Raw genomic sequence first — 128,159 nt, 5'->3', positions numbered from 1 at the left:
ATTAAACTCTCGCAAAAATAACAGCTTATACAGTAGTCACTGAAAAGATTCATCTGATTGGAAAATCAACTGGTTGAACATTCATTTTTTCACAATCAGTGGAATCACAGCGCTCGATCTGAAGAAGCCTGTAGATCCAGCAGGTGAAAGTCTTATCAAGCAAAGGTAATTTCCACTGATTGTGAAAAAAATGAACGTTCAACCAACATATACAGTAGTCAATGTAAAACTTGTGTGTATCCCAAATTTTATGATTTTGCATGCATTTGACTAAAACACCTGGACCATGCACCTTTAAGAGTTGAGCAGGAACTATCGAACAAGGTTTCAGATAACTCTGTGTGCTGGAATGATGGGCATACACTGTATGTGCTCTGAATGGTAGTCATAAAAACGTTAATTAAGGGAGCAAACGTGTGAAATCAATCAAATATTAGCATGGCAATTTCCTTTGCACACTGTGATAACTACTGTGTCTTGTGACTACTTTGTTCCGATAATGATAAAAGAAAGCTAGTACATGTGATCAGCAAAAATTTTTGCTGTAGGTCAGAGACGAGATGATATGGACTGTAGATATTATATCAATGTACTATTTAATGGTTTTAATTATGAAGGTACTTATATGTGAGTGTTACAAAATTTCTGAAGTTGAACCTTTCAACTACTAATATAGAGAGATATTCATGCACAGCGATTCTATGATATTTCATTGCCAATGTGAACGTCACCTTGAAAACTTAGTGTGTTAGTTTGTTTAAATAGCAGTGCCTAAACTGACGCTTGCAGAGCTCACTTAAAAAGAATTTAAATCGCATTATGTTATCTGGTATGGATCCAATATGCATCATGTTTCCTAGTTGAGTGGACCCACAATGCACTGTGTTTCCTTTCGTGGCTGCTGTACCATACAGTGTAGCTTCTTTCTCATTAGTTTGTGCCTGTGTTCAATCTCATATCAATCATTAGTCCATCTATGTTTAGACCATGTTTAGGCTAGATTATATTCTTCATTATTGGTGTTTTATTACTGTAATTTGCATATTTCTTATTAATTTTTATTCTATCATGTTTATTATGTTTTTATCATTATTGTTGTTGTCAAACTGCCTATGGAAAAACTCTAATTGTCCAGGTGATGGTACATGAAAGCATGTGTGTGATTTATACCTTTTTTTTTATCGTGTTTTCTTTTATATTTTTTTTTCAGTCAGTATTTTGCTGTGCTGATCTGCCAAGTCTGTCTCATAGAATTCAAGGACATTCACTCTAAACCTAGATTCTGCATTCAAGAAGAATTGTGAAATCTGAAAAGAGAACTAATGCAACAGCTACAGTGGCAAGAGTTCATGATTACAGTGTGTCAGTTAGACTGACATGAAAGGTACTTTGATGGATGCTAAATTTGCAGGGTTTTTTTTTAATACTTCATCAACAATTACAAAAATGTGAACAAAATCAAGATACCTGGCAGTCCTGCAGCAGGGATATTATAACCAGTACTAGTTGTAATCATCACAAAGAAGAGTGTGCAAATACGACGAAAAATCAGATTGAGATTCCTCAGCCATCCTAGTGACTGGTATTTTTGTTTTGTTTCTCAATAGTTTGGATATATATTGGTCTTTTAACTCTTCACAAATTTTTGCTAGACCTCTTTACGAGCGTTGTAGCAAAACTTGTTGATCTTCATGCGATAGGCATGCTGGATATCTCAAAGCAGAGTGAAGTCGGTGTGTTGTCCCGACTGCTAAGTATTTTTGGTCGCTCCAGAAATGGCACTGTAAAGCAAGAATTGTTCACAAATTGCCACTGGTATTCAGTGCATATAGTGTAGACAAGAACGTTCACATGCATTTTGATTTTGTGAATCTTGGCTCTCGCAAAATTTGTGAAATTGGAATGCACACGAACATTTCTGGTTTTACAGTATGATGCTACTCAGCTGGTAGGTAGGATGTTGGAGGAGTCGCCATGGAGACGATTTGTGAAGTAGTATTTTCATCATGATGCACGGAGTTCATTAAGAGAAGCTGAATTGTGAATTGTTTTGCAGGAAGGAGGAATAAGGAGAGACTGTGGAGTTTGTGTCCACTGCACTACATTCCAAGGAGGAAACTTCTCTCTTTCTCACACGAGATCTGTGCTTTCAAATTCTACCAAAGTTCTCTATAGATTACGTCCAGGATGAAGGTGACATATTGACCAAGTGCGCCGACACATAGAGTTCTACGTGTTCCAGTCTAGCAGACTGGCTCGTGAACAATAAAAAGTAGAACAGAGTACTATTAGTATAATGTAACCATTCAAATTGTTCAGAATGATCTGAACTGAGTAGTTGTGTGTATGTATACATTGCAGTTGCATCTACTGAAGACTCCAAAGTTTGGTGTGCAATTATACTTTGGGCATTGCATTCACTTGAGGTATTTATTGTTTGTTTCTTCTCCCCGACCCCCTTTTTGTCGTCAACATCCTCCTTTTTATTTCGCTAAGAATTTGTTCTGGCCCATAAAAATGATAGTCATTTGGTGGATTAACTTTCCTCTGAAGCATCGTGATTCTCATGTGCTAAGTTGTCCAGACTCTCTTACATACAGAGCGTGCGGTGTTTGTAGTGTGAATGATTGTGTCTCCTACTTAGCCATGATTTGCATCTCTTCCAGGTGGATGGAATTGATGCTTGTTCCCTCACAGCAAAAGGCAGGAGTGCCATGTCAACGTCAGGCCCAAAGTCAAAATCTTCATGACAGGATATTGTTTTTTTAATCATTATATCAATGCTCAGAAGAATATGAGGCAGGCACAGAAATATTTGTTCATACTACTTGTGTTGTTGATAGCAGTTAATAGGTACACTGTATGTATTTATGAACAAAAGTTACTCAAACTTTGCTACTGAAGAACCCTCTGTAAAGACTTTTCAATTCAATTTTCAATTCAATGAAGGTTTATTGACAACTTGTGGTCATATTTATATTGCTATAAAAATTTTAGTGTGGGCTGGAATGCAGATTGGCACTATCAATCCACGGAGAGGTTTTTCTACAGAGCTCTATGCTGTGATCCTTGGTGCATTTCTTGAGACCCACAATATGCCCCTCATTCTATCATGAAGATTTGCAGTTTGGCTGGTCTAAATGTTGGCAACTTTGTATTAGTGTTTCATTGAGAAACTGAAATTAAAAAAACAAACAAACAAACAAACAAATAATTAGATTTCTGTTCTTCGAAGAAACAATTATTACTTACTCTATGCAGACTCTATCAGTGTAGACTTATGCTGACAAGTGGTTTGTCATCATTTTAATGAATTGCATCACCTATACTGCTGTTTGCTGATTGGCACACACTCTGGAAATTGTCTGATGAATGAGTTGCCAATGTATTGCAATTACCTAATCTCCATTTGTGTCACCATGGACCAAGGCATGTTGCTACACCCAAGTGGGCTTACTAATCTAGAGTCAACCCCTCAAACCTTCATATATGTCATGATTATGTGTACCATTACTCGTTTGCAGTGCACAGATCGTGATTTGAATCTCACTTATCTCACTTATAATTTGCGTCGCGATTTAAATCGAGACCTTAATAATTGGGCCTTTAGAATTAAGAATTCTTTAAAAGTCTTTAGAATGGGCCTGTAGTGAGCATCCAAATGTCCAAATGTTGTCAGCGATCTCTGTTTAAAAAAATGTAAAAATCTGGTATGCATTCAGCTGTGGAAAATGAACGTGAATTGCCTATCTTTGTGTTCAGTTCTAACAATATAGCAGTGGCATTTGCTAACAGGTGGATGTAGAATCACCTCATCAACCACAGGGAGTGTATCATAGTCGCCTTTCTGGGTAATTGAGGGCGGAGCCAAGTGAATGCTGTGAATTTCTCCTTTTCTTTGGCACACTTAAATGCAATTCAGTGTGATCTTTTCAAGACGCATTGTCCCCCATCCAACTTTCTCTGCTTGGCATTGCGCCATCACCCGGCAACACTTGGCCAACTTTCCAGATTTACGTCATATCTGCCAAGAAGAATCCTATAACAGCTTTAACGAAATGGGATTGCACAGCAATCCATCGAGAAAGTTATTTGATGCATCATCATTTGAGTGTCAAAGTGGCATTAGACCTTCACTAAACTCTTTTGTACATACAACCTTCTATGTATCAATGGATTTTTTTCTTCTTCATCTTCATCACTAAAGTTTTTCTGAGGGCACAATTTGGCAGCACAGCTAATAAAGTGGCTTATCCCTTCTTAACCTCAGTGTAACGTAGGCTGCAGTCCAACAAAACACAATATTTATATATGGCTGGTTAATAATTTGGTCTCTTTGACCTTTCTTGTTTCATTTTATCCCTTTCCCAAGTAACTTTGTCATGAGATATAACAGGTGTAGAGATTGTGTGTGACCTTGCCTTTGATGAAAAATTGAATACTGTAAAGGTGGAAATTTTCGCGGTGTTGAAATTTTCGCGCATTTCGTGCAACCAGAAACTACCGTGAAAATAAAAGCACGCAAATATTTTTGCTAGCCATATGTTCCTGTGCGTCATATCTTGATTCCGCGGAATTAAAAACATGCGAAACTCTTCTTACCCGGCCAAGCGCAAAAAATTAGTCGCGCGAAAATTTCCACTTTTACGGTTTGATAAAAGAAGTGTTATGCTTTCATGTGCACAATGTAAATACCTGCGCTGTCTTTATCTATTGTAATGTTGACAAAGAAACATTATGAAAATAAATGCTCTACCAGGCATGAATGTTAAAAGAAAAAAAAGGAGTGGAGGTTTTAAAAGTTCACATCTTTCTAAGACTTGTCCATTATATCATAATTATGTGAGTATGTAATAACTATAATGATGATAGAAGTATATATATATATATATATATATATATATATATATATATATGTATAATATTTATATATATTATATAATATATATGTATAATTTATACATGTATATACATATATATATCTATGTGTCTGTGTGAGAGAGAGAGAGAAAGAGAGAGGATGGGAGAGAAAGAGAGATATTGAGTGTGTACATGTTCAGTGTTTGCTGATGTATCAAGTGGATTTTGTTGATAAATTGCAGATGTTGTGAAAAGGAAACTACTGTATTCCTGTACTGATGCTTGAGGTACAGTTTAAATCACTACAAAGTGAGTAGGCACTGTGGAGAAAAAATAAGGCAATACATATACTATCATGATCTTCCTGCAATGTGGCATGTTTCATCGATCATCTGCATAGGAAACCTACTCCAAACCAAAAACTTGACAATTTAGGAATGTGCCTACTATTATGTTCCTATTATAACGTCAAATGTCACTCTTCTGTGTGTGTGTGTGTGTGTGTGTGTGTGTGTGTGTGTGTGTGTGTGTGTGTGTGTGTGTGTGTGTGTGTTTGTGTGTGTGTGCATTTGCTTACATTCGAAATTATTGTTTTGGAATGTAGATGGGTGTTTTGTTATGTAAAAATTATAGAAATCAAATAAAGATTTTTTTTCTTTTAATTGTGTGCGGGCTGGAGGGGGGAAGGTGGAGGAGGAGGATGTGGTATATGTGGATGTGCTTCATTTTACTTCTTTGTTTTTGGTAGTAACAGAGCTAGCTCCCATACTACGCAAATATACATATTTTTTTAAATCAAGGCACTAAAATTCTCCTTTTGTGTCAGTGCCAGAATTCTGCAGTCTCGTCTGAAAATTAATCAAACAAAAGCAAGGAAACAAACAAACAGAACAATACCCACCCATACACACAAGCAAACATGCAGACACACAATAAGGGATGAGACTTTGAAAGCGATAATCAGACTTAAGGAGTTGCCAATTTTGATATAGGACCAATGATCATTAATGACCAGCTTGATAAAGCATGACTTAACTCATATAATGCTGATGTCGTTCTCCGCAAGGGATCTGGAGAGTTATACGACACAACCACACTGTTGGTAACTTGATGACCCTGTACCCCCGTGTTTTTGATCGGTTTGTTTGATACCGAAAAGTCACAGTATTTCCTACGCTCGCCTTTCTATTTGATAGTCTCTATACAAATGCTTCCGGAAATGCATGGGGTGTTATTGTTCTTTTTTCGTTATCTCTGGACATATAGGCAGCCATGTGAAATAAACGTGTCGTTTATTGTTATTGTGAGACAACAAAAAAAAATCAGTATGAATAAAATGAAAAGTCGAAGTCAAAATAACATCAGCACTTTATGCCTCAGTAATTCACAACTATAGTATTTGAATTTAAAGTTCCGGATCCCGTTTGTACGGAAGCTTTAAAGTGCCATTCGACTTGGAGACTTGGCGAGATAATTTATCTTGTCAAGTCAACATAATAGCTCTATCATGTCGACTTATCAACTTTATAAGTTGACATGGAGACAAAAATTATCATGTCAAGTCGATTTCTAAAAATTTAAATGTCGTGATGGCAACATAACATATCTTGCCAAGTCACATCTAAAAAGTTACATGTCGTCATGGTGAGATAAGGTATCTTGCCAAGTCGACATCTAAAAAGTTACATGTCGTCATGGTGTGATAATGTATCTTGCCAAGTCGACATCTAAAAAGTTACATGTCGTCATGGTGTGATAATGTATCTTGCCAAGTCGACATCTAAAAAGTTACATGTCGTCATGGTGTGATAATGTATCTTGCCAAGTCGACATCTAAAAAAGTTACATGTCATCATGGTGACATAATGTATCTTGCCAAGTCGACATCTGAAAAGTTACATGTCGTCATGGTGAGATAAGGTATCTTGCCAAGTCAACATCGAAAAAAGTTACATGTCGTCATGGTGACATAATGTATCTTGCCAAGTCGACATCAAAAAAGTTACATGTCATCATGGTGCATAAGGTATCTTGCCAAGTCGACATCTGAAAAAGTTACATGTCGTCATGCCTACATAATGTATCTTGCCAAGTCGACATCTGAAAAGTTACATGTCTTCATGGTGACATAAGTTATCTATCCAAGCTGAATAAATTTGCATGAATTTGCATAATTAATGAATTTCACTATTTGGTGTAGAAGTTTGGAAGCCCTCACCAAGCCCTATCAGATAAAACAATCAAAATCAAAATCGGCCTTGAAATGACGGAGAAGTAGCATTTTCTAATACGGTATTTGAGCACACACGGACAGACGCACGGACGCATGGACGGACACACACACACACGCATTCACTTGTTATATTTGATGGTTTTGATTTCCTTTTTTTGGTAAAATATATACCATGGTATTAATTTTGATCATCTTCCTCCTCATCTTCTCTCACCCTTTTTATAGGTCCTGATCAAGCAAGAATCACAAGGATTGTGTGGGATATGCTGTGATAGAAAGAAAGACAGCTTTTTCATTCCATGTGGGCACACACTCTGCCTTCCATGCGGCACATTCCTTGAAGAGAATGAAGGAAGAGATTGCCCATTTCGCAAGCAGAAAATACAGTCTGTTCGCAGTTTGTATTATTAGCTACCTTAGACCTTTAGTTTGTGTCGGAAAGGGGTGCATTAATGCATAATGATCTCCCAGTTCATGCCTATGTGGCAGTCCTCGATAAAAGGGGAATTCCACCCAAGTCAGTCCGGTGTTTCTACACTGTGTTCCTAAAAAAGGGAAACCAAACCTCAAAGGTAAATTATATCACAAATGCATAGTTAGTTTTTTTTTTTTTTTTTTTTTTTTGGTAATTTGTGTGCTGGATTAAAAAGTAGCTCATTAAGTTGAATTTGACACCTTGCTTGCGTCAACATTGCCATGGGTTTTGTTACAGATCGAGTAAGGTTTCTTTGAAGGAAAATGATACAACATCTACTTTTTCCAAGTTTCAAAGAACCCTAACTCTCTAACTCATGTCAACGTTGACGCAAGCAAGGTGTCAAATTAAAGCTGGAGAGCTACTTTTTATTCCATCATACAAATTACAAGAAAAAAAAACTATGTATTGTTCAGTTGACTTTTGAACTTGCCTTTCCTTTTTAGGAACAAACTGTATGGAAGACGATGAATTAAAAAAAAATAATTGATCCAATCATGAGTGAATAAGGAAACTACACTCATTAATATTATCTAGTACTTCATTGTCAGTTATGCAAAATGGCAATGCTGATGAAATCACAGTATTTTTAGGAGTAGTTCTCCATTTACATTTTACACAAAATTTCTCATTTTTCAGAGTATGTATTTTCACATCTTAAACTCTGAGTATATTTAGAACAATTGTCACTCTTTGTCAAACAACTCCTTTGAGTATAGGGTAGAAAAAATGTAGCTTTCAAGAAAATTTAGAAAATGGGAAATTCTTATGTACAGAGAATGCAATGGAGACTTGATGCCCCATGCACCATGACGACATGTAATTTTTTGTAAGTCAACTTGGCAAGATACCTTATGTCACCATGACGACATGTAACTTTTTAGATGTCGACTTGGCAAGATACCTTATGTCATCATGACGACCTGTAACTTTTTAGATATCAGCTTGGATAGATAACTTATGTCGCCATGATGACAATGTAACTTTTCAGATGTCGACTTTGCAACTGATACGTTATGTAGGCATGACGACATGTAACTTTTTCAGATGTCGACTTGGCAAGATACCTTATGCACCATGATGACATGTAACTTTTTAGATGACGACTTGGCAAGATACATTATGTCACTATGACGACATGTAACTTTTTTCGATGTTGACGTGGCAAGATACCTTATCTCACCATGACGACATGTAACTTTTTAGATGTCGACTTGACATGATAATTTTTGTCTCCATGTCAACTTGTAAAGTTGATAAGTCGACATGATAGAGCTATTATGTTGACTTGACAAGATAAATTATCTCGCCAAGTCTCCAAGTCGAATGGCACTTTAAAGCTTCCGTACGTTTGAGCAATCATGTCTGCTAAAAAATAGATAAGATGAAGAAAGAAAGAATCTGGTTTCCGGTGTACTGAAAATCTAATGAATATTTCCGCAGATATAGGTATCTCATTTGTTTGTCGGTGTGTTGGTTTTGTGCGAACAAGGAGGTTCAAGAGAATGGAGTCACAACTGTCGTATTTCCTTTGAAGTCACGTTCGATGCCGCCACTCGAAAGTATTTGAAGCATGTGGCAAACTGGATCTGCCGCGCAGATAGGAAGACAATTTACTCATGTATCATTGCATAATCATCAGCCACTTTCTAACGAAAATATGTCTTTGTGATGGTAATTACTTTTCGCCATCCCTACTTGTAAAAGATAGGTGGTATAATTATAATGGTAAAGACACGGGGATGCGCGAATAGAAATTGCGCAAAAAATGATGAAATGAAAATGAAAATTAGTCGACTGGCCGTGCCCGGCCACTAATCTGATATCTATTAATATAGAATTATACTCGAAGATTATTCCATATCAGTTTTATTGGAGGAATTAAGTGGAAAAGTGATAAAACCGGCTTTCCGGGAGGGTACAGTTTTAAACACTTTCACATGATACAGCTCTGATTTACACTTTTGCACATATTTCTTGAAGGGATTGACCTTTGTTTAATGAGCTTTATCATTAAGTGAGATTTCGTTTCATTTAGTAGATAAACAAGCAAAATATAGCCAACATTAAGTTAACGTTCAAAATGAATCTTCAGATTGCTCAGCAAGACGACAGCATCAAACCCCGTCACCAAAGGCACAGATGCACCTGTGGAATTCTTTTGTACTTTGTATACATCAATAGAAAAGTGACAACTATTTGAATAATTACAGCCAGCTGGAACTCCATCTCTTAAACCTCCTTGGTGCGAATGACAAATTGCGAAAGGAAAATAGTTTTCTCCAACAAAATGAGCGTTTATTGTTTGCTTACATTTGGACAGATCCAGTCGAGTCATGCACATGGCAGAGCTATACACATTCCAAATTCATCATGCGTAACCATCATAGCAGGGAGGCGTGAAGTACAATGTAGCAGTAATGAAATCTCTTCTTTATTTGCCCACGCTCAACTCCGTGAAGTTATGCACCTCGCCGCAGGTGTTAATGAATTGTTTTCATAAAAAGACTGTACTTCTGTTTGATTATGCGTCATTCATCACAGACAACAAACCCACAAAAAATGGAAACAACTTCCGTGAACAAACCCAGCGAGCAGCAGTTCTAAAATATATTCTTTGGTCTCTGAAGCACGGAACATCAAAGCCAGAGAAAATACGCATTCAATCAGTGATTGTCAATGTTACCGAACATACGCATAAATTTGCAGAAATTGAGAAGATATTCCACTCCTTCTCTAACAATTCCATTCCATTCCATATCATTCAATTCAATTCAATTCCTCCACTCGAATTTATTAATTATTTGAAGCACGTATGTGCCAAACTGGATCTGCCGCGCAGATAGGAAAACATGACTCGTGTCTCATTGCATAATCACCAGCCACTTTCTGAGGAAGATTATTATGTCTTTGTTAACTATACACAGCCTAGTCGCTGTAGCATTTTTACAGCGACTGGGTTGTGTATTATATAGCTATGTCTTTGTATGATGGTCATTACTTTTTGCCACTCCCTATACTTATAAAAGATAGATGATAATCTATATAAATGTTATGCACGAATAAATGACGAAATAGAAATGAAAATACTCTACTGGGCATGCCCGGGGACTCATCTGATTAATAAAGAAATATACCTGAAGATTTTCCATATCAGTTTTATAATTATGTCGGAATTACGTGGAAAAGAGATAAACCGGCTTTTCAGGAGGGTATATATAGTATTAAATACTTTCACTTAATACAGTTCGTTCTGATTTACACTTTTCCATTATATTTCTGGAAGTGATTGACTTTTGTTTAAGTGTGCTTGAATTATAATAAGTGAGATTTCATTTCATTTAACGAATGAACAAGCAAAATACATGTATAGCCGAAATTATGTTAACATTCAAAATTAATCCTCAGATTGCTCAGCAAAGCGGCGGCATCGAACATCGATCATCAAAGGCACAGAATGCAGCCGTGGAATCCTTTTGTATAGAAAACTGACAACTGTTTGAATAATTACAGCCAGTTGGAACTTCAACCTCCTCAGTGACTTACGAGCGACTGGTGATCAGTTCTTGTGCTGAATTATTGAAATAAGTATTGATGTGCTATATAAGTATAGCACATCAGAACTGATCACCAGTCGCTTGTAAGTTGTTCGTAACTTTACGAACAGCTTTATGAAACATCCCCAGGTACTTCCTTTTTCCCAGGGAGAGTGACTAACTCTAAAAACAAATTTAGATCAGTAACACAGCGCATGCAGATTTGTTGTTATGGATATGCGTGATTTCTAAACCGCTTGTTTTCATTTTTGTTTCCGTCATGACTATGTATCCCGCGATGTGTCTTTTAGGCGACAGATAGCAAGATAAAATGTAATGCAGGATCATTATGATACATGCGAAGTTAAGTATATTCTCATTTCCTCCCGGCTTTGGTCTTTGTGTACTTGCAATTACCCACGTTATTCGGGTGTTCTTTGTGTGTGTGTGTGTGTGTGTGTGTGTGTGTGTGTGTGTGTGTGTGTGTGTGTGTGTCTGGCGGGGGGAGGTATAAATTTGTATCTGCTCATATAGCTCTAATGCTTACATGACATGCGGCGGAAAGAAATTTAAATGCTTTCAATTAATTTCTGTCCCATTCAATATACCTAGTTCTTTGTTTTAAAATAGTGATGAACAAATACAAATAAAAAAATGATTATAGTGATAGAGTGAGAGGGGCGCGTAAGTGTTTGTAAAACAGAGAAAGAGAAGTGTCATAATTATATAGTGGTGATGACCCTAGGAGAAGCAGTGCTGATTAGTGTGAGAGCTAGGCCACAGAAAACAAACACGGAAATACAAATCAATAAATTACGTGAGAGGTTATAGCGCAATAGAATCAGCAAACGTCATACTTAGTGCTTTGCAAACTCAAGTATTGCCTGACAAGCTCTGACAGTAATGACGTTTACCAGCTGAAATTCTATTTACCTCTAATTTTTCTACTTGATATCAAATTCAAATACATATTGGTTATGTAATTCCATTTTGAATTCCCACAAGCAACATCTTTACAATTAGTGGGTAAAATGTCATGTGATACCTACGTGTACTCCAGGAATACAGCAAGCTATCTTCATAAACTCTCTTTAATCGCCCACCCCGTTTGTTTGAAAAGCAAACGAAAGCACGATGTTCTGAAAGAATAAAAATGACGGGATTATTGGTTAATAGAATAATGTGCAATAAAACCTGGCATGCAAACACAATTTGTGTAATAAAAGATATAGTATAATGTACTATGCAAAATGTGATATATATCTGTACAGGTTCAGGAAGGCATCTTTCATCTGCCATGCCCTTAGTAATATGGAAAATGAATCAAGAGTAAACAGTATTACTAATTTGTGGATTGACAATAGGCCTACTTGTTGTTGTTGTTGTTGTTGTTGTTGTTGTTGTTGTTGTTGTCGTTGTTGTTGTTGTTGTTGTTGTTAACAGCAGCAGCAGTAGCAGCAACAACAACAACAACAAGCGTGATTCTCAATCCACAACAGATTACTATCAGTTCGCGATAATTTAGTTGGAAAGTACACTGAACATAATTGAAAAAACAACAGCAAACAACAGTGGATGAACACTTTTCAAAGCACTAGGCCCATGCCTAAACCGACTTTAGAACTTGGAAAAAAAACTCATTGCCCACATCTCTCAGAAAACCTCATTCGATTTGCTTCAGTGGTCAAGGAAAAAATACCGAGGAATTTTGTAGAGCATGTCGGTAATCTCTTCCCTCCAAGTTCTGTCTATTGTGTTGCACACAGAAGAGCATTTATGCTATAACTTGGCAGATATGTGCTTTACAACAATCCGCATTTCTCTGTGACCGCTTAACCAAATTAATTGAATGGGGTTTTCTGCAAAATAGAGCTAATATGTTATATTTCAAGACCCTGAAGTAGCATTTAGACAGTTAAATCATATTGGGTGTTATCACTGCAAAAATCTGATTGTATTTTTTTTTGTTGGACATACTGTATAGGCCCTAAACTTTGTCAACTTGTTCAGTGTACCAGTTGAAACTGAGAGCTGAAAAGCAACTGACAGGAAGTAACGAATAACAACAATGGAAAATGAAAGAAATATAAACCATATTTATTGTATGACACCGTGACAAAATAAACCAAACATGCAGAAAAAAAAAATTATATGCATCATGTATAATGAGACTTTATAGGCCGCCTATGCAAAGTGAACACATTATAATGTCTTTAAACGTAGATGGCGCTATAAAGGTTTTGTTGTGTTTTGTTTTGTTTTGTTTTGATAGATGAAGAGAGGGCTTTGCGGGAGGTATAGGTGATCGAGTCAACGTCGCCGACAGCCAGCTTTTGAGTATCTTCGCCATTGCACCTGAACGTGAAACTTACGAAGAGTGACACGGTTGGGGAGGGGGAGGGTGGGAAGGAAATGAACGCTGTTCGTGGAAGCTGAAAAATAAAACTTGTTAATTAGGTATAGCCAGGCCTCAGCAACAAAAGCAGCAGTTCAAAGAAAACATACAGTACTGCAAGTTCCGCGATACAAGGTACTGAAATACGTCACAGTCGACCCAATTTAAATTTCTGTCTTCCGGATATCAGAGAAGTTGCAAGTCCCAACACCCGATCCTATCAAAGCCATATGTAAACCATATTTTTCCCCAAAAAATACTAATAATTTGAAGTCTCTTGATCATGTGCAGAACATAACGAGAGAGACAGAAGGTCAGGAGAGATAAGGCGAAACCATGATACACAGTGAAACAAAAAACACTTGGGCCTAGTCATGAGGATCAGAATAAGAATATAATCAAACTTAATCCGTAAAACAACCTTGCCACACAATCATTGTCATGGAATATTCCATCGCTTGAAACAATCTATTGTCTCTGAAAAGTTACCACGGATACCAATTTAATCCGTGCCTTTTCTTGAAAGATCTAAAATTTTGACATCACTCTCTCTTGATGAATTTCACACGATAAGAATTGTACATGAATTTGCGTTCTAGTGCAATGGGTAAACACGCATGAGTGGAATTTTCCATCTTGAACATTCAATAAATCTTCATACCATACCATTGCTCATTGGTTGAAGTTGGGGGTGTGTACATAAATTATTCATGAGTCGTCCGAGTCGTGTTTATAATCGATCCATTGTTTTACTGGCCACTAAAGTTTGCTTGCCATCGACCTCAAATCATTAGTCTATAGAAAAGACCCTAATTTGTCATTTTTGTTCATCAATGGAAACAAATTGTGCAAAACAAACGTACAATACATTTTATCAATTTCATAACTCCCACACTCTGATGCATTTTCCCCACAAAAAATAAAACAAAATCCATATATCACAATGTCTTCATTACTAACTTTTTTTTTTCTTACTGACACACAATCCTCAGGCCTATTCATTATATTCATTCATCATTATACAAATTATATTATCCATATAAAATCTTTATCCTCACATTCATCAATATTCACTGATCGAAGAGTATTTTATATTAAAAACAAAACAAAACACAGACCACCCTATTAGTACCCCCATCAATTATTCCTTCCCACATTACTCCCCTACCCTTATCCCTCAGATCTTCAAAATTGCACAGGGTACTCTGAACAAAGGAGATATGCATAGAGCATAGAGGCTGTCTATCACAGCACCAGCTGATACATGACAAAATAAGTTCAAAATGACAAAAACAAAATCCAAAAATCGGACTGCATGCTCGTGACCGACGTACCGGACATTCCTTTTCTGCATGTGCATTCACTGCGAAACTGATAATGTTCTTTTTTTTTTTCAGTCTGACTATAATGGGGAAATACTATAAGTTAGTGTTCTGAATGTTTGATATCATCGTTCCCCAGAAATGTGAACTATTAAATGATTCCCCTAAGGCGAACTAAAGACAAACAAGCATTTTTTATTAGGCGTGGTTTTCAAATCTTTTTCATTTTGGTCTGGAAAAATCCCAAAATATTGATGAAATAGGGCATGTTTTAGCATTTTTCCCCGAAATACATGTATTTTCATGAGGTTTAGTTTTCAAATCTTTCCCGAAAACAGTCCTGAAATGACGTACCGAAAAGATTTACAGTTTCAAGTTGTGTACCCCCCCCCCCCCCGAAAAATTATGAATTACCAACGTTTCATTTTTGATGATACTAAAACAATGTCAAAGCTGTCTGCGAGACCAATCTACGCTGAGGTTCTGATCGATTACCGGTATACATAAATTCGATCGATAGTGTGTGGAATCTTGAAAGTGTTCAGTCTACCTGTGCCGTGTGCTGTGAAATTCGACCTTGGGGTAGAATCTGAGAATACCAAGGAACAATTCTAATTGTAAGTATTTTGGCCAATATTTTTTCAGTCATTATCAATCCCCGTGACAGCCATACCGTTTATCGGTTCAGTTGTTCTGCTCGGACCTGTGATGTAACGTTAGAATTGCATTTGGCGGTAACCCAACGACGCACTAGTTCTATACCGAATTGCACCGGAGCCGTGTCTTCGGCGCTTTATGTAGCGACTATCCGTACACGGTAACCCCCACGGTAACTGCACCGCTGTGTTCACATTGCATTGTGCTTACTGCTAGTGCTACTGCATGAGGTTCTACGTACTTCTAGTGGCCACTTGACCGAAAGATCGGTCTGTATCTGTCCGTCGGGGAATGTTCCGCGGAGACTGCGTCTGGCTTCACGGATCCCCTCCGTATACATGTCTACGGAGGACAGCGTTAATGGCAAAATATAAAAGAGTCCTCCGGACAGACGGATCTTTCTGTCTAACATTGTTAAGTGGCCACCACCACAGAGGTGAAACGCTTGAGAGGATAATGAGAGCCACCGTCGCTTTGTATGTCGTAGTTTCTAGACCCTGTGCCAGGCTATGCCATGCAGCAAACATACAACTGCAGTCAGTGTAGACTAGACACACTTTGTATTTTGTGCTACTGATGACAATAGGGCATTCCACATATTTTCAGCTTGCCTAAAAACTTCCGAAGACAAATCTAACGTTAGACAAACCCCAAATTTACATGTAGGGTGCTGTTCGTTATTCCGAAGGTTCGCTGTTCGGAAGGGTCGTTAATCCGAAACACGCAAATTCCCTATACCCAGAGGTTCGTTAATCCGAAAATTTGTGGCGATATTCCGAAGGTTCGTTATTCCGAAGACTGGTTAATCCAAAAACGAAATTCGGAACAATGAACCTTCGGAATATCGAATCTTAGGAATAAAGAGCCTTCGGAATAATGAACCTTCGGAATAACGAGCTGTAACCAAAATAATTATACTGACACTTACTGATTCAGTCTGGGCAATCTGATCTTGTGAGGGGGGCCGGGGCTGGGGGTACGGGGCTTCTGCTCATGTCATGCTCCTCCTTTGTGAGCACCTTGGCCCCTGTTGGAGTTCTCATAAGGCCCTCGGCCCGGGATGCTCATAAGGTCTCATCTTCTTTTCTCATCCATCTTATACAAGTATAAACGTTAAAGGTAGGGGATACCTTTTACAGACCTCCCAAAATGCAGCAAAACATTAAATATGAACCTCGGGGGACTTGCTTAGGCCACTGCTTAGAAATTTGGAAGTCAACCGTTATCTAAAATTTGAATAATGCACAAAACTCAACTACTCAGTAGTTCTGTGTGTCAGCCACACTTAAGCCTTTTTGTTGCATTCTTCTGTATTTGTGATCTATAAACACAAATCTAAAAGTACTAGAGTTGATGTAATAACATATAGAGTGTGTGGTAAGAATGTATATAGAAATGTTTGTAAGTGTTGACGAACTTTCTTCACAAAATATACATGATGGACACACATGCAGTACATGGGTCTGCGAAGGTAGCCTAGTAATGTACTTGAATTTACGGTGAGCCCCGAAAACAATTCAATTCAAAATCTAACCGTCAAAAAAATGTACTAAATGTTACCTTCCACTTTCAATACTTTATGGGAGTTTCTAAAATGATATTCTCTTCAACATACCACTGTATTTATACAACTCTTCATTTAAGGCGTGCAAATGGGATTCCCTACCTTTAAAGCTAGACATGAATTGTTACAAGTTGGCACAGTGGTTTTTGTTGTTAAAGAAAATGTGTGTGTGTGTTGACACACACACATTTTCTTTAAAATAGATGAATCTAATGTTAAGCCTAACGTTACTCCTCTCCATCTGGAACCAATGAGGAGGGTTTTTTAACTCACCTGAGCCAAATTGTACGGGGCCTAAATTGTACATTTTAATTTTCTTGTTGAGAACCCCATTACCAATTTTCACCAAACTTGGCAGATACCATCCCTAGGGGGATAGGATCTTAATTTGTTCAAACGGAAACCGTGTCACACCTGGAGGGAGGGCCCCCAAAGGGCCCAAACCTCCCAAAATTAAGGAATCTTTAAAATCAGAAGTGATAGAGCTAAGTTGATACTATGGCGCGATGGGTTTGTACATTAATTACTTTGGTAGTTTCAAGTTTGTTCATAGCAGATCCAGGGGTGCCCCCATGGGGGCCCAGGGAGGGGGGGGGGGGGGGTGGGCAGGTCCAAATTGGGGCCTAAATTGTACATTCTTATCTTCCTAAAAACCTCACAATCCAAAACAAATTTTGACCCTAATTGTAAATTTTCATCTTCTACTTGAGAATGCCTGGTCTAATTTTAGTAGAGCTGTAGGGCCTACTGTATGTAATTTAGATCAGTGGCTGCGTGAAAGGTGAACTTGCGATACTCAGGTGAGCGCTAGACCCCCAGGTCTCTTGTTTTGTTCCAGATCCACTCTCTATGATGAAAAGAAGAAAAAAATTTGTTTGTTCGTTAATCAAGTTTATAACAACCAAAGACAATGTGCTGCAACCTGCCGAAGCAAAGACTCTATTGGGTTTGCTCAATGCATCACTTTCTAATCTAATGACTTTTTTAGTGATTTCATCGTCCAACAGCCTGCAATTTGGCACCTTTCGTGCAAGCATCCTGCATTGCTCACATGAATTTCGGATCAGTGGATAAACATTCTGCACAATAGTGGCTATGTGGAGCATTGTAAGACCAAACCTTTTTTTTTTCTTTTTTTTTAAAGGAGTGGACCTCTTTAAATCATGATGTTAATATTCATATTGTTTTGAATTAACAAATGCGGGGCCTTTCATTTTTCTATTTACAAGTTGGAAATGAATCCACTTTGCAAAGATATCATAGTACATTATACAGTGTATATTGGTATATTTGATGTAGGGACAATGTATATCATTCTTTGACTCTGGCTTCACCTTATTGAGCAATACGGAAACTATGACAAGTATCTAGAGGAAGTTCAAACTGTGCATCATAACTTTCAGAGTGACTACTGTCTCTTTCAGTGTTTTTATTTTCCATGATACCATCAGGAAGTTTCATGTCTGTTTTATAACAGCAGTTTTGGATTGCACTTAAGTTATCAAGTAAAGTGTGAACACACTTTAATTAAGTACTAGTATGCAGTGTTTTCCCTATCTTTTCTTGAAGGCCCACCAGAAACCCCGACGTACATCAGATGCATATCCGTAGATTAAGAATCGAGAGAGGGACAAGAGAACTCAGCTGAAAGCAAGCCCGATCAGTTGTACTGTCCAGCCTGCGCATGATGGACGAGAGTAGAAATTCAGTGACAGAGCTGAGATGGCTCTTCAGCCGGTTGGCAACGCGGGATGCCAACGAGCGGGCGCGTGTGATGTCGGAAATCGAAGAAGTCGGCATGGAACTGTCGGAGGAGGAGAGCATGCCGAATGGTACGGGAGACGGCGTCCAAATCGGCAGGACGGATGGCTCTGACAGTGGAGCGGTCATTGAAACGACGTCCAGCAAGAATTTGGCCTCCACCCGCTTTCTGGCCAATGTGCTACGGCTCGCCATCCAGTGTCCTTTTAGCGATATCAGAGAGCGCTGCAAGGCAATACTTCGAGGAGTGAAGGTGAGGAGACTAAAACAAAAATCACTTTTCTAAAATTACAAAATATCGGAAGTACAGGTACTCCTTTAACGTAGGGCATTCCTTTCCCTCAAAGTTCCTGTATAGTCAGTGTTAAAATGGCAGATTCATTTCATTTCTCAGGATACTTAAACCCCGTTTATACTAAGGACAAAGGGGGTTCTGAAACCCCCTGTAGCCGTTTCGAGCAGGCTTTCAGCTCAGTATAAACAGACAGAATTCAGAAAAGGCGATCCGATCGGGTTGGGTTGGGTCGGGTTCTGAAACCTCCTATGGGTGGAGGTTTCAGAACCCGCTATAGCAGGCTCGAGGAGGTTCGACTGCAGTATAAACGCAAAGGGGGTTCGAGAAGCCGCTTTTTGGCCGACCCGGAGGTAATTGCTGAAGGTCATCACCTGCTTACATAAACAACCCAGCCATCTCGACCAATCCCCACTGCAGAAAGCATTTCAACTTGCACACTGTCACTCAAAACCCCGCGCCATAAATCAGAGGGGAGGAGAAGGTTGGGCCTGCTAGGGCCTGCTAGGGTCTGCTTTTGGCGAGCAGTATAAACAGACAAGAGGCTGCTTTTTTAGAGTGGGCTTTTGAACCTCCTCGAGGAGGCTTTGAAACCCGCTAGCAGTATAAATGGGGTAAGAGACTCCAACTCTCCCGCATTCGACGGGAGATCTCCCGCCGAAAGCCAATTTTCGCAAAATCTCCCGTTCTCCTGCTTGAAATGATCTTTCCCCCGCCCAAACACCTTTTTAGAACCTGGGATTAAATTTTCATATATCTAAGGGATCCAAGGTTGCGTGCAATAAGAACCTCTTTGGTTGAGCGTCAATGCTGCCATCGATGAGCGAGCTATGTATGAATAGATGCTCTACTGCCTACCGCCCCCTCCCTCCTACGTTTATACAGTACATACAATTACATAGATCATAAAACGCATGCAGAGAATGTTGGTACAAATTTGTATGTGCACATGGGATCGATACGGTGCCTCAGTGCGCTTTTATAATCTTGGGTGTGTACTTGGCACACACTGTGCGCTTCGCGCATGCATATCGAGTTGGAGTCTCCCATTTGCAAGGGGTTTCAGGCGGAAGAACTCCTGATCAGAAGGTGCTTTGGGTTGGAGTCTCTGGGGATATTCAAATTAAATGGCAGATATTATACAGTTTGTATCGAGCTTGAGGCGTATGTGCAAGGGATGCAGTATCGTTTAATTTCTTTTTCTTGTGGCCCCCTGTAGGTCCCAAGGTATGACAATAAAGGTTTTTCATACTGAAGAACACCACCCTACAAGTACAAATGTACATAGAAAAGCTGTAACCCTGTATACCAGTAGATACATAATTTGAAGAGTTTGTTTGCAAAAACCGATAAGTCCATATTTGCCAAATGGAGATATTTGCGATTAAAGGTCAAGAAAAATACGGAGAATAATAAGAAAATTTTGGCTTCTTTTGACCATAACTTCAAAAATATACCTTTATATGTAGTGACCAATATATCATTTAAAAGGTATTATTTTGTACTCTATGACAGAGATCGTACTTCAAAACCTTCAAAAATGGACTTATCGGTTTTTGCAAACAAACCCTTCATTTACTTTCATCTTGAATATCACATACATTGGCTGTTTTAGTCTCATAGACAAAATAAACCTGCAAAAATCAAAATATGCACTCTACTTGGGTTTTACTACATTGGGAAGTATCAATAATTACTGCACTGTTGTGCACAAAGGGCTTTGAGTTGATGTGCACTTGTCATGGTGCATAAACTTGGGGGCCATTTCATGAAGCGTTTTGGTTGGATATTTTTCTGACAAACTGTTACAAGCTACTGAAATCCTTGCTTCTGATTGGCTGAGAGCAAATTTGTCCAACAACTTGGTTGCACAAAATGTTAATGAAATGCCCCCAAAGAGGCAGCTGCTATGAACATTGTTAGATCATTGATTAATGAATGTGGACCATTGAAAACAGAAAAGGTTCCCCTCAGAAGTGGCTGTGGTGCAGCACCAACTGATGTCGTGATGAACAATGAATAAAGAATGTGCAGTATGCTCCATCTAGTGTGTGTGCATTTCACATGTAGGACCTCGTTTACAGTGGGCCGAGCATTGCCGCAATTGCGGTACGTAACTTCGCAATTCTGTGCGTTTACAGGGGAGGGCTCAGCTGGGGCTTTTAAATCAAACCTTTCAATATTTTGTTGTAGTGGCGCTCTGCTTGTAAACAAACGATTATTTGGGATCGCGCCGGTCACAATTTGGTACCGTGTTTGGCCCAGTTTGTGTTTACAGTAAGCCTGGCCGAGCCCAGGCTGAGCCCAGGCCGAGACTACCTTCAGAGCTTGGCCAAATGCGCGGCTGTTTTTGGGACCGCATTTGGCCTTTTGAGCGTTTACAGTGATCTTAGGAATATTTGTTAAAAAATAATGTTAAAGCTTCAAAGACATTGAAACAGGAGTATAAAGTGATGAATGGATATCACACAAATGATAGGACCCAATGAACTCTTTTTAGGAGAGGTGTTTGCTGCTATACATGAAGTCCTTTAGACTCCAATTTTTTATTTGGTATGTTTAAAGGACAAGTCCACCTTCATATAAATTGTACATGTGGATTAAGCGAATGCAGCAATATTAGTATCTGAACATATTAGTGGAAGTCTGGGGAAAATCGAACAATCCATTCAAAAGTTATTAATTTTTAAAGTATCTACACAGTCACTGCTGGATGAGAAGACTACTGCAGTGTATGATGTCACATGCGTACAAAGATATAAAGAAAATATAAAGAGAATTTTACAAAATTTTACATAAAAAAAAAAAAGTGCACATTTCCTCGACTCGTCACTGACGTATGTTAAGGGTAATATTCCCCCTTGCCTTCTGAAAGAGGGAAGTCAAGTGTTCTTTTATTAAGTGAGAAAAGTGAAAATATCTTGAATTTTCTTTATATTTTCTTTATATCGTTGTACACATGTGACATCACAAGCTCTAGTAGTCTTCTCATCCAGCAGTGATTGAGCAGAAACTTCAAAAATTCATAACTTTTAAAAGGATTGTCTGATTTTCCTCAAACCCTTGCTGATGTTTCATTATCATTGCTGCATTTACACAATCCAGATGTCTATGAAGGTGAACTTGTCCTTTAATACTAGCATGGAAGATAGATTATGTACATTGTATATCATAAATGCAGTTTTCATGACTACGCTGAAGGTATAGTATTTACAATTGAATCATAAATGTTTTCTGGGCTAGATAGTATCAACATTATTACAAGGGTTGATTACGGGGTATAAAAGATTACCAGCAAGAGGAGATAGAGAATAGCAGTGATCATACACACTCTGCAGATTGTTTATCATACATAGAATACTAAAATGCACATATGTAAATTGCAATAAATCTATTCCAGTGGTTGCTCTATTAGAAAATGCATTTCTGCATTCTATGTCATGATTTTGTAGCTGTAGTAACCAGGAACGCCAGTTTTCAGACTACTAGAGGTTATGGCATATTTAATGTGTGAGATATCATATGAAAATATGTGAGAAAATTCCACAAAAATTCACTTTTCTAGCATACTGAAAGAGCACTTGACTAACTGCTTTCAGAAAGCAGGGGTAATAGTTGCTACCCTTAGCATACAGTTGTACATGTATGTCAGTATCTAGTTGATGAAATATGTAATTTTCATGAAAAATTAATTTTTGTGAAATTCCCTTTACATTGTTGTCCACACATGACGCCATAGCCTCTACTAGTCTCCTCATCCAGAGGTTCCAACACCAAAATTTTAAAAATTCATAACTTTTGCATCGATTGTCCAATTTTCCTCAAACTTTCACTGATGTTCTACTAATGTTGCTGCTTTCACTCAATCCACATTTCTCTTCGGGTTTGAGTTTCCTCATAAAGTTAGCATTAAATAGCAGGCTTACTCAAGTACAGTAGAGTGCAGCTGATAGGGGTATCTCAGTCCAACAAAAAGGCCATTGTGACACAATGGGGATTTGGGGGATTAGGTAATCCACATTCTTTGGCAATAAGTCCCCCCCCCCCCCCCCCCACCTGTGCCACTTAATGAAGAAAGCTCCAATCAATGAATAAAGCACAGTGTTAAAGGGTTTTTGATAGAGATGGAGTAGTGAGTATAGAAGGATGGGTCTGAATGCTAGCAGACTACTTGTAACTAGTCTCAGGTGTACATTGTACACACTAAAGTTGGTGTTGAGGTTGTCTGTGTGTCAGCTGGTGATCATAGTAGCAATACAATGACCCTGGAAATGAACCCACATTTTGTGATCACATGTAGGTAGAATGTGCCATCGAGGTGTGTTAAATGGAGCTCTCTGATTGGTTAGATCTTAGTGGTGTGTCAGTGGAATTTTCCATTCGCAGTATACAATTGTATCTGGTGCAAATTGCTTTTAGGTTGCTAAAGATAGGTATGAACTTGTACATAAAAATTGCATCGTGAGCTTGTCAAAGGTTTTTTTTTTTTTTTTTTTCTACCCCTTCTGGTGAATTCGAATAGACTTCATCTGGCTCTTGTTTTATAATCAAATTGTTGTTTATTTTCATTGAAATTCATACTTGTCAAACCTCTGCACAAATGAAATGAGAGAGAGAGAGCGATCAACACATAGGAGTTTTTCAGATTTTGCTGCAACGTACCACAGAGAGGTTTCATTGTTGTACTGACCAAATGTAGGAACATGATATTTTTCGTGATTGTGTGTGTGTGTGTGTGTGTGTTTGTGTGTGTTTTTTTCTATTTATGATGCATGTATATCATTCTCCATCCTTGTCCAGACATACTTCACAATTACACAATTTTTCTTAAGTTAAAGTGTTGGAAACTCTGGTTTGATATTATTGTAGTGGATCAGTTTAGAAAAAAAAAAAAATTGCTGTTCAAAAAAGATAAAACCCCAAATACTAAGGCATGAATATATAAATTGTACAACTGAACATATTGGAAAATTTTGCTGTTAAACAGTTACAATCATTATTTTTGTATTTAAGTTAACCATTTACTGTAGAATAGAAACAGCTATATCGCGGCATGACATTTTTGCGAATTGGAGCCGTCAGCCTTTAATGTGGCATTAAATTTTGGCAAATTGCCACTGGTGTTTAATGCATAGTGTAGACGAGAACTTTCGCGTGCATTTTAATTTTGCGAATTCTGGCACTGTTACGACCAAAATCACTCCGAGAATGATCGCACAAAAGAAACAATCAACTGATGTTCAGGTGGTTTATTAACAGTAATATTGTGGGTACAGACTGGTAATCGGCGTCATATCAGTACAACAATGATCAATAGAAACAATTACAAATCGGTAATGGAATCACTTACATGCATCCAAACTATCACAAAGTCGCTACAGTTCCCTGATAGTGTCCAGATACGATGTTCGATGCACAGACGAATGATCCTTGATGCACCGATGAATGATTCCTCTGACGTAACTCCAGAGGTGCAGGTTACGATAGTCCACGGTATAGATCCGGGGTAAAATCCACGATATATGTCCACGGGGAAACGTGCAGAATCCAAACGTTGTGACGACCACGTCCAGTTGATGCGTTGAATGATGATTCACTTAATAATGTTCAGCTAAAAATCCAGCCCATCACAGCTTTGCCGTAGCAATGTCCACTGACAGAAAAATATGGAGTCTATCTCCAATGTAGGCACATTAATTCTCTGCAGGCAAAAATGTCTCCCAGGCCTTATCTCCACAAACATAACAGGTCAGCAGGTAACACAGGACTGACTATAACAAGTCACTTCAGAGCCAGAAGTGATGTAACTCTCAGAGCAGAGGTGTTGGGTACTCTGCCTACTGCAGAATTTCTCTGGCTTATATACTATCCATTCACCCCCTTCTAGCACATTCTGTAACTCTCTCCAACCTGGGGCCACACATTCTAGCTCGTCCAAGTTCCAGGAAACCTGGATGACTCACTGCCTAACTATGTACAAAACATCATTACCAAGAATAACTACCAATCACATTGGGCTACAGGGACAGTGCCTCACTCAGCCAAACATGTAAGCACTTCCCAGAACTTTCTGGAATGGATGAAATCATTCTAGATTGAGTGAGCTATAATGTATTTCCTGTTACATGCATGTACTGTATAGCTACATTGTATACCACCTAGAAAATTCTCCACTTATCTGGTCAGCCTGTATGTACTATATGTATACCACATAGAATGTTCTCCATTAATCTGGTCCACCTGTGTAGATACACATTAAAACAACCATGCATACAGTACATCATACATGTACATAACTACTAGTGTGTACATTTGTGACAGGCACTCACGAAATTTGCGAAATTATATTACATGCACGCGGACATTCCTCGTTTTACAGTACTTACATTGTACTCTAAGAGCTGTTATTTTAGCTGGGGTTTAATTTTGGCAAATTTTGGTTTTCACCGATTCACTGATCCACCTGATTGTTATCGTGTACAAACAGGTATTAGTGCATGATATACGATAGCGTCAGTGTCAAATCATGAAAAAAAAAATCTTGCGGGAATGTCTGACCTCCTCATTCGTGAAAATATCTCTACACTGTAGTCTATTATAGAAATACAGCTTTTGAAGTACATGCACAAAAATGTACTACATGTAAATGATTAATTCTAATCTGAACCGTATGTAGCGGAAAAAACCCCAAAACAAGCAGGGATGGTTAAAACATACATGTACATATCCCTTTGATACAGGTTATCACTTCACATACTGATTTTACATGCACATCATGGTGTACTGTAGGTGCAACCACTTGCTTGTTTTTGTTTTTGTTTTTTGTTTTTTGACCACATTTTAAGCATAGCTGAATTGAGAACTCAATAGCAGTGTTAGCATAAATTTACAACAGTCCACTAGTAATGTAGAGTCTCAGATTTTGTGTGTGTACAAACTGGATGTGGTGATACCATGTAAATGAAGCTTTTCTCCAGGGTTCATGCTCCAGTTTGCTGGCATGCAGCATGATTGTTAGGCAAATATTTTGGTACCTGGTACAATACATTGCCAGAGGTCTCTCTCTGCGATCGTCATTGTTATTTTTTTCGTTGTGCCTGCTTTTGTCTTGTTTTGTTTTGTTTTGGTTTTTTTTTTTTTTTTTTTTGGGGGGGGGGGTGGTAATCTGATGCTTTTGCTTTGTCATGTGCAAAACCACAGACACTTGTACAATGTAGGCCTATACAGGGTGGCCCCAAAAGAACGGAACACCTAAGATTTTTAATTACAGCAATATTGTTGCACACATGTCATTATTTTGCATACTATTGGAAAGGCCATTCTTTTTCCAATAGAATGACACCAAGTTCTTTAATTTTGGTTAATGCGTTATGATTTAAGGACCATTTTTGTGAACCCTTGCAATTTTCAAAATGTGATCAATTTGCCCTCTCAGAGAAACCGAAATCAGCGATAATTCGGCTTGCCATAGAACCAGTAGCGTTCACAATGTGTGGAATGTGGACAACAGCTCTTTACTGTGAATGGAAGAGAGAGTGGGCAGGGCGGACGGTGTGATTGTCATTGTCCGTTATCATTGTGAATGAGACGACATGTTGGGCTCAATGAAGTGCTAAATTTAGCTGGAAAGTAGCGAGGTTAATTTAAAGGCGTGATTGGTAGTGGCGTGAGTTCATGAGTGGTTTAGGAATAAAGGCCGTACTTTTAATTGTAAGTATGCATTGATAAATACAGTGAGAATCTGTATCTATGAGTGGATTAGTAAAACTTGAATCATACCAGGCAAGTTCTACAAAATGCACACTAGGTGGTTCTGTGAACAGGGTAGCAAGTACACGAAGGGCAAGTTTTTTTCTATCAGCAAACGCCACCCCCCCCCCCCCCCCCCCACCCCACCCCGGCTCCCTCTTTCGTGCTTTTCGTCGCTGGCATGGAGAATAAAATATTCGGGGAAGAAGCCGGGTGCTTGTGGATTTAGCCGAATTCGCGTCCCTTTTTTTTTTCAAAATCCTGGATCTGCGCTCGCACCAGTTAAGCAAATTTATAGATATCTTGATAATTAATTCATGATCTTCATTATGCTTGATTTTCTTTATAGTTTTCATCCATCTGAACTTAATTATAAAGGTCAGAGAGCTGAGATTGAGAATTTTTAAAATCGGTCAGCCACATTGTTAAATTGTGTCTTCAAATTTCTTGCGACTGCTCGGAGATACCGTAATTTCACAATAGATGTCTCAGAGTCGTAGACTATAGCGGAGACATCTCTGCAACTGCTCTGCAGTCGCGAACTAGTTTCAAGCCGGGTGAGATACCTCTTAATTCGTTCATAAACTGACACAGCAACATTTTCAGTTCTCACTGTGTTTATCAATGTTTACTTAATTAAAAGTACATGCTTTATTCCTAAACCACTCATGAACTCACGTCAGCACTGCCACTCATGCCTTTGAATAAACCTCGCTATTTTCCATCTAAATTTAGCATCTCATTAAGCCCAACAGGTCGTTACATTCCCATGGATAACGGACAATGAAAATCACACCGTCCGCCCCACATTCCACACATTGTGAACACTACGTGTACTATGGCAAGCTGAATTGTCGCTGATTTCGATATCTCTGAGAGTGCAAAATGATCACATTTGGAAAATTGCAAGGGTTCACTAAAATGGTCTTAAAATCATAACGCATCAACTAAAATTAAAGAACTTGGTGTCATTCTATTGGAAAGAGAATGGCCTTTCCGATAGTATGCAAAATAATGAAATATTTGCAACAACAATGCTGTAATTAAAGATCTAAGGTGTTCCATTCTTTTTGGGCCACCCTGTATAGTACACTGTAGTACTTACATTGCATCCACTGCTTTTGATTTGCTGTTCAGTGAACATGAGATACAATACATTATACTTTATAGGAGATGTGCTTGTTCCCCCCTCCCCCCCCCCCCCCCCCCCCATTGTTATTAATGCTATGGCTAGTAGATATCTGGTCCTATGGCACCTATAACAGTTTGAATTTCATCTCTTAAGCGTTTTTGGTAAATTTAAGGTAAACAGGTGTGTTAAGTATACTAGGCCTATTAAAGCTTTATCTCAATAATTTTTGATACCTCTAACATAGCAGTTGACAATAAAATATTTCTTGTTGTATGGAAACCATTTCCCAATACAGTGTAATAATAATGTGCTTTCACATGTGTACATCACAGTAGAAGACATCCCAATAAAGATAATATGCTCAGGCTACTCAACCTGTTTCTCAGATGTCCATAACTTTCCTTACTTGTGAGATTATCTTGGGTATAGTTCAAACTTTCTTTGATCAGATGTTACGGCTGTGTGTATATCATCTTTCTCATGTTGGAAACATGTTTTAATACCCACCGTCAAAACATGTTTCAATACCTACTATCAAAACGTGTTTGCAAAGGCCTTTCAGACTGCATTTCTCGAGTTGTTGTTTTTCATCTCCATCGCAAGTCAGGTTGAGAAGAAGGCAGTTCCATTGCACTGTTTGACCCCAGGAGCAGAGGTTAAAGGACAAGTTCACCTTCATATGTTTGTTGATTGAAAGAACGAAGCAATATTTGTAGAACACATCAGTGAACGCTTAAGGAAATCGGACAATCTGTTCAAAAGTTATGAATTTTTGAAGTTTCTGCACAGTCACTGCTGGATGAGAAGACATCTATGTAGTTCAGGATGCCATATGCATAGAATGAAGTCAAAAGGACCTGACCTTTCAATCCTAGCAGAATATTTGTCAGAGGCAAAATGACAAAACAGGCAGGGAAAACAAGCACATAGTACAAGTGTATATATTTGTAAGGACTATACACAACAAGAACAGTCAGGAGAGGGCTAGGGACACAGAACAAAGAAAACAAAAGGAAGATTTGGAGGTCATGGGCAAGGAGCCCAACAGGTAAAGGGAGGGGGATTATACGAGGGTGGACAGACAAAGGGCAGAGGAGGGTCAGTGATGATCATGTGGACCTTGGGGGGGGGGGCAACCTTTGAAAGATAAGGATGAATAGGGAGCCAACATCAAACAAGATAAAGAACAACAGAGAGATAAAGAAAGGGAAAGAGTGAAATAGCAACAGCAAGGGGGGGGGGGGGGGGAGGGGGGGCTGAGCAAGCAACGAGCCCTAACCTGGTGTACCAAGAAGAGGGCAACAAAATGAAAGTGAGAGTCAACCAACAAATGCAAGTTATCAAACATATCAAAGTGTAAATAGAATAATAATAACAATGAAGATGATATTGGTAATAGTAATGGTAATGATAATTATGAAAATTATGCATAGAATGATATAAAAATGTAAAGAGAATTTAACAAAATTTTATTTTTTTTTTAAAAGTACACTATCCATCGACTTGTCACTGACATATCAAAGGGTCGTATTATTCCACCTACGTTCTAAAAGAGGCAAGTCAAGCGCTCTTTTATTATGCGAGAAAAGTGATAGAAAAATATGTTCAATTTTCTTCACACTCCCTTTTCTTTATATCAATCTACACATGTGACATTACAAGCTGTAGTAATCTTCTCATCCAGCGATGGTGGCACTGAAACTTAGAAAAATCATAACTTTTGAATGGATTGTCCGATTTCCTTCAAACTTTCATTGATGTATTCTCTTAAAATTGCTGCATTCTTTCAATTCACATGTACATGTACATGTATATCAAGGTGGACTTGTCCTTTAACTTACATACGAAATGTACAAATGTGCAATATGTGCTTTCAAAACGACTCTGTATCTTTATCAACTCTACAGAAATGTGCTTCTAGCTCAAACGAGTTTCAGGTTCCACTTTTTTTCAGCATTTGAAAAAGTCGTACATGTCCAACACGTAATCAAAACAGCTTTGCATTAATCATCTGCCCAAATCTCCCTGAAAGTCCTTTTGAAATCAGAATTTTACGCATGATAAGGGAATCACACTGGCTTGGAAGGAAGACTAGGATAATCATAAAATGATACATGTTGAATATTTATGAGGACACACCCTCTGTCGTGCCTCCACCAAGCAACCAATCAGGTGTGGAACAGGGTGCTGGCTCTCCTGTCTTGCAGCAGGATCAGGAACACACACACACACACACACACACACACACACACACACACATGAAGAGTGTATATAAAGCACCGGATGCATGGGAATGTAGCCATAAAACTATGTATAGCCATAAGAAGGATGTTGCATCAGCCTGATCAGCCATAGCCTGTAGTGGTGTGTATGTGAGTGTGTCTGTGTGTTTGTGTGAATTTCATGCATATGCATGGGGGGGGGGGGGGGGGGTTTCATGGAGCAGCTGATTCCCCTACCAGCAGTGTGATGCAATATCCCGGCATTGTTACTGCAGATACTGCAGGCTCCATTCACATTTGGTTGAATTCGTCTCCTTATCATCTGTGCGTCCTGAACTGAAGTTGAATTCAGGAAGGACGTTTTGTTGTTATTCGAGCGTGGGATTGCGTAAGGCTCTGGTGTTTGGGTGGAGCATGGTAGTTCATGGAACCACAACAAAACAGCCGAATGCTTGGTCTCACAAATGCTATATGCACCACCTCTAGTAGTGGCAATCGGCATGTGGAAGGATACGGTTTGAATCGCTCGGAATTGGATGATACTCTCGCAGGAGAAGAATCTGCGATGGGAAGGCAGGGCTGTCCCGAAAGTGACGAGAACGAAATGCAGCCAGCGCTCAGGGAGAGGGAGAACTCGGAGAGCCTGACCTGCAAGCAGTGCGTGGTGGGGAAACGCTGCAGAACATTTATACCCATGCAGGTCAGTTTGGGGCATCACAAACCTGGCACCTTGCCCACTTACATTTGGTTCCTATGTTGTCAGTTCAAGTTTGAGGTTGCTTCTGTCGAAGTATGGTAACCATCAATTTTTATGACCCTGTAAATCATGTATAAAGTGAAAGACTGTGTGGTATGATGTAGAGTGTATTAATACCTGCAAATGTTTATAGTGTGCCTGGTTGTGTCTGTGTACAATTGTACATCATAGTTTACAAACACTGTAGGTCATGTCAGGACAGTTACATTGGAGTTGGTGGCTTTGTTGGTCTGGTGGAAGAGACTTCAATGGAAATCAATACATTGTTTGCATGATTAATAAAGCTCTGCATGCTGGCACGTTTCAGTGTCTCCAAACATCCTGTATAAGTAGAAGTCAGTAATTACATGGAAGTGATGGTAAAAGAGGAAACAGTTAAGACTGGTGTGTACTGTAGATGGTGGTCCATGGTGTGAAATGAATCAATACTGCCATGGTACACTATAGGGCTTTTTACACTTGTAAATTTTTGCTTCGTCCCGTACCAACGGTGGGGCTAAGGGGGGGGCCTTAGCCCCACCGTTGGTACGGGACTATCCTTATCCCACTTTCTGTTTACACTTGTTTTTGCCAAAGTGGGCTAGCCCCACCTATAGTCCCGTACTATCTGGCCCTGCAAAATAGCAGGGTTAGCACCGCAATTGCAGTGCTAACCCCGCAATTGCGGTGCCAAGCAAGCGAGTGTAAACAGAACGAAAAAATAATCCGGGGCTAAGCGACGGAGACGAAGTCCGACCCCCACTGACCAATCAGAAACGAGGTAATCAATTGCTGCCGGTGCGTGCATGTACGTGTACAGTGCACAGCGTAATCATGAATATTCATGTGGTTTGGAAAGTACCGGACTAAGAAATATGACTGTAAAAAGGTCAATTTTCTCCTTAGCCCCGGACAAGAGCTTAGTATGGGACTAATTGGCGAGTGTAAAAAGCTGAAAAAATTGGTACGGAACTAACGATAGTCCTGGGTCAGAGAAAGTACGGGGTTTAGAAACACATGTGTAAAAAGGACTTATGTAGGCCCTATGCATTAAAAAAAAATGAAAGGATTATCCGTTTAGTTACAAAGCTCTCTGAAAGTGTAACTTCAATGTCGGCTGAATTTCTAATTCATTCCCAAACTGACATTTTATGTCAGTGTATACAAACCCTATGTCATACATTGTAGTTTAGATTACCCTGTGGTAATTAAAGTTTTACGTATATTGTATTTGTCTTCACATCTTTTGTGGACTTCTCGAGGCATGTTAATCTAGTCACTTTTAGATGTTAGCAAACACTCTGTCATCTATAAATGGTTATTTATTTACATTGTACACTTTGCTCTTCAAGGATCTCTCTGATTACAATTCCATTGACACTTCATCTCAACGTTTACAGGTTGTATGTTAATACTTCCTTCAAAAAGAAATATGGCAATTACATTATTGTCATTTTTGTTTTTCAGTAAGTGGTGTCTGATGGTTCCAGTTGGCTCCAAAAAACATGTATATGGCCGGTAAAAAGAATATTTGTCATTATAAAATCTCTTTATACTGTACCATTCAATGGTTGATTAGAAGCTGGCTATGACGTGATTCTTGACTCGTACCATCAATGTAGCCACACCCTGGCCGAATGATGATATCAGTCACAACAGCGGAAAAGTGTGGGAGTGCTGTGATTTCCATTGTGCGCTTGCAGGGAATCATGAATTGTATTCTTACGCATGCATTGTAATTGCCAGACTAAGGAACTCTATTGACATTGCATCCACACGCAGAGGGAACAACCACATCCCTTGTAAAAAGCAATTAAAGTGATGGTTAAGGAACGAGACAGCATCTGATAAAGACAAAAGAAACCCTTCCAAAGCACAACAACAACCAAAAAACAACAACAACAATAACAAATCATACCCTTATTGGAGTAAACATATTTTCATTAAAAAATGATAAAAACCACTTCCAAAACCTATTAATTCCGTCAGATTTACTATTTTTCTATTGAAGGAGAGCTCTTCAAGGGCTGACATGTGTTTTATTCCCCTTTATAGTTGATCACCTTGTCCAAATAGTAGTTTTACAAAAGCATCTAACTACTGCTTGCTACAAATGTATGTAAGCAAAAGTCCTGTTACAGAAAAAAAAACTTATCAATATAGTTTATTTTCATTGTACAATTGTATAAAGTAAGCTAGTGCATTTTGACATATATTTCAGTGCCTCCTATTGATACATATTTCTGCTGATGCCATTTTCAGTGAAATAATTCATACTGACTGAGAAATATTGTGATTTTTGAAAAGTTGCCACCTAACTCTGAAAGTTGCTAGCCCCCAAATCAGAAGTGCTGTAATTATACATGTACAAGCTAGGAAGATACAGTAGTCTATAGATGCAAGTTGTGATCATTTTTTTTTTATGGTACCCAGTTAAATTAGAATTACACTGAATAGAATCTTATACAGAATTTATAAATCTTGTGTAGCAAGCTAAAAGGAATATTTTAGCTCATCTAGTAAAGCTGAATAGCTCAAGTGAGCTATTGTGATTATTCTGTGTATGCTGTGCCTCGTGCATTTATAAGTTTTACTTGTTCACATTTTTCAGGGCCCTCTGGTAGAGCAGTGAAAACACTGAAGAGGCTACCCTGGGTAAATAAGACCTTATCATCATCATCATCATCATCATTTTTATCCTCTTGAAAACTGGGGCTGAATATTGAACCAAACTTGACATGAATCATCAATGGGGAGAGTGGGAGGGGGAACATATTTGGTACAAATTTATGATGAAGGTGCCCTTCAGGAGGGCTGTAGGATGGGACCCAAATACCCCAAATTTTGAGGATATTGCCCGGGGGGTCTGTAGCAACTTTAGTACAGTTGAACCTCTCTTATCCGGCCTCCCTTTATCCGGATCTCTCTATTATACGGACGCAATCTCGCCGTGATTTTAAAAAAAAAATAATTACGGGAGGAAAGGGGGATTCCCAACTCCTTGAGAACTCCTACACAAACACAATGAATTACATATACTTGATACATTTCTTAATAATTATTTAGGTAAATCATCCCAAGAATTTATTAAAAAAAATAATTTCATTCTTGCAAACACGAACCTCTATTTTGGGGTCTGTTACTGAGTGTAACAATGAAAAGGTTGCAGTATACACATTACTACATGTGGTACTACAATGGGCTACATCAGTACATGTGTATGTATATACATGTATAAAGCATTGAGTCTCCCGTATCCGGCCAAATCCCTTATCCGGATGAGCCCCGGTCCCGACTTGTCCGGATACGAGAGGTTCAACTGTATCTAGATCTCCAAGATTTTGAATAGTCTGTCTCAGGCGGAGTGCCATGAATTCAAAGTGCGATGCTCGTGAGTTTTATACCCCCAGCTCTCTCTCTCCTTCTCCCTCTCTTTCATCTAAAAAATTGCTCTGTAAGAAAGACAAATAGTAGTCAAAACATGCATTCGTATTTGGGGAGTTTGTTTTGGTGTGTTAGAGTAGCACAAAAATGAAATCTATGAGCTATAGTACAAAGTTTTTATCATTATGTACTAGTTAATTGTTCCTGTCATCAAAAGAATTTATGGCACCATTTTTTCGTAATGGACTGATTTCATGTTGCCCTGATGTGATTAGCTTTTTTTTTTTCTTTCTTGTAATATATGAAAGGTAGATAATAGAATGGGCAGGAAAAAGGTAAAAGAGGAAAGAGGAATCCTGCAATAAATACAAGAGATCTCTGACAGATGAAGTGATTGACTGCACTATGTATGACCTTTATATCACTTAATTTTATCTTTGCATGATAAGCAGTATCTGTGAGTTGCTGTAGATAGTACAACATAATTTATGCCATTGGAGCTGGCTTTTTTTTTCCTTCTTTTCTGCCAACTTTCATTCTGTGATCTACACAGTGCTGAACACACACACATACACAGAGATCAAAAAATGAAAAATAAAAAGGTGTGTGACGGTCAAAATGTTTGTATGTCACTGGTTCACCTTGACTAAAAGTTCACACCATTGTCATCTTCTAGCATGTGTGATACATACTGTAATTAACATCAATGCCTCTGCTATTATATCCCCATGTGGTGTTGTTTAGGTTTGCAGGTGGTGCCAATGAAAACAGTGCTAGGGTGGGGCAGGATTTGAATGAGGAAGTGGCCACCCCATTGTGTCAATTTTGTACTTCCACCCTGCTTGGAACATTGTTGGAAGTCGGGGTTCAAAGTTGAGCCCCATTCTGTACCCTTCTCTCGTGTCATTGATGCCAATATGGACTGTTGTTGGTTCTGCTGAGTTCACATTCAGCCCTGATTGTATTCTGATGTCCAGTGTAGTGAATATCAAAACACCAATCACCGCAGTTCAGGTATTGTTATTTCGTAAAAGTACCAAATGTCTGAATCGCATTTGCAGCATTGGTTACATTATGTGAATGAATTTGTACCAAGTTGTGTAATATTGCCAGGATAGTCGAAAGAGGGAAGCATCCATCTTTCAAATGATTTGTTGAAAAGCCATATTAAGGGTCACAGTGCAACAAATGGCATTTTAGCTGTATACTGTAAACCAGAAATGTTAAATTTCACAAATTTTGCGAGAGCCAAGATTTGCGAAATGAAAATGCTTGCGAAAGTTCTTGTCTACACTGTATGTATTGAACGCCAATGGCAATTCGCAATACACTGTACACGTGTATTTCATGCTGCAAAAATATCTTGCTTTTCAGTATACTGTCATTTTGAAGTTAATCCAAACTTCTATGAATCATAAAATTTCTGTGTAATGCAGTTCTCCGCACAGATTTTGACCAACCATTGTAGGGTTTTATATTTTTGTCCAGTATACAGTAATTTGTCTGCTCTGAATCTACACTGTATAACAACTCAGCAATGTGAAATGTCCTTATCTAGAGTAAAATATCCCGTTTGCGGCAGTTTAAGCATTGTTAAGGGTTTTTCCAACTTGTAAACAAATCAGGCAAATTATTTTCAACCATTTCATATATCATAGACAAGATTATTCATTAACACAATTGTTTTCATAAAAGAAATTTACCATTGACCAACGCAGTTTTCATGATTTACCAGGGCAAAACCCGTCACAATTTTCGCCGATAAGGGCGATATGCGACGTAGTATTTCTGCTTGCGGCACGATGTACAATCCCTATGCAATACGCGCGTGCTCCGTGATCTTTAGCTGAACGCCTTCACATGTCTCGCGAACATTGCGTAAGCGCCAATTCCCATTGCGAAAGCACGTGAAAATAGCGGCCGCACATGCATTGGCCGCAAACAAGATCGCAATTCTGGCGGTGTTGTTGATGTCTTTCTCGTGTTTTTCTCATTTTTTTTCGATGGTAACATCCACTTTCCGAAAAAAATAGCGGCCCACATCGGCTCGCGAAAGTTCTATTTTACGTGAGGATATGTTTTCAAAATCCATGAACATCGAGAAAACGACAAAAAATCAAGTTTCTTGGACCATTGTTTCTTAACTGTTATGTTAAGAAGTACCGAAAATTTCATTTTGGATGCGATATGTTGTCATTTAGGTGAGAAAATTTCACTTTCGTCAGAGATCGTGCCCATTTTATCGGTTGGTTTTTGTTGATTGCTAGTGTGTTAGTACATGTATATGTGTAGTGTGCATGTAACAGTGCAATGCAGTGTTTAGCGGTATATTACCGTGTATGTTGTACCTGCCGCGAACGGCTGCACGGCCGCTTACTGACGCAGTTACTCTAGTTAATAAATGGAAGATATTTTTCCTAAATCTCCCTTGATAGCTCTAAAGTAAACAGGTGGAAAATATGTTTTCTTTGGCAGTACATGGTTGAAAACATATCAAAGCAATCTTAATGAGGAAGTCACATTCCTTGTTTTCTTTGCTGTGATGTAGATACCTTTCTTGTGTGCCTCAATCCTCTTCTTTACATAGGAATATCTTTGAGTCGATCAGATGGTCTCTGCTGCTTATGCCTAGAAATGTGGAGGACTTACTTGTCCACAGTTGTTACTTACACTGTTGGTCATATATTTTTAAAGTAAGCACTCCTGTTTGTTAAGGCTAGAACCCAATATGTGGTACACAAAATACTTCCAGTAGTAGTACATGTACCTTGATTTCAGCAGTAGCCTGTGATTTGAGGTATTTTGGAGTTTTTTAATACCAGAGAAGACACAGGTTTTGCAGAAGGGGGGGGGGGGAGGGGGGGGGGGGGGGGCTCATCACAATTTTGACAGTTTGTTCATTGAGAATTTTATGAAAGTTGTAGACTACACACTTCGGCAGTGACACAAATTTGCCAGCCTGAAGGTCATGATACATGTACAAGACTACTGTGGTAAGCCACTTATCCTATATGTAATGCTAAGACTCCCATTTTTTGCCTCCTCCCTTGATTTGCCTCCATTTTATTGCTGAATTGAAACACGATGCAGCCTGGGTCACCTGGCAGGTCAATGCTGGGGAACACAATGCGTTCCCAACCTTGGGAATGACCTCTCCCATTGTTTTCACTTCCCCAAACATTTATCTAGTTAGTAGTACTTGGTTTTGAGTGCAGATTGCACTGCCTGACAAACCAGAATTACTTTCATGTGTATTGAAAAAAAACCCCAAAACACCACACGATATACTGATCCACCCTAATAAGACTGTTAAACAAGAGATGGATAGTGTATGAGAGACACGTTTTCAGGTTACATTGTACCATACACTGGGTGTCTATTTCTTGATATTATGATGCTTTGCATTGGGTTGCTCCTGGGGCCCGTTGCATAAAAGTAGGCATTTTAGGTGATTTTTCAAAATGATATAAGGCCAGGAAAAATTAGTGTAGATTGAAAGCCCTACTCTTCCCATTCACAAATCTTTTTGAATTTTTCAAATCGGTCAAGCGGTTGCAAAGATATAGGCGTTTTAATGTCACAAGACATGCCCATTTTTCAACCCGGGGTCAAAGGTCAATCTTTTGTTTTACTTTGTTTTAACAATGGCACCGCCTGAGCATGTACACAGACAACTAAATTGCCTATAATTCCTTTACTGTTTGAAGTATGACAATGAAACTTGCAGGATATGATGATGATAGATTGTGTCACAATTTTGCACTGTTTTTAAAGAAATATGATTCATATTTTGAAAATTATGAATATTAATATTCATAAAAATGCATATAAATACTTGTAACAGAGTGATGAATCACAATAACTCAACAAAATTTGCAGGATAGCTTTGTATAATATTTTCCCACAAGTCTACAATAATTTTTTCATGAACATTACATTAAAAATATTAATATCAATATTAAAAAGTAAAATATAATGTATGTTAATAGGTAATGGTTAACAATACCAGGAAAAAAGTGCAGATTTGCTAAATGACATGTTTTGCCAGAATCCTGTCAGAAGGCCACATTAATATTATTCATACAAATATGAATACTGATATTCAGATGAAGATATGAATATTAATATTCATATTGGTCCATATATCCCTGGCCATAAATGTTCGCAATATCTGGGTGGAAGTTGCCTTTCATCTTCATATCACTTTCTGCCACAACTCTGCAATAGTATCAAATTCATATTTTTCATTTTTTGACAAATACGAATATCAATACTATACACACACACACACACACACACACACAATCACACAATTCATGGCACACATACATCTTTTGCAGTTCGCAGGTATAGAAACAAAGCACTACAAAACGCAAGTTCAATAAATCGTTGAGAAATGTATAGATGTATTCTGCCATGTGATTTCAAATTCACTTTATGTTCACTCTACTGGAGTTGCCTTCAAAGAAATACAGAGCAAAAACCTATATCAAGTCTCAGTCAGGTTTTAAATTTTGGGTTTGAAAAATGCATACTGATGCAGTACTGGGAACACATGGATAATCAGCACTATCCAAACATTATAACAGTTCCACTTACATAACACATGTGGAAGCACACATTAAGTGTGAAGAACATGTGTGACTTATATGTTATATATGACATCAAACACCAATGATCGGCCTCTATCAGGGAGCTGAATGTGAGTGGGGCAGCGATGAGCCTGCAGAGGATTCTTCTAGCAGCTGACTTGGCTGGACGGCAGAAAGGTTTGTTGGGCCTGTTACATGTCGTTGAGAGGATCCACTTCCAGCTTGGCCAGAGGGAAACACAGAGTCATGTTCTGTTATAAAGAAGTATGATCAATATTTGATTACTTTACTTTGATTTTATTAGATTTAAAAAATAGTTCAGAGTCCTGGCTACATGTACAGTAATCACAGATTAACAATCTGTTTTGCAAAACGTTATCCAGATTATGACTTTATAGAGCCTGTGAAAATCTTGAGGCAAAATTTTAACAAATTTCTTAAACAAAAAAACAACAACATATATAGAATTGCAGTCTGTAAAGTTCAAGTTTGAAGTGTCACAATTTTAGGATAAGACCTTGCTTATTTGTCTCGCCCTCACTGGCCTCAGATTGTGTGTGCATGCATGTACGTACATGTTCACATGAAAAACCAGAAATCTAAAAATAATAATAAAAATAAAATAAAATAAATGAGTCACAATTTTGGGGGTTAAAGATGGATATATATAACATAAGGAATGAACTTGGATTTTGTTTGCTGGCTACACCACTGCAGTCACCTTCAACATCCATGACAATAAGAAGGCACACATACCCGCCCAGTCACCTGAAAATAAAGTCATAATCAAACTGACATGAATTACTCTAAGAATACGAAGATTGAAGGCTTCAGGCTACTCTGTAGGAAATACTAATGAATTGACAGTCAAGCGCTTAGTGTCTCATATAATCATCATCACTAGTCTGATCAATCTTGGTTCTTCTTCAAGCACACTGTCTAAATATCGAGCCAAGACTCATGAATGTTTCTGCTCAAAACTTGAGTTGAAACAAAACACTAAATATCAATTTGTCAGTCACAGAAAATTAAATGTAAATGGTGTAATTTCTGCTTTTTATATTTACGTAGGTTGACGTTAGTGACATAGCTAGGCCTAGTGCCCTCTTTATTAGCACGAGCAGCACTAAGTGCTGATATTTGTCATACACTTAAAAAATTACGGTAATTTCCCCTTCCTCCCAGCTCAGTGGTGTTCAGTACGAAGAATCAGAGAATGAATTCTGTAATTACGTAAAATACTTCACAGTAATTTTACTCCTGTAATTTCACAAAATATAACTATACTTGGAATACCAGGTTACAAGTAAACTATTGTACTGAAGTTTGAATTGTAGAAACTGAAGAAATTTTCCAAAAATTCTTGCAAGTTGCAAAGAAGTCTTTTCAAGTTGCTACTGTCTGTAAGTAACTCTAGCCCGACCAGACGCTAAAAAAAAAAAATCATCGGTGTTACTCCGGCCTCCAATCTGACTTGTATACTAGTACTGTAACTCAATCTGTCAAATGTTCATAGTTTTTAGGTCGTCCAGAGGGAATATTTGAGAGAGACACTTCATAACAACTAGGGATTTTGAAAGTTGCTGTCAAAATAATCCGATCGAATTTCGATCGAAGTACGAAGTGGAACAAAGCCTGCTCTGCTTTGCAGGTCAGGTGTACACAGTGCAGTAGCTCACATACATAACGTGTACTGTAGTATTGGCAAGTCAGTGTGCACGATCGTGACCACTACATTGATCAAAACATACGGTCGGTAACAAAAACCTGATCATAAATCTGACATTCAAACCCGAAATTTTCGTGAAGGATAGTATAAACTAAATATGGAAACAAATTAAGTCACTCTTGGGGGGTCGTGCCACAAGGGATTTTGATTAAAACATCGTCGATTCCTTCGTACCAACAGCAAGGGTTATCACACATCGCATTTGTTGTTTACCGTACTTGTTTACAACACATACCAAACGGAACGATCCATTCGCCATGCAGGTAAATCAACAGAATGAGGTAACTGAAAATGCAAACTTTGCCACAATGATGACCGGATATTTAATCGATTGGCATTAAGATTACTCTTCACTATTAATAAAAATGATCAGCAGGCCAGCATCGTCTTTTACAAAGCTATAAAAAGACCACACACACAAACATCGCAACACTACGATACCTGTCCGTAATGGATCGTTCACGTAAACAAATCACTGCTCGACATGCTCTCAGCTGTCGACAGCTGCGTGATTGCAGTAAAAACTCGCTTGGAAATTGAACGGACAGTGCTGCCTAAAAATCACTCTAGCATCAAAATGAAATCATTTTTCACCATGAAACTTCACATAAAGTTTCTTGAAACATGATATTATCTACTTACGTGTGAAATGGATGGATCTTGGCGCATCTGGATAATGAAATCTTCAAGCAAACTTTTCTTTTAGCTCAGACGTCATGAAGCTTCATAATAGGTGATCCATTTCACATATCATCGGAATTGTCAATGTTTACTCTGTCTGTTCGGATACTTTCGGAAATTCATCGACCAATCACATTGATGCTACGACCCTCAGAAGTTAGCGAGGTATTCCGAGCAATTTCGGAGAGTTTCTGAAAAGACGGTGCCGTCGACCCAAAACTCTTCTTGGCAGCGCTGCACACGCAAACCCTATGGAGTGACCTTCACGCCCCATAGACTCAGTGTGGGGCAGCGGAGCGGTTGAAAAAAAGTGTCACGTGACTGAAAGGCCTAATAAAAGTTACAATTATGGTAGCTTTGCCATCCAATGGTAACTGCCATGGTAACAATACTCAACAGCCAATCAAAATCAAGAATTCCATGGAAGTTACCATTGGATGGCAAAGTTACCATAATTGTAACTTTTATGCAACAGGCCCCTGTTCGTGGTACATGTAAGATTGCTTCCCCCCTCCCCCCAACTTGTTTCAGTTGTAGAAGCCTACATTGTAGGTGTGAATTTCTGGATTGCAGAAGAAATTTGAGTGTACATGTAGGCCTACATGCTCTCATTTTCTTGTATTTTTAAATGCAGAATACACAAGTATACATGATTTTGTAGATTACATGCAAAAAATTGTGATGTCATGATAGGATCCCATGTTCCCATGTAATTAACAGATTTAACGTTCAAATGGTCATCTATAGCAGATTGTGCAGACGTTTGCTTTTTATTGACTTCCTGCACAATATACGAATGCCTAAAAAAAGTAGTCCTCTTTGTAACACATTCTTCAAACAATGATGTATGGTGTATAATCTCAGTCTTAAAAGCCACATATTTGGCACATGAAACGTCACATATTTAGGTACAAATGGATCTGTCTCTTACATCATTTTTCTGAGTGCTCAGCTCCTTTTGACTTGAGTATGACTAAAAGGAAGATTCCTACTGTAAGTCTGAGGTGAATACTTTCTAGAATTGTAGAAACTTTGAGCTTTGATGATAAAGCCAACCACCAGGTGTTTGTAATGGCCATTATTCAAGAGTTAGTACCAGGACTTATTTTTATGACGCATTTTGTTTTGTTCGGTAATGGGTCACTGACTCTTTGTAACTCCACACACATTAAATGTAGAAACACATGCATTTCACATGCATGTAAAGGTACAGTGTATCTCTCTCTTACTAATTCATTGCTGCAAATAGTGGTCTCAATAGCATGTGTACAAATGTTGTACACAGTCTGTTTTTCATTCAGTAGAATGATCCGACTTGGCAGAACACCCACCATCAACTTCAGTATTCCACTTGCGCACGTGCATGTATGCTGAATGCATGATATATTGTGGTGGGTGCGAGCCTGTCGCCATTTTATGCATTCTCCCTATAAAGTGTGCGCGCATGGGACACTGCAGTGATGGCGGACTTTGCTGCCAGGCTGGATTGGCCTGTAAATGAAACTCACCTTAATGGTATCTTAACCCGTTGAGGACGAGTCCTGAGTATACTCGGGCAAGGGTCTATGGGAATTGCGTGTTGTAGCAAAATCAGCCCATCCTCAATGGGTTAAAGTTTTTTTCTATGATTAGAACCACAAGATTTCTCAAGGTTTAATGCTCTATGGGGGGGGGGGGGGGTTCCACTCGTAGTTTAGCATCACCCAGATGCAATAATCAATAATCAGCAAACTCGCAAGTTAGCATGATGTCTCCGTGAACGTGAACCCTATTCCCCTTCAGCTTCTGGATCAACCTCCAGAGCGTGATGTAGGCCTACCCTACTGTCTTGTCGCACCATGATCAAGTTTATTGCTAGCATGCTTGTACACTACTGTATGTATTTTCTTCCAGTTCTGTGGTTTTATCATCGAGTGGGACTCTCGCTCGAAAGTGTGAATGCGCTTTGTAGTAAAGGGGGCCAAGACCATATCATCAATTATTTGGATTAGCTGCTATTGATGATTAGCTACTCTAAACATAACTCGATTTCTACCATTATCAGGCGGCCTTGCATTGCTGAGGTTGACAGTGCCTCTTGTTGTCGTACATGTATGTAGGTATGCACAGTGGGCAGCAGACCCTAGGACCCATGATCTTAGCCTGGATGAGTAACCACATAAGCCATTCAGTTCATATCCTTGAAAAAACTTTGTGCTCTCTCTACCCATGGACATACAACGTTAGGTCCATGCTCTACCCTACCACACCTGGCTACCATTGGGTGATGACTGGAAAAAGAAAGGGGTGGGGGATTGGTGTCAAGCTCCACAGGAAAATCATGTGATTGTGGTCAATTTCTAATACCACTCAGCTGAAACAAACTCTGGCCTTGTATAATTGTTAAGTTTTTAGGTGCGAAATTACCATCCAGTATGATTCAGTCTGTACGTATTGTTGAGTTTATATCTAAAGTTTGAGATAGGTTTATGAAAGCCATTAGTTACCATTTGGAGGTGAAACAAAAACCCAGCTTTAGTGCTTCAAACTAGTTCTAAAATGTGAGTTTGGGACAAAAACAACTGATGTAAAAATTGTAATCAGTATAATCAATGTTAAGTATTGTTATATAAAAATACAGAATGTGAACAATAGTTAAAATAAGATTGTGTCTAGAATTTGAACAGTCTACAGTTATGGTTTATTGAGAGAAATAGTGGTATCTCCTTTAATATATTTTATGCTCCATTGCAATTTTTTTATGTGGTAGGATGTTTTGTGATACAACTGACCTACACATAAGCATCAAATGTGATAACTCGAACTTTTAAAAATCACTGCTCCCAATGGTAAACAGTAAACTGCAAGGTCAAGTAGGCAAATAGGATCCCAGATTATAAATAGGCCCTACTATTCCACTGTTGCTCCCTTCAAAAGCATTATTTTTTAGACTGTTCTCACAACGCTCGAAAAGCATAATTGCAATGCGAAATTACAATTGCGATTACAAGTACACTGTAGGTTGAATTATCATCCGTTCACTACTCGAGGAGCTAGGAGGGCTTTGTGGATTCTGCAATTTTGAATTTCAGAGCAAGAAGGGGGAGGTGTGACTTTTTTCTGAGTTCCCACCAATCACTCTTTAGCGGTAAATAACGTAGGCTTTGATTTGCAGTGCGAGCATTTGAGGAACACAGTTTTTCTGTTGAAGTGGCTGAAAGGTCAGGGCATGTTCTGCCCCCCCCCCCCCCCAAAAAAAAAAAAAAAAACACTATACACTTAAACACAATATTCGATACATTGTTTCCCATTTCCTTTCCAAGTCATTAGAATGGTGCATACATGTACATTAACATTTATAACCTGACCTGCAGTGTAGAGCTTCTTTCACAGGAGAACCCATTAATAGCCCCTGAGCATGTGATAGAGCTGAACTATCGTTTGCACTGTACATATCAGTAGCAATGAGGTCCTCCCACGCATGAGATGATAAAACCACCAACTACATGCACTGACTGAACAACTAACTTGGACATGATTGTGAATTAAAAAGTTGGAAATATATACAGAAAAGTGATTAATTTTAAAAAATGTGGAACATCCATTTCTTCATGTTTACTGTGCGTAGTAAGATACTTGTATAGATGCGTCTATTTATATCTAGATCTATCCATCTATATGTCTGTATATTCATCCATCTTGTACTTATATTTGTGTGTCTATGTGTTGATGTCTGCAATTAGTCTCCCAACGTAGCAGTCGATCATACATGTCTGCAATCAAGCACTATGCCCACGCCAAGACCATGCAAAGTTATTTTGGCTCGGCAAGGATTCGTAGTAATGGCCGAGAGCATCTCGTGGCATTGGAGTGCTGACGTTCATTCATCCCCGCTGTGAGTGGGTGTTTGGACATGTGACGTAATTGCTTCCTTCGTTGCGTCCATTCTGACAGCGTGATCCCACGTGGGTAGCCCTTTGTGATGAAAAGCTCCTACGCCATCACGTTGGCAGCAATACAGAAAATGAATGGAATGCCTTCAGGAGCTGTCAAGCAGTCAATGGTCGGCCTGGTACCACACTTACGTAATAAAAGATTTGGGAGAATGGAAGTGAGGTAGTATTAAAAGTAGCCTGATGACCTTATAGTCTTTCATTTCAAGTCCTCCTCGTGATCACTACCTGGTAAGAGATTTATGATAGGAATTACATTGATGTTTTGTGACTGCAATTTAAAGGGATGGTACAGTATTGGTGGAGATGAAAATTGGGCTTTAGCGTTTTTGCGAGATACCAAGAAAACACTTATGAAATAGTACAGAGCATACCATTTTTAGAAGAATTCAAAGTTTATTTGATAAATATCGGGTTTGGAATAGCTGTAACATCCAAAAACATAGTAAAACAAAACGATCATAATAAAATGTGGGTCCCACACTTTATTAGGATTGCTCTGTTTTGGATATCTCGGCCATTTCAAAACCAATTTTCATCAAATAAACATTGAATCCCTCTTGGAATTACATGCTCTTTCATATTTCATAAGAGGTTTCTCACTATCTCACCAAAAAATGATAAAAACCTGAAGTTAAGTCTCAACCAAAACTATACGATCCCTTTAAGGTTGTTTTAATCGAAAGAAAACAACAACAAACAAACAGATACATTCAACATAAACCTGTCTCAGCTATCTTTATGTGAGAGCAAAGTCGTGAAATCTGATCTTCAAGTTATTTTGTAACATCCGAAAGTTATTTCCCTCAATTTTTCTCCTTATTTTTGTAATAGCAGACCCAAGGATGCCTTACACTGTATCTCTGTATCAATAAAAACAAAAATCAGTGCAAATCTTTGTTGTTTGTGTTACTATTCGTGTCATTATGTTATTGACATGCTTGCTGAACAATGAGAATGCACACAGTGTAATGATAATGCAGAGTATAAACCTGTCCATATTGGTCTTGTGACTAAAGCATCAATCTGATTTTATGATTTACAGTTCGTTCAGTGATTGACACGTGTCAAGAAGTTTTTCGTTCTGACAAATTAGACTAAAAGAAAACCTTTCAGTTGTCATGTGTATGTGTGTTTGTGTGCAGGATGAAGAAAAAAAAGGAGGTATTCCCAATTAATGTCCAACATGCAATGTCCAAGCTTAATGATGAAACAAGACAATATCGTTTATGAGGTTCAAGGAGATACACTGTTAATGACTTTCTCCACTGCCATTCGAGTGTTCACTTTTTAGAAATGATGTTTTTAATGCATATTGCCTCATTCATTGCTGAGCTGTTGCTGATATATCTTTTATGTCACTTATGACTTCTTTGGAGGGTCAATTCCTCATTAAGGTCTTCAGAGTTTCATCTAAAAGGTGCAAGACATGACACATTTCCCTGCCCTTTTTGTGTATTGGTGTGGTCCTTTCTGTAATGAGGGAAGCTTGATGCTAAGACTATTAAAGCTGGTGTGATACTGCACAGACCCGTCTTCATGGTTTCTTCCCCTACATTCCAAACAGTCTTTGCATATCTTGACGGGCAGAAGTGTGTCATGTGCTATGGTAGTGGGAACATAATTATAGCATAGTGAAAGATAGGTAGTTGGATAGATGTATATTGTTCGACAGAAAGATAGAGAAGAGAGAGTTAGATTCAGAGTAAATGTTCTGAAATGTTCATCTGTTTTGTTTCAGTTCAATTCAATTCAATTTATACTAGGTGTTTGTCATACAAAAAACATTTCCCACTTTTGATCCTTAATAGTTTGAAAACTATACATCAGATAACACTGTCATTGATATGAGTAATAGGAGAAGAGTGTACAATTTAGTTGGAGGTGATTTGAATATGAGAGCATATATATATATATATATATATTTTTTTTTTTTTTTTTTGGTAACACCTAGCACCTTACATATAAACCTGTATCTGCTAGGTTATTTTAAATACTAAGTAACCTGGCGGATAGTTGGCAATCACTTAATTCTGCCAGAAACTTACCTGTCATATTCAAGTCTTGCAAATACTCTCAGAAGCAACAATTGATAATCCCATGTGAAGGACATTGTGACACAAAAGGGATTAGGAAGATGACATAATCCTTCATTCATTAACAGTATAGTTTCAGGTCACTTGTGAGGATTGACTTGAAAAGCAAACTAGCTCTCATGCATTGTGCATGCTTTGTGATGACAACTGATGGTAATAAAGGCTAATTGCAGTTTAAAGCAAGTGATGCAAAGTGACATAATGCAGACCAATACAAATCACACACATACACCCACCCACACACACACACACACACACATACACACCCATACACACATATAAACAAACAAACAAACAAATAAACAAACAAACAGAACCTTTTATCAAACCCTAGTTCAATTTCTTTTCATAGGAGTCGGAGCTGCTGGAGTGGGGGTATTAATATCATCACCTTCCCTGATAGTTCTACACTTGGAGTTTGCACAGGGAATGTCTGAAGTACAGTATGTTTTACAAATAGCTATAGAAAACATAATACTCAGGGTATTGTTACACTTTAATTGCGCTTTTCATGCTTGTGAATTAAATTATAAGGATGCAGCCAGTGTGTACCATTCCTGCCCTGGTACGGTATGGTAGCTGTCTTAGAGCTTGATACTTTGTAGAAATTAGTCTATGATGGGACTGTATGCAATAACACACAACGAAAATGTTCAGACAACAACAACAACAACAACAACAACAACAACAACAACAACAACAACAACAACAACAACAACAATTATAATGAATAAAACTTAGTGATTATCATAATAGATTTAAAAAAATGATCATCCAGGGCATTGTCCAGAATTCAATTTCTTGGTCCAATAGGCAAGAGAAATTTATCGTAATTGATATGGACTCAAGTTTCAGTCATGTGCTGGCATGGTGTGATTTAAGGTCATACTCTGTGTTCGGCAGGAATGATCAGGTCCATTAATCATCTTTTTATTCCTATTTCAATGTGTGCCCTTTTCTCCCTTTTTGCTTTCTCTCTGTCCTGTATTCCACTCTTGTTCTTTTTGTTGACTATCTATCTGGCTTCACCTTTGTATTGTCTATTGTTTTTTTTTTCTCTCTCTTTCTTGCTTTTATAGATTTAGCTGGCATTACTGTGCTTAACCTCATGAGATTGATGTACAACAGTTAACTCAAATCACAACATTATGTATCAGCGTACTGTGCTATTCTTGAAGAAAAAATTGTCAACTGAGGTACATGTACATTTACTAAGTACTGAGTGTACATGCCAGTTGTGTGTGTGTAGTATTACCACTACAAAGTCAGAAATATGAATTTGCAAAAGAACCAAAGGGCCTTCAGGTTTACTCTATATGTTAGCAAGTATGAATTATATTTTGCTGATGTGCATGCGCATCATTCAAGGCAGTGCATGTGGAATAGGTTGGTCTATTAAAAAAGGAGATATATGTTTCATAAATGTTTCCTTCTATTTTAAATGCAGGACCAAGGAGGAAAAATCCCAAGACAATGTGGAACCGGACCGAGTGCATTTATACCAAATCCTGAGGTAAGAGAATTTGTTTCCCAAATATGAATATGTTGCAACCAATATATTTTTCAGTTTATATTTCAGTTTAGCTTGTCCGAAATGGTGCTCCTTATATATGATAATTGGATGACAAAAAAAGGAGAAAATCCTCCCCCAAAACAACAACAATAGATTCAACTTGACTTTTAATAAACTAAATAGTTTAGAATCAAAGATTACAGTGTAAGTTTCCTTAAAGGAAACCAAGGCTCAAATATAAATGCAGATCAAGTGAAAGCAGTAATATAAGTAGAACACATTAGTTTGAGGAAGAAAATTTAAGGAAAATGGGACAATCGATTTAAAAGTTATGAATTTGTTAAGTTTTTGGATGTCATCACTGGAAAAGGAGACTGCTTCTCTCCATGATGTCATTGTAGACAATATATTTAAAAGAGAATATAAAGGTAATTCGAGATATTTTCACTTTTCTAGCATAATGAAAGAGCACTTGACTTATCCCTTTCAGAAAGCTGGGGGAGTGATATTGCACTTATATATATCTGTTGCAAGTTGAGGGAATGTGTACTTTTCATTAAAAAAAGTTGCATTCTCCATACTTTTCTTTATACTGTTGTCCATAATAACGTCATGAACTGTTGAAGTCTTTTTATTCAGTGAAGACTGCACTAAAAAATGTAAAAATTCATAACTTTTGAATCGATTGTCTGATTTTCCTCCAACAGTCTTTGCTTGATAAAAATGCTGCAACAGTTTGGGCTATCATGGTAATTGAGCAAAATAAGAAAAATATAGAGAAAATTCCTCATATATTCATTTTTCTAGCATAAAAAGAATATTATACAGCTGTACCTCCTACAGAAGGCAGGAGAAATCACAATACCCATTGATATTCAATATCATTAACTAGGAGAGGGAATGTGTATTTCACCGAGTATTGTATTATTGTGTATCATGAAAAATGTAATGTTTTACATGACTGCTGACTCCAGCATGAATTTCCACAGAAACATTGTTCCCCCCCCCCCCCCCCCCCCCATGGGGATGTCAATGACACGCAAAAATCCTAGCATCAATCAGATAGTTTATCACTCAGGATGTGAGTGTGATAGCAAGCATTTCTTAACCTCAGTTGAGGATTTTGATAATTGGTTTCTGGAAAACTATCGTCGATGGGTTATCGGGTGACTGACTGTATGGGCTCCCGAAGAGATTCGAGTTCGCTTAAAAGCTACTAGGGATTCCGCCTTCTCAGTTTTTTTAAGTGGAAGTGAGATTGACATGCTACCTCGAAGGAGAAAAGAAATGTGAGACGGGAACGATGTTATTGACCCGGGTTTCCTTGCTTCGTTTCCTCTCCGTATCCCCGTGGTATAATCATTTGAATGTCATTGACATTAAAAGGTTGCTCTTGCATGTGGGGACTGTGCCTGGATAAAATTAACGCAAATCGTAGAGCCCTACACCAACAAACACTTCCCGTGACTGAATGTCATTGGGTAGTCATTTTCCAGGGCGGGTTTGGCCTGTCTCCCATTGTTTGATTAATCAATGTCAATTACGAGCATCAGTGATTGTTGCCCAATCTGCTGTCATAGTCATGCCAATGGAGGAATATGTACCACCATGTATGTTGGTACGAGACCTCACAACCATTCTGAATTTGGAGGAAAGAATCTACATTTTGACCATTCCCAGCTCTTGTTTCTATCTAAATTTTTCTTTCTCTTGATAATTTGACTACACACTGTGATGGGAACTGCCCTTTCTTTCCTACATTTGAGCCAACTCATTCTTATTTTCTTAGTCTGACAGGTTTGGGAGTTTTGTGGTACGCAAAGAATATATTCTATTGTGACTGTGACTGTGACATGTGAAGATGCAAAACTCTAGGATTCACAATCACAAATCAGTCTGAAAGTCAGGGTTTTATGAAATTTGATAAAAATTCACTCAATCTAGACTATTTTGTAGTCACAAACAATTTCACCAGTGCCCTGTTGAAAGTAATTTCTGTGATTTTTACTTTCTTTCAAGGCAATCACCATAACAACTACCAATTGGCTGTCAGGACTCTTGCTTCTTGCTGTGATGTGTTTATCCTTCAATTATTTTTATGGTCATGAAATGGTCTTTACTTGCAGCATTCCTTCTGTTCTTCTTGTTATTAGAACTATAAACGTCAATCATCACTGAATAGATGCAAAGGTTATCCCATGTCATCAGTTTGCTTGTTAGACTTGGTGGCTTGCACTTCCTCTATAACAAATAAAATCTCAATAAAGGAAGCTGAAATGTAAATGACTTCCTGTTTGTACATCAAAGGAGATAGATATGGATGTGAAATATGGCATCGTTTCTTTACAAGTGCACCGCACCATGACAAGAGGTGTCAATTTTTTTTTTTTTTTTTTTTTTTTTTGGGGGGGGCAATATTTTGTCCCTTTTTGCCCAAAAATACTACAGAGTTCTTGGAAAATACTCTTTTTCCCAAATTACATTCCTACACATGTCTATGGCAGAAAAGGTAAAAATACTTTTGAACACTCAATGTTATTTAAAAGGTTGGCATTCCTGCTGTGAGTACACATGAAACTGTTGTGACATTACTCTAGAACATGAACATTTTATGAGTTTGGATTATAAGTGTATGGTGGTTAAAAACACATAGAATGATGTTATATCATTCTACTTTTATTAAATGTACAGGACAAACAATTTTGAAAATGCTGTACGGTATAGGATAAGTTCTTTCTGCAGCAATTGCAGCAAAATTTATACAGATATTGTAAACAGGAGTGGATAATGATTTGCTTTTTTATAGTTAACTTAAATTTGTAATAAGTATTCAAATACATTATTTTTTAAATTTTTTTGATAGTCTTGACATACCAATAAAGACACTTTCCCTTTCAAAGAGGTCTTCATCTTCAGACTAGGTGGGAGAATGTAATGGCACGAGTTCATATTGCAGAATGAGAGGGTAAATGTTTACGTCACTCAAATATGAGGGTGTATTGATGGATAAAGTGGGGCTGTGGAGTTTCATTAGTGACCAACCCACCGGGAGACATCCAGACATGCAGTCTGAGAATGGAGGCATACGTACTGTACGTGCATCCTTGGTCCTTCGTCGCTGACGGCAGCGTGTGAGAAGACGCACGTTCGCAGGAAGATGCTGAATCTCCGCACGTATTGGCGTTTGCAAAGTGCAAGCCGCGGGGTGGCAGCACCCAAATTTGGCCACTGCATGACGTTTTACCATAGAATGGGAGGGGTGGGGTGGGGATGCAGATGACATTAGCACTTCCTGTGTCACACTCCAGAGCAGAGTGAAGAAATTATGCAATTATGTGAACATGTAGATTCACCAGCAGGGACAAAGTTTGGCTACTTTAATTCAATGTTTTGTTGATGCTTTATGTAATGAAAAGAATAATACAAGAACACCGCATGTACATCTTCATACATCAGGGTTACTGAAGAGTATTAAGGGATAAGCCTTGGGTGAAAAAAATTTTTTGTAACATATTTTTTTTCCTTTTCTTAAAGCTATGTTTTGTCGTTTAAAACTCTGAGCAAAATTCTCTTTTTGTAGCTCTACATTCATATATTTAAAGTTGTTTTAATCTTTGGATGAAACATCATGCAGGAAAGTTGTCGATAGAGGGCAGCCTTCCTGAAGCACTACAGGAGTGAGAGAGATCGAGACGGTGTGCACAATGTTTTTGTTGTTCGCGTTAATACGCACTTTTGACATTGTTCTTAGAAATGGACTGATTATCGTGAACTGCGATTCATGGCAGGAAATTGTAGGAAATTGGGTAGATCGTGGGACTTCTGGAGCAGTTTTGAGTGGATCGCCCCTTCCACGAGAAGTGTGCCAGGGTGCATGGAAGAAAACAAATTGTGTATCAACCTCATGTGGAAATAAATATAACACATTCATCATATTGGCTTTATAAATGGAGAAATCTTGGAGCGGCTTTGGCTTTTGACTTCAGTATTACTGCAAGTTTTCAGTGGGATAAGGTCCTTTGAATGCTATTTCCTGGATTAGTGTTCAACAGCCAGGTGTGAGAAAGCAATGGGTCCTTATCCATGGTGCAGAAAGAAGGTGGGTGATGGAGACAGAAAGTTGTCGAGAAATTCTTGTCTATGTGCATGAAATTCTGCAAAATTCTTTGAATTCCTTGACACTTTTCCAAATGATCTGGGTAAGTTGCTCTGTAACTTTTGAGAATCTTTTTAGTATCGTAAGTCTGATAGAGTATGTTACCATCGATAAGATGTTGCTTGGTAAGACAGGGACAGACAGGATTTGTCGTTGCCAGTGTGCTAAAGGAAATTTCCGTGCATAGAATTTGAATACATTATGAAACTTGCGTCCTAGCATGAGTAGCCGTCAAATATGTGATTTAATTTTTTTCTTTTTCTTTTCTTTTTATAGAAAAGGCTCCGATGCAAAGGGATCTTGTTTGTGCAAACAAAGGCAAAACAACGAAAGTTGCAGACCTGACTCAAAAAGTGAGTCTGGTCTTCTAATAAAAATGGGAAAAAGAGACTGTCATGTGCAAAAGCCATTATAGCACGAAATTTGTGAACAAAAGTGGAAGACGTCCATAGTCGTCTGGTGCCTGCACTGCCAATAGATAATCAAGTACCTGACAAGAGCATTGTGCTTTCCATGTCCGTAGAATGTGAAGGTGTCAGAGTTCATTGAAGAGCACTCATGCATGACGTCTTGGAGGGTAAAGCATGCCTCCCCCGGCTGATAGCCCCATGCTCATTGAAAGTCATTGATCGACAGATCGCACTCTGGCTGATCTTGCCGACCGGGGAAGTGCCAGGTGTGTGTGCCACTGGAAGTTCATTCCGTTTTAAATGTGGTGATGGTGGGCCGAGGGCCAGTCATGGGACCATGCGTTCAGGGACTGATCTGTCCGTGCTCATTACTTTCAGGGCATGAACGATTTAACCCGTTGAGGATGAGTCCCGAGTATACTCGGGCAGGTGTCTATGGGAAATGCGTGTTGTAGAAAAATCAAGCCGTCCTAAACGGGTTAATGTGCAAAGTGCCATGGAATCTATGAGATAGCAAGGCATTGTAAAGGTTTCCGTGTGTATCGGTGAAGAGAGATTTTGCATTAAAAGTTATGAAGGAATAGCATTAATTCTTTTTAAGCAAGTAAAAACAAATTACATCTCTAAAAATATTATATCTTACCATGTACCTGAGAAGTCACTTAGGCCTACATGTAGATCTATAAAGTTAAAAGTATGAAGGCATACTATAAATGTTGGATAAGACGGTTTGTTCATCGAGGGGTGTGTGTAAAATGTATTAAAAAAGAAACGTAATTTCCGGATATATGTTGCTTTTTTAATCTCTGGAAACAACTGTCATCAAACTTCTTAGGATGTCTTTTGTCACTTTGTGGAAAACTATTAGCTTTAATAAACTCAGCGTCCTTTGCTGTGCTAATATTTTAGATCAATCTTGACAGTGTGCCAATTAATACCACTCCCAAATTTGAATGCCATTTGAATATTTGAGAATGCAAATAAAGGCTATGAAAGTGATCAAACAAAATAGTCAAGTCTTGCTAGAGTGAGGAATTTATATACTGATGTGCATCATCATTTGTGAAAAGCCTTGGGATGCGAGCATGTGAAATCACAAAGAAAATAGATACCAGTACTAAAAAGAGAAGAAAAATGCATTACAAAATGTACATTCTGTACTTTTAGACAGGTCATTCCACTGTTGAGATTGATGCTAACTTATTTCGGTATAAATGTCAACCTCTTGCATTCTATTGTTTACCAGATGACATTGCAAAATAGAAGTGAGGAAGCGACACCAAAAAGTGGTTAAATAGTTAAACTTTTCAGGGAAGTTTATGCCAGAGACTTTCGGAAACTAGTCGAGTTTATCTTGTCAGTACAACTCTGCACACAAGGTAAGCCCACGGTGGAGATCAAAACCGGGGGCAGGTGTTTGTTTTGAAGCGGTAGAAAAGCGCGAGCTGTTTTTTTGGGGGTGGGGTGACCGAAGTTGTGGCCTTCCTGTAGGTTGTGGCTGCCCTGCTGAAATCCCCAGGGTTGTCAGCAGTAGTTTTCCACTTGCAGCTTTACTGGAATCACCTCAGTTTGCCACTTGTCAATATCACAGCTCTGTCTAATGGATCAAATCTTTTTCTTTCTGTTTTTTCAGCCCCATTCTTAGTCCACTTAGCGTTACTCTGTAATGCACTACTGAAATTATTTCTCCCCTTTTTGTAAAGCCTTGCTATAGGAACATTTTCATCATCGTATTTCATCTCCCCTTTATCTCCCTTGAGGTAAAATTATAATGTCATCCGGCGTCTTGATGTTTCTATAACTACATTGTATATTGACACTCGTAGTGACTGTGAATGTTCATACAGTATATGTACATGTATATTGCCTGATGTGCTCTCTAATGGAGTATAGACCATAGCAGCCTTTGTCACAAATTACAACGTACAGTTTGTATGTGACTGTCTATACAATGTACATATATGCCATCTCTGAAATGGTTACTGTATACGCTGAATATTTCGCAAGGTTTTTATTGTTGCGAATTTCGTGAGTCAGGTGCTATTTGTGAAATTAAAGACACGCGAAAATATTGACTCTGATTCCGATGTGAATGTGACCTACGCGTGTATATTTCTCCATTCAGTACAGGACTCCTTGATGGCGAATTTAACCACTCGCGAAATAATCGGGAATTCCTGATTCGCAAAAATTTAGACTCGCTAAATATATGGCGTATAGGCCTACAGTATTCGCATGTCCTCAGCATGTGTAGGACCCCGTTTACAGTGCGAGGCTCGGCCGCGGCCGAGCCGCGGCCGAGCCCAGCCTCGCTTCAGTGTAAACGCGCAAAAGGCCAAATGCGAGGCCCAAATTGGCCTCGCATTTGGCCTCGCGCTGGAGGTGGTCTCGGCCGCGGCCGAGCCGCGGCTGAGCCGCGGCCGAGCCCGGCCTTTTCTTGGTGTAAACGCAAACTGGGCCAAATGCGCGGCCAATTGCGCGGCCAATTTTAGTCTGGCTTCCAAACCCTCTGCCTGTATCTTTCGCTATTCAGGATATTAACCCCCTCAACGTCGAAAACTAGTATAGTTTAAGGTGGTTTTGTCCTGCAAAGGATTCTTTCCTTCGGCAAAGGCCTTTGCCCGAACGGCGACTTCGTTGCCACGGAATTCATTTGGCAAAGGGTCTGAAAATCAGACAATACCAAATTGCATTTGTTTACAAGCAGAGAGCCACTAGGACAAAATATTGAAAGGTTTGAATCAAAAGCGCGGCCGAGCCCAGCAGTGTAAACGGACAAAATTGCGGGGCTCGGCCGCGCAATCGAGGCCGGGCTCGGCCGCGGCTCGGCCGCGGCCGAGCCCGGCCCCGCACTGTAAACGGGGTCTAGGTCAACGGCCATTGGTTTCAACGTACTCCAAGAAGACATTGAATGTGCTGCATAAAGAAAAGTGCGGCAACAGTAGATTGGGATACACAAAAGCGACTGTGTGAGTTGGAGCGCGAGCATTCAATGGGGTCCTGTGGAGATGTTTTACCGAGATGTTAATGGCAGACAAGATATGTGACAGCTGGGAGAGGCGATATGGAAATAAAGTATACAATGAATAACCCAGATATAGATATGTCAGCTCACTCGTGATGATTTATGAACTTGAAGTGTTACTGATTTGGTCAATGAGACCAGTTATCTCTGTGGTATGCGTGCATCAGCGGCCTACTTCAGCTTGGCCATGTGACAGGGCAGACCTTTTATTTGAATTCATTCCCAAGATGTGCTCCCTGCATTGGCAAATCTTTGTCTAGACCTGACGGTCTGTAAGGCTCAGAAACAGATTCCTTGCCCGCTTTCTTCTTTAATACCCAATTTGGAAAAAAGAGATCAGGGGGATTCATGACCAGGTTTGTGAAGTCTTGAGGAATTCTCCGACAAAATGCCTTCACCTGATGTCCTCGTCTTAGTTAAACCAAGGTGGCCTCGCCCATCTCTCTCTCTCTGCTGCTGCAGTCTGCTGTGAAGTGGAAAATGTATGCTTTTTGGCAGTACAGATTGATCCAGCTTGCACAAGCACGTCCCAAAGCACTTGACCTTAAAAGCGGGGTGACATCTTCCTCCAGCCCTTCAGGAAAGAGCGCCTTGTCCTGATGTCAGGGTGCATGAAAACAGTGTGCAGGTTATTGTGTGCAAAACAGGCGAACATGAAGTACTCATGTATTCCTTCCTCAATCATGGTTTATGCCAAGATCTACACTGATATCCCTAATGTGTTCAAGTCTCTCCCCCCCCCCCCTTTTTTTTTACCGCAGCATGTGTAGCAAGATAAATTTTCATTGAAAACATTTATACAGAACACAGAAAGGGAACTGCCAAGTAGAGTTTCTTCAGATTTCTGTGACAAAAGATCATAGACTTGTCTGAAAGAGCTGTCCTGAAAATATGTATACCAAATTACTTCTTCATAGCTATAGTCAGCCAGAGTTAGAGCTTTACTATTCTTATCATCACAATATGTGCTGTATGATTGAATGGTTGCAGTGACATAAAGTTGCATACCTCTCCCTCAATAAAAAAAAAAAAAAAAAAAAAAATGTCACAGGAGACGTAGGAAGCAAGCATTTTGTTTTCAGAATGTCAAATGTTTGTGAGTTATTCACCTTTTCCCAGTCTTATGACTTGGTAACACTTGCTGCTGACATATGATTTTGCATCTGTTTAGCGGATGGTGAGTGGGTGCTTCATAGAATAGAGTCATATTTGATGGTTCATAAGTCATTTCAAGCATGCCATCATCTGCAAATTGACATCCTCAAGTATACATTTCAGCTGTGTGAGTGGTGATTTCATGCAAAGGAAAATGTGAAATCAATCTTCCTGTCACACAAGGAATATGGTGATCAGAAAGTATGATATGTTTCAGGCATTTTTGGCAAATACAAGGATTTGCTTTGAGTAGTGTGAGTATTTTTGTTTTTTGTTTTGGGTATTCTTCCTAAAACCAAACACAGAAATGGTAATTGAGTGATAACAGCACCAAGGCGATGTTACAGAGATGGAGTGACAACTCTTCGTAATTAAAATGCAAACATATGTTTGGGTTCAAGGCATTACAATGGGATGTCTAGCATTCCACTACACTTTTAAGTCATGCTCGGCACCGCTCTAGTTGCAAGACAAAGTTCGGAGACGAAGAACGCATTTCACCTTTCGTTGAATTACAAGCTTTATTTCGCCGTAAAATTTTAAATGAAATACTCAAATTGATTTAGAATAGTTTAGGAAAGAATTCAATATCATAAACATGTATTTCTAGTTTCTTCGTAATGCGCAAATCGAAATGAAATGAAAATTAGGCCCTCTTAAAAACCTAATATTTTTCTATAATGCGCACATTTCCGCATGTTAGTTTTCTATCTTTTAATCTGGGATATTTTGATCTTTCAAATAAAGTACTCCGCTAAAGCGTGTTCCAGCGTGCTTTTAAACTATTTGCTGTTAAAATTGCCAGTTTTACACTGCATTTTGATTCGCTGCTCCAATTCAAGGTACACAAATCATTGTTGCCATCACCACTGCAAGAGAGAGCGAATTGCAGTAGGGGCAAGTATTTCTATATATACAGATGTGAGAACGCTAGTCCCGATTATTGATGCTCTCTTTTGTCAAAGCACATGAGTAAACACCTGTAGTTGAACGCATAACTTCTCGGCGGTGCCGCGCATGTTATTCAAAGGAGAGCAGTAGTTGTCTCTCCCTTCTCTAGCACCTCCCTGACAGCACCAAACTTTGTGATAATGCATGTAATTCATCGATGATAACAAAATTGTGATTGTATAACTGTGTTTTAAAGCACAGACTTTATGTTCCAGGAATAAAGTTTTGAAGCAAGTATTGGCATAGCAAATACATGTCAACTTGTCCATACACAGACACTCAGGCAATGGAGCTACATGCTCCAGCAATCTCAAATGACCTTTTAACTTCATGCTCTTTTGCTTTGGAATTACAGTCCAATTGAAGTTATCTGGGGTCAATCCCATCTTTCTCATGATCTCCCAGACATTGAAAGCATCTTTCATTTTGCGGGAGGCCATAAATGTAAACGAAACTACTTCCACAATTTGCAGTATCTATGGCAACCAACTCCAGTGACCTCGATCATCATGGATAACTTTTGCATTGATTGAAACAGTTCGTAGATAGTTATACCCCAGAGTGATTTGATGTGGAATTCCTGGTGGATACCTCAATTTCTTGGGTGACTGCAGTTCTGGAGAAAACATTAATGTGAAGGAGACCCTATTTAGCGGATACTAGAGGGGAAGAGTGCCTGTAGAGATAGTGGATTTTATCAACAAGCCATCCTATGTGATAGGAGCGTGTGAAAACTTTTTTGAAGAGATAGGTCTGCAAGAGACTTCTTTCTTGTAACTTCTGCATATTTTGCCTCGAGTCCACAAAAATAGTGTGGAAGAGGAGACAAACTCATAGGGCTTACGTAACACGAAAGTTTTGATATCAATCACAAGTTGCTATAAACATCGAGAGATGCATGGGTTACATTTTAGGAGGATGTTGTAAGTGTGTAAGTGACTGTATATTTTTTGTCATTTTTATCATCTTGAATTATCAATTTCTTTTTACCACGTAGTTTGTATCTCATGATTTAAGAAGAAGAAAACAACAACAACAGATTACTGAAGACATTTTAGCCAGAATTAAATGTCTCAGTTCACAAATCTTCTATGTTTGTATTGCCCACAGTGCATTTAAAAGGGAATGATTGATAAGATTTAAAAAAAAAGTTTCTCTATTGCAGAAAGAATGGTAATTCAGTTGGCTCAATTAAGAGAAAATTATACACTCCAACAAAATAATGAAATTTGCGTACACCTGTTGACGAAATGTCAAACTGGGAGCTGAGATGGGACGACTGTTGCGTAATCACGGTTGTCGTGGTAATTCAATCGGTAGTGGATGATGCAATTTCTCCCCACCCCACGGAAGCTGATGATTGCCAATGCTAGTGCCTAATTATAGAATGCAAATGAGCATCTCTACTAGTAATATAGCCTACAATGTCTTAAAGCTACCGTTCTGACATGTATTGCCACAATGAGAAACAAGTTTTGATATTGCCTGTATTTTAAGCAGCTGGATATGATTTTTGCAGTATTTTCTTTCAGACTGATGTAAATATATAGTGATGTAGATGATAATTTGTAAATGAAGTTGACATGATGTGGACTTACTGGTAATGTAAAGTTACTTAAAGTTATAATTATACACTGTTGCAAAATCATGACATGATATACAGCTGTACCGGCAATCTTATACCTGAATATACAGTACAGACACCATATGTACCAGAAAGGACACTAAACGGAACATGTACAGTTACTGTAATTGTCAGAATTGTACTTTTAGAATGGTACATGTAGCATGATGTTTCTCAGTCATTTGGATTTAATGTTGGAGACCACGTTAAAAAAAAAAAGTGTTTGCAGTGATGTTTGGTTGCTATGGTAAGGTTTGAGTGGATATCATGTGCCAATCCTGTGATCCAGTTTTTACATCATTCAATGGAACAATCAGAAAGGATGCCCCCATGCCCCCCCCCCCCCCCCCCTCAGCGAGATCAGAGTGGTACCTGGAGTCCAATTGTTAGCGCTCCAATAACTGCAGCGCTTTTCACAAAAAGCATTTGCGGTGGGTTAAGCAATGCAATCTGCATGGGAATGACCCCGTGGTATTATCCATGGAAGAGGGGATCCACATGGAAATGCACAGTGTAGCTCAGAGAGTAATTTCATCTGTGATTTCCCCAGCGGCAGTGGCTGGAAAAATGGAGGAGGTGGTGTATGCCCTAGCAAATGGATGGGGGTGGGTGTGTGTTTTTTCTACGTGGGTTCAAGTTTTAATCAGCTGTTTCTCTCCCTGGTGGTGCATGTGTTGCTAGCAGCTCTTTCATTCCTCTGAAAGATGAATAGCTCACTCTTATCATTTCCTGTTAATTTCCTGGGAAACAAAAATCCATTGTATGCTTGCTCTCTTTGAGCCAGAGTATTGGTTGACTGATGTCTAAATTTGCATTCTTTGCTTGTGGTTCATGATAATGTGATCATCAAATCGTCTCTCCTCTATGAAATGACTCTGATTTACTGTTGATCATAGAAGTGCATGTACAAAATGAGATTTGATTTGTGGATAAAAATGAAGTTCTGGATGTCAGGGGTCAATTGGGAATTAATCACATTATGTCTGATCTTTGCATTTAGTAACCCATAGTTGTGTGGTATAGTTCTGGTTGAGATGGGGGTTCAGGTTTTAGCTTTTTGTGAGATAATTAGAAACCATTTATATGAAATATTAAAGAGCATACAATTGTAAGAGGAATTAAAAGTTTATTTGATGAAAATCTGTCTTGTAATGGCTGGGATATCCCAAAACAAAGTGGTCATAATAAAAGAAGGGTCCCACCATATATGAGGACCACTTTTTTTTTGCACATAATGAACAGCAAAGTTTATTCATTATGTATTGAAGTAAGGATTATGATTTCATATTCACATGCATTGATCCATTGATCTATTCCATTGTCCCATTGAAAAGAGTAGTCTTTCTCCCAGTTGTACAGTTTGTGAACATTTCTCATATATCGCCCCGTGATAGTCACCCTTCGCCACGACCCATACTGTGCATTGCTTGCATTGGTTTTTCAGCGGTAAAGCATTATGCATCATCTTGTCATTTTACCAAGCCCAGCTTGTTCAGGCATGAATTTTCTGGGAATTTGGGTCAATTCGCCATCACGTCTCTTTCAGAGTACTGTCGCATCATTTACTGGTTCATTGAGCTGATCATACCTGTACCTTGGCCTCTCTCACTCTCTCTTCTACAGTATGTCGTTGCTTCCGCTATCATTGGTATCGCGTTTGGCTGTCTTTAGGTCCATTCACACAGAGAAATATTATCAAGCCTAAAGGTTTGAAAGGCAACGCAAAAGTCACTTTTTATAAAGCATTCCTTTCGGGTGAGTGTGAACGGACCATATCTGCCGGTGTCCCTGTCCAATACTGCTGCAGCTTAGGATACAAATTGATATCGTATCCAGATCCTTTTATCCCAGCTCACTTCCAACAATGGCACAGAGAGATGGGCTCTCGAGAAAGCGAAATACCCCATGCAGTACGTTTCATGTGTCGCACCGGCAGTAATGCATGATGGTATGTGAAGTGGGGCAACTCATGAATAGGGCGCTATGGGGTATCTAGTTGAAATGGAGACTGCAGAGGCTATGCATTTGTTAACTCTACTCTGCTGTAGTTTGTGCTTGTTGGTAAAAAGGGAAAGATTACAATAGTGTTCATCATTCATACTCAGAAAATGAATGTAATTACGCAGAATATGCCTCAGTTTTTTCAAAGAAACATTATACAGGAACAGGTAATGCTGAAACCAAATTGTGAACATTTCTGTGTGATTGTGATGACACAGGTGGGGTTATGACATTTCTGTGTTACTACATGAGCAGGAAACACCAAGGAAAGATTGCTCTCTAGTCTATGGAGGACTTGGCTGGTTCAATTTATCACTGACAATTTTATTGCAGTGAATATTTTGCATATTTTACTCTGCCAAACAGTGCAAGAATGGTTCCTCCTTCCTGTGCTATGTTTATTTCTGTGATGCATCATCTAAATGTATACTAGTACTGTTTGCACGAGTCTGCACAACGGAACAAACAAGCCCGACAAATGCTTTTCCTGGAAATGCTCCCACATAATATCCTTTTTTAATAAATGGAAATTTCAAGTGATTTAACAGCAATTCATGGAAGGTAGTGAACTTCCTACAAAGACATACAAATCAATGCTTGGAAAGTCAGTGCCTTTGATGTGTTCTGTCAGTATTTTGCAAACTCCATTTTGCTGTCAAAGTCTCGTAGAATTTTCCATTGTATTCCAATTACACACACACACACACACACACACACACACACACACACATCATACAAACAAAAATGGGTACTTTGTGAAGAAAAAAGGCAGGTTATTATTTGATTTTGTGTATGACGATGGACCTTTCTTTTCTTAGCTCGTGTTTATAATGTCTCACTGATACAACTGACAACTTCTTCTTTTCCTCACTTTGCATATAAATGTCCAAACTGTTAATTAATGTGTCTAGGTACTTTTAGGGATTAATGACTCGCACTATAACTGGTATTATTTAGGAGTACTGTTTCTGTAAAATATTGTCCTAAGTAATGACAAAGACACCATAACTTCAGCAGAAACCCCATTTGGAAGAGAGAATTGGATCATTGCAACCTCATGGCATATTAATCCTTACAAAAGTATGCCATGGGATACAGACACATCATGTATAGATTGTACGCTCTGACGTAGATTAGGGTGATGAAATAAGAAGATTATTTTTGAACTTATTCATTCATAGAACAAATATGTGGGCTTTGCTAAAATTTTAGTAAAATCTCTTTATCAAACACAAAATAAATCTTCAAGGTGATGTAGATCAGTATCTTCAAAAGAGTTCAGTTAAAATTTGTTTTTTAAGTCCAGCCAAAAGTGCAGTTAGATCGGCAGATGTGATGGGCTGTTTAAAGAAAAAATAATACATGAGAGGGCTTGGGAATCAGACTAGATGCTCATGGGCAACCTGTGATGCGCAGGATGCATCCCGCTCGAATGTCAAACTTGTTTGTCTGTCGCTTTATGCCGCTTGACGGCTTTACCGCAGAGGAGTGGTGGAACGGTAGGTAGGGTCCGAGAGCCTCGCTGCCAGCCCAGCTGAGGAAACTTGTGTTAAATGTCATGGTGTGGCCAATGATCATTTCAAATTACTTCTCACCTTCCTCCTTTCCCCGAAGCCAGAGAAATACGTGCAACTTTCCATGCCTCTCCTCTCTCTCCATTTCTTCCCCCGCCCTAATTTCTTTTTTAATTTAAGAGTATCCCCTTTTTATTCATGCAGGTCGAGTATAAAATGTTGAGATATTGCATATCTTGTGGGAATTTCTGAATAGCATTATCACGTCGCTGTTTGGTGTGTGTGTAGAAATTTGTCGTACATCATTGCAATTAAATTGGAGTGTTGTGCCTATTGAAATAAGTCATTTTTATCGTCATGGGAGCAGAAAGTTGCGTTTCCATGGTTACATGTGCAGAATTGTTCCGCAATAAAACCTAAGAAACTGGAGGATGTGTTAGATTGACCATGATGGAAAAAGTAAGGGAGACGGCTCCACCCTTGATAGATGACGAGAAATTGTGAAATACTGTATACGCCGAATATTCCGCAAGGTTTTTTTTTGTCTAAATTTCGCAAGTCAGATGCTATTCGCGAATTTTTAACTCTGATCTCAACATAAATGTGACGTGCACGCATACATTTCTCCTTTCAGGTTTGCACTCCACAATTGCTAATTTAACCACTCACGAAATTGTCGGCAAGTCCCGATTTGCGAAAAATTAGACTCGCTGAATATATGTTGAATACAATATCTGCCTGTGTTAGTGTATCAAAACAAACTTTGATAAAATTGTCTTAAAGTGATGACTGCATCGGGAAAGAGTGACAGCGTTGGCTTTTGTAACTTTAGTTTTTTTGATTGGGTCGCACTATGCACTATATCTGCATAAAGATTGAGTTAACTTGTGCTGGCATCATCGTGTTGACTTTGCTTCAAAACAAATGTAGAAAGGCAATATCATACACTCATTTTTTTTTCAGTATGTTATGTTGTCTTTGCAAATTTGATTATGTTTGTCATCGATCTTTGCTTGCATATCATATGTCATGTGTCATGGACTAACAAAACCTTTTCTCTTTCATTTCATGCTGTTTTTTTGCAGATCCAAGGAGTTGAAAATGGAAAAGATGAACAGGTATGTATACCTCCTTTGTCAAATATGATTTCAAATACTGTGCATGACATTTACACCATGATGAATTCTGTTTCAGCCTTGTTAACATAGGAGTGAGTGGCTGTCTGACAAGATGTAAAAGCTGGGTTTGGTGACTAGAGGAAAAAGCAAAACAAAACAATGTCTGGTATTATTATTAAGTGAACACTTCAGATGAACTGCTGCAATCACATCAATTATTTACCTCGTCCAGATTCAGCACATGTGCCAATGTAAATCACTATTCAAACTTCAATACTTCTGTGGCAACCCGTTCAGGGCCCACGAGGAACTTGAAATTTTGATATTTTGTGGCGTGGAAAAAAAAAATGTATTGGCTCAAAATAAAAGGAATCATAACAATCAGTTGTGAATCTTTGTTGCCCAAGTTGGCCACCAAAAGATAACCTTTCTGGAAATTTGGTGGCCCAACATCAATTTTTAATCACAAAAATCACAGGATGTTGTTTTCTTCTTCCCAACATTCTGCAAATCTTTATCTTTTCATCAAATTTCCCCTCATTTTCCATTGCTCTGAATGCTCAAAATGTCTTGTCTCATGCGGTGAAGATTTATCAGTTACATCATCTGGCAGTTGTTTTATATTACCTGAGATTGCAATGTTGTTCTATGTCTGTCTGTCACTTTATATCACCTGTCATTTATTTTTTTCTTTTTTTTTTGGTGCTAAAATTATATCTGTTGTGGATCCCCTCTATTCTGCATACACCCCTTCCCCTCTCCCTCCCCCTCCCCTCCACCCCCCTCCCATGAGCTGCTGTTTGTAGATACCCTATTAAAATGGTCAGCAAAAGTGCAAACAAATGCTAAATCAAATGACCTAAGAAGAGCCAAATTTGCTCTTGTGAACCTGCCATCGATCGCCATCTCAAAGGGACTGTAGGATTGTACAAATGAGTTACTCCCAATATAGACATTAGTTACACCTGATAATGAACATTTCTATTTCACTAAACTCCTACAATGGATGAAGCTTGCAAAGTGATTGTATTTTCCCCAGAAACCAGAGCATAATTTTGATGAAAGCAATCGAGGACTCATCATGAAACTTCAAAATCGCAGGTTCTTTTTGTCTTTATACCCTGTAACATCATGGTCTATTTTGTTGTACCAAATAAAGTTCACGAGACCAGTGCTTTTCCACCTTTAAGTGCTTTCCTTATGACGTGTTGAAAGGATCTATTTCTGTTACATATTTTACTGTTTTTATCGACAAAAGAGTACATAGGCAGAGAGCATGGTACAAAGAGGAGCTGTATCCAGGTCAGCCTCAGATGTGTCATCACCAATTTGGCCCAAACCACAGTGACACGGGAGAGTCAGGCAGTCACTATTTTGCTGTGTTTCGACCCGCAGAGGAAATTGTCATTGTGATAAAGAAGCGGTGGATCTCGCATCCTGACTCGCAGCGATGTGCTTGTTTTGTTTGTTTTGTTTTTGTTTTTTCTCCCTCATCGCCGTGAACATTTCATTGCGCGTGTTCACTTCTTCTCCCTGCCTCTGTCTTTTCGGTAAATTGGAAAGTTTGTGTGCCCCCCTGGTTTACATAGATAGAAGTATCTTTATGCGCTGTGGTTGTTTTATGAAGTATTGCGGTTTCATTGGCTGCTTTTACTTTATCCCCCTGACAAGCAAGGCTGCTTGTGTCCTCATATATGAACAAGTTTCCTTGTTGAAACCCATTTTACCATTGATTGCGAGCATGCAACAAGAGAGAGAGCGGTTCATCAGTGATGTGCCACTGTAACATTAATATGTGCAGACCATGTGGCATCGCTGTCTCATAATGCCGCAAGTGTGGATTAGAGATCGAATTTGTCGCTGAACAGATGCTGCCTGCAACATTGCTTCAACCGTGTTGTCGGCTTGCCGGAGTTTGCGGCCGATTCTCAGTTGCCTCCTGTGGACACTGACTACGAAGTCTGCGACCACCGTTCCTCAGGGAAACACCACTACTATAGTTTGGCTGCAAGTTTGGACTCATCTGAGAAGCCCAAACTTTTGGTTTTATAGCGGCTGATTGACGATAAGCGTTGTGGTCAAGTCAAGGTTGGAATGATCAGCGTGTTTTCTGAAAACTTTTCAGCAGATCGTCCAGCAGTTGGACTTCCAGCGGAGGATTCGATTGTCCGTGCTGTAATGTAGATCAAGCGATAATTGCTGCCAAGTCTCTCTCAGCCCTGCAGAATTAGCAAGCTGCCTCAATTCAACTTTACAGTACTTCTGGGTCGAGTTCAGGCCCTGGCACATTATCAGGAAGAGCTGGTTGCCTGTGATATAGATGTATGGAACTGGGCATGGACATGCTCACAAACCCCAAAAAAGAAGGAGGAAAAAGGCTGAACAATAAGAAGCAATGTTCATTTCTTGGGCCATACTCATATGATCATGTACTGATGAATGTAACTGTTTTATATCCATTGTAATACATGCTGGAGGCATCTAGTCTTTGTGGAAGATACACATCCCTTTGCTCTGACTGTCCAACGCCATCCTTGTTTTATTCTTCTTTGAGACTCTGTCTGCTGCAGATTGATGTTCATCAGTGATGATGGAAGATTATAATGCTGTGAACTGGGATATTTGCAACGAGTCATTCCGTGTGCAAAACTTGGTAGGAGTGGCGACTAAGAATAACGACAACAAATGAGCAATGATTGACAAGTTGCCCTATTTGTACATCGACGTAATTAGGTCAATGTAGGGCAACTTGTCAATCAGTTGCAATGAAAACAACTCGACAGAAAAATTTCATCAGTTTGAAATGAGCAGTGTGCAATGACACAAAATAGTCATATTTGTTTAATGACACCATGCATTGCCAGTATATGGTGTTGGTTTTCTTTACTTTTCATAGCAGAATCATATCTACTTCTTGTGCATGTGCTTTTATTTTCTACTGTCAGGATTTGGCTTTTGACATCATGTCGGGCGAGAAATCTTGGTGCAAAATCAAGTGAACATTTTCTTAAAGCTTGCAATTTATTTGCATGCATTAGGTGTCTTCTGAATTGTTGCATTTACGTTAAAAGCCTTGCCTATATGATGGTGATCATACAAGATTCTGAAATGTCACACTGTGGATGCTACACCATGTTTCTGACATTTCAGTATCCTTTCAATGGCACAAACTTCATACTCTTTCAAATTCCCATTCCCAGAAAATTTTGTTACAACTTGTCTGTTTTTATTCAAATTCATGAAATTGTCTGTTTTTGTTGGCCTGTCTCCATGGATATTGATTGTCATTGTAATCTTATATTGAATTTGAGAGGTTTTGGAAGATTCAAAACGAGACTTGCCCTGCATCTTCAGTATGTTGCACAACAGGTGGTTTTTAAAGATTATATATAAGGAAAATTGTATAACTGCTGCTTCTGGACTATGGACATTGATAATTTGTATGTTTTCATAACTAGATGTATCTACATAATTATCTTGTGTTTATTAACAATTCCATGAGACAATGGGGGAAAGATAAAGTTATCTCAAGAGGCTAGCTTGGTCCCTACTTGATCTGTTTCTAATTTCATTAAGTAAATATCATTCAATCGATCGAAAAATTATGTTTGCATTTTGATATTGATTTTTCTCTTTTCTTTTTTTTCTTTTTTTTTTGGGGGGGGGGGGAGGGGAATAAGCACATGTGTTTGGTAATCAAAAAGCAGTAAAATAGCAGTGATTATCAATTCTTTTCTGTAAGATGTACCATTTCCATGCCAGAATATCATGGCTCTCATGGAATCTCCTTTAGAGTATAAGCGAGGGACATTTTGTATACATTGAGTAGAAGTAGACAGAATGAATGCTGCCACTTCTGCAATGTTGTACCTGCATTATCTACAAGAGTTCTCTCCCCTTCATCATTCAAGAGGGCAGAACTCGGGAGATGTGACTACCGTAAAGCCAGACATTTTCACGTTCATGAAAGTTTTGCAACTTTTGCAAGGAGCCAAGATTCAGGAAAGTGAAATGCTTGCACAAAGTTTTTGTCCATACTATGTTTCGAATGTCAGTTCTGGTTCGCGAAAGTTTCAAGCCGCGGAAAAGGCTGTCCACTCCAGTTCCTGAAAGTTTTATGTTGCAAAAAAAGGCCTTAGGCTCCAATTCACAAAAGTTTCATGCCACGTAGAAGGCTGTCGGCTCCAATACAAGAATGTTTCATGCCACAAATGTGTCTGTTCTTACCGTGTATGTTAGTCGGAGCTTTAATACGACAGTTCATGTTTTTCGTTTGTCTGCAGGTGCGAGAGATCTTTACCGACGTCTTTGTACAGAGCCAGAGACTCGACCACCTGACGGCAGTCATGGGGTTGCATCCCCGCTACCTTGCCGCGTTCTGCCGGACGCAAGACTTCATGCTGCGGGGCAACGGGCCCCTCCCCTACGACTACAGACACTACATTGCCATACTTGTGAGTATACCTCGTCCTTTCCACCTTACAGAGTTGTATGTAATTCGCCCAATATGTCTCTCCCTCGCCTCATTCTAGGATAGGTCACTAGATCGACAGCACAAAAGAAGTGCTGTATTTCTTCTTATTGTTACTGCATATGCCGAATATTTCGCGAGGTTTTTCTTTTTGCGAATTTCGCAAGTCAGGTACTATTTGCCAAATTAAATACACGCAAAAATATTGACTCTGATCCTGATATGAATGTGACGTACACGTATACATTTCTCTGTTTGGTTCAGTACAACATGATCGCGAATTTAACCACTCACAAAATTGTTGGGAAGTCCCACTTCGCAAAAATTCAGACTCTCTAAATATATGGCCTATACAGTGTCATAAATCAGACTTGAATACCTTGAATTCTGCCCAGTGTGCTTTCCTTGTAGTCAAGCTTGAACATCAGACTAATTTCCAGGTATACCCCTCTCAGCCCTATCCAGTTTTCATCCACCTATTTTTGGAAAAGGCAACAACATGGTGGCAATGGGTCATGCATCCTTGTATAGAGACATTTAGCATTACCCTGATGACTAAAGCATTAGGGTTTTTAAAAAAAAAGTTTATTGTCAATATATCACTAATAATCACGAAAGTTATATCAGGGTAAATTCAATATCAAGCTCATCCTTTTCTGTCCAATATGTGGACCCCCTTCTCCCCACTGTAGTAGTGTTTTTGTAGCTCAGAAGGTGGACAGATGTATTCATAATGCTGTATTCCAGAGTGATGAAATATTCAACCAGAACGGAGGAATGGGACAGATAGATTGGACTTTCTGTGTCGTATAATCCCGAAGTCCAAAATCCGAAATGACTATGTGAACAACGAAATAGAGATCTACATTTTACTACAACTGAGCAAAGCAGTATGCATTTGAAAAGTGCTAGCAAACAGACAAACAAACACATTTAAAACTTTCCAAATAGATTGGAGAAAACCCATATAAAAATGGATTATTTTGGAGACTGCATTGATTGTTAACGAAGAGTGGAATGATTAAATATGTTTGCTGCCCACCAGGGTGTGGTACATTCAAAAAGTGGGACTAGCGCAGGCCTACTAGAATGGAATTGCCTGTCAGCGAATATGTGTACTGAAGCATACACTCATTGGTAACGTTTGACTCCAGTGGAGACTTTTCGGCTGCTGTGTGCGGCGTGTAAAGTTCCACTCAATTTGTCACAGGGATTCTTGAATCTATACAAGTTTGGCCAACCTTTGCAATACATAGTTCCCCCGTGTTACCGGGCCTTTTAGTAGTGTATCGAGCTAATCTTGGATGCAGCATTCTGGAAAACATCACAAGGGCAGAGATTCTTGCAGGTGTTTTACGCACGGAAAAAAGCAGTAGAGGTTCTTCACCCACAACCAGGCCCCCCCCCCCCCCCCCCCCCCCCCCCGTGCCATCTCAAGCAGGAGTTATTTCGCATGGAAGACATTGCCCTCAAGAATTTGTGCAGCGCGATTAATAGCCTCTCTTCAGCCTTGCATCTCTCCCGACCAGACCAGAGTTCTTCTGGGCATTGAGCTCTGGCTGAGAGAGGCGATCGATACCGGAGGAGATTAAGACTGTTTTCACTCCTCCGTAATAACATTTAAAGTTCTCCGTCAGCTATTAGTGGATTACTAACCAAGGCTGGCTGTCACAACATGAGCAACCCTTTCAGCGTGTGGTGATAAACTTGGAGACACGTGCATGTATGTTTGTGTGTTCATGTGTGTATGTGTTTGTGTGTCTGTCTGTGTGTGCGAGTGCGACTGCTGGGAGGTCTGTTCAACTGTAAAAGCAAGAGCTACCATAGATGACCCTATCTCACCATTCGTAAACAGATCTTCTGCTCCAAAGATCTCCAAAGAGAAAGATGGGGGGGGGGGGGGAGCAATGGAAAAAATGAAGGAAAGCAATACAGAGTTCTTATGACTACAGGTCTTGATGGCAATTTCAGTAGATGGGATCAACAGTGATTCGATGGGGGGAGAGCCAGGAGGACAAAACATATCTCCCAAATCAAATTTGTGTTCTCACGTTCATATCGATGAGAGGGTTTGCTGTGCTAATCAGATAAACCTGGCTCTCCCCATTATGCGACTCTTGTACCTATGTACTACTTCTGTGGGATCATTGTGTTAAAAGATACCAGATTTGAGCTGATGGGCGATAGTGTGACCCATTTTTCATAGCAGATAATTGCGATAGCGCGACCCATTTGTATTGTCTTTCAGGACGGGAGGTCATGTTTGCGTAGATAATGTCTTGAGCGATGAATGTCGTAGGTTGAAATGACAGTGCTATCACCCTGTCAGTCATATGTTTGCTTCTCCGAGAGGACTTGAGATTGTAGCGAACTCTTGTTTGAGTTACCTACTGGCAAGAAAGAACTGTCTATATATTTCTTAGATTCTTTGCGTGCTTCTCCTTCAAACACACTGCCAAAATGAAACCAAAAATATAAATGTAAGAATAATGGTGGTGGGGTTGGGTGAAGAGGTAATTCAGTGCCTTGAAAGGAGAATAACCTGTACAGAACAGAAAGTTGTGTTAAATGATGTTTGTGGAATGAAAGGGAGTTATCATTGAGAGATTTATTGAAGTAATAGATAAATATAAAGAAAATTGACAAAGTAAAGGTTAGTTTGCCCATCAATCTTGGAGTTTTGATGATCCCTCAAAGAAACCATTTTGTCATGTGATAGTGACTGCTTTCCGTAGTGTTTGTCAAGTTTGTAGGAATACATTGAAATGTTTTCTTCATTTTATTGTGCCAGTTCAAAAAGATCACTCTTTTGGACAAATTCTCTCATAATGATGAAGCTGCTAAATCCGCAGTATTTTCAGAAATCAGTGTAAGTAGTAGTAATTACTGTATGCACCATATATTTTAGTGAGATTTTAATTTTTGCGAATTTTGCAAGTTGGGTGCCATTCGTGAATTTAAAAACATGCAAAATTATTAACTCCGATCCTGACGTGAATGTGACAACATTTCTCCGTTCAGTACTGTACTCCACAGTTGTGAATTTAACTACTCGTGAAATTGTTGGGAAGTCCCGATTCACAAAAAATTATACTCGCCATTATGGGAATGGTGTATACATTATTGGTCTTTTGTGATGGAGTAGGTGTTTATCTATGCAATGTGACAGGCATTGTCACTGGTGGTAGACCTATTGTGAAACTTTGACGTCAACCTTGGATATACACATGTGTAAATGTGTCTAAATGTCCAGTGGACAATGGTTCACGAACGTCACCCGTCCACTGTATACCGGAATTTGAACCTGGTATTTATTTTGTACGTGTAGCCTCAGCTGTCATTATACTGTTCTCATTTGGAATAATGGTTGGTATATGGAGGAAGTGTGCCGTTGTGCACGTAGGCACTTTGCCCATTGGTAAAAGGAAATGTTAGAATCAAACAATGCACATGTAGTGAATTACGCCTTCTCTTTTGATCACTGTAGAAAAGTTTGCTTTCGGCTTTTCTGACCTACCAACGATTCACAAAAGGAAAGATGAACTTTGACAATATTGTAGAAATGGAATATAGAAAAGCAAATGCAAAAGAATGATGGCTGTTGAGCATTAGGACTAGAATCATCCTTTCATTTCAACATGCTAGCAAACTGATAAATGGCATCTGATTTTATTCACAGATTCGTACTGAATATGCAGTCTTTATTAAAGGGACTGTACAATACTGGTTGAGGTAGGGATTCTTGTTTTGAACATTCCTAAGTGAGATAATGAAAAGCCTCTTATGAAATATGAAAGAGCATGTAATTTTAAGAAGGATTCAACGTTTATTTGGTGAAAATTGGTTTTCAAATGGCTGAGATATCCCAAAAAGTGCTAATAATAAAAGGCGACATGCCACAACTTTATTAGTATCTCTTTGTTTCACCTTGTTTTTGGATATCTCAGCCATTTCAAAACCGATTTTCATCGAATAAACTTTTGATACCCCATAGAACTGCATGCTCTTTGACATCTCATAGAGTGGTTTCTGAATATCTCGCAAAACGTTAAAAGCTAGATCTTTACTTCGACCAGAACTGTACACACCCTTTAAAGTAAAATGACAGTGACTGATTGATGGGCAATTTGAAGGTTTAAAAATGAGAATCACTTACAGACAAGAATGAAAACCACAACAGACATTCCATTTCATTACTTTATATTCCGTTGAGTCACATTCTGTAGAACATTACCCAATCCATAATATGCTTCATACACACTAAAGGACAGTATGACCCATAGGCACATTAACATCGGAGATATTCATGAATGCACATATGCAGATATTCACTTATATTTATGAAAACAATCTTGTCTACAAATGATCCGTATTTTTAAATTTGCAAATTGCCCATCAATCTGTCATTGTGGTATATCATCTTGCAGCAAAACAAACTTGAAGACAGTGTGGTGGGTGACACTGACATGTAGAATATTGACGTATAATTTCATAGATAAGATTACCATTGTTTTGTTTTATGATTGATGGGTGAATGGGATCAAATTCCAGATCATTTATAGTATGTTAACAAGTTAAGCAGAGGTGAGCTGTTACAGATGGGGAAAAAAAAAAATCCCCGTTAGGCCTTACCTGTATGAAGAGGGGAATTGACAGTTTCTTTACATTTCCTGTGTATAAGTTCATTAGAGGTAGACAATGGTGCCAAGATTTATGTACATTGTATGTCAAAATATGACCATTTTGTTTTCATCAGAGTTGGGCTTATGAGTGTTCATCTATAAAAGCTCCCCCCCCCCCCCCACATGACAAAGGGGTCATCTGTGATGTTTATACTTCTACATGATGTTTACTGCCATAAGCCATGTTTTGTTCTGTCTTGTTTTTTCCTTCACACAACTTTTACTGTAATGACAATGTATCTACGGACAATGCTGACTTCTGTGGCTTGGTGATCAATGTATCATAAAAAATGAAATCAAAACTGTTGTGCAGTTTGTCACAAATGGTTAAAGGTCCTGTTTACCTTTGGGAGCAGTGATTTCAAAAATGTTCAAGATATCACATTTGATGCATGATATATGCTATGTGTAGGTCTGTTGTATCACAAAACATCCTACCATATAAAATTTTCGCAATAAAGCCTAAAATATAAGTGCTTTCTCAATAAACTGTAACTGTAGACGGTTTAGTCTGGAAATATTTTTATCATGACTATTGTTCACATTTTGTGTATTTCATAACACTTTTAATAACATCAATTATATGGATTCAGATTTTTACAGTAGTTGTTTCCAGCCCTAACTCACATTTTAGAAGTATTTTGAAGCACAAATGCTGGGTTTTTATTTCATTTGCAAATGGATTATGTGGAGTGATTGATGAGGTCTGAGTGACATTAGCGACCTGCACTATGGATCCTGATCAAACAACAGTCACCTGATCCACACGGAGAAATGACAACTGTAACCCAAAAGAGGAGATATATCTATGGAAGTTTTATTGTTTGTTTATCTAGTAAAGTTGGAAAGCAAAGAGCAGCTCTGTTGTATTCGTGACCAAGTTGTGATGAAGGCAATGACAATTCTAATTGTCAAATGGATCCAACTTTGGATAGGGAAAATGTTTGCCAGACAAAAGGTAATAAATGACGACAGAGGCGTGGCAGTCCACATTATTGCAGCATTTATCAAATGAGAGGTAAAGAGGCGGGAGTATAATGTGCCAAGAATGCAACTCTGCAGTGATTAACTTTGCTTGAATTGACTTCACCTTGGAAGTGACATAATGCAGGCTATAAAGTAGCTCTATTATACGAGTAAGCAATTAGAATTAATTACCGTCAGTTCAGACATCGCATTGCTGTGTGAGGTATAGAGACAGGAAAATAAAATGAAAAAAGAAATGGAAGAAAAATAAAATGGAACAAAATGGGGGAACATTTTCTGAATTGGATTGCAATTTGATGGGTTGAAATACCACAAGAAAAAAAGACAAAATATAACACAGAAGAGAAATGGACAATATATCCGTGCAAAATGTATTTTGCTGTGTGCAACTTCAGACTACACATTGTAGAATGACAGTGGTGGTAGATATGCATTGTGGATATGTGACCAAAGGCCCTTCTCTGCATTGTGGGTTCAAAATGTATGTAAGATGGCTTTTCATATCACACAAGATGCTCCCAAAAGGTTGACGAGTGCGTTCATTGGGAATGCAGCGAACAACCAGCTGCCCCAATATTGGGGGATCTGTCCAAGTGGATTTTCATTGGTGCGCTCGTGTATAGTGGTTTACACCACATATCGTGTAAATTGTTCTTGATAGCATCTACTTTTACAAGGGATGTAGCTCCAATCTATTTGGGCTATTGTCTGTGCATTTTTTTTTTATTACATGGCATACAATTATAATTGTATGATACAGATGAAATGTTCATGCATAAAGTCCATACATTATCTGAAACAAATAACCTCTGTAAGCCCTTACATTATGGTAGTGCACAATTCATTGCTTTATGACTTTGACTTTAAGAACAGTGTTGCCCCCCCCCCCCCCCCCGCTAATTTTTGTTAGTCAACCAATACAGATAGTGTACGATTAATCTCAGTACTACATGAGATCATATTATTCACAAGTATGTGGGTACAATAAGCAAATGATTTCAGCGGATTGAATACAATGTATGGACTGAGGCTGTATTAATGCAATATAAAGTTGTATTCTTCCGTATGCATGGGTGATGTAGTCTTGATGGAGGCACCCTTTCTCAAATGGGCCGTAGTGGGATCGTGCGATGGGTATCAGCTTGACTTGATAGCTGACCACAAAATTGAATGAAGTGCTGCAGTCGGTTCTGAATTGCAAGGAGAGTCCTGCCTAATTCGTCAATCCTGATATCCATAAATGTGTCAATTATTCACACAAAAAAAACCCTACACATACACACACACACACACACACACATGCACACACATTCACACAAGTGTTCCGCAGTGTGGACTCATATTTTTTTGTGTCTTGTAGATGATGATGCATATCAGTACAATAGATGCCAATATCTATGGAGGTGGCCCCTTCGTGATCTGCCCACTTTTAGTCAAACAAGGTGTGTTGCCCCAGTGGGTTCAGTTCTATTATTTTGTATGTACAGTGTAGGTCCCTACTCCTCAACAACCTGTGGTTAAAAACATTTGCGTAACGGCTAATCCTTACACCTCAGTCCAGCTTTGGACTTGTCAAACTCCCCCCCCCCCCCCCCCCCCCCACAAGACTGTTCAAAGCTTTTTAGAACAAACATCATGCTAATCAAGATTACATATTGTTGAATATTGATGAGCAGACCTCTGCAGTGCTAGTCTTATTTGTGGAGACTTGTATACAGTTTTTCGAAATGTGAAAAAGAACTGGATATGTCCTTGTCATGGTGGTGCTACACAATTTGCCATTAACAAAAGAAACAGCGTTGTGGGTCGTCCTGAAGGGATAATATTATTTCTTAGAATTTTCCAGAATTGCCCCCCCCCCCCATTTTTTTTTCTTTTTGAAATATTGTTACGTCTCCCTTATTATTCCTTTGTCAATGTCTCTTTCTCAAAGTAACCACATTAACAGCAGACTCAACATCCATTTAAATAGATTACACAAGCATAAACAGGTGGGCAGAGTTCATTTCTTGTATTGGAATGTACATGAGACCATTTTGAATTGCTGTGTTCCTGTATACTCGGCACTTCTTGGCAAGCTGCATCATATACCCTTTGTGTACCGCATAGAAAGCTTCGAAAGAAATGAACTTGAGGATGTGGTACAGCTTGAATAATAAAAAAATTTATGTTGAGTTTTGCAATGAGGCTACAGCATATGCTAAGTGAGGCAAGGCACATCTTTCCCAGGTAGTCTTTCCTGCAGCCCATTTGCAACTTCTGGGAAGTAAAACTGCTGAGCGACAGTGTGAAGTATAAAGGTCATGAAAGAGCATGATCTGAAATTCATGAAATTTAGTCTATAGGTCATCTTCATAATTACATAGAATTTACCTTGAATAGTATAGTCATTTTATTTTTCAGCTAAAATCAGTGATGACATATATCTATTCTTGCATACTACATTGTATTCATTCATTTGATTTCATATGTGTACAACACATGCACAACTCCGGGGTTTGCAAATGGGTGCATACAATACAAACTACTCTATAAAGACATTGTAATCCATTGTTTTATTTACTTTCATGATAGATATGTCGCTTGTATTGCACTGTATCCGCGACAATAAACTCAATACCTCTCTTCTGGAGAAACATCAGTTTCAAGAAATTTGGAACGGCGTAGCTTGTGTTGCACAGGCCCGGTCGTACGTCGATCTGAAAAAGGAGGGTCTGCGAGCATGAAGACTAGTCTGCTGGGCAAAGCTTTTTCAGATGCAAGCTGATCTCTGGATTGAGAATATCCAGCTGCCCTGTACATGGTGGAAAATTCCACTGTGGTTTTTTTCCACTGCTTGTCAAGTCGGGCGAGATGGGGTTAGGGTATAACTTTAAACCGAGGCAATGCTTGTCGATACTCGTGCGGGGCTATTTTCGACTGGTGTCGTACCCAAAGTCCGAAGTTGATACGAGCATGAGAATGTGTGTTTGTGTTAATCGACATTGTGATGGTTATGCGAAAATTACCATTCCAATGGATGCTGATGGTACAAGTGTAGATGAGTATCCTGAAATAGACACATGTTTGGTCTCGTCTTCCAGACTTCTGTCAAGGGTGAATGTTTTTAAAAGACAGATGACATTGGAACAGACACCCTAAAACAAAAGCAGCATTTTCTTACACATACATTTCGAGGAAGCTTCAAAACTTCAATTAATAATAACAATGATGATGATGATGATGATGATGATGATAATAATAATAATAATAATGATAATGATAATGATAATGATATTGATAATGATAATGATTATAATAATAATAATAATAATGATGATAATAATAATAATGATAATAATAATGAAATTATAATCAATAATTCTTTATAGCGCATTAATATAGAAAATCATGACCGTCTATTGAGAGGCATTGTATCCCAAGATCACGCGCTACTGATGGTGTATGTGACTTCACTTTTAGGCTTGTTTTGTGGAGGATTTCTTTTTCTTTTTTTACATCACATTCGTTTCCTTGATTTTGCAATATGCTTCATGTATTATTTCATCACAAGTCATATTTTCTTTTTTTTTCTACTGAAACTGATGTGAGTTCTGTGTTGTAATGAGGACTCTAAAATGCAAGGGAATTTGCTGTACATGTGAGTTTGTTCAGTGAATTAGTTGGGCTAGGATGATGTGTGATAAGGTGTAGATGATTGATAATGACAGTTGAGGACGTGTAGAGAAGAGTAATGGCAAAATTGGACAGACAGTTATCTGTTAGGGGTCTTTAGTGCAGCACGATTTATGACGTGATTTGGTGCAAATGTATGTCACGTAGAGAATTACGTACAAAATGTTTACCTTGTCTTGTAGTTATGATTAGTCAGAATTAGAGAGAGAGAGAGTGAATCCACAGCATGGTATGAAATAAAGCCAGTAGTCCAAAAATTTTGATGAGAAAATGTTGATTTTGTCCAAATTTGATGGTGTTTGTAGATGATGTACATTATTCGGTATTTTTTCAATTTTGTCAATTTCAATTTATTTTCATATTTCTCACATATATCACAATATAAAGTAAATTGATACGAAATCTATACAGAACATAATTCAAAATAGAACATCACCGGAATGTTCAAAAGTTTGTCTTGGTATACACAAGGTCTGTATACATGTGAGTTAAACTGAGGTCATGATGCGAAAAATATGATGGGCCTGCGTAAAAGCAAGCTTGTATAGAGGGGTTACTCCAAGCAAGGAGCTTCAAATGGCATCTTCCTTGAAACTTAAAGGGCATCCTTAGCCATCACATGGTACATTGTATACATGTCCTTTGGCAGAACCTTTTGAGTGACTGATCTCTATCTGGGATATTATCCCTCCTGAAATAAATCTGTCCAAGGTGCCTGCCAAGCGATATCTAAACAGAGACCCTAGAGGTTGTAGTCTCAGCACCAGGACTCTCTGAACTAATTTCATGAGTCTTTTTGTTTGCTTATCTCAAATATCTGCTTGATTGTATTTTTTTTTTGTATGGCTAACTGCAATATTTGTCTAGACAAGGGTAGAAGTGAATAAGTAGTTGACTTTCTTTTTCAAGGTAAGATATTATTTGTGAGATCTCTAACTCTATTTGCACGAATGATGTGTGAAGTGGATATTTTCTGAGTGTAGTAGCTGCAACACTTAGGGAGTAGAGGAGGTGTAATAAATATTGTAATAAAAGGTAGTCATGTGTGTCATGCTAGGTCAGATCAAGAAACAGTGTGAGATTACAGTGCACTCCCATTATAACGAACACGGTTGTAATGAAATCCCGGTTACAACAAAATAAAAATTCAGGCCGCAAGATTATCCTTTCTTTGTTTTAATTTTTTATTTGTTTGGTTATAACGAAATTTCGATATAACGAAAGAAAACTGCCGGTCCCAAGGACTTCGTTGTAGCGGGATTCTACTGTACTTTCTTCAGCCAAGTTTGTGTTTGTGTGTGTGTTGGGGGGGGGGGGGGGGGGGGGGGATGGGGAGAAAAAGAAATGCACTTACTGAATGAGTTTCCAGTGAATGTCAATTTCAGTTGTATGCGTCATATCCAGTACCTGTATGCTCCGCGTGAGACCGAGCAAATTGGTCCCACTGCTTCACTTGTGAAATTAGCAGTAATATATTAGATTTACGAGCCACAAATTACAGGAGATGGGAAAATACACATGAATGAAAGATTCTTTCTGTAGCTGAAGTTTGCTTCAAGAGCAGACCTGCGTCATGCCTTTGCATGATTTGTCGAAAACGACAGAATGTACATTGAGCTTTGCAGCTACACTATGTGCAAATTCAACTTGTCACAGGTACAGAATGTGTTAGTAAGGCACAATCTTCAGAATTCTTTAGTTTCTTCATTGGCTCATTGGTGTTATGACATATGCCTTAAAATCAGTTTGTAATTGGCATATCTAGGGGACTAAATAGAAAGAAGCCTGATCCTATTCTAGAAGTACCACATTTTTGTCTTTCCCTTCCAAAATTCCACTCTAAGTTTTCTTTGTCAGGGTCTGGATGTATGCAGACTAATGCAATGGCACATCAATCTGAGGGGATAGAAGACAGAAAATCCATGTTGTTTCATTCTGTTGGCATGGCAACCACCTCCACTGGAGCATCAGCTGTTGCTAATGTTGGCTACACCTCTGACCCCAGCCGATGGGTTGGTGTCCTGGTGTTTAAAAAGAAAAAAAAAAAGAAGAAGAAGAGTTGCTTCTATATACCTGACCTAAAAGATGCAATATCTAACTTTTAAATGCAATGCTGAAAATGTTTGATACGGATAATTGGCTGTCAGTCAAGGCATTTGCAAATATGTTCCATGTTAGTAAACATGGCAATCGGCTACCACAGTACCCCATCAGAAGCACTATTTACTCTTGTGTTTCTTAACCCCGTACTTTCTCTGACCCAGGACTATCGTTAGTCCTGTACCAATTTTTTCAGCTTTTTACACTCGCCAATAAATCCCGTACTAATACTCTAAGCTCTTGTCCTGGCTAAGGAGAAAACTGACATTTTTACACTCGTATTTCTTAGTCGCGTACTTTCCAAACCACATGAATATCCATGATTACGCTGTGCACTGTACGAGTACACGCACGCACCAGCAGCACTTGATTACCTCGTTTCTGATTGGTCAGTGGGGGTCGGACTTCGTCTCCGTCGCTTAGCCTCGGATTATTTTTTCATTCTGTTTAATACTCGCTTGCGTGGCACCGCAATTATGGGGTTAGCACCGCAATTGCGGTGCTAACCCTGCTATTTTGCAGGGCCAGATAGTACAGGATTATTGGTGGGGCTAGCCCACTTTGGCAAAAACAAGTGTAAACAGAAAGTGGGCTATGGAAAGTCCGGTACCAACGGTGGGGCTAAGGCCCCCCTTAGCCCCACCGTCAGTACGGGACTAAGCAAAAATATGAAAAGCCCTTTAGTAAGTAAAGAGCGGGTTCTGGAGCCTCCTTGAGCAGCCTTGAGTAGCCTTTCAGCTCAGTATAAATGGACAGAGTACAAAAAAGGAGATCCAATCCGATCAGGCTCTGAAACCACCTATTGGGGCGTGGTTTCAGAGCCTCCTCCTTTCAGGAACCCACCTGGCTTGGACCAGGCCTGAGCTAAGTCGTAAAATTTTGCGTTTATGAATGGGTCAGGCCAAAGGTAGCCTGTGCCAGCCGCAGACTATTTTGGCGCTGCTGCAGCCTAGCACCACGCGCAGGCCAGGCTTGGGCCTGGCGCCGATCGTAGAGTGTTTGAATGGTAGTAGCGCCAGGCTCGGGCCAAAATTCCTTGCACGGTCAAAGGTCACAATTACCTGGCTGTGCCTGCGCCGGAGCATGTGTTTAGTTACCATGGTAGTTATCCCTTACGTGGCTGAATTCGTGAATGCGTCATCGTAAAAGTACAAATTTTGTAGCGCAGCTCTGCTATAGTTACCAAACACAATTTTTACTGCGTTGTGGAGGCCACTTCAGCTCGGGCCAGGAGCTAGCCAAAAATGCATGAGTTACTGAAAGGGGTATCAAAGAGCCTCAACTGCAGTGTTATAAATGCTATGGGGTTTTGAGAAGCTGCTTTTTTACCAGCCGGGAAATTAATCACTGAAGGTCATCACCAGCAAATGTAAACAAACCAACTGTTGTGACTGCAGCTGATATTGTAATAAATACTGCACAAACAGCTTGCACACTTTCGCGCTTAATCACACTTGCGATTACGTAAGAAATTAAAAAAGGTTACTGCCCGAGCAGTAATCGTTTAGCGCTTATGTTAAAATTCCGAGTAATTTCTCTCCATTATAGCAGTTTTGTCTTGATGCCAAATATATTTCTGATATTGATTTATATAAAATTGAATGGATATATCAATGGAGTCTTTGTTTTTATTCCAGAGTCACTGCTCACATTTGTATGGCATCAGTCATGGCTATTTTGCACAGTTGTATACTAGTTCAGTTGGCTCAAAGCTTGTCCAAGCATGCCTGACCTATCAATGATCTTCATGTATATTCAAACTTAACTCCAACAATAACAATCTAACAGCATTGTCTCACTGTTTTTCAACAATTCAAATGGTAATGTGTACACATACACACACAAATTGTTCCTGAAAAGAGAGTGCACAGGGCAGTAGAAGTCTTAGCCTACAATGCAAAACAATTTGCAATTCAAGATTCAAGTTAATATGCCGGCTGGCTCCTGGTACACGGACTGACAAATGTGCAGGCAGACACACATACAGACAGCACATTGTATAAACACACATACACATACACACAGAGTTTTTTTTCTCTCTCTCACCCTGAACTACAAAACCAACCCTCACATGTCATCTCAAGGGGATAGTCGTGACCCTAGCCGATAGCAACCACAGTGGTGCCCTAGTTCTTTCTGGTGATGTGAGCTGTGCTTGCCTGGGATGAGGAAAGTTCGCCAGAGTCATTTTCTCCTTTCTCATTGGATGGTGGTAACCCTGCCCATGACATGCCCTCTTCCTGAGGAATAGAAAAACACAAAGGGCAAAAAAAAACCCAACCCTGGTAGTCTTGCTTCAGCACACCTGTGCGTGCTGTGAAGTGTGTGGACAGATAGACTAAAAATCTAGCAAACCTCCCAGGTGCTGTTATTTCCTAACTAGCACTCTGCACAAGATTGTGTGCAGCTTTCGCTGCAGCCATTGTTCCCATAGTATTGAATACTTCTGTCATAGTCCATGATAACAATGGCCATACCTGGAAATCGGTTCTATGACCCAGGGTCCCTATTTTCTGACAACAGTTTTATCTCCTTTTGATATCTTTTCATCGAACTACATAACTGCTATTTCACTTCTGTCGTTTATTTCTACTGGTATTTAAGGAATTCATTTATTTGGTTTTTTTCTCCTCCACTTGGTTTGTCCTTTCAGTTCTGTATCTAAATACTTGTTTCTGTGTTCAGATGAATCTCGCACAAACTTTTATGAACAAAGGAAAGATTTCGTAGCTGTTACTTATAATTGTTCCACAAACATGCAGTCGACTTTGAAAGATAAATAGCAAGGGCAAGTGAATATGGTCTCTGCTTAAAAGAATATTCATTACATAGTTCTATGATACCTAAAGACATAGACTGACAGGGAGATATGACAGAACAGTTTCAGCATTTGTGTACTTCACGATACGGACTTTTCTGTTCTCTATGAGCCTGCATATGCTCCTCCTTCCCTTGTTTGAGCTCTCGACTTACAACTCGCACAGCCTTTGAGGCCCCACAGGTCCACAGGCAACTTCCTTAACCCCCTGCAAAGGCCCCTGGATTCTCCCCGGCTGACGGACCATGTGGACGGCACGTGGCAACACATGTGCGCCCACAAACGGACCACTGGAGTAAACAGCAACAACAACAACAAGTCGGTCCTCATCCACAACAAGATTTCACTGGGAGCCAAGTCAAAACAACACACAGAAAACAGCAAGCTGCTTGAAAGCTGTCATCTTAGCAAAGTTCAGTCCCCTATCTCAGGAGACTCTCCTATGAAACAAACTTCTGCAATGCCTCCTTGATGACCGATGACCTTCTTAATGGAAAAAGCGTGATGTAGTCGTAGTAGGGTATAATTATGTCATGATTTTAAAAAAAAAAAGTGAAATAAATGGTACTCTGTGAAAAACATCAACCTTCGCAGAGAAATGATCATGATATGCAGCTTAATATTTCAGCCATTGGCCTATCGCGCCTCATTGTTTTCTGCTAACGATTTGATGCAAATCTGGTCAGTTCATAGTGTTGATAGTAGGCAGCTATAAATGGTAGGCCTACATAGTAACTTGTTCTTGGTCCTACTGTATCTGGTTCCTTGCATGTTACAAGCATGTTGCCAGTCACTTACTGTTCTCATTGTATTGCTGTTATCCAACAGAGTGAACTGTGTTGTGATTTCATGCAGCGCTTACGTACATACGTTCGTAGTCTTGGCCCATCTATCGAATTTAGCTGATTTGATTTGATTTTGAACGTTGTATGTGGGAACGACACAGCGGCATTGCAGAGAGTGACGAGATTGGACCAAGTGGGACGCACATTAATGGGGGGAGAGTGAGATCCGGATATTGTGTGGGCGGGCAAAGATGTGGGGGAGGGGGAGTGGAACGGCGGAAAAATGCAGGAGGAAATTGAAGGAAAATGAGAGAGAGAGGGGAGGAGGGGGAGAGAGGACAAAAATCTCCACAGATCAGGGGGAAGAGAGAGTGGGAGGGAGATGGGGTACAGGAAATTAGGTGGTTACGATTAACAAAGAGAGAATAGATAGTGTACAAGTGTTGGTTAGAGAGATGAGAGATCGAGAAGAGCCGTGCATGAAGTGTGTTGACGTAAGAGAGCAAGATGATGAGATGCAAGGAATTTTTGTTGAAAGTCAGCTGTTTATGAAGTCAGAAGGTAAACAATTAGGCATATTTCCATTCTCATCAAAAAGAAAAAAAAAACACTTTCCTGTTCATTTAACAGTAAGGCATATTTCCATTCTCATTTAAAAAAAAAGTTCATGTTTATAGCGTTCATCTTCATGTGTACAGTATCTGCCAACCGTTGCCATGGTGATAGATTAAAGCTTGATTCATTTCTCAAGGGTAAATGGCATCTCTGGAAGTATGTCAATTTCTGTCATAGCACAGAGGAGAGAGTTGGTAACAACAGCAACGACAAAAACAAACGCCCCAGTATTGAACTCCGCTGACAGACAGAACCTATGTGAGGCTTAAAAGTAACTTTATACATGTACTGTAAAACCAGAAACACTTGGGGTATCAAACTTTGGCTAATCACCACTGACATTCAATGCATTGTGTAGAGGAATACTTTTTTATGCATTTTGCTTTTGCGAATCTTCGGTTCTCGCGAAATTTGCAAATTTTTTTATTTATTTTTTTTTTTTTTTACAGTAATACCTATCATGAAGCATTAACCAGTCCAAAGCATTACATAGGATATTTCTCACCCTTTGCCCATATGAGGGCATTCAGGCAGGGACCCCGTACGTGTATTTTAAACGGAGAAGTGCCCGCTTGTTTAAATTTGACTTACATTGAGTTTTACTTGCCCTTTGAAAGCAGGCAAAAAGTGAGTCTTTACAGTGTAAAGCCTTATACAGTTGCAGTCATTGATCATTTGGATCATTGTTGGTGTTTAATCTGTATTACTAGTATATTGTCATGTTCACCATCATCATACTCATTTTTGTGTATTGATGTTTGCCAATATGACTTGTCATTGCTTTCCCCTCTCACGTATTCTCCTGTGTTCAAATCTCCGCACCCCTGCAGGCAGCTGCCCGTCACAGATGTTCCTATGTCATCAAACTACAGGAGAGCGAGTTCCTTGCCCAGGGCGGAGACCCCAAGTGGTTCCAGGGGGTGGAGCATGTACCCCCAAAACTCCAGGATCTCTACGAACTCATCAAGCTCCTGTCCCACCGGCCCTGGCTGATCACACAAGAAATGATAGAGGTACCCAATTATGGAAGAAACCCCCCCCCCCCCCCCCCATACATCATAAAAAGATGAATGCTCACGATGTACCTCCAACTCTTTTCTCTTTTGCTAGTCGCAGTCCATTTCTCTTTGTAGTTTTAAATGTGTTAGAGATAGATAAAAGGAATGCACATTCTATACCTACAGATCTACAGTGTAACACAGCAAATATCGGTGGTGAGGCAACAGTTATCTTTAAGCATTTGTGACTGTCACTGCAGTATCAAACGTAGTGAATTGTAATGATTAATGAGACACCCTCATGTCAAATCGAAAACTGATGTGTCATGTTCTGATGTTTTATTTCAAGATATAAATTGTGCTCTTGAGACTGGTACTTTAATGAGCCTGTGGCTCTCTTGCAGTTCCATGCAGAGACAAATATGCTGCAATTTTCTTTTTTAAAGGGACGTGGTCTAAGGTACTTCAGAGTATGGTGATAAAACACAATCATCTGTAGCCTCACACGCATGGCTCTACCTCCCAACAAATCTCATAGTGCACGTTATGACGACATCATAAATAACATGAAACAGGTTCACACGTTAACATGGATTTGTGTGACAATTTTTTTTAAAAGCTAAGTAAACATGCAAAATATTTCTGTTGGACCCTTTATGTGTGTGGTTTTTTTTTAGGGTGGGGTAAAGAGAGACTGTTTATAACCTCTTCACATAAAAAGGGTCCAACAGAAATATTTTGCATGTTTACTTAGCTTTTAAAAAAAAATTCTTGTGTTCCCTCGTCATCATCTATTCTTATGCCAAAATTGTCACACCGCATGGAGTCTAAAACTTTGCTAGCTGGTATGTCTACCCAAATCAGAATACAGCTATGATAGTTATGACCTTCTTTTTATTACACTTAGATTTCACTTTCTGTTCATGCTTCAAATAGTAACTACGTGTCATGAAATGGCTCGGAGGCATTGAGAAGGATAAATCAGTTTTGCCTTGATTAATTGTCTGGTAGAAATTACTGAAGGGCCGGCACAGTTGGACGCTATCTGAGTTGGTCCAGGCGATAGTCCTCATCGCTCACTTCTCATCGCTGCCGAGCTTCATCTACGGCTGCGGCATCAACCCTGAAATCGACATGGACGGAGGTCACACGCTGAGGCCGCCGTCGCTGTCCGACGACGCCGGACTCTCAAACAACAATGAGCCCACCGTGAGTGTCCCCTTTGCGCATGTTGTCACTCGGCCTGTGTAGCTGGCCATGGTGTCAACAACGTCCATTTTGAAGAATTACAACATCAACAAAGGGCTTCCTGTTGTGTGTGTACGTGATGCATCCATATATCAGGGCCGGCGGAGCGTTTTCAAAAGTGTGGGGGCCCATTTCCGGGTTTCTTCAGCTGACAAGCAAAAAAAAAAAAAAAAAAAAAAGATCCTCATCTCTCCCCTTCCATTTCCAGGTTTCTTCAGCTGACAAGCAAAAAAAAAAAAGGTCCTCAGTGAAAAAACATACCCTTACCGCACTCACACTTCAAGATCTCTATCTATTTCTATTAAATGGCACTTCCGTACTTCCGGGTTTAAAAAAAGGGTCTGTAGCGGGAAGAAATGGAACAAAAATGGTGGCTTCAAAACTGTTTTCCTTGCCCACTTGCCCAATTTGGGCAAGCATTTTTTTCTCACTGTTCAAAAAACACTTGCCCGACTTTGATTATCTCTTGCCACGGGTAATTGGGCAAGCGCTTATGTAGTACCCTGACGTATTTCTGTCCCACTCCCTCTCTCCCTTGTGTAGGAGGAATCGGCGGGAGGCAACGTGGAAGAATTGATGCAGAAGATGAAGACCATCGAGAAGCAGACCGACATGGAGGAGGAGACCCACGAGGAGAAGGTCAAGAAGTTCGAGAAAGTCCGAGAGCAGAGCGGTCAACGTAAGTCGGGGGATGGACGGTGATGACCTCGTTTGGGAGGGTCCGAAGTTTGGGTGGGAGTGTGCATCTTTGTGTGCATTGATGACTGTAGTTTTGATTTGGGGATTGCAATTTTGTGACAGATATTATGTGTGTGTGTGTGTGTGTTAACAAGTCATATTTTTAAGATTTCTGACATTTCGTATGTTTGTCTATTTCTGTCACAGTGAACAAGGGGACGGGATATTGCAGATGTTTCAGGAAATTAATGCTTTTGCAACATGCTTTCTTAACCTGTTCAGACAGCCAGGGGACGTGTTAGTTATGTATTCAGAAATATGTACGATGCTGATAGAACTATGTGTGTGTGTGTCGGGTAACTTGATAGATACTGCTGTCATCGCATTTGGCTGGTTGTGGGAAGTGACAAGTTTTGCACCTGAGTTTTGCACAGTACTTGCTGCACATCATTTCGTCTGAACAATCTCACCTCTGAGTCATGTGTTAAGAGATGGAGCTTGGCTTGACCAGGCATTCCCTTACAGGAAAACATTGCTTTAAGAGATGTGTGTTTGATGTCCACATGTCAATATGTACCAGTGCATGCATCCAATAAAAGAGCTGCATATTCGATAGATTAGCTTAGAAGTTGCAGTGTATGTGCAAGGAATGGAATATTGTCTGCAATTTGCAGGTTCAGTAAGGAATGGCTGAACAGTGCATAATTCCGAATATGATGAGAAACCTGTTTCTTCAGCATGATTACCAAAGAGGTGTATATTTTAGGTATTTCATGGCTAATGAGAGTGGTGTTTGTTGGAGCACTTGGTCAATAGAAAGTGCAACAGATGGTATAAAGTGGTGCTGAGTACTGCTCTACGCATCTTGAAAAAACAAGCAAACTTGGCGGTGGTGTGTGCCATCTTCTCTGAGCTCACCTCTCCAGAGAGTCACGTTCAGTGGCTGAAAACTAGCAGGAGCAGTCTTTACTGATGACTAAACCAGGTTTAGGTGCCAAAGATTAGTCCCACTATAAGTCACATTGTGTTCTTACTCAGCATACGATATGCTGCATGTGTCCGTGGTAGTTCTTTTTATGGCTGGCATCATCAGAAACTTGGCATTTGAGTGCTCCTTTGGACAAGAGACATATTTGTCCTCTTATATTGGATCCAACAGTCTAATAATGAGTTGTGTTATATTTGTTGGACCAAATTTGGCAGTAACTTGAAAGCCATTCAAAAAAGGTTCAAACAAATGTTGTTGTTTTCAATGTCCACAAATCAGGACTTCTTTAACTCTGCTGTGATCATTTCATCAGTTTGCTGTCTTACCTGCCGTAACTGTGCCTTAAACTGATCACAAATAAACCACTCTGATGACGCAGTAGGGTCAAGAGGTGAGCTGTGGAGATAGAAGAAAAGATTGTCGTTGTGCCAGTCACCAGTCACCCAATGCCAAATGCCTTGTTCAGGTGAACTTGCTGCAGAAAAGTAGGAAGGCGCACTAAAGATGGCTGACACCTTTAAGTCACGCCTTTCTCCCGCTGTGAATGTTACATCGTTTTTTACTCAAGTGGTTTACCCACTTCTTGTGCACTTGACCTTCTGACTTCCGCGCGATGCAAGCTGGCCAAACATTGGCATGGGACTTTAACAAGCATGGGAAGAGGGTGGGGAGTGTTGCCAGGAGATAAAGCTATTGGGCACCCTTCTGGCATTGATATACCTTTTAGAGGGACTAGCGTGCAGATAGGAGAAGATGATTCCATCTCTGCTTGGGTACCTCACGACCACTACCACCACCAACAACCTTTCAGGCCTCGTCGTTGGGCTAGAGTCTGAGGGAGTTTTGAACAAAAACCAGAAAACATTGTCATTCTCTTTACAAAACCCTCCTATAGCTGCTTCCCCTGACCGTATTTGTCCCAATTTATTTTATTTTATTTATTTTTTTTTTTTTTGGGTGTGTTCTTGCTCTTTAGTCACGCCCATCTGCTTTCCCCATTTGTTCTTTACTTTCCCATTTCTGTCTTTTTTTCCCATCTTCCTAGTTGAGATCTCTTCCTCTCTATCCCTCTCTCTCTCTATGTCGGTTTCTCTCACTCTTTTTTTCTACTCAGTTCTTCTTTGCAGACATGACTGTCAACATGTCAATTGAAGTTAAAGGTTTTTTAGGGCCACAATAACTGGGATAATGTGCCATGGTTAAGGCTGATGAACGCCAGTACCAAGGGAAACAAGCGGGGATTAGCGTTTGGGGATGACTCACCGCCAACACCTGGGGTTCCTGGCAGCGAGGCTCCACCGGTGGGCCTGTCAAAATAAAACTCTACCCCAGTACATTCCTCCACGCTTGAGAAAAAGGAAAGCTAGAATACCACAGCTCTCTTTTACAACCATGGGAACCTACATCAAACCAAACAATGAACCCAAAGTTGGGACAGATTCAGATCAGATCTAGTTGGGAAAGATACAAAGACTTTCAAGATGTATTCTAGAACTTGGTCAAATCAAATCTAGTTGGGAAAGATACAAAGACTTGAAAGATTTATTCTAGAAGTTATCAAGGGGGCCCAAGATATTGTTCCCAAATGGCATGGTCAAACAATTGGTAACTTCAGAGGGCTGATTGATTGTTTGATCCCAAAATTGTCCTTACGATCAGTTGAATTGAACGTTAAGATTGATTTTTAGACCTTTCATGGTGAAACAGGCCCCAGGTTCTTCAGCCTTTCCCATGCAGTTGTGTGTATTCCCAAACACAACATTAAGGCTGTGGTATTCCATGTCATGGAAGCTCAGTGCTTCATGCGTTCATGTGTCTTTCCTGCCCAGAATCAATTTGATTACTTAGCTCACGTAGTTGCTGCTACATCCAATCAGTTGAGAGTAGCGCTCACTTGAACCAACAGCTGATGCTGTGATTATCCTATTCCAAGAATGGATTTAAGGAAGCATAACTTTCCCTTCTATGGATTCTTTTGTTCTTAGCTTGATGTGGTGTTAATCGCCACTCATGACACACTGTTGTGGGGAAATAAGTGGATAGTATAAACAAAGCTTATCTCATATCCGTGATAATCTATAAAAAAAAAGAAGTTTTAGAAGTAGCTGATGGGGGTTCAGTTCTGATTGATTATGTCTTGGTTGATTGTGCCAAACCAGCGAACCTTTCGATCAAGTTAAGCGCCGCAGCGAAACAGCCGAGGAGTGTGGCACAACAGGAAATTCAATACATCCAATCTCAGAAGCGCAAATGTGCGGCACACCACACTCACGAAAGCCAAGTTATTTCATAGCGAGTGAGTCATTCGCCTAATAAATGTATTCCCATCATCATCATCATCATTGTTTTTTCCCCAACATCCCTTTCCACGATGATGCAGGATGCCTTCAACCACTCGATTCTTCCGTTCGTTTATCTAAATTACCTTCACAATTGTCTCATCCTCCTTAACTTTCAGTATAATCAGAGCATACTTTACTCTCTTCATTTTAAGAATTTGCATTTCTACTGCTTTGTGAGTATGTTAATCTAAAAAAAAATTAAATCACAAGTGAAGGATATCTTTTCTGACTTACATTGTCACAACCAGCTACCCTATCCCCCCCCCCCCCCCACTCAAAAAAAAAGAAAAAGAAAAAAGAATGAGTGTATGTGTCACCTACATGTACCAATTCATTTGATCTGTTGCTTGTACAAGCGGATTTGGTTAAATTTCAAGAAATTAAGGAGCAGATTGGACAGCTAGTCAATGCCATGTCCAAGCCTATGGAGGCTGAGAGATTGACTTGTTTTATTTTCAAAGTGAAATCAGGAATCTCTAGAAAATTCTGATATTTTTTCCTCTTTTCGTCGCTGGTGTGACAAGACCTTGTATCTGCAATTTTGGTGAAAATGACTTTTTTGGATTAATGGGCAAATAATGGGTTAAGTGATGTCCTGTCCAAATCCCAACTTTCTTACTCCAAAAATGAAGCCACCACGGCATGTCAAAGGAAAGGCTTCTCCACAGTGCTTTGGACACCATGTTTTTTGGCTCTCCTGAACATTTGACATTTCGTAGATACGAGGTCTTGTCGCCCCAGTGACGTTTTTTCTTTTATGTGAGCCTAGTAATGATGCTGAATGTAGCGAATGAATTTGGAAAACATTGCTTGGGAAAAAGAATTGACATTTCCTTCTCTTCTCTTTTTTTTTTCTTCTTTGTTTCTCTTTGCTTTGTGTTTGTGCACAGTACAACCCCGGAACCACGATTGTTGCACCGAGCGGGAGGACATTGCGGGGTTCCTGCAGGATCCCAGCTTCCTTTACGAGGACTTCGCCAGGAGGGGCGAGAACTCGCAGATCCCCACCTTCCGGGCCCAGGACTACACGTGGGAGGACCAGGGCTTCTCGCTAGTCAATCGGTACTACCCCGACATTGCCCCGCTCCTGGATGACAAGCTGGGCATCGCCTACAACATGACCTACAACACGTGAGTTCAGTAGTGACATCTTGCCCAACCACGATAAACACAAGGGTGTAGTTACTTGTATTTGATTTTCTTTGCTGCTTAGCAGTGGTGATCTTTTATTGTGAGTAGTTCAATTATCTTCATTGAAAGAATGTGATGATAATGTGTAGGAGGGGCCATACACTTATTTTCAGATTTAAAAAAATGAGATTTTTATCTCACGTAGACTTACAAGCTGGGCTTCGCCTACAACATGACCTACAACATGTGAGTTCAGTGAATGCATCTTGCCCTACCATGATGAACAACCCAAGATCATAGTGATATGATTTTCTTTGCTCTTTAGCAGAGGTTATCTTTTATTGTGAATAGATATTTGGAATTAGATTAGCTTTCTGCATTGGTAGAATGTGATCATAGTGTGTAGAAGTGGTAATGTTGTTGCTTTTTTTCCTTCAGATACAAATATGAGATGTTTAGTTCTCACAAACTGTGTGTTTTCAACTACTGGAGCAAGAGACCATGCTGAAATTGATATTTAAAAACAACAAAGGAGGAAAAAAAACCAAATATTTCATTATCATTGAACCTGTCCATCATCCATCATTTAAGGTTCTAGGGCAATTACCCCCTGGACAATTACCCCAGACCCTTCCCTTGACCCTAATCCTTATCCTAAACCTAAATCTTAACCCTAACCCAAAATCTAACCCTAAACCTAGCCCTAACCTTAATCCTCATTCAAACCTTATCACTAACCAGTATTTAGTGGGGGAAGGGGGGAGGGTAATTGTTCTCGGGGGGTAATTGCCCTGATACGTGTGAGGTCATTATGCTGAGACTCCCATGCATTTCATTCCTACTCTGACCAGGATGGGCCACAAGACCGAAGTGAAGACGCTGGTGCTACGCCGGGCCATCTGGAACTACATCCACTCGCTGTACGGAATCCGGCACGACGACTACGACTACGGCGAGATCAACGCCCTGCTCGACCGGCAGTTGAAGACCTACATTAAGACAATCGCCTGCTTCCCGGACCGCACCACCAAGCACGACTACGACAACTTCTGGCGGGACTTCAGGCACTCAGAAAAGGTAGGCATTAATGGAAGCAAGAGAATATAAAGCAGAGGGATGAAGGGTGAGATGCAAATTTTCTTCAATTTGTTTCCCTCTACAAATGAAATTTGTATTGAGATTGCAACTGCTGATCCATAATTTAACAAACATGTCGGAAAAGGGAACCACAGGACTCCAAGTTCATTGTGCCACTGCTGGCAGCCAGGGATAGTCTGTTGGCAGTGTTGCTGTCCGGAAAGCAGTAGGTGACAGGTTCGAGTCCTGTGGTTCCTTTTTCGGAGATGTTTGATCAGCTGTACATTGCGATCTTACAAATTTCGTTTGTAGAGGGAGAAAAATTGAAAAAAATTCACACCTCAAGGTAGGCATTGTTGAGGGGATCATGCGGAGTGTGAGGTAGGGGTTGGGAGTGTCAAGGAGGGAAAAGGATTGCAAGAGGAGGGAGATAGAGGTTGGTTGGCATGATGGCAGAAAATGAAAGTTATTGGGGAAAGAAGGGGATGGGTAAAGCAGAGACTGGATGCATGTGGAAAAGAAAGCTGGACAAGTTTAAAGTAAAATATGGAAAAGAAAGCTTAAAGGGGAGGTTCACCCTGAAGATTACATTGTATGAATGAAAGCAGAAAAAGGAAATAAGAGGATAGTGAAAGTTTGATCAAATTCCTATCAAAACTGAGAAAGTTCAGACTTATTTTTGATGCTGTTATCAATCAAGCATAAAGTGGCTTCTCTGTGATGTAGCGTGTGAGCTCTCTTTCCATTTGCCCCATGCATAAAATTCCATAAAATCTCGTACCCTTTTCATTTTTGCATGTAAGGGTTGTATAGCAAAGGATTTACAATGACTGCATCAAGGGGAAAAAAAATATTTGATAGGAAAATCAAAATTTCTCATTCTTGAGTCAAGAACGAATGGGGATGAGCTCACTTGTGACATCACAGAATTACCAATTTGCGTTTGATCAATCACAACTTAAGAAAATCATTACTTAATCAGAATTTGCTCAAATTTTCACTTTCCTGTTCTTCTAACGTTTCTGCTTTCTTTTACATAAACCAATTTTCAGGGTGGATTTCCCCTTTAAGAAGGAATGTTCAATGCCTGAAGCCCCCTTGGCCTGGTTTGGACTTGCAGGGGCATAGAAACAAGTCATGGCTGATCAAAATTTGAGCTTCTCAACATACTTGACAAAAGTTCAGGAAGTCATCTTAGATGTTTGGTCGCCAGATCACATATTGCAACTGTCATGGATCTGTTCATTCTGACTGGATATTCGATTTGAGAGATAGAGTGTGATTGATGTCAGTGTATGTTGTGATATTTCCAGGATATTTTTCTCTCATTGTGGTCATACTTGCCACATCTTACTTTAACATTCCAAGACCTAGGCACAACTTATCGCAGAACTTACGGATATTTTAATTGTGTTATAGTCCCTTTTTAAAAGCAGTGACTTTCATGATTATCCCAAGTGTGAATGCCGTGTAAGCGGAACAAATTTATCACCATGTCATATGTATTGTGTATTTTTTCTTTCCTTTGTGTCTGCCTTCCACCAGGTCCATGTCAATGTAATGGTACTAGAGGCGAGGATACAGGCCAGTCTCCTCTACTGTCTCCGGGCAATCATGCAGCATATGACGTGACCACTTGGCCACACACCAGCCAAAGGAAACCCAGTAATGTGTAAAGCTGGAAGAATCGACAGCGTGAACTAGTTAGTGAAAACTTTTGTGAAGCTCTCGATGTGCCCCGGTTGTACTTTTGACCTTGGACATTTTTTCTGTTGTTTTTTCCAGTCTCCATTGTTTTTTTCCACACTGATCATTTGTCTTTTTGTCCGTCCCCTTCCTGCGCTCAATGTGTGGAGCACCCATGCTTTTGTGACGAGATCACCATACCGAAAGGAAAATTGCGAGTGTTTTATGCATGGATGGCATTTCTTCCAAGCACCCTAGTGCAAATTGAAAAACAAAAAGAAGGGATCATGTGAAACAGCTCACACCTGATTCTGTTTCTTGATAAAAGTGGTGAATGTGGTGCTCTGCTGATGTTGTATGCAATTTCGTGCGAATTTGGGAGCCATAGGGTGCGTCGTGCCGAAGGGCGCCGATGGAGAGAGTGCACGGGGGACCGCCCATGTGAGACTTTTCTCTGCGAGCCGTGGACTCTGGCATAAGAATGTCATCCAGGGAGCAACGCCGTTTGTGAGCCGCTACATGTGGGGGGCTTTGGAGGATTGCGAATTGAGCGTTTTGTTTGTGCTATTTGGAGCTCAGTACCAGTCTGCTGTCCCCAAGCAATCATGACGAGGGAAGGTGAGGAGAGAGACAGACCAGATTTTGACGGATGCAACCCACATTCCTCGCCCCAGCTTGAAATCTACCGGAGCTTTCCTCCAATCGGCCGACCCTGTGCGGATCTGAGGAAGACTGTTCTGACTTCCACTCGTGGCTGATGTGAGCGACAAGACATGTATAAAGAACAGCGTTCCAAGTTCATCTGAGCGCAGAACCAATGATGTGTATGTGCTGCGTAGATTCTGATAAAGATCTTGACCAATCAAGATGAAGTACCTTGTACATATACATTGCAGTTGCATCATCACAGCTCTGTCATACAATTGAACAATCTTGCAGTATTTTAGATAAGGTGTTCTTGAAGTCACGGCATTTACAGGTTGTGAGACTGAATATATAAGAACTCCATGGTTGTTATATCCTTGCATTTGCAATATAAGTGCTTTCATATTTACATATCCTTAAGGGAAAATTTAAGATTTGAAATGCAGAAGGGTCAAAGGGTGGGACGTTAACAAAGAGATTCATCTTCTTTGGGGTATATATTTTGGCTCCATGTAAGCACTTGCCTGATTGCCAAGGGCAGGCGAAACTTTTGGCAAGGCAAGGGATGCGAGAAACTGTCCAACAGCCTTAAATGTGCCTGTAACCATCTTTGAAAACCATCACATAGACAGCGTGGATGGACTTTTTACTTCCTATAAACTGTCTGAACATGACGTGTTAAGACAGCAGTGGGCCAAGGTATCGTCAGAACTCCCAGTGTTTGGATTCTGGTACACGATGTGAGATGTATATGTTCTTTGCAAAGCCCAACATAGTACACATATTGAATCTGAACGTTACTGATCAAATATATGCCTTGAAAAAGATGCTTCAGCTGTTTGTACTATTTCAGAGGAGGAAAATTGTGATATTAAGATAACGACGGAACAGGCGTGTACACTGTCCCTGTAGAAGTCATGTCAAGCTGTACATTTATTAATGTAAAGCGAGAGATATTCGCCGCATTAAATTTTTTGTGAGTTGGAGCAGACAGGTCTTATTCGCGACATGAAATTTTTGCGAATTGCTACTGGCATCCAAGGCATTATAGAGAAGACAAGAACTTTCGCGTGCAATTTATTTTAATGAAATCCGGCTCTCCTAAAATTTGCGAAAGTAAAATGCATGCAAACATTTGTAATACTACAGTAATATACACTGGTCATGGCCTGTCAAAAGTGTAATAAGGCTAGCTTGCAGTGGAAATGGCAGGGGAGATAGTTTCATAGTTTAGTGTGCTAGTGGCATATGGCTCCGACAGAATCATTTCAATGAGCTCATCAGCTTCTGGGAAGGAAATGACTAAAATATTCTTTACCAGTTGTACCAGAAATGAGTTACTGGGGAAATTTTTTTTTTCATTATTTGAGCCAGGATGCATCCATATCCTTCAATCTTCCAATGCAATTGTTAGTAAATGCCCAGAAAAGGATATTGTCGTTGCAGTGTTAATACAGAAGCTGGTGTCAACACGTAGCAGGGAGATCTGTTGCATAATCATTGAATTCTTTGCATGGGGGTGTATTGATTGTAAAGCTGAAACATTGTACATGCATTCATTCAGTCGAATGGTGGTATTGTCCAGCTTGTGTGTACTGGTCAACTCGCAGTCATTGAGAATAGCCAGACATGGAGTTAAACTGGTGTAATGAAGTTGTTTAGGTCTACTGCTGCCGTATTCTTCCTGACTGTGTGTTGTGCATAAGAAAGGTTATACTTCATGGAAACACAAAGCTTTTATGTAAGACTTAGTGAAGTATTATGCTGCTTTCATCCATGAAGTTTAGAAGAGTTCAGTAGGGTATGCCCCTTTAATTTGGGCTGCCCGTTTTTGGTAGTTTCCTAAAGACAGGATGTTCTGTTTGCCAAATTTATGTACGTACCCATGCATCACACTCCGCACCACATCCCCCTGTACTTTTGTGGCTATGGCGTCTGTGTGTGAAAATAATTCTATGCTTCATTGATATTCGGAGCAATACTGTGCGCAAATGTTAGATGATTTTACAACAGTTATATCGCAAACCTGTTTCTGATTATCATTTCAAGCTTGATGTGCATAATCCGTAATACCATCGCCTTTCTGTCGAGGTGAGCGTGGAATATAGGCTTAATACCATCAATATGTGTGACGTGATATATGAAATTGCCTGCATTGGTATAGCATCACACCCATTGTAATACATATTGTGTGCTTGTATCTGTTACATGTTGTTTATCATTATTACCCCCCCCCCCCCCCCATATCCACTGTACCTCTGCAGGTACGCTGTAAGTATGGGGGTGATGTTTGTCATTGTTGTACAAGTATGTTGTAAAGAATCATTGGTGGTCATGGTGACTTTTGCATGTGCCTCCACAAGAACTCTGACCTCTGTGATCAATGTGAAATCTAAATTCTAAACGGCAGCTGACTTTGAAAGAACTTAGGGGAATATAATTATATGCTACTTGGGTATGTAAGTGATACTTCAGAAGACAACAGTAACGACAACATAGCATTTAAGAAAGTTGTTGAAATGGGACCAAATCTCCCGCTAGTGGACTTTTGCTTTCTCTTCTTTGCTGGAATGCCCATTTGAAAATATAGATCGCAGCTTACAGTACAAGTGACTCAAATCAGTGAAAGATGACCATATTGAGGCTACAGAGTTGTGTTTTGTATGAGAGAGGAGACACCACCCTTCACAGTTATTTCAACGGTTTTGGTATCCAAAAACAGCCTAAAACTAAGGAATACAGAAATGAAAGGGGGTGGGGGGGGGGGTGGGAGGAGAGGAACACCCCCTCCATAGCAATATTTGTGGTTTGTTTGGCTAGCTTTGCAAATTAACCACTCTGTATGAATATTTGCTGCATGACTAGCCATGTTGAATCGTAATGAATATACGGCGTCTGCAACATTAATATGAAAATCATATTATCACCAACAACATTCTTCTAGTGGGTGTGTGATCTGTAAATCAGTGCATGACACCAGTCTGTATGAAAGGAGCTACACTGCACCAGCCAATATATGGAGATCATATTTACTTGCAATTCATTTTGCCAAATTAGGTCATTTGCTATTCTGTGGTTGGGAAAGAAAACAGCCAAAGCCCAATAATGGCAATATTGAGATAGTATGTGACCTTTAACCCCTTGTATGAGATCACGCAGCCATTTGTAGGCCATACATCTCCCTAGCCTGCCTAGTACACACAGGGAGTATACACTAAGAGAGAGAACCCCAATACACACTCTCTTTTCAATTCTCACTATCGCCAATGACGTAAAAAGTACCCGGATATGGCTTTTTCGTCAAGATTTAGTGCACTTAGTAGCAAGGGCACTTCCGGCGCGGGGGCGCGCGGGGCATAATTTGCACAACGCTAGCGTGCGCGTACGTGTACCTCACCTATAGCACCGCGCTGACCACTGGTACTTGTACAGTAGGCCGCTGTACCGCCCGAGCCATCGCCAGCGAGTGCATACTCGTACACTGTAGTCCCCGCCAGCCGGCGGGCGGCCTGGGCTTGCATTAGCATGCACCACTGCACGCAGCGCATAAGCTAACACATACCGGTACAGCGTACTGCTTGATCATGCGATCGATGTGCGCATCACAGATCAGTCATCTCTGCATACGCTGAAAATATGCTGGAAAATATTCACCCACCTGGATATCGTCATGGAATAGGCCTACCCATCTTTTTTTTATTTGTTCTCTGTCGAAATGTTGCGAACACAATCGGGAACGAACAGTGATCTCGAACTTATCCTGTCTCCGAAGCAACTTCTTCCAAGTAAGTACATTGTACATTGTACGTACAGGCCTACTACCTAGTGCTACTATACTACCACCACTACTAGTAAGTCGCGCGTGCACGTACTGCGCTGTGGAGTCACCCTTAAACTTCACCCACGCGGCCACGTCACGTCTCGCATGCCAGTAAGGGTCCTATTTCTGCAGATTTTTTTCATTTATTGTCGTGCGAACAACACATGGCAGCTTCGCAGCAACAACCAATAGTCGTATTAACAGCAATTTCTTAAGAATGGAGAAATTTCAAATCATATTGAAGCTGTAATTCAAGTCGAGAAAACCGGAAGTACACGTAGAATACAGTCGGTTGTGTGTGTAAATAGCATTAGTCACGTATCACGCGCGTACGAACGGAAGTGACTTTGCTACCGGACTATCCCATAATGCACCGTAAATGACGCTTAAATCAACATCCGGGTACTTTTTACGTCATTGGCGATAGCGAGAATTGTCACCACAATGTTTTCTATGGTTGTATGCAGAGGGCCAAAGACTAGAAACATTTTAAATGAGTACAGAAGATATAAAATGAACAAAATATTAAGGGTTGAAGTCTTATTTAGAATGTAGTTCAAAAGCACTTAACTTTGAAAGCCATTCCCCCCCTTTTTTTAACCAGACAGAGTTTAAAAAAAAAAAGATGATCAAAAGACGGGGACAGTCATTCTTGGGAAATGCTGTTTTCATCTGCATTTTGGATATTTGAATGTACAAAAGAATGCACATAATGTGTATTCTTTCCAGCCCAATTTACAATAGCCATTCATGCAGCGCTCACACTGTACATTTAAATTTCTACTTTTTTTGCTTGGCTGTTTTCAACCGCTCTTCTAATTAAAAGATAAATCCATCATTTTCTTTTACATGTCAATTTTACATGTCTGTGGGTCTGAGGGCATTCCAAAACCATTGCTAGCTGTGAATGGGCTTTTATTACGTCTTTAGCCCCGTCTGAGCTGGCCTTTTGACAAGGCCTCGTGGCTGAAGATTGAGACTAACTTGCTACACAGAGAACTGCGAGAAACGGGTGAACGCGAGACCAAGGGGCGCATCCACGAAGCCTTTTGAAACCTGGGTTTTTTCCCCTACCACCTCCCGACGAAGGCGAATATGAATTATTCATATATTCATGAGTCAGAGCGCAGTTGGTATGCTAATGAGGACGTGTCAACGCTGCGCTGGCAATGCAGGCAGCTACGGATGAGCGAGCCGCCGACATGCATACTTATGCGTATTCATTAGGTGAGCAATGCGGTTGCTGATTGGCCGCTACCCTATAGGGTAGCAGAATCGGCGAGAAACAAGGCTCAAGATAAAAAATTCATGTCAGGTTTCAAAACGGCCGCTTAGTCTCGCGTTCACCTGTTCTCTCGCAGTTAGTCTCTTTCACAGCCACAGGGCCTTGCCAAAAGGCTACGTCTGAGCAGGTTGTGCCACTGATACTGCCTGACATGGCATGGCAAAGGTTCATTCACTGCAGGTCAAAGGTCAAAGGTCAAAATCATGTGCTGTTTTATATCATTCACAGAGTGCAGACATTATTCACATTGTCATGTGAGGCAAGACCTAGTGTGTACATTGCAACCTGATTTATGTACAAAATAAGGAGAGGATGCACTCAGTAGTGTTTAATTCTGGAAACTGTGGTACATGTACATTTCTTGAGATGAGATTCAGACGTGACGAGCGTTTTCCGACGGAGTTTGCGGTCCATCGAGACCTGCTGTTGAAAAAGAGTTATTTGATCGTTGTGTTTTGATATCAAATGATACTCTCTTGTACCACCAGGCTGTGGAATTCCATTGTACATGTCATTATCACCTGTTCAGTATTGGCTTGTTATAGAGATATTTTTCCTTGTTTGGACAATTCAGACATTTCAGAATTTGTCATTTGAATGCAACCCAGAAGGGTGTTTAAAATATGCAGTAAAGTACAGAACACAACAGTAGAGCATGTTTGGCCATGTTGGTAGGTGTAAAATTTGTTTGCCTAGAGCTCACAAGCCATGAATTTTGCATGGGATATAAATCTTTATATAAGGTATGCAGTATTCGATAATCTTTGCTTTTGTTACCGTGTTATGTCATTTTGGTAAAGTGCTTTTTTGCAGATTATGAGTGAAAAATTTATCAATATCTGAGGCTGAACTGGACATATCGATCAGCATACACATGACCACCAGGGCTCTGTCTTGGACATGAATTGTAGATTCTCTTCAATTCTCTTCTTGTGTTGGTTCTTTTTTTTCAATTATTTCAGTAAGATCACATTTGTCTTTCTGAGCAAAAGATTATACACTTGTAGTCTAAGGAAAAACTCCTTCCTAGTCACGGTGGAAATACAGAAAAAAACTAGGGTCTACAGTATTGTTTAAATGCATCAACTTGTGTTTCAAGAGATGCATTGAATGTAGTAGGTAAGAAATATAATCCAGTGGATTAGCAAAGGGGGGAAATGAGGATTCATCTTGTATTGTGCCTGACAAAGGCCATCTGATGTGCTTTGTAGATTGAATGACTGTCGGCTTTAGATATCAAGTTAGAGGCCTTGTTGCAATGGCCAATCCCAAGTTGTTTTGCATGCAGATAAAAGTACCACTGTCACCCATTCCCTACTGTAGCCCTGGATAATGAAAATCAGTATGCAGGCAGTTGCAGTATTTTCACCTGGGGCATCATATTTTGAGAAATTTTATTGTTATTGCAAAGTCTCAGAGCTGTGTAATATGTTTTGTTTATGTTGTTGTGAAGGCAGCCATTAACTTTTGTTATCGTTTATATTTTTGTTAACCTTTTCAATATGTGCCAAATATTGTGTGCAGACACTAACAAGTTCTAAACTGAGTAGATGGCAATTGTTGACTGTGGGCAGATATACAATCATTCTATATAATATATGAACTTTCTTCATTTTGACTTTTGTAATCCTTCGTACAATATACTTTCTTGGAAGCAGAATGCTGACCTATCAGCTGAAAGTTGTGTTCACACTATGAATTGATGTCGTGACTGCAAACCCACCATTTGATGGAAGTTGTCTATCACATGAGCTGCCATTTATTGAGCTACACTGTATTACAAAGCCTGTTTTTGTTCCAGATCCCCCAGATGTGTTTAATGAGACCAAAGGGTCCCATTTGATATTAAAAATGTTACGATAGCAACTCTTTGCTAGAATAACAACTTCTCATAGCAACAGCCAATCGGGAAGTAGGATTCTTGTTGTTACCATGGCATTTGCCATTCCAGCAAGAGTTGGTGTCTTAGCAACTTTTCATGAAATGGGGCCCAGGTCTTTCTTCCCCAATATTGGCATGTGCCTGAGTATGCATATATTTCTTCCACAGATCAAACTAGTGTGTGGCTGTTTCTAAGATCTGTGGCCATGTTTTATTTTGTTGTTGTTTTTGTCTGTTTCAATGATGGGAGATGTAGTAATGTCAACTGTTATTCTTTCATTTTTTTTAATTAGTTGGCAATATTTACTACTGTGTTGGTCTTTTTACCAGCGGTGTTAATGTTGTTCTTACCAAATTTTACTAACTACACTTGTGTAGTAGAAATACTTTTTTTCTACCCAAAATATGTGTTAGGTTTTTTTTTTTCAGCCCCCAGAATACTAGAATGCTGTTTACAAGTTTTTACAACCCTGGAGATGTTCAGCAAATATGTGATTTTTGTTTACTTAAAAAAAAAAATCATACGAAAGGTACTTTAAATCAGATTTAGAAATCAGATGCAACTTCACCGCCAGCCAATCAAAGTTCAGCCATTAGTGCTGACAATTGATTTCAAACATACCATGACTTTCGAATGAAATATTACTAGTCTAGGAATCTGATGTAGCAGCTAAGTTGCAAATTTTTGTGCTGCACACTTCTTTTGAGCTTTACACAACACTGCCATAGATGTCTTCAATAAACTCTCAATAAATGTGTGATGAAATCAATGTGTGAACATTTGAATGTGTATGTGTGTGTGTTTGTGTGTGTGTGTAAGGAATATGTACACCTATCTGGTGATTTTGGCGTGCAGCCTCTTTTTTCGCCCAAAGAAGTTTTGAGTGGTGTATGAATATTCATATCAAGTATTTTGATAGGACAATAATATTCTTATTACTTTCTCATATGCTTTATCCAGCCACTTGAAGGTTTGTCTAAACACAAGGCTTTTGGGTGGATTTTGGGTAGGGGATTTTTTGGTTATCTGCAAGCATGTTACTTATGAGCACTAGTGATGTATGGGGAAGAATGTATACTTCAGTGCACATGTTTGTATACATGACTTTCCATATAAATATTGCGAATAGCACAAGATATGCTTGAAGAGGAACACGATACCACATATGATTTTGTGAACTTGGCTTGAATTCTACTTCATTTTTTTCCCCTTGTCCTCCCTGGAATATAAAACGGGGACACATCCTTCCTTTCCCGGAGCTAAATCTTTTCGTGTGTAGATCATTTCGCTTGGATAGAGAAAACAATGCTGAAATAAAGGTACTGTCTTAGCTGTTCCTATATGACCTGTTTTCCCCCGCGACTGAAGATCCAGTGAACATGAAGCTAGATCTAGACATTCTGTGTCCCAACTTGCCTCGTAGCATACTATTAATGAGAAGTAAAGTACATGTAGTTATTGCATATGTATTGTAATCGAATGTACAGTCGTAACTTCATCTATATAATGTATCCATTTGCTTGATACGGTCTTGGAGGTTACTGTGCGGTTTGTCACCCCCTGTTCCTGGAAACTTGTTGGTGTGAATGAAATCCCAACATTTGGTAAACTGGTAATGAAAATGTGTGGTAGAATCTGAAAGGAATACCAGTAACAAGATGAACGTCGCATGGCTTTTGTGTAGAGAAGATATCTACATTTTGCAGAGGTAAATACGATTCTCGTATAGGCCTAGTTTGAGAGACATGGGTGCGGCGAGCACAACTTTTTGGCCAGTATCTATCTAGCACAAGAAGTGGATGTTTTCAATGTTACTGTGCTCCAGTCATCTTTAGAAGGGCATGAAATGAGAACAGTATTTTAAAAAGAAAATAAAGCAATGTGGATGGATGAAAAGAAATGAATGAGAAATTCAATCGCCACTTAAGTCCCAAGTGTCATCAATGAATTGGTATATAAATTTGAGTACTGCTGTATTTGTGATTCCATCTTCCAAATATGGATTGTAAAAGGGAAAGAAAAATACTGATAGGTGAGATGTGTCATAAGCCGTGCACTGTCAGATCACACTTACCCTGCTCGAGGTTATTATTGGTACGTACTAAACTGGATACAGGAAAAGGTAGATCGGGTAGGATGAAAATTGGATGAATAGAAGTCATCTTTATCGGTCATCGTCCAGTGTAGCGAAACAAGAACAACAAAATGTATTCGTTTGGCGGTGTTGCATTCATTGCACACAGCATCGCTAGCAAGGGGGCAGGGTCCAAGTGCGATGGACCATGAAATGCAGTAGTACGTGAGAATGAGTTTCTAGAATTATTTTTCATGCATTCCCCTCTTCCCCAGCTTGTATATCCGTCCTCAGCCCAGATATCATTACATCCTAAGTGGACCCCAGGCCTTGTAACCCTTCTCACCAAATTACTATTTTCCTGTGTCAAAAAAAAAGGACATTTCTGTGCCGTTATACCCCTAATACGCAATTAGCTTGTGCATTTCATGGCCTGTTGATGAGGGGTGATAATTTGTGAAAAATAATTGTCTTATTAAACTTTTGTTTGATTTGTTGAATGGAGATGCAGCATATGTTACTATACCACGTATCATTCGCATTTTGACGATTCCATCCTGAAATGGGAATAGTCATTCGTCTGAAACACTTTGTTCGATTCGTGTTACATTATCATTACACATGGCTTGGTTCAACCTATAGTGGGCCCAGTTCAAGCTAGAAGTGTGTCTAATTTTGAAGTGTTTGGATTTACCTTTTGAAAACTGTTAGTGGATCCTCGATTCGATCAAAAGATTTGTCAATTTGATGTGGAAATGTAAAGGAGGTGACTTTTTTTTGCTTGTTTCTTGTTGAGCTTGATATTGTATTTATCTGATTATATTTTTCAGTCTTGATATTGTCATATGAGAAGATGAATTGTTTTTCCTTGTAAACCCAAAGATATTAAAAACTAAATTTCATGGTGACTATGACATTGTCTAGTATTCACTGTCAGTATATTTCTTGGACTGGTCTTCTCATGGCTTCATTGTGCAATCTGAACTGGAGTGTTGATATGTGTTTGTATGTATTTATGTACGTATGTATGTATGTATATATGTATCTATACTGAATGTAATATATTTACATATGTATTAAAATATATATGTAAATATATGTTTACATATATATACATTTAAATCCTGGCTCTATAATAGCCAGGATGGAAAATAGATTTTAAAAAAAGAAGAATAATATGTATAATATATATAACATGTTGCAAATTCACGTATTGGCTCCAATATAACAAAGAATCAAGAAATAAACTAGTAATGCATTATTTTGCCAATAAAGAATGAGTTTATTGTACTTCTTCAGGGGTCTTCTTCCCGGTCGAGACTCCTGAAGAAGGCAGAGGCGACCGAAAATTTGAGTACAATAAACTCATTCTTTATTGGCAAAATAATGCATTACTAGTTTATTTCTTTATATATGATACACTGTATATGTGTGTGTGTGTGTGTGTGTATATGTATATATATATATATATATATATATATATATATATATATATATCTATATATATATATATATATCTATATCTATATATATATATATATATATATATATATATATAGATCCTAATATATATATATATATATATATATATATATATATATATATAATGCATTACTAGTTTATAATGCATTACTAGTTTATTGTACTCAAATTTTTGGTGGCCTCCACCTTCTTCAGGGGTCTTCTTCCCGGTTGAGACTCCTGAAGAAGGCAGAGGCGACCGAAAATTTGAGTACAATAAACTCATTCTTTATTGGCAAAATAATGCATTACTAGTTTATTTCTTTATATATGATACACTGTATATGTGTGTGTGTGTGTGTGTGTGTGTGTGTATATATTATATATCTATATATCTATATATATATCTATATATATATATCTATATATCTATATATATATATATATATATATAGATCCTAATATATGTACTAATGATGCACAGGATAGAGTGTGTTAGTGAAGGTGCGGCGCGCTCGAGAGTATTGACAATGGTGCGACATGCACGAGGCGCAGCCGAGTGCATGTTTGCAACCATTGTCAATACTCGAGAGTGAGCCGCACCTTCACTAACGCCACGAAATAATCCTGTGCATCATTTGTTTTATAAAATGGATCGAAAACTAACAGCATTATTCACGTACCTTTGTGGGTCAATACCAGTCAGCTACATGTAGCACTCGCTCAAAAGTCAAGATGTCCGAAGATGTTCGTCCCAAACATTTACGCACGTCGCACTCGGAAATCCCGCACATAAGTACTGTACGTACGTATAAGAGTATACGTACGCCACGTGTTATGCACAAGAAAGGCCGCCGGCTGTTGTGGCAGCCCGAACTAGAAGTTGTTTACAGGATTGACAGCGCGTATAGTAGCGCGTGACGCACTTGTAACAACTGATTGAGTGCGCACTGCTAGTGTAAAACATTGTGACGTACGTCAGGCCAGGGAGGTGGAAGAGAGACTCTTCTTAGTGCATACCTGAAGAAAATAATGCACGCACACGTGACTCATTTCAGCGCTTCCAATTGGCTACATTCTTGAACCCATTTTATAAATATATATATATATATATATATATATATATATATATATATATATATGCCGGAGGAGCTCACAAGTCACAATTATACAAGCAGGTTGTCGCACTCTTCGTCAGCGGCCAGGGTGCGAAGAAAAGATGTAAAATTAAATCCGTTTCTGAAGCAAACTTACAAAATATGTTTGCTCCTGGCCGAACGGATTTTTCAACTACCCTAAAATGATGCGAGTAGGTGATGAAACCAGGTGCGCGTTGCTGCGCACCATGGCTTTTGTTCTTAAATAGGTATTATGACGTCATACAGGTAGGCGAGGACCACTGTGTCTCATTTCTCATCAGCCACAAGTGAAACGAGGCCCTCTCAGCACGGCTGCATGCTTCTCCTTCTACTTTCCTTGTCGTCCTCGTTCCACAACCTAGACGTCGTAGGACGTAAGCTAAAGACCCATTGGAGAATCCACGGCAGCCAACCTCGTATTGTCCAAAGCTCTACTCTCTATCTCCGTTTTTGAATCTCCAAAATGAGATCTTCGTATTCGTCACATTTTCTTTTGCGATCTCTCTGCATTCCTGCTTCGTCTGGAAGAGTAAGTTCAATGATAACCACCTGCCGTTTTTCCTGCGACCATATCACGATGTCTGGTTATAGGCTGGTGACGAAAACAACTTGAGGGAAGACAAGTTTCCTGTCTAGATCCGCCAAGATTTTCCAATTGTTTGAAATGGCCCTTTGAGATTTATTTTTGTCTTGGTTTGTTTACCTTCCTTCACAAATTTCACATGACATTGTTTGGCTTGTAAAGGATATATATATATATATATATATATATATATATATATATATATATATATATATATATATCAAAATGCAATGAATAAATGAAAAAAATACACACACACACAGTGTGTATTTTTTTTTTAATTTATTCATTGCATTTTGAGTTGTCTTTGTTGTAACTGATTGACAAATTGCCCTTCGACATAAATAAACAGAAATTAATCAGCGCTACTGATTGACAAATAGTATCCGCAGCATGCTATAAGGATTAGAACCAACACTTGCTGTCGGGTGAAAGCTCAGTGGTCTAGTGGAGATGATGCCTGTCCGGTGATCAGGAGGTCGTAGGTTCGAATCCCGCTCGAGTATGTACGCCAATGAGTTCTTTGTCATGGCTACTACTAAACAACTGATCAATTCAGTGCGTATTTACGTCGATCTAGGGCAATTTGTCAATCAGTTGCAATGAAAACATCTAGACGGAAGAATTTCATGAATTTGAAATTATTCAGCGTTTAAGTAGTAGGTATAGCCATGATCAAAATCTCAACAACTTGACACAAGAATCATTGATTTAAAAAAAAAAAAAAAATGCAGTACCTACTGCTATAAAGAATCAGAACCATCAATGGCTATTGGGCAGAAACTTGGTAATCTAGTGGACATCGACGCCTGTCTGGCAATCAGGGGGTCATAGGTTTGAATTCCACCCAAGTATGCATCCCCATAATTTTTGATATCAAGTTGTTTTTTTTTCTAAAACACTGATTAGATGAAGTTTATTTATGTCAATGAAGGACAAGTTGTCGGTATTAAAGAATAAGTCTTAACTTTGATTTAACCATACTATTGTGTGCGTTTTAGTTTGCTCTATTCATAGTAGCCAACTTAAATGTGGCATGAATGAACTGGCTCTGACATAAAATTATTATTATTACCTCCGCCAAGGGAGGAGGTTATGTTTTCGTTACCGTTGGTCTTTTCGTTAGTTACTGTAGTTGTTGTCCGTGTGCAAAATAACTCAAAAAGTAGTAAATGGATTGGGATGAAACTTGTAGGAAAGGTTGAGAATGACACAAGTACCAAACGATTAACTTTTGGTAGTGATCCGAGAATTTTGGGGGAATTTACGAGGGATTTTCAATATTTTGGCAGGTAGGGTCAATAAACTTGCGAGTTCAGGCTGCACGTATTTGAGGTTTGCATGCGCGCACTAAAGTGCGTGCCCCAGTTTCTGCTAGGGCGAGGCGTGCGGTGCAGCTGAGGGTTTATGACGTAACAAAGGCTTCTATGTTGGGAAATCGGGCAACTCTCAGCACACTATAAACACTTTCAGAATGCTGTAAGTACGTATGGGTGGAAATAACTGATATCTCTATGGAAGAACAAGATCAGTGGTGGAAATGAGCTGCATGCTTGGCGGAGGTCTGCGCTCTCAGAGTGCTTCTCTAGTTTTGGATAAAGTATGCTGCATAGACCGAAAAGAAGTCCCAACAAACATACTTTTTTAAAATTAAGTTGTGAAGTGACAAATTACTTAATTTTTTTCACTCGCACACACACATACACATACAACATTCCATAAAGCAGGGCTTGACATTAACATTTTTCTCTTGTGGCCTGTTGGAGCCACTACAATCTACAATTCAAATTTGGTGGCCAGGAAGTTCATGGAAACATAGTCCATTTTGAATTTTAGTTGCCCGATTGGACCACCACTACCACCACCACCAAAAAAAAAAAACTTTTGGAAATCTGGTGGTCCACCATCAATTTTTAGTGTCCCCAGGCCACCGGGCTACTGCTTATGTCAAGCCCTGTAGAAAGCAGTGCAAACAGTCTACAGCATTGTATACACCATATATTTAGCTATTCTAAATTATTTGCAAATAGGGACTTCCCAACAATATTTTGTGAGTGGTTAAGTTCGATCGTAGAGTAATGCACTGAACGGAGAAATGCATACGTGTGCGTCACATTCTTATTGGGATCAGAGTCATTATCTTTGTGTGTCTTCAAGGGACTGTACAGTTCTGGTCGAGGTGAAGATTTAGCTTTTTAACGTTTTGCGAGATATTAAGAAACCACTCTATGAGATGTCAAAGAGCATGCCATTCTAAGGGGTATCAAAAGTTTATTTGATGAAAATCGGTTTTGAAATGGCTGAGATATCCAAAAACAAGGTGAAACAAAGAGATCCTAATAAAAGGCGTGGCCTGTCGCCTTTAATTATTATCACTTTTTGGGTATCACAGTCATTTGAAAACCAATTTTCATCAAATTAATGTTGAATCCTTCTTAAAATTACATACTCTGTCATATTTCATAAGAGGTTTCTCATTATCTCACTCAGGAATGTTGTAAACTTGAATCCTCACCTCAACCAGTACTGTACAGTCCCTTTAAATTTCACTAATAGCACCTGACTCATTTACGAAAATAAAAACCTTGAGAAATATTTGCCATGTACAGTAGTTCCTATAGTCATGAGGTGTGCATTGCCAAGTGTTGAAATGTCTGTGATGTACAAAAGGCTACAGTTTTGGGAGATATAATAAGAAGTACATTTATACAAAGTCAATATTTTAGTAGAATTATGACAGGGTGTATTGTCCACTGGTATCATGAAGTCATGAACAACAGTCGACGCCACTGTGACATGGGAACGAATAATCACACACACACACACACACACACACACACACACACACACACACACACACACACACACACACACACACACTGTCGCAAGATGCTTCAACCAGAGATAAATTGTTTGACAGTATGCTCAATGCAACAGGGTTTGATTCTCAACATATCATTTTTCTTTACTCTGATAAATTGATATATTGAAACTGAAAACCCTTAAAAATAATATTTCTATTCAGTTTAGAAAGTAAAACAATTACGCTTTTTGTATTGTATGAATGCATAAACAACAATCCAGGAAATCAGTAAATCACACAGGAACATTCACACAAAACAGTACCAAAAGAGAACAAGGGCACAACATTTTTCACGAACTACTGTGCTGCATTCCGTAGTTTATTTTTCAGTTGAATAGTTTTTCAATAGTTTATTTCCATCTTAAAAAAAGAAAAAGAAAAAGGAACATGATCCAAAGTGGTGCAAGTTTTCAATTTGTCTTTCATTCGTCATTTTCTAACAAGAAGGCTATGATCTTTCAAACAAACAAACAAACAAACAAACACACAAACAAACAAACAAGCAAACATAGAAACCAAAGTTGATTTAAGAAATAAAGATATTATGGCTACTTTATGAAGTCCTACACACACTGGACTGCAAGCATATTAACAATCCTTGTCCTATCCTTGTCTTTCGCAGATATACATTGAACTGTATGTATATGTGTGTATATATATATATATAGAGAGAGAGAGAGAGGAGAGAGAGAGAGAGAGAGATACATACACACTTTTGTAGATACATATATATAATATATATTATAAAATCAATATAACAATTATGTAAATAATTCTATACATTATATAGCCCAGGCTATTTTGTGAAATTGTATAGCAGGGGGGCTTATTTGCTGCACAAGATCTCGGTAGTCTATCACGCGATTGTGGCAAAAAAAATCAGTGAGCACATTTTTAACATGTATTACATAATCTCCAAGAATGAATCATTAATTTTCCCCCCAAACATGGTCGTTTTCTCTAGATTATGCTAATTATGCTAATTTATACATAATATTTTTTGTGCAACAGATTTTACACTCTAAATCCCTAAATAAAGCTCTAAATGGGCAAAATATTTTTGTCTAGATATTCATTGTAGTATCATAAATGAATTTACATAGAAAAAAATTGTGGTATCAAAACAAATTGTTCTGTACTTTGTTTTTTATTTCTTATGTACTTCCTGTTTTCAACCCTCTTTTTTTCATTGTCTTATTTTTGGCTGTTGATTTAAATACCAACTGTGAACAAATTTGGATTGTTGGTGTCTCATCATGCATTTTACAAGAAAAACCAGGAAAAAACATTCATGCAACAACACTTCTTGTAAAACCCATACATTGTACACAATACAAGTTATTGGACTCTGCCATTTTCGGTGACATTGGTCATGAAAATGTGCTATATATTGGCAAACCCCCAATTTTTGTGAATAGGGTCTCAAAATGTGTGCAAGACGTGAAAGAAGAAGTCATGAAATTTAAGCAATTAAAAAAAAAGAATAAGTGTGCATTTTAGAATTATTGCAGAAAATGTTGGGGGGGGGGGGGTGGGGGCATATTTAGTCCCCACCCCCCCCCCACCCCCACTCCACCAAACAGTTTTAAAATTGTGTGCGTGTAAATATGATTATCCACAACAATGCCCCTCTCTTTAGTCGGAATGACACATAAAAATGTCTGAAATCATATCATTTTGTTGAAACACTTGGTCGCCCAACACAGTGGACCAATGACAAAAAAGTAGAAAAAATAAATAAATATGGAAAAGAAATGATGTTATATCATCGTAATTATCTTATGTGAGATACAAACATACAATATGCATACAAAATATATAGATATCTGTGTATGTGTGTGTGTGTGTGTGTGTGTGTAGGCACATACTGCTAAAATCAATACTGTAAAACCAGAATTGTTTGTGCATTAAATATTTCATGCATGGGAGCCGACAGCCTTTTTCTCGGCATGTAACATTTGTGAATTGCCTACCATGATGTGTACGGCATTGTACTGGTATTGAATGCATTGTAGAGACAAAAACTTGTGTGCAATTTACTTTCGTGAATCTTGGTTCCTCACGAAATCAAGGGAAGTTTCGTGCACAGGAAAATTTCTGTTTTACATCATTTAAGACTTCATTGATATCATACATATTTATCGTGCATTTTGCAACCATTCTCTGTGTGAACATGGCATAAGTACTTACTGTCATGTAGCTTTTTCTTCCCGACTGCAATACCACCAACAATAAACAGAACTGAATAGAATCGATCACAATAATGCATTGTGTGCTTATCCACAATGGTGTCAAAGTGTGACACGATGGGTCCACAAGCACTCTTGGAAGCTTCCCCCTTCACAGCTGTTGAGCACTGAAATAACACAGCAGCTCACCTTGCTGAAGCTGAATACTGATAAAAGCGAATCTCTTTAGTTCACAATCAAAAATATATTTACCTTGTGTGAGCTTTCGCCTACTGTCTGTAGGCTTCATCAGACTGGCATTGACTCGCCGTAGATGGGGTGTAGGCAGTCTTACAGTCCGAGAAAGTGGGAATGTACGCTGAAGATAGATTGTATTGCACCACAATGGATAAGAGAAGCTATCCACATCCAGCTAGGGTATGAACACATGATGAATCTTGTCGAGGGGCAATACAAATTATCTTCAGCGTACTTTCCCATTCTCTCACACTGTAAGACTGCCTACACCCCATCTACGCCGAGTCAACGCCAGTCTGAAGAAGGCAGAAAACAGCAGGCGAAAGCTCACGCAAGGTAAATACATTTTTGATTGTGAACTAATGAAATACGCTTTTATTAGAGATTTACCAATCAGATCAACCTCTTCAAAGATCCAAACTAAATACTGAGTTTGTCAAAGTAAAAAGGATATTGTTTTTGTTCCATCTGTTTTGTGTATCTATGAATCGCAACAATGGTTTGCATGTTACAATCTTGCCATCCGTTTTCTGTATGAAGTAAATCTGCTTTGCTGCATTACAAAATATTATCTGGCATGATACAATACATTTGATATCATGCTTTTACATGGTAAGCCCAAAGTTGCTCTTGAAGGCTTTCTCACAGCTGTTGAGCATTGAAATCAACATAACAGTTTACTTTGCTGAACTTGAATACATAAGCTTCTCAAAGTAAGGAGAATAGTGCTTTATGCTTTTTTTTTTCATTGTAAGCATAACGAATCATTTCTGCTTCATGCCGACAAGGCGTAGCATCCATGTAACATCACACACTAGAAGTCAGCATTGAATATATAATTACGGTGCACGAAGTTTGAAATACTCACAAAAAGGGGCATGACATCTAAATACAAGTTCAAACATGGAAAAGAAGAAAATTGGTATCTGCCAGTTAAACAGTCAACATGTTGCTCAAACTGAACTTTGGATGACAGCCGACAGCACAAACTCTTTGCACACGCTCATTCCATGAACCTAAAACATTAACATCAATATCAGAAATAAAATATCAAGTAGAATATGAGTAGAATACTACAAGACTCGTGGGTACGGGCTGGATTTGGGCGGTCATGTGGCAATAATCATAAACAGTAAGTCTAGATACAATGATCTAATTTTTGTATCTTTATTCAATAATCATATAAAAAAGTTTGTTATCTTTTGACAGAACGTATCCCCACAACCTCACAAGTAAAATTTACCCAGAATTCCTTTGCAAGAACATACCTAAAATGATGCCATCGATATGACCACGCCAAACAACCATTGCCAGACACACAGAAAGTCGCCAGCTTTGTTACGTAAGTGACTTTAATTCAAATCAGTTGCCCTCACACCTTGATCTACTTGCAGTATTATTATGCAATATCAGATTTGGAAAATGGCTCATTGCCATGGAAATGCTTTGTTTTGTTTCATTTTGTTTTTTATTCAAGCAGAAAGTTACATTTCTTTGCAAGATATCAAGCAAAAACTTAGATGCCTAGATATGTGAATTCCACAATGTCAAATTGTGTAGATTGATAGGACTATGATGAAAATGCCAAAGTTTTGCTTGATTTGAATATCAAACAAAACTTTGGCATTTTCATCATAGTTCCAAAAAACACCACTATCCATAAAAGGTATCGATATACGATGTGCAGATTAGTTTACAAGTAGACAAGTATTTTGACGCGGTGTTGATTCTTATGTTGAATTAGGAAATGCATATTAATATGATCATATCTCTTTATATTTACACTAAATATATGTACATTCATGTCTACATATTTCTATACATACACATGCACATATACATATATTCACATATTCACGTAAAATCATTTCTAAACGTGTACATACACAAAATGTATTTGTGTGTTCCATAACATAAAAATGTTACATTTTTTGAAAGTGTATTATTTTGTCCTCATAATAAAAGTTTAGCCACAAATATGCAGTTTCCATATCTAGAATTGTATACATAAGAAGAGTTAACTTAAAGGTACGATCAGCTTTACACTGCCATTTCGATAACATCATTTGAACAGGTTCCCATAGAAGAATTCTGGGTAATTTTTTTTTTTCGTTGGACACCGTCAAAACCTGTACTATATACGGGCTGAACTAAGGTTCGCCTAGATATATTTATGCGCTTAGAAACGTCAGTATTAAGAGCTATATAAGTGGTATTTATCATCATATTACCATTATATTTAACATTATCATTATCATTATTATTATTATTATCATTATTACTATTATTATTACTATTATTATTAACATTATTATTATTATCATTATTATTGTTATTATCATTGTTATTATTATTATTACTATTACTATTATTACTATAATAATAATAATAATAATGGTGATAATAATAATAATAATTATTATTATTATTATTATTATTATTACCATTACTATTATTATCATTATTATTATCATCATTATCATTATCATCATTATCACTATTATCATTATCATTATCATCATCATCATTATTATTATTATCATCATCATCATTATGACATCATTTCCTCATACCCCCTCCCACTCCATATCCTCACGGCATGTAGACCTGAAACGACTGTAGGATGGGTTGACGGCACATGGGGCATTCCTTGACCCGGGAGGCGCAGCTGTGGCAGGTGGCCAGATGTTTGCAGGGGAAGAAGACCGTGTCCAGCTCATTGTCCAGACAGATCTTGCACAGCTGCTTGTCCAGCAGACTCTCCACTGTCTTGTCCATGGTCCCGCTGGTCACTGCAACGGTGGACATGGGGAGGGGGGGGGGGGGGGAGGGGAAGGGGAGGAAATAAGAGAGTTGAATGCATGCGACAATCTTTCAAGTACAATGTAATAGATATGAGACTGAGGAAGAATAGTACTAGATTAGAATCTGTATGTGACATGTGACCACCCAGCTGAAAATCCACAAAAAGTTACAGACATAGATTCTCTGTAAATGGACCAAAATATGTCATTTGAGTTGACCGACTCCAATTTTTACAGTTCGTCTTACCAGGGCCCTGTTATATGACGAGTTATAATTGATTACATAGTTGATTTCTAGGTTAAGTCTATGGCAGCCTGTGTGGTAAGGTAATTTTTATCGATTATATCTTTTGATAAAATGGGGCCTAGGGAAAGTAATCTTTTCTATATCCACTTTTAAGATTTGGCAGCTTAAAACAACTGAAATTGGGATCCGTTGTATTTATATAGTAGCTTTTCTGGACCATATTTATTTATTTTTTTGACAAGCACTGCTTTCACTGGAAAATATGAATATCTTTTCATAGACACTTCTGCACAGCATGTATGAGTGACCCTAATGCATTTTTCTCTCTTTTCTGTGAAACTTCACCTCCTAACCCTCCCTTACTTAAATTTATAGAAGGATAGTCAAATTCTAACAAGTTATATATCATTCTTAAGCTTAGAGCTTGCTCTTTTACACTAAGTAGAAAAGTGGACACTAATTTTGGTCCACTTTTTGTGGGTTTTAGAGGTGGGCGGTCACATGTGGTGTCAATACTAATGTTAATATCAACATCAAAGTCAATGTCAATAGCCGGGTTCACACGTACAAAATAGCGGGATGACGATCGCGATGCACATCCCGAGTTTTTTTGCGAGCGTCCACACGTACCAAATTAGCGGGATAGCGATCACGATCGGTATCCCGCTAATTTGGCGAGCGTCCACACGTACCGAATTATCCCGCTAATTGCCGATAGAGACAACAGCTAAGCCTGCAAACTGGGTCACGCAGCGCCCTTCTCTATCACTGCCTGCGCGCACTTACCTTTGTCCATTGTCTTTTACGCGTCAGTGGTGTGGTTCGCGCGCTGTTGTTGTTGTGCTCCAAAGAGGTGAAGGACCTCTTCGCAGAGGCCTCGCTGTTTTGATGTGCGCATTGCATGATGGGATATAAAAACTCGAGATTCTAATCCCGACCGTTCACACGTACCAGCGCGCGGCCAATTATCCCGCTAATTGAGGAACCAGCGCAAGATTTCTTGGGATTAGCATCGCGATGCTTATCCCGCTAATTTTCGGGTTTTGTCTGTCCACATGTGCAAAAAACTCGGGATGACGATCGCGATGCAAATCTCGAGATTTGTATCCCGCTAATTGGTGAACGTGTGAACCCGGCTAATATTACATTGTGGATATGTCACATCTAGTGAAGACAAGGGCCTATAGTCTTCTCCTGCTCCTTGGAAGCACTTCCAGTCAAATGGGTGCATTGTGGGCTAGAGTATCATTCAATCCATCCAGGTTATGGTGGTGTAACATTATTTTGCGAATATATCTACAAAGGAAATTACTTGTTGAATCCTAGGGCAGGAGGAGAATGTCTCTGGTGAAAACAAACAAACAAAAGAAAACAAAAACTCAAAGACAATCTACAATACTGTCACTATCATTTATGAGCTAGGGAAAAAAAAAAAGGCTTCACCAGTGCAAAACTCCTACAGAATAATTCCTTCAGACAAATCAAGTCAGTCTGTCATTTTAACAATGGAAATGGCAGATACTGTATACGCTAAATATTTTGAAGGTTTAAATTTTCATGAATTTTGCAAATCTGGTGCTATTCACGAATTTAAAAACGCACGAAAATATTATCTCTGATCATGACATGAATGTAACGTGCATGCCTACATTTCTCCATTCAGTACTGCACTCCCCAGCATGCCCACTTATATTCTCCCTGGCAAACATCATTCCATTTCAGAAGACCTACAGCTATCTAGCTTGACTCTGATTCCCCGAGTCAAACCCCACGCTCACTACACTTGTTATTGTTACAGGGAGAAGGGCTAATTTGACAGAGGCTTGCCACTTACATGATTGAGGTGTGCTTCCCAGTAGGAGTGGTGATGGGGAAGGAGCTGCCCTCAGTGCCCCCACGGTCTCATCCTCCTCGGGATCATCATGGATGCTGAGTTCCTTCAACTTGTTAGCCTGATCGGAGGAAAGTCAATGGAAACAACAGACCAAAAAAAAAAAATAAGACAACAGAAAATGAGCAAAATATTGCTCCTGTCAAACATACATTGTACATAAAGCAGATCCTCCCAGCCATTCTGACTAAAAATGAGGGATGATTTGGCTCAAAACTCGGAAAGAAATGACAGTTCCCACAGGAGTGTGTGGTCAAAATTATCAAGAAAAATTGGAAAGTCATACTGAAGCAAGAGTTGGGTACAGTCAAAATTCAGATTCTTTCCTCCAAATTCAGAACGGTTGGGAGGTCTGCATAAAGTGATGATGAAGACGACGACGACGATAATGATGATGGTGATGATAATGATGATGATGAGGGTGGCTAAAAATGATAACAAAACTGATAATAGTACTGATGACGATGATGACTATAACAAATGCCTCTGGCACCCTTCAGGGCAGAGCATAATACCAGTCAGTGCAGCCGTGCCAGTCAGACATAAATGACAAAAAATATGTACCCCTTATCATGAATCATTATCAATCATCATTCATTACCAACCATTACTATCGCCACTTTGCATGCAGCTACTGTATGTCTCTATATTGCATTTAACGCAACAGAAGAAGTAGGTGGATTTGTTCGGGGAGAAATACAGAAAATGAGAGGAACACCGCTTTTTGCCCTCGTAGTATCAAGTCGAACAAAAATCTGACAAATTTACGGCAAAATGTAATGTACGCTGGGAATGTAATTTTGCTGGTGCTTATGAGTGAAACTGACAATAAGGGGGTTGAATGCTCGACTAACACTAAGTACAGCAAAGATGCTAGTAACTGACAGCGTTATGTTGGTATCAGTGGGTGTGTGTATGTGTGTGTGTGTGTGTGTGTGTGTATACATATATAATATGTGTGTCTATATGATTGTACATGTGTATGTGTGTTGGGGAGAAGTAGATTTGGTTAGCTATGGTCCCATACCTAAGATCACGCTTTTGTTCATGAGACCCATACCTGAGCACTGACTATGCCCGACATCTCCGAGTTCTTCCTGGGGGCAGCCGCGTAGAGTTTTTCCTCGCTGCTGTCTGGGCCCGTCTCAAACCCTACCTTGCAGCTCTCGGGGCTGGTGTAGGAAGAAGCGTCGACGCCGGCTTCCTCGGCCGCCGTCACGGCGTCGAAGAGCTCTTCCGGGCTGGCGAACTCACGATTTGTCTCCCTCAGGTGCTTGGCATTCACGTACCGCACGAGGGCCTCGTCGAAGCCCATCTCGATCACCATCAGCACTGTAGGACTCAGCATGATTTCGTCTATGGAAGCTACGAAATGATACATTCAAGGACTCAAATCTTATTGACATGGATCAGAGCTCCAGAGGAAAAATGATGTGAGGGTTTTATTTTTGCACTCATGACCATGATGTTGATGTGATGTGCAAGGGAGTATCAAAGCCGCATCAAAGAGCATTGTCACAGGCAATCTCCTCCTCAGATTTGGCCTTCTAAAAAGACAAATTTCGTGAATGCTTGACTGAAAAATCATGCACAACTTCTCAAAATGAGCCTTGTTCTAAAAATTGTCTAATAAGACACACAGTACTAATGAAAGAGAGATTTTGCACAGAAGAAAGTAGAAAATAGAGGAAAAACACAGAAAAGAATGAAGAAAGTTTTATTTTTTGTGAGTGTCTACAGAAGCACTCCAGGTTTACCTTAGATTTCAGCAACAATGGTGGTACACATATTAATAGATCAATTTTGAATTGGTTCTTTTGCTACCCAATTTTATAGCCTGGAAAACGTACGATACATGAATCGAGATAAGAAAGCAAGCAATCCAAATGACTTACGAGTCGCACTTGCAGAAGTGTCAAGGTACTTCGGCTTGGATGGCGATCGCCAGGCTTCGCGCCTCTTTTTCGCCTCGACTTCAACGGCTGCTTCTGGCTCCATGCCCTTCTGGTGAGCGCGGTGTGCTGCGGCCTTCTCCTCTTCGATTGTCATGTCTTCACCCTTTGGTGATGCTGCGCGACCCGAAGCACCCCCCTGCTCCCGCGGTTGGTGCGACCTGTGCTGGTACGACGCCTGCAGGACATGGGGAGGCTGGTAGTTGAACTCATCAATTCCAGTAGGTGGAGACGCAATCGTCATGGGCTGCACGTGGCAACGAGAAAAACGGAAAACAATGACGGCCTGAACATTACAAAAAAAAAACTCTGCTGTCCATCATAATTTAGCTAGGGTCACCTTCTTTTTCTATCTATTCGATGATAAAATGCAAGGTTCACCTGAGAGATCATGGAACATAGAGAAACAAGATTTCAAAATAACTACGACTGTTGATCTCTTCTTCACGGTAGAATCACACAGGGTTCCTCCAATGAGATCACCTTCACAGCATGTGCCTGAAGGTATTCCATTTTAGTGTATCCCATAAATGTATGAAATTGCACACATCTATTTGTCTCCAAAGTGATATCAGCAGTGTATCTGAGGGTTTCAGAATATTTTTATAGCCTGCCCTGGTTTTGCTGTCAAAAAAAAAAAGTCCTTTTGTGTAGTACCATAGTCTTGTTCTGAATTCTGCTCTAGTCATACATGTATGTATACTCAAAATGATATCTTTTATATTGATTGAAATTGCAGAACTTGTATAATTTACAAAAATATTGTCATGGCATATCAGCAGAAACATCCTTCTGCCAAAAAAAAAAAATGAGAGAAAATAGAAAGGAAGAAAGAAAGAAAGAAAGAAGGAAAGAAAGAAAGAAAGAAGGAAAGAAAGAAAGAAAGAAGGAAAGAAAGAAAGAAAGAAAGAAAGAAGGAAAGAAAGAAAGAAAGAAAGAAAGAAAGAAAGAAAGAAAGAAAGAAAGAAAGAAAGAAAGAAAGAAAGAAAGAAAGAAAGAAAGAAAGAAAGAAAGAAAGAAAGAAAGAAAGAAAGAAAGAAAGAAAAGAGTGACTTGCAGCTGCAGTAGTAGACATGACTATATGAAGCTGTATACAACAGAAATAACATTTATTTTTATATCAACTTTTTCCCATATACACTTTGGCCAAATCATTGAATATTTCATCTATGAACTATACTTCAAGTGTATCTACATCTACATGTACAGATACACATATCTGCCAAATTACAAGCAGTGAAGTTGTTACAAATAGGAAGATAGACCAAATATTTTTGTATACATACCTATTAAAGCTCAATGAAACACAACTTTATCCCACAAAATGTCACTCCTCCCCCATTAAAAAAAAAAAAACAAACATTTTTGTCACAGATACACTATATTGCATTGGATATTGTAAGCTTTCTTGGATGAGATATCAGCTTTGCATAGTACAAATTGCTCCTATGTACATGTACACTTGTGCAATTACAATGGCCCACTCCTTTTGATAAGTATAGTACCTCATGCAAACAGATGCACCTTCCAGCATGCACTGTAATTTAGTTCATATCTTTCTTCTTTACACATTTAAACATATCCTCAGTTACAGTTGTAGGAGGTCAAAGTCAAATCATGGGTGTCTGTTGTAAACATTATCCCATCAATGGAGTACACATTAGACATGTCCATGCTTGAAAACTTGAAAACCGGACCTCCGGATGATTTTCAGACTTTTACATTTGAACAACTATAAATTAGCTAAACTGAGTACAAAGTTTCAGAATTTATAGTGATTGGGATGAGGAATGAGAATGTTTTCAAAATCTATAACAAATTGTAATGAACAAGGATGGTAACATGGCAGCCTCACCATAAGAATGTATGACTTGGGGCTCAAGGAAGCAAAACAAAAGAAGAAGGCATGTACGTATGGATTTTTCACAGGTGAACTTGTTGAGCAAGTGGTATTATAATGGAATTACACTGCTACATTTCTGAAATATATGAGGCTCTGATGTCATCAACACTGTTCAGTGTAATTTGTTTAAGATTTTAATTCATTGGTTTCTCTGCTCAAGGATCACAATAAATTCCACGCATCTATACATGGAACTGTCGATTTATGTACTACATGATGTGAAATTATGAAAATCGTCCGGAATGCCCCTTTAACAGCAGTTCTCCCTTGGAACTCAGGAGAGCTCTGATCTGATTGTTGAGTTGATTGAGTGTCGCAAGGTTATCTTTACTAAGAAAGACGAGAAACAAAAAGTATTAGAGATGAAACGCAATGCAGAAGCATATTTCTTTTGGGGCGAAGGGCAAGTCAACATTGACACAACAATGTGAACAATTTTATTGGCAGTCATACATCCTTTGGACTGCCATTAAGGCAGTATCAAAGATGAACAGGTATACCAAGCACCAGCCATTATTATGCCTGAATGCACTTTGTACCCGTGAGAGTGATATGGCTGTGAGCAGCTGAAAAGCAAAGATATCACTAGAAAACATTTGCCAACATGCTTGCATCACGTATGACAATGATATCCAAGGTCAATCAGCGGTCACAAGCAAAGCTCTCAGTACACTCTTTATCATTATTTGTCTCTTTATTTTTTCTCCTCTGAGTCTTCTTTGTTTACTTTTCATCCTTCTCCTTATATCCTTCTTCTCTTCTCAATAATTCTATCATCACCTCTGCCAAGGAAGGAGGAGGTTAAATGATCATCAGCGTTGGTTTGTCTGTTTGCAAAATAACTCAAAAAAGTTGTGTACGCATTACAATGAAACTAGCATAAAAAGTTGATACTGACACAAGGAACACCTCTTTCAATTTTGGTAGTGATCCAAGAATTTTTATGGATTTTTGAAGGATTCTTCATCTTTTGGCATATAAGGTAAATGAACTTGGGGTTCAAGCTGCGCATACTGGAGGTTTACATTTATTACGCGCAATAAAGCACATGCTCTGCTCGGGTAAGGCGCCGTACAATGACGTAAACAAAAAGGCTTCTATTTTTGGAATTGACTTGCTGGCTTGGCTGAGGTCTCTGTGCTCTCCACATGCTTTTTTTGTGATTTACATCATTTATTAAGTCACATATCCACTGAGAGGGCTTCCTTCACCAGTGGACACAGATACATGTATGCTGTACCGTATCTTTTAAATACGTTTCACTATCACATAACATCTTAACCTTACATTATCAAATATCTAATCCAATTAAATATGGGGCTTAGGTAATCAACTTGCACACTTTTGTTGTATGTCCCCACAAAAATTACAACAGGACCCTCTGCATCAAAAACTTTAAAAACACTAAATCAATCCAAATACAATTTCAGGGTATGAAACTATCACTTATTACCCACATCTTACAGAGAACCCAATTCAAATTTGCTTTAGTGGTCAAAGAAAAATGAGAATTTTTGTAGAGCATGTCAAAAATCTCTTCCTTCCAAGTTCTATTGTGTTCACACATTAATATGCAGTTCCGAGAGCATCCAAGTGCTAAACTTGGAATAATAAGACCCATGACATGCTTTACAACAGCCCACATTTTCTCTGTGATGACTTACCCAAATTGAATGGGATTTTCTGTGAAATATAGCTAAAATGTGATATTTTAAGACCCTGGAATAATATTCAGTTTAATTATATCAAAAGTTATCAATGCGGTAATCAGATGATTTGTGTTTTTGTTTTGTTTTTTTTTTTTTGGGGGGGGGGGACATACTGTATGTACATTGTAAATAGATTTTACAGGCAACGAACAATCAACAGGATATCAAACCTTGCTTGCTGGAAGCATCGTCCCAGGGGGCGGGGGGTTGACCCGCTGCACCTCGGCGATGAATGCCTGTCCTCGCTGTTGGATCAGCCACTCACAACGAGGAAACCACTTGGCGTGCTCCGACCACGGGTCGTCATTCGGCTCCCAGTTCTTGAGGCCGCCATCGCAGTAGAAACACTTGACCTCGTCTGTGCTGCCTGGTATTCAAAGATGGAAGCATCAGGATGAGATAAAGTTGAGGAAGAGTGGATGTCTCCCTCGCCCCCACCCCGACACAAATACTGAAAAAGCTGGTGTGTGTGTGCGTTTTTTTTTTTCATGAACTTTGCAAATCAATATTGGGCAACAAATTGAACAACAAGCGAAAATATAGCCCCCTGATTTTGACTGTATTGAATTTGAAAGTATCATCATGATCACTCTGCGACATTTGGCACCTTCTGTGCTGGGGCGAAACTGTGGCCACGGGTGGCCATATACAATATACACATGCTATTAAAGTGTTTATATCCAACGGTATGCATCTCTCCTATCGACAAACCATGTCAATGAAACTAGTAGAGTTCTGTTCTCTACTTTGTGCTTTGTGTTCTTCTACTTCATTTTTGTTATAGTCAAAAGTGAACATAACATGGATTTTTCTCTTGATGGAAAAAAAAACAACTGTCGTTCCATGCACTGCTAATCAGTAATGAGGTTTTCAAATACATACCGGTGTAAAAGAAGCCCGCCCTGGCCAAAAGTCGGGGTGTGGCCTGTATCCTGAGATACCTGGGCCAAGTGTCAAACGTTCTCATTCTTCCCCCCTCATCAACAAGACGAGGATGGCGGCAATTATTGAGAGGGCCCAGGTGCGCCCTCAGCTGCCCAGAACTTTGCCTCTGTAGAACCAGCCCCGCCTGGATCTGCTCAGGAGTCGGCGGGGCAGGCGAAGGAGGTGCTAAAGCGGGCGGCTCCAGCACGGGAGCAGCAGCAGCGATCGCTTTATTCCCAACGTCCAGGCCCAGCACCAGTGGGCAGTTTGGAAAGTTTGTCCTGTGCTCTATGGACGGCACGTCCAACGGTTTCCATCGGCTGATCTGTCCATAGCATGCAAAACACTGAACAGTGTCGTTCTCACCTGTGTAAAAGAAGCCCGCCCTCGCGAGGTCGCGAGGCTCTATTGGATTCGTTCTCGGCCATTTCTCAAAAGACTTTAATCGTTCATACTCGTCAAAATTCCTTGACATTTGGAAACCACCTATATCAAATTCTGTTAAATTTTCGGGCTCTGGAGAATGCCGGCTCCCCCGACTTTCTTTCCTCGGAGCCTCATCATGATTAACTTCTACACGTTCTCTTTCTAGCAACGCTTCCTTCTCCTTTGCTCTCCTTTCTATATCGCGCTGCGACTGTTCCAACCGCTCACTAAGTCTCCGCTCAAACTGCGTATTGTCCTTGGCGCCGATTGGAACATTTTTGGTGTCCGTCTTCTTCACAAATGGACAGTCAGGAAAATGTCTTGAATGCTCACCCATTGCCGTGTCTCCGTAATCAAATTGTTCTAACTGACCGCCACACGCAAAGCACTTCACCTTATCGCCAACACCAAGATAGTAGAAGCCTGCTCTGGCGAGAAGCGTAGGCTGCAAGGGATTATCCTGGGGCCAGTTTTGGAAAGTGCACAGTCTGTGGCTCTCATGCGCCATTTTACTCGTGTCCCATTTGTTGCCATACCATCCTTTATTCTGCCTGCCGTCGGTGACCGACATTCCGCGGACACCGGTCGCGTTATCTGTTTCATCCTCATCAAATCCATCTGTTTGCAAACTATTAATCATTTCCAAGGCTTCTTCGTAAGAGTATCTATCCGGAGTTATGTCATCTGATAGTGCCTTATATCGCACTCTCTTTCCATTGAACATGATATGGAAGTTTTCCAATGGCGGTGGTGCAGCTGCTGACAACATGTCTGCTCTGGAATTTTCCTTGTCCAAGGGCTGTGCAGGAACCAAACCTCATAATCTTCCTCCACGCTGGGGCCTGCGTCCAATCGTAGCGTGCATCCACCCTGTGCAGTTGTGCAGCTGTAGTTTGTCAATATCCTGAAGGATGAAATTTGAAAAGGTGTGGTCAAATGTTTAATAAACAGTGTACAACTGGTATGACACAAGCAATAAGGCAATTCCTCTCATTAAAAAACTAAAAGAAGCAACAGCCCACTAATTGGACCCTCCCCCCTTCCTTTGCCTGGCTTGCGACAAGAGTTCCATCAGTGATCTTACAGCACCAATAATGATCTCTATCAGCGGGGTGTACAGTACAGTGCACATGTGACATGTTTGCCTCTTCAAATTCCGAGGACCATGCAATAAGAATACCATCAATATCTTGTGCAGTGTTGCTGGCAATGGTCACAATCAGAGGTTAGATGAATGCAACTGTTTTAAATACACATTTTATACAAACAGAGAATGGTCACAAGTGTGATGGTACAAGATTTTACACGGGGTGAACCACAGTACAGTATGTCAAAAAAAAAAATTACAATCGGATTTTTGCATTGATAAAACCTAATATGATTAAACTGTCCAAATGCTACATGTACTTCAGTTTCTTAAAATATAACATCTTACCTCTATTTTGCAGAAAACCCCATTCAATTTGGTTCAGCGGTTGCAGAGAAAAAAAGGATTGTTGTACATCATGTCATGAATCTGATTCTTCCAAGTTTAGCACTTGAATGCTCTTGGAACTGCTTATCAATGTGCAAACACAATAGACAGAACTTGGAGGGAAGAGGTTCTTGACTTGCTCTACAAAATTCCTCATTTCTCTCCCATTGACCACGGAAGCAAATTGAATGAGGTTTTCTGTAAAATGTGGGCATTTACTTATAGTTTCATACCCTGAAATTGTATTTGGATTGATTCACTATTTTAAAAGTTATCATTGCGGAGGTCCCGTTGTAATTTTTTTTTGGGACATACAGGTGTACATGTATGGTATAGATAGAGGCGCTCTATTCAATGTTGGTTTTTCACCCAATTTTCTCAAACTGAAATCTTGTATACGACTACAATGTACATGTACATGTACAATGTATGTGAGTGCAATCAAAATAACAGTAAACAATTAAACATTGGTGCTTAAATATAGATTCCACGTGTGTGCAATTTTCGGGACACCAAATCTTGCATGAGGAACTTAATTCTTGAGATCTATTCACTCATGGAATGTGAATGCAATTGCTAACGGGCCTACATACAATGTACCAGAGACTCCAACTTTCCCGTTTTCGACGGGAGATCTCCTGCCGAAAACCCATTTTTGCAAAATCTCCCGTTCTCCCGCTTGAGATTTAATTTCTCCCGCCCTGGCTCTGTGTCTCCCGTTGGAAAGGAGTTCTTACTTATTGCTATCGTACGTTGAAAAAATAAGCATTAGATAACACCAGAGACCATCTAGAACCCTAGGAACTTCGCGCTTCGCACACATCAACATGGAGTCTCCCGTTTGCTAGGGGTTGCAGGCGGGAGAATCTCCAGATCAGGAGGTGCTTTGGGTTGGAGTCTCTGATGTACAGTACTGTACCAGCTAGTGGTACAGCACTACAAGTTAGATACCTCTAATGAAAAAGATCTTGAAGAACTCCTTTTGCTTGGGGACTTATCAGCCAATGCAAAATACACGGTTTTACTTGATGCTGTACTAAATGTAGAATACGTATGTATTCATGAACAGGTACTTTTACATATAATCTCAAAAGCCTAGCCTTCCAGAAGATCTGCTCAATAAAGTTCTACAGTGTAATACTAGTCTCTCAGAAGATTCTAGCTACAGTAAGACTTTCCTATAAATTTTACCAAGTTGTATTGATCATCACGAGACATGCTTTGTTTACAGTTTGACCCCTAAGCCTAACAATCTGCCACAAGTGGCAAAATGCCAAGTTATACACACCACAAACATGTACAGGATGTACACGTACACATGTACGGTACAATGCTACATCGTACATGTATCAAGGGGGGATTCCCCTTTTGTGAATTCTTCATCTACCATTTTTGGAAACAAAGACTGTGTTCTCCATCATTCTAGCATAGTCTACATTGAACACACTGTTGCCATCACAGGTTAAAGGGATGGTACAGTATTGGTGGAGATGAGAATTGGGCTTTTAACTTTTTGCGAGATACCAAGAAAACACTTATGATATAGTACAGAGCA

General features: G+C 39.3%; 2 protein-coding genes across 3 annotated transcripts; one reads left to right on the top strand and one right to left on the bottom strand.

The window, feature by feature from the left end:
* The first annotated feature begins 15,345 nt into the window (after positions 1 to 15,345).
* On the top strand, positions 15,346 to 96,194 carry LOC139724814 (sestrin-1-like). 2 transcript variants are annotated; one of them, XM_071635937.1, is made up of 11 exons: positions 15,346 to 15,438; positions 18,612 to 19,056; positions 48,796 to 48,861; positions 64,783 to 64,815; positions 69,099 to 69,269; positions 85,779 to 85,961; positions 86,958 to 87,155; positions 87,738 to 87,873; positions 92,093 to 92,333; positions 93,185 to 93,410; positions 94,956 to 96,194. In XM_071635937.1, exons 2-11 carry the CDS (start codon positions 18,727 to 18,729, stop codon positions 95,040 to 95,042), a joined length of 1,671 nt encoding a protein of 556 aa, XP_071492038.1. In that variant the 5' UTR covers positions 15,346 to 15,438; positions 18,612 to 18,726; the 3' UTR covers positions 95,043 to 96,194. The 2 variants fall into 2 exon arrangements, with proteins under 2 accessions (XP_071492038.1, XP_071492039.1); XM_071635938.1 differs by lacking the exons at positions 15,346 to 15,438; positions 18,612 to 19,056 and adding an exon at positions 30,433 to 30,898.
* Positions 96,195 to 115,772: 19,578 nt separating this feature from the next.
* Positions 115,773 to 126,030, bottom strand: LOC139724804 (E3 ubiquitin-protein ligase XIAP-like). Its single transcript, XM_071635927.1, has 6 exons — positions 124,663 to 126,030; positions 123,951 to 124,147; positions 120,112 to 120,415; positions 119,277 to 119,581; positions 118,160 to 118,277; positions 115,773 to 116,066 (listed from the first exon to the last, which is right to left on the bottom strand). Exons 1-6 carry the CDS (start codon positions 125,897 to 125,899, stop codon positions 115,867 to 115,869), a joined length of 2,361 nt encoding a protein of 786 aa, XP_071492028.1. The 5' UTR covers positions 125,900 to 126,030; the 3' UTR covers positions 115,773 to 115,866.
* Between the last annotated feature and the right edge of the window lie 2,129 nt (positions 126,031 to 128,159).

This window comes from Diadema antillarum, unplaced genomic scaffold (assembly GCF_040938485.1).
Source record: "Diadema antillarum isolate AM-2024a unplaced genomic scaffold, OU_Dant_1.0 scf00000231, whole genome shotgun sequence".
In the NCBI taxonomy this organism is placed as follows: Eukaryota; Metazoa; Echinodermata; class Echinoidea; order Diadematoida; family Diadematidae; genus Diadema; species Diadema antillarum.
Note: the sequence above shows the minus strand (reverse complement) of the source record. Positions and strands in the feature narration are given on the sequence as shown.

What these genes read in the sequence shown, in the direction of transcription:
- LOC139724804 (XM_071635927.1), bottom strand. Translation starts at nt 125,899, where the DNA reads ATGTTGTCAGCAGCTGCACCACCGCCATTGGAAAACTTCCATATCATG. An exon ending in GGCGGGCTTCTTTTACACCG is followed by an intron (nt 124,148 to 124,662) that starts GTATGTATTTGA and finishes TTTGAATACCAG; the next exon opens with GCAGCACAGACGAGGTCAAG. An exon ending in GGGAAGCACACCTCAATCAT is followed by an intron (nt 116,067 to 118,159) that starts GTAAGTGGCAAG and finishes CCACCGTTGCAG; the next exon opens with TGACCAGCGGGACCATGGAC.
- LOC139724814 (XM_071635937.1), top strand. Translation starts at nt 18,727, where the DNA reads ATGATGGACGAGAGTAGAAATTCAGTGACAGAGCTGAGATGGCTCTTC. An exon ending in CATTTATACCAAATCCTGAG is followed by an intron (nt 48,862 to 64,782) that starts GTAAGAGAATTT and finishes GTTTTTTTGCAG; the next exon opens with ATCCAAGGAGTTGAAAATGG. An exon ending in GACACTACATTGCCATACTT is followed by an intron (nt 69,270 to 85,778) that starts GTGAGTATACCT and finishes GCACCCCTGCAG; the next exon opens with GCAGCTGCCCGTCACAGATG.